The sequence below is a fragment of the Petromyzon marinus genome, chromosome 21, assembly GCF_048934315.1.
Source record: "Petromyzon marinus isolate PM22_M1 ecotype Great Lakes invasive population chromosome 21, UKy_Petmar_22M1.pri1.0, whole genome shotgun sequence".
Taxonomy (NCBI): domain Eukaryota; kingdom Metazoa; phylum Chordata; class Hyperoartia; order Petromyzontiformes; family Petromyzontidae; genus Petromyzon; species Petromyzon marinus.
Genome location: NC_133687.1, coordinates 10,876,134 through 11,019,802, shown reverse-complemented (window position 1 = coordinate 11,019,802; position 143,669 = coordinate 10,876,134). Strand labels below are relative to the sequence as shown.

The 143,669-nt window shown below is 49.4% G+C and overlaps 5 protein-coding genes across 13 annotated transcripts; 3 read left to right on the top strand and 2 right to left on the bottom strand.

Moving 5' to 3' along the window:
- Window positions 1–1,464: 1,464 nt before the first annotated feature.
- Window positions 1,465–37,908, top strand: LOC116944319 (E3 ubiquitin-protein ligase TRIM33-like). Of its 2 annotated transcripts, XM_076068557.1 has the most exons (21): window positions 1,465–2,020; window positions 7,419–7,531; window positions 15,760–15,904; window positions 17,001–17,136; window positions 17,641–17,757; window positions 17,953–18,067; window positions 18,604–18,750; window positions 19,338–19,458; window positions 20,263–20,409; window positions 22,055–22,221; window positions 23,363–23,527; window positions 23,924–24,049; window positions 24,523–24,694; window positions 25,127–25,199; window positions 26,036–26,291; window positions 26,696–26,798; window positions 27,002–27,158; window positions 27,560–27,701; window positions 28,310–28,384; window positions 28,728–28,880; window positions 29,249–37,908. In XM_076068557.1, the coding sequence occupies exons 1-21, from the start codon at window positions 1,480–1,482 to the stop codon at window positions 29,780–29,782; spliced, it is 3,705 nt and encodes a 1,234-aa protein (XP_075924672.1). In that variant the 5' UTR covers window positions 1,465–1,479; the 3' UTR covers window positions 29,783–37,908. The 2 variants fall into 2 exon arrangements, with proteins under 2 accessions (XP_075924672.1, XP_075924673.1); XM_076068558.1 differs by lacking the exon at window positions 23,924–24,049.
- Window positions 37,909–39,635: 1,727 nt separating this feature from the next.
- UBE2M (ubiquitin conjugating enzyme E2 M) lies at window positions 39,636–47,014 on the bottom strand. The gene is made up of 6 exons (XM_032957981.2): window positions 46,649–47,014; window positions 44,230–44,324; window positions 43,104–43,142; window positions 42,156–42,259; window positions 41,098–41,161; window positions 39,636–40,806 (listed from the first exon to the last, which is right to left on the bottom strand). The coding sequence occupies exons 1-6, from the start codon at window positions 46,752–46,754 to the stop codon at window positions 40,666–40,668; spliced, it is 549 nt and encodes a 182-aa protein (XP_032813872.1). The 5' UTR covers window positions 46,755–47,014; the 3' UTR covers window positions 39,636–40,665.
- A 589-nt stretch (window positions 47,015–47,603) lies between these two features.
- Window positions 47,604–66,599, top strand: NCAPH2 (non-SMC condensin II complex subunit H2). The gene is made up of 21 exons (XM_032957943.2): window positions 47,604–47,754; window positions 48,747–48,854; window positions 49,849–49,950; window positions 50,343–50,398; window positions 50,648–50,729; window positions 51,522–51,590; window positions 51,816–51,895; window positions 52,549–52,712; window positions 53,703–53,813; window positions 53,994–54,079; window positions 54,513–54,596; window positions 56,159–56,225; window positions 56,523–56,627; window positions 56,769–56,822; window positions 57,569–57,639; window positions 58,764–58,944; window positions 60,831–60,905; window positions 62,670–62,716; window positions 62,922–63,023; window positions 64,087–64,236; window positions 64,891–66,599. Exons 2-21 carry the CDS (start codon window positions 48,747–48,749, stop codon window positions 65,035–65,037), a joined length of 1,941 nt encoding a protein of 646 aa, XP_032813834.2. The 5' UTR covers window positions 47,604–47,754; the 3' UTR covers window positions 65,038–66,599.
- A 4,431-nt stretch (window positions 66,600–71,030) lies between these two features.
- LOC116944370 (serine/threonine-protein kinase BRSK2-like) lies at window positions 71,031–121,723 on the top strand. 4 transcript variants are annotated; one of them, XM_076068552.1, is made up of 19 exons: window positions 71,031–71,715; window positions 89,870–89,964; window positions 91,026–91,111; window positions 92,734–92,874; window positions 94,851–94,967; window positions 95,542–95,575; window positions 96,338–96,406; window positions 96,569–96,715; window positions 96,935–96,969; window positions 101,007–101,171; window positions 102,601–102,698; window positions 103,130–103,280; window positions 104,915–104,975; window positions 110,350–110,644; window positions 111,314–111,362; window positions 113,599–113,722; window positions 116,936–117,116; window positions 117,496–117,585; window positions 118,386–119,077. In XM_076068552.1, exons 1-19 carry the CDS (start codon window positions 71,634–71,636, stop codon window positions 118,802–118,804), a joined length of 2,439 nt encoding a protein of 812 aa, XP_075924667.1. In that variant the 5' UTR covers window positions 71,031–71,633; the 3' UTR covers window positions 118,805–119,077. The 4 variants fall into 4 exon arrangements, with proteins under 4 accessions (XP_075924667.1, XP_075924668.1, XP_032813831.1 ...); XM_076068553.1 differs by having other exon boundaries at window positions 71,032–71,715; window positions 110,407–110,644; window positions 118,386–119,076; XM_032957940.2 differs by lacking the exon at window positions 118,386–119,077 and adding an exon at window positions 119,132–121,723 and having other exon boundaries at window positions 71,033–71,715.
- Window positions 121,724–135,525: 13,802 nt separating this feature from the next.
- Window positions 135,526–141,859, bottom strand: LOC116944622 (protein GVQW3-like). 5 transcript variants are annotated; one of them, XM_032958347.2, is made up of 2 exons: window positions 141,758–141,859; window positions 135,526–138,790 (listed from the first exon to the last, which is right to left on the bottom strand). In XM_032958347.2, exon 2 carries the CDS (start codon window positions 137,799–137,801, stop codon window positions 137,166–137,168), a length of 636 nt encoding a protein of 211 aa, XP_032814238.2. In that variant the 5' UTR covers window positions 137,802–138,790; window positions 141,758–141,859; the 3' UTR covers window positions 135,526–137,165. The 5 variants fall into 5 exon arrangements, with proteins under 5 accessions (XP_032814238.2, XP_032814239.2, XP_075924670.1 ...); XM_032958348.2 differs by having other exon boundaries at window positions 135,526–138,940; window positions 141,758–141,856; XM_076068555.1 differs by lacking the exon at window positions 141,758–141,859 and adding an exon at window positions 141,616–141,751.
- Between the last annotated feature and the right edge of the window lie 1,810 nt (window positions 141,860–143,669).

Genomic DNA, 143,669 nt, shown 5'->3' with positions numbered 1-143,669 from the left:
GGTGGGGCTGGGTGGGGTGGGGCTGGGTGGGGAGGGGCTGGGTGGGGAGGGGCTGGATGGGGAGGGGCTGGTCACCCCGTGGTGCCCTTATAAAACTCAACGTTTAACCTACTCATGCCGGCTTGTGCTCGCCCTTATAGTCGGGCACATTGTGCGGAATACACCACGTGGTGCCGCCGTTGACCCTGGCCATTGACCGAGCAACCCAACGTTCCTACAAGCCCCCTCCGCAGGAATGTGTTAATGTGAGAGATTAGCATGATATTATTGGTTCTTTCGGTAAAGTCACGTAGAAGGGAAACAATAAAATAATAAAAATATAAAAGAACCAAGAATATGAATCCCTGCAGTCACGAAAGCTTTAAATCAAAAGATTAGCATGATCTTCTTTGGTTCTTTCGGTAAAATCACGTAGAATGAGAATAAAATAATAGAATAACAATAAAATTCTCATGACGTTTCGGCCACAACGCAAGCGGCCGTCTTCAGGTGAAAGCAACAGACCTGTCGGCACGACAGAGCTTCAATGAACGATGTTAAGATTCGTAGCGACTTTTAAGCTGGTTGGGAGAAGTGAGGCACCTTGACAAAGTGGATTTGCATATCAAATAGCTGAGGGATTAGCTTGTGACTGGTCATGGAAATGGCTATGTTAAAATCAAAACCTACACATCCACAGAGGCAACTAGTAATTAAGCATTGAAATGCTAAATGATAAATTACTAGTAGCTATTTCAATGCTAAATTACTAGTTGCCTCTGTGGATGTGTAGGTTTTGACTTTAACATGGCAATTTCCGTGACCAGTCACAAGCTAATCCCTTAGCTATTTGATATGTAAACCCCCTTTGTCAAGGTGTCTCACTTCTCCCAACCAGCTTAAAAGTCGCTACGAATCTTAACATCGTTCATTGAAGCTCTGTCGTCCCGACAGGTCTGTTGCTTTCACCTGAAGACGGCCGCTTGCGTTGTGGCCGAAACGTCGTGAGAATTTTATTGTGTTATTTTATTATTTTATTCTCATTCTACGTGACTTTACCGAAAGAACCAAAGAAGATGAATCCTTGCAGTCACGAAAGCTTTAAATCGAAAGATTGGCATGATGTTGATGCTAATTTCTTACATTAACATAACTGGCCCCGCCCACTTCGTTCATGACCCTTGGGCCACGCCCACTTTAAGCTTTATAAAACAATCTGCCTCAGCAGCTTTCCCCCGCCTTTTTCTCCTGATGACGATCGCTTTTTGTGGCGATACGAGACGTAGTTTTTTTTGTAATTTTTTTTGTTATTGTTTTTTTTTTAACCCATCTCCGTCACTTTACCGAAAGACCCAAAGAATATAAATAAACAATGACGGTACTCTGTCGAGCGTTCTTCACTCGTGCCCGCAGTAGTAGTAGCACGGCTCGGCCACTCGAGGGCGCCATCTTCTCCCCCCCCCCACCCTCTCAGCCCCCCCCCCACCCGCCCCACACAAGATGGCGGACGGCGGGAGTACCGGCGGCGCTTTGGCGCGCGGCGGCGGCGACGGGAACTCCCGCGCCTCCCCCGCCGGGGACCTCGCGCCAAATCCCGCAGCCCGAGCAGGAGACGCCGAGGCTCCCGCGGAGCGCGAGGCCGAGGAGCGAGAAAGCGGCGATGGCGGTAACGGCGACGCCGCCGCCGCTGCTGCCGCCGCCGTCGCCGCCGCCGCCGCCACCGCCGCCGCCTCTGCGACCGACGGCAGCGGCGGCAGCGCCGGTGGTCGTAACGGCGGCGATGGCGATCGGACCACCAAACAATCGCTACCTTCCCTGCCTCCGCCGCCGCCCCCGCCGCCTCCGCCGCCGCCGCCGGTGAACCTGCTGGAGGCGTGCTTCGTGTGCCGCGAGAGCCTGCAGAGCCGCGAGCCCAAGCTGCTGCCGTGCCTGCACTCGTTCTGCCACGCGTGCCTCCCGCCGCCCGAGGAGAGGCGGCTCGGTGTGCCGCCGGGCCCGGGAGCGATGAACGGCGGCGAGACCCGCGTCCAGATTGCCCAAGGTGGGTGGGTGGGAAGCTCAACTTTTCAGTCGCGTAGAAAAGGCATGATCTTATTTCCATTGATTAGCTGCTGCTGTCGCCGCCGCTGCTAATCGTCATTAGCAGCGGCGGCGGCATCGCCTAAATTGAGAATGAACGTGAGCAGCACCACTATCGCCGTTATCATAGCTGAACTTTTAGCAACAAAAGCAGAAGCAATATCGCGAGTAGCGTCGCTTAAATTGAACAACACCATGAACAAGAGCAGCACTCGCCGTCATCGTTCTGATCGTCACATTTAACTATACTTTTATCTTTTGATGTAAAGCTTTCGTGACTGCAGGGATTCATATTCCTGGTTCTTTCGGTAAAGTCACGTAGAAGGGAAACATTAAAATAATCAAAATATAACTTTTATCATCATCACAATCATAAATTGCAGAAATAACAGGAGCAGCGTCGCTTAAATTGAACATGAACGTGAGCAGCACCACCACCGCCATCGTTATAATCGTCACGCAACTGTAACTTTTACTCGTCATTATCACAATCATCAATAGCAGAAGCAATTCCACGAACAGCGTCGCTTAAATTGAACTCAACTTTAGCGTCATCATCAATCACGAGCATCGCCAGCATATGGCCATGAGAAGCAGCGTCAATCATATGCTCTTTGGTTCTATTCGGTAAAGTCACGTAGGTAATCATATGGTCATCATTTACATTTGACTCAACTTTTATTATATCATCACGGTCATCCGCATCACGGGCATCGGCATTTGTATTGGCACCATTATTGTGATCACCTTCATTGAACCTTCAGTTTCAGTTTTTCAGTTTATTTATTTTGGTATAGCCCTGTGAGCCATTCGGCTCTTGAATCGGGTGCATCCACACCAAGCAAAAAACAAAAACACGAACAAGAAAAACATCTTCAAGTGACTATGTGACTGTGCAAACAGAACATCCAAGAAAAAAACTGCAAAATATTTCTGAAAAAAGCACCGTACACCAAAAAATCCCAGTGGGATGCAAGTCAAACAACAACCACAAGAAAACTTAGATTAAGGCCATCAGTCTAACTCCGTACGACAACAAAACAAATATGTCCAAACCAAAAAAACTTTTCAAAATCACCAAAAATAAAGCCATGATTGCAACGTAACAGTGATCACAGGGACTGTGACCGAATTTTTACAATAAACTATATAAATAACATGTAACACCAAATCCTAGAGCCATAGCTGGCTGCATGAATTACTCCACAACAACAGGTATCAGTCGGAGTATAAAAATTTTCAATGCACCTTTAAGATCAGCATGCTAAATCAAAATACAGATAATACTTTGCAGCATCATCCGGAGTGAAACATTTTATTTTACGCCAATGAATAGCAGTGGCAGCTAGGGGTGTAGAACTCCTCTGGAGCAGTTTTGAGAGAAGATCTCATTGGTAGCGATTCAAGTTGCAGTTTATTGGCAATAGCATTCCAGACCTAAACATTGTCAAACGCTTCAAAATAATTAATCAGTGAGCATTACCAAATAAAGTCATGTGTATTAAAATACATAGAAAATTTTGCTGCCACGTATAATGGGTGAACCTGCGGTTGTGTGGTCATTGTAAAAAACAATTAGCATGCTCAACTTTAGTGATGCATTCCTGGGTCCAACTTTCATTTTTTTCAAGTAAATTAATTCAACGCTTTTGTTAATAACACTGCCTTAAACGCTACAAAAAAAACAGAAAACCGGTAACGTTTTTGGCAATGGCCTTTTTCATAGCACGTATATAAAGGTCGGAGTCAGGTAGGGAAAACACAAACCTTAAAGGCCACTCGTCATGTGTGGGTGGCATTATATGAATAGCGGTAGTGATATGACAATGGGATTTCACATTTTGATGTGATGGCGCGAAGTATGCCACAGTGGTGAATATTGAGGAAAGTTCATATTAAGTTAACTACTCCATCTCTCCGAAGAGCTCTTTAATGTTTGACCCTTTAATTTTTGGTCACTTAGAGATGTCGGTGAAAGTGATTTTTGTACATTTTTTACGTTTTATGCACCAGTCGTGTTTCGTGGATAAAACCTTTTTTTTAAATGAAAGAAGCACTCATCTGTAAATCTCTTGATAATCCATTTATTTTGTTCCTTGTTTACGGAGCAGTTGTGAGATAATTTGGAACGACACCATCGCTTTATTCCACAAAAGTAATGTATATGTCCGAGACACCAGCCCAGACTGACCAGCGTGATGAAGTATGTTCTAACAACACCCCCCCCCCCCATGGCCAATTTGGTGTGGGAAGCCCTTCATCCAGCAGTGGGTTGAGAAAGGGGCTGTAAATTTATATATTGTGTAGGATGTGTATATCGGGTATTTATTAGGAATGGCAATAGTTTAAGATTTAGATTAAATATTAGGTTATTTTTGCTTTACACGTGCCATCACTATTGCAGCTGAAATCCAGTAATCCAGTTATCCAATAACTGGCAAATCCTCGTTGCTCTTGGGTTATCGGTGGTTTACGACAATTCACGCTATCCTTGGAACACCGCGGGCGGAGTGAAAATGGTCAGCAGACCGCGGCCAACAGAAGTGGGTCAGGGCTCACAAAGAGTTGCAGTGACAGCTACAGGGAAATGCAGAGGTAAAACGTGTGTTTTTTTACTTGCCAATTTTATTTAACAAAAAAGTTTACTTTGCAGGTTAGTTGTGCTGATGTCGTTTGTTTAGTAGAACATGATTTTTTCTACATTTCAGACTTGCATGTCAACTCTAAAACATTTGGGGGCGGGTTTAACGACACATTAATATTTACGCGATCTAACCCAAAAAAACCTATATTATGGATTCTATTATGGATCTGAAACATTTCTTCAACATTGACCCCATTTGGCAGATTTGTACAAATTTTGGTCTTAGAAAAAATGTAACCTTATTATCCGTGCATTTAATGAATCTATTTGTCCTGTGCCGTGCTTCTCCTGAAATCTGCAAAATGTTTGCGGATTGATGGAAACGCACTGCTAGTTCATCGCATAATCCACAGCACACCGCATCTGTGTTAAAACATTCACAGATTGATTATGATTAATCTGAACCACACCTCATAGCACAAGGTGAACTGAAAGACCTTGTCAGGGATTTGGAACTACCCAAGAGTAAGGCAGAGCTGTTGGGTTTCAGACTGCAGCAATGGAATCTCCTGGAAGGTCGTGTTAGGGTTTCCATGTTCCGTGACCGTCAAAAGGATCTTGTCCCATTCTTCTTCATGGAATGTGATCTTGTAGCCTGCAACAACATCGATGGTGTGATGGCAGCTCTCAACATTGTTCATGATCCAGATGAGTGGAGACTGTTCATTGATTCATCGAAGATGAGTCTTAAAGCTGTTTTGCTGTATAATGGCAATGTTTTGCCATCAATTCCAGTTGGTCATTAAATCTATATGAAGGAAACCTATGACAACATGAAATAACTTTTGAGGTGCTTAAACTGACCAACATCAGTGGCAGCTTTGTGGTGATTTGAAAGTTGTTACTCTCTTGCTTTGTCTGCAGACTGGATACACAAAGTACTGCTCTTTTTTTCTGCAAATGAGATAGTCGTGCGAGAGATTACCACTACATCAATGTTAGATTTCCCACTCTGACAGTCTTTGGAGCCTGGGAGGAAAAGTGTTCAGCATCCACCACTTGTTGAATCAAGGAAGATTTTGTTACCACCCTTACCCATCAAGCTGGGTCTGATGAGAACTTTGTCAAAGCCATTGACAAAACAAGCAGCTTTCATGTACCTCCGTGGAAAATGTCCAAGGTTAAGTGAAGCTAAGATAAAGGAAGGTGTCTTTGTTGGTCCTCAGATTGGTGAACTTATTCGAGATGATGCATTTGACAGTGCACTGCGTAGCAAGGAAAAGAGGGCATGGAAGGCCTTCCAGTTAGTGGCAACACATTTTTTTGGAAACAAGGCCGACAACTACAGGGAGTTGGTGGAAAACCTCCTCAAAGCATACAAAAGCCTTGGTTGCAACATGTCACTAAAGATACATTTTTTGCACTCTCATCTAGATTTTTTCCCACCGAACTGCGGAACAGTGAGCTACGAGCGTGGCGAGCGATGTCACCCAGGACATTGCAACAATGGAGAAACGCTGTCAGGGAAAATGGAGCCCATCAATGCTTGCAGACCTTTGCTGGACAGTGACAAGAGATGCTCCATTTATTGAATACAAGAGACAAGCCAAGAAGCGCCGAGTGGACACTGAATAAGGACTAAACTATGTACTTGTACATAATAGTTTTTGCCTTTTGTTTCATTGTAAATGTGAATTATATAACCCTTTTGCTGATTTATAAAGTGTTACATGAACAGGACAGGTGACATTATCATGTAAAGCAACCATAAACACATGAAAAGACCTAGGTTTACAATTTATAAGTAAAACTCTATCTACACAACATATATATAGACGTAAAATGTAAAAAAACTTAAATATCTTGGGAACAGTAGCCAACCAGTTGTTTTAATTAGCATTTGAACCTCAGCACATCAAAATCCATAATAAACAGCATATTTAATCTCTGAAGCAGACGACGTCTATAACAGTGTAGACAAGTGTTATAAGTCTAACCTCCGCGGTGCGCCATGCAAAACAGAATCCCCGAAATTGTCCCACCATATCAACGCGCATTTTATTTGATGTCTACTGTATATAACGATTTGTTCAGGTCGTAATTGAAAACTAATTTCTTTAGACATACTTTTTGTATTTAGTCTGTTGTCTTCCCACATCTCTGATTAGTTGGGAGAAAAAAACAAATACAGCCCTATATCACTCCACTGCTGGGTGAAGGCCCACCCCCCCCCCCCCCCCATGCAGTGTGGGTGACGGAAAAAATGTTTACAATGTTTTTTTTTTACCATACTTCACCACGCTGGTCATTACAGCTTGCTGTAATTGGTTCACGTGAAGCCCTGTGGCGACTCGAGGTTGCCAAATTTACAAAAAATGTTGATCAAATGAATAATTTCTTGATTTTAATTTATTGTTACCTTGAAATAGAAGTGAGAGGACAGTTACTATTGTATTTGTAAGGAACTGCAATCTCAATTTCACTAATTTCAGGTAACAATGCTACTTCATAACCCCAATTCCTTAACTGCTTTGCTCTCCCCCTCCCACATCAGGATGGTAAGAATCAATCACAGTTAACAAAATGTGTCACATGATGGTGAAATTCGTCGCTACAAAACGCCGGGCAGATCCATGCTTGGTAGTTGCGCCTCTACTGTGAGCAACTGGTCTCGGCCACATTAAATAGATTTGGTTGCGTGGGGCGAAGTTAGCAGCTGATCGCCTTAAGGCTAACCCGGGCACTGTTTGGCTGTTCTGTTGTGTGTGCGTCACAGTGGTTCGTTGCCCCGTGTGTCAACAAGAGTTCCGCCTGGTGGATGTCCTCGATAACTACTTTGTGCGCGACGGCCCAGAACAGCAGCCCAGCGCGACCGAGAGCACAAGCCAGGTGAAACCTCTCCCCCCCCTCCCGCCTCCCTACCACGTTGCTGTAACAGGCTGTCGGGGCACGTGCTGTTCGCGAACACCTACAGTGGCCAACACAGCACATGAGGGAGCAGTGTGGCTAGAAATGCATCCCCCGGCCACACAACGAAAACACTTTTGCCGCATTCCTCGTTCGTGCTCTGCTCTGAAGGAGGACCATTGTCCGAAACGGCAGCCACACTCACTGTATAGCATTTCCGTTGTATGGAAAGTTAGGCGATGGATAGATCACCATGAATGTGCCAGTTTATGAGGTGATGCTGCGATGTGGCTGTGGTGCACAACCGTACTTAACAAACCAAAAAAACTCAACACATTTGCCAGTAACACTGTGACCTTGAAGGGAAAAATATATTACAGGCGACCTTTTGGGCAATGTCCCTTATTCATACCATGTAATTAGAGAGACCAGAAAGATGGTGTGTGGTTAAGAGTTCGGAGACTGGTATCTACACCATGGGGCTTGATGAAAATTAAAAACATTTTCTGATATTTTCGGTTCTTTCGGTAAAGTCACGTAGATAGAAAAATAATAATAAAAATAAAGTTGATAAAAAATCAAATAAAAATGAGTTCCTGCAGTCACGAAAGTTTTAAGTCAATATCTTCTGATGACCATACTTTTTTAAATAGGCATATGAATAGTTACTTCATAGTAGCTTTGCAGAAATCCTGAATGTGCCAGATTTCCCCAGTGGTAATGTTTACACACCACACAAGGTAATAATTTAATTCTCAGTCGACTTCAGGGAGGCCCAGGATGGGTTCAGACAATCGTCACCGATGTTGGCTGTGAGCGGGAATCGAACTCTGGTCGCCGAGGTCACAGCGCAGTGCTCTAACCGCGACGCTACCACTCCCCACGCTCACACCCAGGTACACTTATCAGTCTACTGCCACCTCTTAGGATGCTGGTGAGATGTAATAATCTGCCTAGCACCTGCACAGCAAACTGATTTCATCGCTGCGTCTCCTCTGTGGGTGACCTCTCGGACAAGTTGCATTCCTTGGCTACCGCTCTGTAGTTATCATTGGTCATCAGTTCAGTTGCACCTACACTCACTTGCCCACAAATGTATACACACACACACGTAATATATCAGTACACATACCAGCACAACAACAACATCAACAACAGCTGCCATTCGCCACTGAGTGATGGTGACATTGCCACAGAAATTGTGCCAAGTTAGGCCGACTTTGGGGCCATGCGAAGTATGGAAGGCACACTGGCAGGAGGTCAAAGGGACATACCCAGGTGTTATGGAGTGACTGAGAGATGACTGGCAGATGCACCACCTGTGCTGTCTCCACTTGCTGCGTTTTAGTCACCCAGAGCTCCGATAATTATTTTCAGTGTTGCTTCTCTGCCCGCTGTTGTTGTTAGAGGGGGACTGCCCCCAACTTCCCATTATCAGTAAGCAAACCTGCCTTATTTTGTCTCTTTTCCTTAAGGCGGCCAGGCTGGCAACATCACAACACCGTACGGTGTGCCGCATTTAAAGATGCTCTCGAGCAGCAAAGGTTAATGTTATCTCTGTGTGCCTAACATATTCATGTACATGTACAACCCCATTTTATCAATCCATTACTAGTTGAGGGCCTCCTTGTGGGAGCATACGGCAGTATAACGATGTTTTTTTCTACACCGTCCTCTGCTGTTTACAATGCCCAATATGGCCCTCACCTGGTTACATGTAAAGTTCATGTATAGAGCTTGCACAGATAGTCAAGTGTGTTTAACTAAGGGTTAGCACTGTTAGCACGGATGCAATGAAGGCAACAGTCAGTTATCCCAATGCGTTTCTATGTAGGTCACTTAAACACACCTCTTTGAGTGGGTGGAATGATTAATGAATGACTAGGTGCCTTAGACAGACCATGCCCATTAGTTAGCCAGTGTGAGATGGTGAGTCAGTGAGAAAACCATTCTCCACTGAGTGAGTCAGCAAGTGAGTAATCGGGATACACATCCACCCACTGAATCATGAGGCCTAGGGTGGGGGAATCTATTGCCCACAGTTTACTTTCATACGACCCACGGGCTGCATTTACTACCTTGTGACTTAATTTTACATTTCCTGCATCTTCATTTTCATATGGCCCACAACTTTATTTTACGCGATGCGTTCATTTCATATGACACGTGACTTAAATTAATGCCACCCAGCTCCTTCATTTCACACAGCCGTTTATTATGTCTGTGAGCAAATCCTTCTCCGCTGACTCAAGTCGGTGAGTGAGTCATAGCATTACACATTCACCCACTGGACAATTACACCGACAAGCTAGTCAGCCCATTAATCACCAACTGTCATTCTTTGCTGTAATTTGATGTTCTAAGCAGGTAGTGGCAATATGGTCGCGGTGGTTATGATGATGATGATTATGTATCATCATCAGAAATGTTCATTGCTCTGCTGGATGGCCATCGCCACCTTTTACGATCTTGTGATACAAAAAAAGAATTGGGTATTTTTAGTCCCCAATTCCACTTGTTGCTGTCAATGTCACGTCATGAGACAAAGAATCCATTCGGACCTCTCGCAGAAGCAGTGCAACCCTTCGTATTAGAGAAAGGCCTGTAGAATTGGATATTACAAAATTACTTCTGAGACCCCTTCAAATGACCTCTGGACCACACAGTAGGGGGTGGCACTTTCCCACTTGGCCTTCCATGGATAATAATGTTGATCGTATGGCAGTCAAAGCTGATATTTTTAATTCTCAGATGTTTAATTTAGCCAAATGAAGTGAAAAAGCTAATTTTAATGAGATGGCTTTTTTGTCCAGTCATTGGTGACCACGCTATGACTTTCAAGTCACTACACTCTGGATTTGAACACTGGGAACTCTGGATTTGAACACAGTAGCTCAGCTGTGTCCCATCTCAGCGCTCTGATCTCTAAGTAGCCCAGCCACCTCTGTGTCTGTTAAATTTGTTTAAACATTCTGCAGTGAAATAGAGCATGAGCCTGCTACTCATGTGCACAATTTTTTCTCATCAAATGTTTCTGCTAGATGTCACATGATCAAAGATTGCAGAGGTCCTTCCATCAGCAGTGGCTTGGGCAAGCAATTGTAGGGCTGCACTTTTACCTTGTCATGTGGTCCACAAACTCTTTGCTTCACAAGTGGCGAATCAAAACTCTGGTTTCTGGTTGTGTTAATGACTGCAGCGTTTGCAGAGAGACGAGTAGGAGATGGATGAAGATTGCATCTTCACTAACTCGGTCACTTGCAACATCCGCGGTTATTGACTTGCACAACTGCCTCGTGGGTGATGTGTGTGCTGTTAACAGTGGTGAATGTGGGCACACAAAAATAGAAATGAAACATTCAAATATTGCTCGATAGTATCCGTTATGTTAGATGTTGTATTTGTTCTCTGCAATGCGTCACCCTGCCCAGAGCAGCAGAGTAGCAATGATAGCACTTATCCCTCACAGTAAGAAGGGCCTGGACTCGATTCCCTACTCTGTGTGGAGTTTGTATGCTTTCCCCCTGTTCTGCATGGGTTTCTTCCTGAGTTCACCAGTTTCCTCCCGGCATGTAAAACAACTTAGAGTTTAACTGGTACTGGCCAAAAAGCCCAATGTTGAAATATTACCAGCGAATTACGTAATAGAGATTACACATAGCAAGCGATTACACATAGCAAGCGATTACACATCGAAACTACTAATAATAATAAACGTTAACATTGCCCCTGCAGCAACTACTGCAAAGTGTAAAAAAAATAGGTACTTAAGTTAAAATTTGACAAGCGAATTCCGTTGCATGCCTTGCAGATGGTCCCATGCCAACCACGTGACTATGCCACTGCACACTCCTCACTTTAGCTCCAAAGTGCTGGAATGTGTCTGTGTATGGCCACAGAACTGTGGCCATTTCCCCCGGTACCGATGTGGTGGTGGCCTTGCACCTTGCCAGCAGGAACCGGCAAGCTGCAAAGGGGAAGCGTGTTTTGGTCGTTGATCTAGTTCCCGATCCGTGCGTGACCTCCTTACTCACCCGCTCGCACCCAGTGCTCGCACGCGCCCTGATTGGTTGGGGGTGGGGGGGGGTTCACAATGTGCGATGGTCGCAGAGATTTCGAGGAGCGGCAATTGGGAAATCGCTAATGTTTCCTGCCGGTGATTTTGCAACAAGTTTGCCGAAGCCCTTTGTTTTTTTAATGTTTCGTTTATCTTGTTGCCTTTTTGTGTTTGTAAACATGTTTCCCTCCCGTTCGCAAAGGAACGATTTCGACACGTCTGCGTTTTGGCATTCGTTCCGAGCGCGATCCGCCAAATCCCGGTTTCGTATCGAGGTCGTTGTCTCCTGGGAGACGCTGAGCCTTTTTTCTGCTATGTGAGGTGGCCACGAGATGGCGGTACAAGTGGCTTTTTGCGACAATGGCTGTGCGGATTTCTCAGCGTTATCGCATCGTAATGCATGGTGGGGTTTTCTCCAATTTCCTGCCGTAATAAAAAAAGACTCCTTTGTAAAAGCATTTGACCAAACATCTCAATGTGGACTCTGAACTGAAACTATACAAACTAAACTATAAATCATTTAAACTAAACTATTTTTATTTTACCAGGTAAGGCCCACTGAGCTATGTAGCTCTTTTTCAGAAGCAACCTTGCCACAAATTATACATCAACGAGAAGTGGCTTATGTGGAAATTTATAGCAGTCAAATACTCTAAACGCATGATTCTAAATGTGGAGGGGAAAACCAGAGGACTCGGAGAATGCATGCGACCATGGGGAGAGAGACATGCAAACTACAAATATACAGGCATCAGGGTCGGAATCTAACCCACGACCTCCTGCATACCAGGCGAGGTAGTTAACATCTTGCTACCATGGCGCCCCAATGTAGCAATACTCTCCTGAAAAAGATTCTTGAAACTTGTTGATGCTTACTCTTTGGTTCTAGTCGGTAAAGTCACGTAGGTAAAAAATAAAACAACAAAAATCACGACGTTTCGGCCACAACACAAGTGGCCTTCTTCAGGTGAAGGAACAGAACTGTTGGGACGACAGCACTTCAATGACCGCTGCTAAGATTCGCAGCGTCTTTTAAGCTCGGTGGGAGGAGCAGGGCGCCTTGACAAAGGAGTTTACATATCAAAAATAGCTGTGTTAAAGTGTTGAAACAGCAGGGTGTTAAAGTCAGAAAATTAGCTGGGGGATTAGCATGTTTTTGTGTAGAGGGTGCGGAGGATGGGTCACTGTGTGTGTGCAATAGAAACGGAAAAACAATTAAAGATCGGCAAGAATGTGCTGTCAGGGGAGAGTAGAAAAAAGGGTTTAATAGAAAGTTCGGAAGGAATAAGCTTGGTATACCATTACTTGAAATTGCTGTTAGAAATTACTTGACGTTTGGTATGATTTAAAACGTCTTTCCAATGGTTGCTTAATTTGAAACCATCCTCTCGGTTGAAGTTATGTCTGTGTTTGTATATCTGAATGGCTTCGTGGACAAATCTCTGGTGATAACCTGTAGGTTTACAGAGAACCTTGGTATCGGAGAAGACAATCTCATGATTACCCATAGCGTTGTAATAATGATCAACCACAGCAGATGAATTCGTTCTGCCATGTTTTAGATCTGATTTGTGCTCGCGAATTCGGTCAGAGATATGTCGTTTCGTCTCCCCGATGTAGCAATCACCGCAGGTACAATTCAATTTGTAAACTCCGGGGTACTGTAAGTCAGGGATGACATCCTTCACGGATGGGATCAGGTCACGGATTTTGTGTACTGTATTGAACCGGACCAGGATCTTGTGTTTGTTTAGAATTTTGGAGATCTTTTTAGTAACGCCTGCTATATATGGTAGTGTGATGGTTTTGATCGGAGTATCAAGTGGTTGTTTCTGTATCGAGGGAGAAACAGCTTGGCGGATGGTACGGTCAAAGTATCCGTTTCTCTTGAGGGCCAGGTGTACATGTTTTAATTCACTGGTCAGGTGGTGTTGGTCCGAAATGCAATGAGCCCTGTGGTATAACGTTTTGATGAGAGAATTATTTTAAGCTGGGTGGTGGTGGGAATCAGGCTTCAAGTATGAATCTGTCTAGGTGGGTTTCCTGTAGACAGAATGCCCCAATGAGCCATCAGGTCTCCTCTCAAACAGAACATCCAAGAATGGTAGCTTGCCATCTTTCTCCACTTCCATGGTGAATTTGATGGCGGGGTGTCTGGAATTGATGTGGTGTAGCAAACGGTTCAAAGCTGGGAGGCCATGTGGCCAAATGACGAAAGTGTCATCCACATATCTCTTCCACAGGGAAGGTCTGAGGGTGGAAGTCTGGATGGCATCTGATTCAAATTTCTCCATGAAAACATTGGCTATCACTGGTGATAAGGGATAACCCATGGGGGTACCCTCATTTTGTTTGTAGAAGGTGCCATTCCAGGTAAAGTATGTATTGGTGAGGCAGTGTCTAACCAGCGCAGTTGTATCAGGGTCTTGTCTATGTTGTACCAAATTTTCAATTATTTCAATGGTATCAGGTACTGGGACCTTGGTGAACAGGGAGACCACATCGAAGCTGACAAGGATATCGTCAGGGGACAGTACAACGTCTTTGACCATAGAGACCAATTGGGCTGAGTTAAGTACTGCTGAGGAGGTCTTGCCAGTGAAAGGTAGCAAGGTATCTGACAGAAAACGTGCTAGCTTATAGGTAGGGGGAGTTGATCGTGGATACGATGGGTCGTAGTGGAGTGCCTTCTTTATGAATCTTGGGGAGACCATAGAATGTAGGGGGTCTAGCAGCAGAAGGTTTTAGGAAGGGACGTTTAGTTGGTTCGATTAAGGAGGTCGAACTTGTGATGATCTTGTTGGTTTTCATAGTTAGGCTATTAGTAGAGTTATTTTTGAGTAACTTCCATCGTTGAGTAGGTTCTGGATTTTGTTGTTGTACGAATCTTTATCCATAATTACAGTAGCGTTGCCTTTGTCGGCTGAGAGGATGACTATATCACTTCTGTTTTTTAAATTCGCGAGTTCAGAACGTTTATTTTTGCTGATGTTGCTAATGGGTTTCTTAGCATTAAGAATAGTGGCAATTTCAGCTCTCGCAACGTCTGCTTGGATGTGTCCTATGCCTTTTAGGGCTACATCGACTTGAGAGATGATATCATCTACAGGAATATGTTTCGGGGTGACAGCAAAATTTAGCCCTCTAGCCAGTACTGTTTTCAGATTGTCCGAAATCGGGGTGTTACTTTGATTAATGACGATTTTGTTAACGTCTAGTTTTGTTATATGTGGGACTGGGTTCTTCTTCGATAGGTGGTTGAATTTAGAAATCAGGTTAGCTTTGCATTTGACTGAAAGTGAATCGGCAGAAGAAGCAGTCATTTTGTCTACGTGGTTCCAATCAGAAGGTGACATTTTTTGTGTTAACGTTAAATGAGCTTGTAGGAGAGTCCTGTTTAAAGTATCGAGTTCAAAACGGAGTAGTCTTATCCTCTCTGAGATTAAAGATAGGCTGGCCTTCATCATAATCTGTTTAGAATTCGGTGAGGATACAGCAGCAGATGTGAGTGTGAAAGCGATGGGTATTACCTTGTTGTCGCGGCATCTTTTGAGGAAGGTCAGCATCTCGATGAGCTGTGACTTCTTGTCCCGTTGTCTGTTGAAAGCTCTAATAGATAGGTGAAAGCCCTCCCCGTAGAGGTTATCAATTCTAGATTTGAAGCTTTCGTGACTGCAAAGATCCTTCCAGTCACGAAAGCTTCAAATCTAGAATTGTTGATGCTTTATTGGCGAGATGTTATCTCCCTCACCTGGTGTACAGGAGGTTGTCTGTATGATCCTGGACCCTGACAAGCCCCATGGTGGTCGCATGGATTGTTCTCCACGTACCTCTGTTTTTTCCCTCCACATTTAGAAACATGCTTTCGGGTTATTTGGCTTCGAGAAATTCACACGTCTGGTTATGATATAAGCCAATTCAATGAGCAAAAATTCGTGGCCAGGTCGCCTCTGAAAAAAGGCCAATAGCTGAGTTGCCTTTACCTGGTTAAATACAATAGTAGTAGTTTTCGTAAATAAAGATAATTGTTATTTCTAGACAATGCCCATGAACATTGTGTGGATGTTGTAATGCCACTACTTTTATATTGAGTTTTCTGAATATGGCAGTGGCCCTGCTGACCAGCTTGTTTGTTGTTGTTGTGGCGGAGCAGGTGTGCACGAGCTGCGAGGATAACGCAGAGGCAGCGGGCTTCTGCGTGGAGTGCGTGGAGTGGCTGTGCCGCACGTGCGTGGAGGCGCACCAGCGTGTCAAGTTCACCAAAGACCACACCGTTCGCCTTAAGGATGACACCGCCGGTGAGGAGTTCGGGGGGCGCGGCAATGGTGGTTGTCATGGTGATGGTAGCAATGGCGTTGGTTGAACCGGGACATTTCAGTGAATTGGTGTGGGGGGTGAATCTCTGTAATCGATCCGTTGATTGATCGATGACAATCAATTCTGTTAAGAGGGCCACCAGGTGGCTGAGAGGTCAAAGTGCTGAGCTGCTACCACCTAGTTCCTGGGTTAAAATCCGGGTTTTACAGCCGCCTGTGGTTAAACCGAATTCTCATGTGGAGGGAGGTAATGGTCTCAGCCTGGTCACCAATATCTGCACAAGAATAAAAAAAAACTATCACGTACAAATTGGTTTCGCACTTATTTGGACCAAATTCAAGCCCTGGAGAATTATAACTCTGGTTTCAGAGTTATAATTCTCCGGAGAATATCCGTGGCTACATAAAGAATAGCCATGTCACTGAAAGGATTTTTTTCACGCCAAGTCCTGTACAAAAATCCCTTCCGCAACCATTCTGTGACACGAGAGGTGCGCTGCTCTGTGAGGCTTCTTGAGGGTTGGTGCTCAAAATGAACCCTGGACGATGATGATAATAATAGCAAGAACTGAGTACATTTGGTATTCGTGCGATTCTTCTCGCACTGGGCTATCACAAAGGAAGGCGCTGTGCTCCACAGACAGTGTGCAGGATCACAGCGTGACCTTGCTGTGCATAATCCCAGTAATTTGCAGTTAATATTTCAAATTTGGACATTGATGCCGTTACACAATGGGTATATTTTTCTCGAATGACATCGCGGTACATTTGTAACGCACGCTGCGGAGCAGACAACCCGTCGTGTTTTAGAGTTCGTTACACAGGTTTAGCATTAACCGGGGTGGCCTTCCGGTTTCGAACAGCGAACCCCATTAACAAGCGGCCTAACGCACTGCCGCTGGGCCGCGTCATCACGCACCCAAATGGAAAAAATGGCGAGACCTTTACAAATGTGCGCCACGTACCCCGCCCCCCCTCCCCCCCCCGTGTCACCTTCGTTATTGACCTGCGTCTACGTCTGCCTCTGCCCGACGGTTCACACCGTGCTCCCCACCCCCCGCCCCGCCCCCCTGTGTAGACGGTTTGCTGGGCCTGTCGGGCCAGCGCCCCGTGTTGTGTCCCGTGCACAAGCAGGAGCAGCTGAAGCTGTTCTGCGAGACGTGCGACCGCCTCACCTGCCGCGACTGCCAGCTGCTGGAGCACAAGGAGCACAGGTGTGTGTCGGCTGCAGCCGGCACCTGATGCTGCTGATTTATTGTTTTTATATCCGGTATTTTAGTGCGCGCTTGCGCTTGTTGTTGTTGTTGTTTGTGGTCAGGTTGACTGGTGTTTTTGGTTGGGGGAAGTTGTTTAGTAGGGTTGAGCGTGAATGATTCAGTGGGCGTTATTGCTTGTACGTGTGGCTGTGAGAAAGTGTACTTTATTGTAATTAGGGTTTAAAACGCAACGAGGTAGCAGAGCAGGATCCAAGTGGTGCATGTCAGTCACCCTAACCTATAACACCTGGACCTCCCCTGTGTCCTGCCAGCATGTCTTCAACACATTTCACATGTATGGCCTGAAAGTGTACATAGTCTGGCACAAGCGACGCTCTGACGTCATTGCCACTTGGTGTTGCTAAACGATGGCTGTTGTTGCTGCGTGTGTGAGTACATGCAATATTTACACATAGGAACTTACGTGCGCGCGTGCGTGCTTTGGTTCCCGTCGCACGGCAGGTACCAGTTTCTGGAAGAAGCCTTTCAGAACCAGAAGACCATCATTGAGACCTTTATGGCCAAGCTGCAAGAGAAGAGGAATTACGTCCAAATCGCCGCCAACCAAGTGCAGAACCGGTGAGACCGGCGTGCTGCGTTATTGATTTTGTGAAAGATCCCCCGTATAGCTTGCACAAGGCCGTCGGGGCATGTGCTGTTAGCGAAACGACGTGTGAAGGCGACACTTGCACGAACGCACGTGCACGCTAAAACTTTGTCACGCAGACACTCACGCACACCCATAACCGTACTCGTGTGTGTACGTGTGCTCAGGTTGAACGAGGTGCAGGAGAGCAAGAGGAAGGTGGAGCACGACATCAAGGTGGCGATCTACACGCTCATGAACGAGATCAACAAGAAGGGCAAGGCCCTACTGCAGCAGCTTGAGGTGGAGTAGCAGCAGACGCAGCCAACTTCTCTACACACCGTCACACTCCTCCACGCGGCATCACGCGCCTCCGCACGCCTCCGCATGCCTCCGCATGCCTCCACAATGAACCGGTCGAATGGCTGATCCTCCCTTAGTTGCACTCAACTTTAAATGAGTGCCTGGTGTTGTGTTTGAAAATCAGCACTTGCCTCATGTGCCGTGTCGGCCTTCATAGTTGCATCCTATAACAGCACTTACCCCAAAAGTCTGTTAAATTGTTTACAGGGTATCTTTGTGTTTTATGTACATGTAGTGTGTGTGTGTGTTTTATGTACATGTAGTGTAGTGTGTGTGTACTGTCTGTGTGTACTTTGTGTAAATGTACTCTCTGTGTGTACTTTGTGTAAATGTACTGTGTGTGTGTACTGTGTGTAAATGTACTGTGTGAGTGTGTGTACTGTGTGTGTGTATTGTGTGTGTGTGTGTGTAAATGTACTGTGTGTGTGTATTGTGTGTGTGTGTGTAAATGTACTGTGTGTGTGTATTGTGTGTAGGCCCTGACGGGGGAGCGGCAGTCTCGGCTGCAGGCGCAGCACGGGGAGGTGATGCTGCTGTCCCGCCAGGTCGACCACGTCATGAACTTCGCGCGCTGGGCCCTGACGGCGCACAGCAACTTCGCTCTGCTCTACAGCAAGAGACTGGTGCGATGCCGCCACCATCACCGGCGTCACCGAGATCATCATCATCAGCATCTTCGTCGTCACAGTCGACGTTAACATCCTCATCATCAACATCAGCTTTTTTGGCACTACCATCGACATCGTTATTGTCACCATCTGCACCGACGCTCGGCGATGTCCACTGCAGAGAGATGGAGCGATGCTACCAGCCCGTGTGCAGGAAGAGCCAGATTGATTGTTCCGTTGCGATAGCGTAAGAGGTGGTGACGGCCGGGGCGGGGGGGGAGGGGGAGGCCTTCATCCAGCAGCGAATAGATCATGGACGTTGCTGATGATGTTGATGTGGTTATCGTTAACATCACCAGTGTCTTTCGAAGCAATGATGGCCGGCGGTCAAACACTAATCTCACTTCCTGGATTCTCAATTGAGACCCGTGAATGTTGTACGTGATGTGATGTTTGGCATATTCCGAAATGAAATGAAATGTGCGTCCTGTGCTCAATTTGCTTGTAAGAGCTTCCAAAACTCGCACTTGTGGCGGTTCCGGGTTGGAGCGTCTGGTTTCCCGAAGGCCTGACGAGTGGTGGCCGTCATCTGTTTCGCACAGATCTTCTTCCAGCTGCGCCGCGTGCTGCGAGCACCCTGCGACCCCACGCCGGCGCTGAGCGGCGGCGTCGTCAGGTTTTACTGTGACCCCAACTTCTGGGCACGCAACGTCCTCAACCTGGGTGCGTGAGCCTGCCGCACCACTGCTGCTGCACCACTGCTGCTGCTGCACCACTGCTGCTGCACCACTGCTGCTGCTGCCCACTGCTGCTGCACCACTGCTGCTGTCCACTGCTATTTCCCACTGCTGCCGCACTGCCGCTGCCCCACTGCCGCTGCCAAGCACTACTGCCCAGCACTACTGCCCACTGCTACTACCCACTGCTACTACCCACTGCTACTACCCACTGCTTCTGCCCACTGCTGCTACCCAGCACTACTGCCCAGCACTACTGCCCAGCACTACTGCCCACTGCTACTACCCACTGCTACTACCCACTGCTTCTGCCCACTGCTGCTACCCAGCACTACTGCCCAGCACTACTGCCCAGCACTACTGCCCAGCACTACTGCCAAGCACTACTGCCCAGCACTACTGCCCAGCACTACTGCCCAGCACTACTGCCCAGCACTACTGCCCAGCACTACTGCCAAGCACTACTGCCCAGCACTACTGCCCAGCACTACTGCCCAGCACTACTGCCCAGCACTACTGCCCAGCACTACTGCCAAGCACTACTGCCCAGCACTACTGCCCAGCACTACTGCCAAGCACTACTGCCCAGCACTACTGCCCAGCACTACTGCCCAGCACTACTGCCCACTGCTACTACCCACTGCTGCTGCCCACTGCTGCTACCCACTGCTGCTGCGTTCTGCTTCGCAATGCAGCTGCACACTGCTGCTAAGGATATACGTGGGGAATTTTGCCTTTTTTATACATATATGCGTGTAAATGTGTGCGGGTGTATATGTGCGTGCCACAGGAACACTGGTGATGGAGAACCCTGTGACTGGGCCCGGAAGGGATGCAACCCAATCTTACATGACCAATCAGAGTGCGGGGAGCATGGCTCCACCCACGGCAGAGGGTGGAGCCGGCAGTGGCGGTGGGGGCAGTGCGGCACAGCAGGGTGAGTTGCGTGACCGTTGGCAGAGCCCTGCGGCCAATCACTCTAAAATGCGCCCCATCTCAGAGTCTATGCGTGATTATGTCTTGTCCTTCTGCATGGTAGACTGTCTAAGCATTACTGGCTGTTGTAGGCTTGGGATGCAAGGCAGTCCTGCAATGGTTTCTTGAAACCATTTGTGCGGAGATTTGAGTGTCACCCCCTCGTGTGCGTGTTGGGTTATCTCCCGCACGAATCCAAACTCATTCATGGAATTTGCTGAACAACCGAATATAGCTGCACCCTTATCAAAAGAGTCTTCACACTCTACGAATATTTCCTGGATAAAGATTTTTTGTTATTAAGCTATGGTTAGCATCATCGTCATGATGTCATGCATATGTTGATAATGTTCATAATGCTTTGCGGGCAGGTTTGATAATAGTTGATATACGGATTGCTACGGTGCTGACGATGGTAACGTTGCTGATGATATTGATGGCACTGGTGAAGATGTTAATAACGATGGTGGTAATTATGATAATGATGGTAGTGATTGTGCTGATGGTAATGGTGATAGAGATAAAGACTGACACTGGTGTTGATGACAATGGCTGTAACATAAATGGTTGTGGCGTTGTTGATGTTGATGATAGAGATGATGATGATAATGATGACAATTTTTGATTTAAAGCTTTCGTGACTACAGGGATTCATATTCTTGGTGCTTTCGGTAAAGTCACGTAGAAGGGAAACAATAAAATAATAAAAATATAGAACAATAAAATTATCACGACGTTTTGACTGCAACACAAGCAATCATCATCAGGTGTGAAAACCACAGCAAGAAAATTTGAAAAAAGTGGCGATTTTTTTACATTAGCACCACGGAGAGCGATTTGGCAGTTATTCAGATGGACGAGTCCATCTATGTTCGGAAAAGAGGAGGGGAGAGACGAAAATAATGGGTGCGGTCTGAAAACCACCGTAAGCGTGAACAATCAATTAAGACCCAAAATGGTTTCTCAAATCCTTCCAATTTCGGGTCTTAATTGATTGTTCACGCTTACGGTGGCTTTCAGACCGCATCCATTATTTTCGTCTCCCCCCTCTTTTCCGAACATAGATGGACTCGTCCATCTGAATAACTGCCAAATCGCTCTCCGTGGTGGTAACGTAAAAAAAATCGCCACTTTTTCAAATTTTCTTGCTGTGGTTTTCACACCTGATGATGATTTCTTGTGTTGCAGTCGAAACGTCGTGAGAATTTTATTGTTTTATATTTTTATTATTTTATTGTTTCCCTTCTACGTGATTTTACAGAGAACCAAGAATATAATATAATGACGACAATGTTGGTGGTAGGGACTGATGCTGATTGTAGTGATGATATTGACATCGATGATGATAACGATGGGAATGGTGACTGACACTGGTAGCGTTGATGGTACTGATGATTATGCTGTCAGTGATATCGATACAGACGACAACACTGATGATTGCCACAGCAGTGGAAAGCCATTACCGACAGTGTTAATTCTAGTATTGATGACATCGACGAAGATGATGATGGCGATGATGCCTTTAACAATGACGATGGTAGTGGGGTGATGTCAGATGGTGGCAGTCGTGTGATGGTGGTGATGATGGTGGTGATGTTGTTTGTCAGGCCAAATCAACCTGGCGCAGCTGCGCCTGCAGCACATGCAGCACCGCCTGAGCCGCCTGGCCGCCTCCATCAGGCAGCCGTCCTCCCAGCATGCACCGCAACGACCGCTCACCTCCGTTCACATGGTCAACCAACAGCCAATCATCCTGCAATATCATAGTGCACAGGTAACCCACACAGCACATGAATGACGCTTATTATTATTTATAATAGCAAAAATAGTTCTAGCATGCTATTGAGATTATCAGACCCACTTTCCCCCTCCACCCCTGTTTTTTGAAGCAGAAGTTGGGGGATGCGTCTTCTAATCGGGGTGAAAACATTCGTCTTCCAGAAGACGAATGGTCTAACGTAGACGGTTCCTCCGTAGCGGTCCATCACCACGCAGAGGGCAGAAGACGGCACCACTGGCCGTTCGGAATTCAACGTCCACAGAGCGTCTGTCTCCCCCATTGCAAAGCAGCGCGGTCACAACCGCCTTCTGGAAGACTGCTGTCCTTATTAGGATGGTAGTCTCTTGATTATATAAAGGGCTTTCTTCAAAATGACCCAAAAGTTTGGGGTGCACCTTATTTTCCAAAGTGTCGGATAATCCAGAGACTGTGTGGTAAGTTAGCATCCTCAAGTGTTGACAGTTCCTATTTCTTAATAATATATCCAGGGAATTGTATTAAAGCACCGTATTCATAATCGGGGCATGAGTTGGAAACACCCCGTTAAGTCGTGTCAATTGAGCTCATTTTAAATCATCCCATCATGTGCCTTATCCTAAAAATGTTATTTCTTGCAACGTTTGCCCCAGCAGTCTTTTAAAGGCTACACAAGAGATATTTCCGTTTGTATATGTACGTTTGTCTGCATCTGTGGGCGTGTCTGTTTATATTTAGTGAGGAGTGGTACTGTCACCGTTAGCGTGCTGCACTATGAACCTGGTGACCGGGTTCGATTCCTGCTCACAGCCAACACCAGTGATTATCTGAACGGGTTCTGGCTTCCTCTATTGGACTCAACCTAAAATGAGTACCTGGTGCGGTGTGCAAACATCGGCACTTGGGAGACAAAGCGGGCCAGACGTGGTGCTAGCCACCCACCCCCTCCTGTGCTATTCTGGCCTTCATAAGTGCTCACTAACAGCACTTGCCCCAACAATATCTTAAGGCTATATGGAGGATCTTTGTTTATATGTGTTTCATAGGTCCTCACTAACAGTACCTGTCCCAGTAGTCTGCTAAAGACTTTCGGTGGGGCGGGGGATCTTTGTCTTTTATATAACTGTGGTACCCCTGTGTCTCCCTACCCACCACACAGCCCCCCAGGCTGGTCACCCTGCCCCCCAGTTCACGGGGGCCCCCCTGCGGACCCCTACCTAACCCGCTGCAGCAGCTGCAGCAGTTCTCCACGGGATCCATTCCCGGGGGGTCAGCGCCACCCCACTCCAGCCAGCAAGGGGTACCCCCCCAACTCATGCGGCAGGTGAGACATGGTTGGGGGACACAGGGGGTTGGGAGGGGTGGAGGGTGGGGGGGAGGGTCCACCTCACGACAGCCAACTGGTGGGGAGCGGGGACATTTACGTGTGGTTACGTGCATGTGGTTTTGTGTGTGTGTGTAGTGTTGTGGTTAGCATGCTGCGCTATGAACCCGGCTACCTGAGATCGATTCCCACTCACAGGCTTCCACAGTGAGGATTATTTGAATGAATACCTAGTGCTTTGCGTAAACATCGCCACTGGGGAGACACCCACCCACCACCCCCCCCCCCCCCCCCCCCCGTGCCGGCCTTCATAGGTGCTTGCTAACAGCACTTGCCCCAACATTCTGTTCAGGGCTCTACGGGGGATCTTTATCTTTGTTTGTGCTCCTTTTGCAGCACTCTGCGGGGGTTGGGGGACCTGGACCCACAGGTGGTTCCCACCTCTCCATGGGTGTCTCATCAATCCCGTCCGTCACTAACCCCGAAAACCTACCCACGGTACCCGACATCCCTCCCATACAGGTGAGCTCGTGGGCACCTGTCGACACACACACTAAATACAGCTTCTCCGTGAGTAGCCTTGACCAGAGTGTTGGCAGGAGCTGCTAACGAGCACTTATTAAAAACCGGCTCGGCACTCAATGGGGGGGGTGGTGTGTGGTTAGCATCATGCTCAGCCAACTATGTCTCCCCAGTGTCGATGTTTTTACACACTGCGTTATTGTTTCTCTTTTAATGCTGAGTCAACCTAGCAGAAGCCCAGGACCGGTTCATTTATCCCTCACTTCGCCGTAACTAAGACTCGAACTCGGGTGACTGGCTTTGTAGCACGGACGCGCTGGTAGCCACCAAACCGCCGCTCCCTCCCTCACCATATATACATATTACTCAAGATGAGTTTTTGACTCAAATAGTTATTGACTGTGTGTGTGTTTGTGTGTGAAGCGAGATTGGTTAATCACTTCCCCCCCCCCCCACACTCTATCCTCTCACAGCTGGACGAGTTTGGCGGCATGCTGCTGCTGCGAGACGGGCCCCCCCCCGTCCACCTGTCCCACGGCGCCACGGCCGCCCCCCCCGCCCACCTCTCCTCCCCGGGGTCAAGCTCGCAGTCGCCCCATCCTCCGTCGGTGCAGTCGCCCAACCTGGGTGCATTGCACCTGCACGGTAATTTTGAACCGCGGTCGTGCCGGGGTGGCGCAGCGGCGGCAAGGTGGGGCGCAGTGGGAACATTGGTGCCTCACAGCGGCGAAGGGACCTGGGTTCGACTCCAGACTCGGGCACCTCTGCGTGGAGTTTGTATGTTCTCCCCCTGTTCTCGGTGACCCGAGTTCAATTCACGCTCACAGCCACCAACACCAGTGAAGATTATCTTAACCGGTCCTGGGCCTCCCCTAAATCGGCTCGGCCTCAAATGAGCACCTGGTCCGGTGTGTAAGCATCGCCACTAGGGAGACAAAGGTGGCCGGGCGCGGTGCTGGTCACCCACCCCCTCGTGTGCCGTGCCAGCCTTAATAGGTGATGGCTAACTGCACTTGCCCTCAGTCTGTTAAGGCAATATGGGGGGGGGGGGGTCTTTGTTTGTCTGTGCCAACACAGGGGCCGTCAACTCGACGTCTCACATGGCTCCCGTTCGACCCTCAAGCGCCTCCAGTAACGGCAGCCGAGCCAGGTACCATCACTCGCCCCCTCGGGCTATCACTGCTGCTCGTCGTCCTCCTCCTCGCACTGCTTGTGTGTGTGTGTGCCAGATGTGCTCATGCCTGTGCTTGTATTCCTGTGCGTGCGCGTGTATTTTTGCGTGCCTCCGTGTGTGTGCGCGTATTTGTACATGTGTTCCTGTGTAATCCAGCAGTGAATGTTGACTAAGGGTGGAACATTATTATTATTATTCCTCTTGGTGTTACATCGCGCCCGAAAATGCGCCGAGCGCTGCTCAATTCTGCAGCCTGTGCACGACACATCTGTTTCCGCTTGCCCTCCCAATAAAATAGAACATTTAAGAAGAAGAAAAAATCCAGTTTCTTTTACTCATTATTTCTTTTATTTACTACTTACTTTTCTTATGCTATTTGTTGCACACGGTTACACTTTATTTTGCTCGGTCGGTGTCAGCCACTGAGGTTGTCACAGAGTTTATTTTCTCTTTCCTGTTACTGTACGCCCCCCTGTACCGTTCCCGTCCCGTTGTATTGTGCACCGATGCACTACTTTATTGAGGGCGATCTTGGTACGTAAAATACATATTAATTGATTTACTCAACGTTCTTCTATGCTGCAAATCCAAGACTGACAATTCCTAATGTATGTTCAAGCTTGGCACGCCAAGCCGCTTCGCCACCCTCGTACAGCCCAACAGAAACCAAAACAATTCCCCGCGCAACGCCAGTCACGCCGTAGGGAGGCCTTCATCCAGCAGTGACTTGACGAAGGTGCCTCCCAGATTTAATTGCTTTTTAAAATAAATATTAATATGTTAACGAGCGGTTATTTTTGCGTGTCCAACAGTGCCATGGGCGATCCGCTGGATCACATTTCCATCGTGAAGGTGGAGCAGGTCTACGTGAAGCAGGAGCCCGGCACCACAGCCAGCCACGGCAACGCCTGCCGCCACTCTTCCCCACCGCCGCCACCCCCGCCGCCGCAGCAGCAGTCGCACAGCAGCGGCAGAAGCAGAACTGCAGGTGGCACGACAAAAACGATAACCACCAAAGTGCGCATCAAGCCGGAAGGCAGCACGCCCAGCAAGCGGCGCTCCTGCATGGTGAGGCTGGCTGGGGGGGAGCGGTGCGTGTCGCGGTTGCCAAAGCGAACGGTGCCGTGTGGCGCTCGTGTGTGTGTGTGTATATATTTTTTTATCCGGCCGGGTGGTTCAAAAGGTCAAGAGCGCTGAGCGTGGCACTTTCAGTGGCAGCATGAATCAGTGCTGCTGCATAATGTCCCAACCATGGGTCACTTGAAGGGATCAAAGAGATGGCTCTATGATGTCCACTTGTGCAGACGGTTCTCTACCGCAAAGGGTTGCACTGCTTTGTGTACTTTCCAAATGTATTGTTTATCTCTGGAATCTTTGTTTCTTCTTGCATGCGTGAACCCGACACTCACCGCGTGTGTTCCCCTGCGTTTGTGTTTGGTTTTATGCTTCCCCCTACGCGGCGATGGTGGAAGCTCGGTTCTCGCGGGTCAAGCCTCACACCCCCGACCTCTAACCCCGGCTCGGCTGAGGGGGCTGGGGGAGTGACGAGCGGCAGCACAGGAAGAGGGGGAACAGGTGGGAGCCGCTCGCTTACACTTTCTCGTCCCAATTGGTTTCGTTCATTAAATTATACTCAGTTTTGAAGGTCGGTGGCATGGTAACAACGTAAGCTTCCTTACAAACCTCTTAAACCTGCTCACACAGCAAACATATATAAAATACATTTATTGAAAATTCTGTCCTTGAGCACAATGGCAATATGTTTTGTGCGTGGCAAGGCGGCGGGGGCGAGGCAAATGCCTCGGCGGACGACGACGACCCGAACGAGGACTGGTGCGGTGTGTGTCAGAACGGAGGAGACCTCCTCTGCTGCGAGCGGTGCCCCAAGGTCTTCCACCTGAGCTGCCACGTTCCGGCCCTGCTCTCGTTCCCCACGTGAGTGGGCTCGCGGTCTGGTTTGGGCGGGCGGGTTCGGCTTGGCAGATTTGGGTGGGTTTGGGCGGGTGGGTTCGGGCCGGGCGTGTTTTGGTGGGTTCTGGGCGGGTTTGGGCGGGCAGGCACGGCCAGGGGCGAGAGGGTGAGCAGGGGGGGGCGGGTCGGTGAGAGGGCAGGTGAGCGAAGAGGGCGGGTGAGCGAGTGATCGGGTGTGTGAGCGAGCAAATTAATATGTACTCCCATGTGCTCGCTTTTGTGTCTCCATTGCTGGTGTTTACACACGTGTTCACGGTTGTCCGCTTCGGTCTAGAAACTGTGTGTTGTCATTATTATGATATTGCTGCTCTTGTTAATGAGTGTTATCTCTGCTCCCCCGCTGCTCACCACTGCTCCCTGCTCAGCGGGGAATGGCTGTGTGCTTTCTGCCGGAGCGTGGGGAATCCAGAGATGGAGTACGACAGCGAGGATCAGCAGCATGGGCTGGACGGGAAGCGCAAGACCCCCCTGCTGCTCTCTCCGGGGCTCTCGGGGCCCGACCAGCGTGTACGCACGCAACAAAGATCACCCGTATAACCTTAACTGACTTTTGTGGCAAGTGCTGTTGGCGAGCGCCTTTTGTGAAGGCCGGCCACGGCACACGAGAGATTCGGTGGTCAGCACCTTGCCTGGCCGCCTTTGTCTCCATAGTGGCGATGTTTACATATTGCACCAGGTACTCTTTTGAGGCTGAGTTGACCTAGGGGAGGCCCAGGACCCATTTCGATATTCGTCACTGGTGTCGGCTGTGAGTGGAAGTCGAACTCGGGTTACCAAATTCGTAGCGCAGCGTGCTAACCGCTGTACTAACACTCCCACTACACTAACACATGTACAATGACCTTTGACGGTCTGTTGAAGAAAGTGCTATTAGAGAGAGCACCTGGTGAAGGCCGGCACAGAACACCAAGGGGGGTGGGTGGCCATCTACATGTGATCACAAGCACGCATGGTCACACAGATGCCAAGGCACAGGCACGTGATCAAGGACACGCTCAAGCTTTACATCGGAAGTCACGGGTGAAGCGTTTCAGTGCAACTGTATACCCACGTGTGTGTTTTTTTGAATTTACGCTGGCCTGTGTATCCGTGTCTGTGCGTGTGCTTGTGTGCAGAAATGTGAGCGGCTGCTTTTGCACCTGTTCTGCCACGAGCTGAGTGCGGCATTTCACGAGCCCGTCAGCCACTCGGTACACAGCCCGATACACTCACCCTGCATGTGTGTGTGTGTGCGCACCATAAGTTGAGGGCAGAGCTCCTATCCTGTTTACAGCCCTAGACCAGTGGTGGAAATTCCACATTCCTCAGGGATTGTGAGTCTACCTGCCATGCCCCCCCCGCCCATCCTCCTCAACCATGATATGTACACAGTTGCTCGTGTAAACGCGGTGTAGACACGGACGTGTGTGTGTGTGTGTGTACATGCGTCTGTGTGTGTGTTTGCGTGCGTGCGCGTGTTTGCGCGCGTACGTGTTTACATGGGCGCGTGTTTACGTACATGCGTGTGTGTTTATGTGCGTGCACGCTCTCCAGGTGCCCAGCTACTACAAGACGATCCGCAAGCCCATGGACCTGTCGACCATCAAGCTGAAGCTGCAGAAGAAGCACATGGATCACTACCACACTCCCGCCGAGTTCGTGAGCGACGTGCGGCTCATCTTCAAGAACTGCGCCAAGTTCAACGAGGTGACTGGTCTCTGGCGCTTTCGCCGTTGTCACGTTCATCGCAGGAGCAGTCCTCGTCGTCGTTTGCGCAATCGTCACAATCAGTGATCGTTGCCATCATCACCGCCTTGTTAATCTTCTTTGACGCCCATTGCGCCAGGAACTGGAACCCCCGCCCCCACACTCCAGTAAAGCAAAAAGATTTCCCCTTTCTGTACCCTGTTAACCAAAACCATCCCCCTCCCAATGCCCTAGTAACCAGAACCATCCCTTCCCCCCATACCCTATTAACCAGAACCATTCCTTCCCCCCTATGCCCTATTAACCATAATCCTGTCTGCGTACACCTCCCCCCCTCCCCCCCGCGTGTCTCTCTGTTGTGCGCGCAGCCTGACTCGGAGGTGGGCCGTGCGGGCCTGTCCGTCCTGTCCTTCTTCGAGGAGACGCTCTCCCGGCTTTACCCGCAGCTGTGCGTGCCCAACACGCCGGCGTCCGTGTTCGGCACAGACGGCCCTCCCACCTCTTCGGCGTCATCGTCGGCGTTAACGACGACGGCGGCGCCACCGTCGCCGCCGCTGCCGCCGTCGTTGCTGTGGCTGTCGTCGTCCCCGCCGCCGCCGCTGCCGCTGCCACCCACGCCTCTTCGCTCGGCCTCGTCCTCTTCCTCGTCGCCTCCGCGGCCGTCGTCGGTCCCGTCGCCGAACCCGGCCAGCGCCGCCTCCTCAGTGCCGACCTTCACCGCCGCCGTCCCCCCCGGTGGAGGAGGACCGGGAGGGAAGAAGAAGGGCGGAAGACGGAAGCTGAACAACAATGACGATGACTATCATGACGACGGGGAAATCGAGACGTCTGACGAGGACTTTGAGCCTCGGCGGAAGAAGCGTGCCGGGCGCGGGGATGAGAAGCCGGTTCACATCAGGTGATGGAGGAGCGCGGTTTGACTCGGGGTCCGCTGAGTGGCCTGGGGGGCCGGGGTGGGGGGAGGGCACGCCGTGTGTGTGTGAGCATGCATGGGGTGATGTCAGCTCTTCATTGTGATCCAGCCGGCGGAGCCATAAGAGATTCATTGGCTCGATAGTAGATTGATTCACGTGGGGAATTGGTGTTGAGTCGCATTAAGATTGAGTTCGATAGGGGTACGTGTGTAGATTTGCTTTGTTATTGTTTGTATCATTACCACCGGCGCTCCAGTTTTGACACGATCTGTATTCAAGGGGGGGAAAAAATGCAACATGACCATGAAGTGAGTAATTTTAGTAAATACTGTTACAGTCTAATGCTGCCACGTGGGGGTATGCATTAACTAAAGCCTTGCATTTTAACTGCAATGTTACTTTTAACTCAGCCAATCAACCCTCGGGGGGTCGATAAAATATGTCCCGCTTTGTGGGGGAAGTGAAAAGTGGTTGTCCAATGAATAGCCTTGCTCCCCCACCATAGGAATGTGGAATTCTCAGCCACGTCTCAGGGCTGAACACTGGAGATTTAAACAAAAACCTTGGTCTTACTCGCCTGCGAAAGTATCTCGCTGAGAGTCATTGAAAAAAATGTATTCTTTCAGAAACATAATAAAACGGTACTTGCTTCATTTTAATGGACCAGGAAGAAAGTTCACTGTTAATCACGATGTTCACGGGAACAGGTTTAACGATATACGTGGTTACGTGGGTGTTGTTTGACCATGCTTCACCTCTGGTTGGTACGGGTCGGTGAAGGGCTGGGATCATAGAGTTCAACATTTCCCTCTGCTGCCTAGCACGTGGCCCCACGGCCTATAACGCCTGTTTTGCACCGCGGTGCGCTATCCAGTCTCGGCCCTGAATAAGCATCTTGAGATCTGACGAAATGGGCCACACATTCCAGGTGACTTGGTCACAGGCTAAGGCCTACTCCTGTAAATGATCAGCGCGTTTGTGACCCGATGCCTGGAGACTCAGTCCAGTGCACAATTTAAACAATTACAGCGGCACGTCACTGACATCCCTTGCGCATGGTCGATGTGTGTGACGTGAAAGTGGGTTCAGATTCATGTAGGGTTTGAAACTGAAAGGTTTTTTTTTCCCCCCCCCACAAATAATTAAACTAGTCCCACATTCTGTTGGTGCTATTTCGTTTTTCTTTAGTTCGTGTTTAAAATTTTAAATGAACATTCGATTAGATATTTTTACCAAAATTGACGTTTTTGTCGCAATATATTTTTTTATTTTATTGATAACGTTTCTTCAGGTTAACTAGCCTAATTAAATGTATATTTTTTTGATCAATGAACCATTGTATTTTACTCTACCAGATAAAAATCATCATTTATGTTCAGTTTTAAATACATTTATTTTGACGTATATTTATTATTTACAAAACATACTTTTAAACGCTACCGTTAAAATTGTGACCTTGATTTTACGTTTAGTTTTTTACTATCTTCTATAATTTTTTTATGTTTAGGATGTCTTTATAAAAAAAAGGTAATATAATCGCCATTCATTTGTAATTCATTATTTTGTGTATTTTTCTTTTGTAAAATTTTATAAAGTTTCTATTTAATGTTCCTAAAATTTACTCACTCATTTAGCGAAATTTAAATGTTACCGCTGTTCACGATATGTGCGGACCGAGCGATTTTTTATTTATTTTTTAGTGTCGCAGTGAGTAGACCGCAGCATTGTGAACCCAGCGACCAGAGTTCAGCCGCCAGCCACGGCTAACATCAGTGGGCGAGTGATATCTGAAGCATTCCGGGGCTCGCCTTTCACCAGCCAAGGACTGCCAAGTGCGGTGTGGTCAAACAACCCCTAGTATGGTCAAACAAACCCCTATGGACACGGTGCGGCATTCATCCAGCAGTGAATCTGCAAAGAAATGAACACGATTATTCAATTTACATCGTTGTGAAATGTTATCGTTGTAAATCCAAAAACTGCCATCTCCCACGTTCAACTAGTGTATCATCACACTCGGCATGCGAATCTGCTTAGTGACCTAGTACAGCCAAAACATATTTTGCACAACTCGACACCATCGTTGCACAGCCAATCGCAGCCCATCCGAGAATATCACCCTCCCGAGGCTCATAGTGGTGCGCCTCTACACCTTACTGAAGCGGAGTGGTTGTAAAACCGTATTTATCCAAAGCAGCTTTCTAACTGGGTCCCGAGCAGGGTTCGCAACACCACTCTTCATCCAGCAGCGGGTGGAGAATGATTGCCCGCTATGACGAGCAAGCGACGCCCACCGGCGGAACGAGACTTTCTCGCAAGCGACCGGTTGTGATTCGGACGTAACGACGAGTCTGTTTCTGGCGGCAGTGGCGGCAGCGTAAATTCCACATTCCTTTGGCAGGAGACAAATTTGTCTGTATGACGACCGCCTCTGACGTCTCGCAAAGCGATACACGTGTTATCGGCCCTGGAAGGACCGCGTTGGTAATAATGACGATGTCAGTACTTTGATGTTACCGGCGACCGGGAATTGAATCCCACTGTATATATTTGTGTTTACTTGTGAATACCGTGGGTTTCAATCCAAACAAACAAAACGCTTATGACGGAACGATACCTGTTTCACGTTGAACCAGAAACGGTCAATGTTCCGACCAAGAGGCCTTGCTCAAAAGGGCTCGCATCATCACCAGGACCCAAAGCCTTCTCCTGCTCAGCGAAGATTTAAACAAACAACACTTGTGGAACCCATTGCCGGTCCCTCTGCGACGACGCAAATGTCGATAGACCTTGGTGAACGATTGTGTCGTGGCCGAACGGATATTTAAAATGCACCAGCGGCAGATTCCACTGATCTTTACGGAGAAAGATAGATCGTGTATGTTTGCATGTGCGAACGGTGTATATTTATGTATATATTAGGGATGTATTCCTCATTTTATGATCCTGGACATTGAGAGTTTTGGATCTGTAAAAAAAAGGAAATCTGATCGTTGCAAAAATGTAATGTCACATAAAAGTGACTTCATTTGTGTTACGAAGTGATGTCACTTCCATGCTTTTCCTGCCAAAAGTGCCAGCGTTTAGACGTTAGAAGATGTGACTTGTGGGTAAATTATTGAAATATAACAAATTTTAATTCAAGTTTTTGCTTTACTGTTGGAATTTTACGTAAAAAAATACTAATGTTTAAACTTATTAAAGAGGACTTCATTTTGTGCATAAACAATAAAAGTTATTCAAGTGGAATAATGTTCTATTATACGACAATATGAAATAAAATATGCAAATTGCCCCTAATCCAAAAATCATATCAAAGAACGTGTAATGAAAAGCTCATCCCTAATATATGTATGTATGCACATGGCAGCTGCAGTGCATTGTTGGTTGTTGGTAGAGATTCTGCATCTGTTGCGTGACTTCCAGTGGATTTTAAACGAGCATTTTATTTGGATTTGTAAAATCTTTCTTATATATATAAACCACCATTCAGTGGGATTGGCCAATGTGACGGGGGTTCTGCATCTTACGCAGTGATGGGGTTTCTGTATCGGATGGAGCCAGGGTTTTATTGAACGTCAAGGGTTTCGTATGGACATTAAACGAGGATAGTTCGCCGCCGTGACCAGTAATGCACAACCAGATTTCCATATCTGGTTTACTTTCCTTCCGTTGAGCCAACAGATAGCGGATGTATCACTGTAGCTGTTTCGTGTATGTACATATATACTGAATTCTTCGAATTATAATGCACATTCCCCCCCCACACCCTCCAATATTTTGAAGCCAAAGTTGCGGGGGTGCATCTTGCAATTAGGGGAATTCATGTCTTGTGCAATCCACATGTTGTAACACAACCATTCAGAATAATTTTCTGGAAAGCAGTTCCTCCGTAGCGGTCCGTGATATACAGGGAGACAGCTCACCACGGCACACAGCAGATAGCGCCACTCGGCAACTGATCGCAGTGCCTCGCGCCCGCATCCTCTCCTTCACTCGAGCGAGTGCGTTATTGACGGGAGACGTTTCGGGTCCGTTGGGGGCGGGGGGGGGTCCGCTTTGGAAAGTTGCCGCCGCATCCAATCGCAATTGGTGCTGTGGCTGACGGTGGGCGGTCATCGGATCGTGTTAGCGGGGCGGTGAGACGACCAAGCGATTGCGAGTTTGTTGCCTGTCACAGAGATTCGCGGTTCTTCCCCCCCCCCCCCCGGCCGTCCTGGTTAACACTGCTGCTGTTCTCACTGTGAAATATTTGCTGCCTGCTTCACGGGGGAAGTTAAAGACGTTTGAAAAAAAGGGGGGGGGGGGGGGGGGGGCCTTGTGTGCCAGTGGTAATGAACCAAATGTGAAAAGATGACTTAAATATCTGAATTGAGTAAACCAGCCGTAACATTCACCCCCCCCCCCCCCTATTGACAGACGAATGCCCACTTTCAATCCGGTGCTGTGTTCACCTTGTGCCACACAGGATAAGCTACCATCAGGGGGTCTCTTAAAGACGTTTGTTCCCTTATGGGCACAATTTAAATGCAAGTTGGTATTGTGTTGATGGGCGCGACATAGCCATGAGCAGAGAAACGGGACGAATAGGATCAGGGTTAGTGGCAAGAGTTTGGGCCAGGTACACTCATTGGTTGTAGCGGTATTCTTCACGGCCGTTTGACTGCCGTGACTGAACCAATAATACTGGATATCCCAAGCACCATCCCGAGCCAGCCACCACGCTAAGGCTTTCCGAGGTGACCAGCTCACCCTCGTTCAGATACATGCTGGTCTTGCCTGATGATAGCTGAACCGTTCGGCGCACGGCGCAGAGAGCATGGTTACTTTGAATCGGAGCTCCCTTTGTCACGTAGTAGAACAACAACAACGGCTGCCATTCGACGCGAGGCGGCGGTGACCACACCGCAGCACTTGCATCAGGCTCGGTGCACATCGCACCCAAACCAGTGTCTTATCAGTTTGGATCCGCATTACCATTTGGGACACACAAGATCCTTTAATTGAATCGGCGCTCTACTATATGGAGGACACAGACATAGTGGTGGTAATGGAGAAAGGAGGTGGTGGTGGCCGAGGAAGTGATAGTGGTGAAATAAGAGGTGGAGGGGAAGGAGGTGGTGGGGTTCAGGCCAGCTTGAGTAGTCTGTCGATGTTGTTGCCATTGCTGTGGTATTTTGACACTGAAGAACTGTGAATGTCTTTGCTCAACGTCACAATAATCCCTTGTTTTATAAGTGCGTGTATCCTGGTCTGTGTGGACACGTGTGTAAGGGCACGTCTATCTGTGTGTGTGTTTACCTGTTTGTATCCGAGTGTGAGTACTTCACCTCGGTGTGCGTGTACAAATATGCGTGTGTGTTGTGTTTTGACGTGTAGCTATGTGGCATTCTATTCCATTTGTAATTGTGGTGCACTGGCCCAAGCCCTATCGTTTAACTCCACCACGTGACCGTGAATTTCGGTTGCTGTCATGAATATCAATGGGGGGGAAGAACAACCACATCACCCCATGATGGTCTATGTAGACATCACATCCGTGAGTTTGTGGGTTTTAATTAATCCATTGCGCCCTTTTAATAAGCAGCAACCCCGCTCCATTCAACACTAAAGACTCTTCGCAAGCAACCTGCAAGCCCAGGGACGGAGGGAGAACCCCTCCCAGTCTTTCAATTGACTTTTGGTTTGCACGCGGAAAGTCGCTGCAGATTTCACCTGTGCGCTGTAAATATGCTACCGCGATGACGTCACTGGAGCGCTCCGACTGGGCGCTCCAGAAAGTCGCTTGGAAAGTGATTCGTTTTGTCAACAGAGGTTGAAATTCATTTTGGGGAGAGCCCCCCCACCCCCCCACTGATTCGGACACGGCCATTGTTGTCCGAGTCGTCGTCGGGGCTGGCAGTGATTTTATGGGGAGAGAAGGAAATTACAGAGGAGCAAAAACGAAGTATATAAAATGTCGACCAATACCGCGTAGAGGTAGGCTGCGTAGGAGTCTGTAATAAGGCAGATTTGGCGAACATTGTGGATTATTAACGAGCCAACGTTAGAAATATTTTTTACTGTCGAGGTGCGTGCGTGCTTAGCCGGTGTTACGAGTGGCATCCACCTAATGTACACGAATGGGCAATGAGTAAAGAAACGATGAGTGACGTGGCTTAGGAATACATGTAACCTTTCCATGCCTCCTGGTTAAAACGACACGAATCGTAATGTAAATAAATAAACGGCAAGTTTGAAAGTGATTTTTTTAACTGCTCCGTGTTTTGGCGCAAAAGTACATTGCCGGCAAATTTTGGGCAGAATTTTTGTACCAAATTTGCGGTAAATTGCAGCACTTTTTCGCCAAACTTAACCCTTGTGTTGTTGCGGCCAGCTTGTAGCGTCCCACAGCTAGACAAAGCCTCCCCATTCCCCAAGTTGCTCCCATCCTGAGGTCATTTTCAGAGCTGTCACGTTAATTCCAGCGAATGAGCCTTTTGGCAAAAAGTTGAATTTTTTTCTATATTTTGAAGCTTTCGTGACTGCAAGGATTCATACTCTTTGGTTCTATTCGGTAAAGTCACGTAGGTAAAACAAATTAAAATAAATTGAAATAAAATGAAAGGAACAATTAAAACACGTCGTTTCGGAGGCAAAGCAAGCTTCCGTCTTCAGGTGGGACCAGTCAGCAAAATCGCTGCACCAAGTGAGCGATTTTGCTGTTACTGGTCCCACCTGAAGACGAAAGCTTGCTTTGCCTCCGAAACGTCGTGTTTTAATTGTTTCTTTCATTTTATTTCAATTTATTAGAATTGTTTTATTTAAAAAAGTAAGCATTTTCAAAACGTTAATTGGAGAGTTTTCTCGGTGATTGTATGTACTGTATGTTGAACTTATTTTGCGCCGTACGTTAGCCAGCCGTGCCGTGCTGAATCGGATGTTCTAATAGTTTCTACACCAAATAGAGAATACTTGTTTTTCCATCAATGTATGAATAAATTTGCATTTTGTAAGATGTACATAACTGTTACGGAGGAATATTGGGGGTGGTACTTCGCATCTCCGTTTGTTGTGGCTGGGCCTCAGTCGCTATGTAAGGTAGCCACTGTTGACTTCCTCCAAAGTGGTGCCTATTTTTTATCAGAATCATATTTATACTGGAGGAATCCGATGAGCTATAAAGCTATTTCTCACATGTCCAGTAGGGGAGGCTAAGAACGTTACAACAGCAATACAAAACACGATCGTCCAAATTTTCGATTTAAAGCTTTCGTGACTGCAGCGATTCATATTGGTTCTTTCGGTAAAGTCACGTAGAAGGGAAATAATAAAAATAAAACCGCCACTTTTTTCAAAATGTTCTTGCTGTGGTTTTCACACCTGATGATGATTGCTTGTGTTGCAATCGAAACGTCATAAGAATTTTGTTTTATTTTTATTATTTTATCATTTCCCTGATACGTGACTTTACCGAAAGAACCCAGAATACGATCGTCCAAAGTCTAAGAAAGGTAAACAAATCACCCAAACACATACAAATAAAACCTAAACCATGCCAATCCTACCAGGCAAAGCTCACCAAAATATTAACTTATTTTTCATAAGCGACCTGGCCACGAATGATCGCTCAACAAAGTGGCCCCATCATTTGGACATTTTTATAGCGGCTGAAAATTATCTAAATAACCTTAATGCAATCCTTCTAGAGGGGATGTTGAACTGTAAAATTACGCTCCAGTTCTTATGAATGTTTTTGCAAAGCGTGAACCCTTGACTCGAGTAAAAGTCGTTTTGGGAACTTATCTTCGTAAAAAAATTGCTTGTAAATGTAAACGCCTTTGAGTCTCGTTATTCTTCCTAGATTCACTGTCGAGTTACTTTTTATCGTTAATGTTTTTCTGTTTTATACGGTATTGCAAGTTCGTCTAAATGGTTCTGCTCTTCTCAAAGTGTTGGGATTGATTTGAGCGTTGAGCCTTTCAGAAAACGAGAAAAATAAAACAATCTCAAGCGTTTTTAAGTGAACTAGAAAAATAATGTCTTAATACAAGGCCCCAAAAAAATACTCAATGTTACTTTGTGCTTTGTAAGTTCACAGTTCAAGTTAATAAAGCAAATGGAAAAGAACACAACACCGATTCTCTTCATCACCTAAAGAATTGCCTTATGGTTTATTCGTATCAAAAGCAGATGTTTTTGATATCCGAGTTATCATCATCACGTTTAGTCCGGTCATCCTCGCAGCGGCATTTGGCAAACTATCGAACAAAAAGGGTCACCGCATCACGTGCTTTCAGATGCGCTTCTGCGGCCGTCTGGAACGCTGTTCCGCTATTAGAAAGCCACTGGAGCAATGCTTTTAAATATAAATTGAAAGCGCATTTCTTTCAAACTGCTTTTTGTGTTTAGTTTGTTGTCCTTTCCTCGCGCCTCCGATTAGCACGGTTGGCTGCGTACAGTGTAAAATAAGTTCAACATCCATACATCTGCCATGATCAATCCACTGCTAGGTGTACACCACATCCCTTGCACACGAGTCAATCCCATCGCATCACAACGCAATGTGTGCAGAGAGTTCATCTCTTTCCACTGAAATTATCCACCCCAATCCACTCTGTTTGGATACCTGCTTGAGGTTACTGGCCAGTACATGAACCAATATTTCCTGCTGGTGCGTTGGCCTGAACCCATTGGTGGCGCTGTGCGAGGGAGGCTGTCTCGTTTAAGCAAACAGAGATAGTCCACCGCCGGCTGCATTAAATAATTCAGTTGCGTACCTTGGCCACTTATTTTGAAGAGCTGCGCGATAGCTCGCAGTCAGGGGTACGGTGGCACACAAGTGACACCTCTCCCACAGTCCCACCTCTCTCGGTAGTACTTGTCTTACAGAGCTGAATAAACTGAACTGTGGCTCATTTGAAGGCCGATGTTGACATTATTATCGAGGCTTCACCCCCCCCCCCCCCCGTTACCTACGCGTATTGTCAGTAGAGCCCCATATGCAAGCGTACGCATTTGGGTTAACCCCCTCCATGCGTACGTACTAAATGGATGCCCCCTAACCTGGAGTCCCTGTCGTGCCAGTGACCGGAGGGAGCTCCACGTGGATGATTCCTGGGGGTGCTGGCCAGGCCACATTCTGAGTGGCCTTTGACCGTTGGTGCTCAGACTACTGGAGCAGTTCATTCTGGCGATAGGTACTTCCTCTTTATCTTCTCGTCTTAGGATATATCTATAAATGCTAATTGCTGTACTGTGGTTAATCGGCTCACACTTACGAGCATATATGTTCAATATTCACTTCTGCAACAACCGGGGTATTGCCCTTAACATCACCATAAAACAAAACTCAATCTCCTGTTCCAAATGGAAATAGGGTCTTACCAGCAACTGACCTCACAGTGATCCCCTCCTGCAGCTCCGATATCTCTCTGGTTCAAATGTCGACTGTGTATTCAACCTGGGATATCACCCGTTTTTCACAGCCCTGATGTTGAGTTCTCTGGTTCTCATTCTCTGTGCCTCTGCGTTTATCTGACTTCACGAAATTCACTTGCTGTTTATCACTCACCAAACCAAGAACCACTCGAAACCCTTCTATCGTCTTACTACCACCACCAAAGAAATGATATACCAGCAACATCCTGTTGGAGATCATTGTCCTTGGTCAACAAGGCCCTGAACTGAAAGGGAAAACATTATTAGGCAACGTTGCTGGTAATGGACCTTCATCGCAGAAAGACTGAAGAGCAGTCAGAGGCTGCTCACTGCACCACACACACACCATGTGACCCTGATCAAAATTAAACTTGAGGAATGTTTTTAGATGAAGCAGTGGGGAGTGAACAAACGTGCTCGGTTGTATAAATTGAAAATGTACTTTATTGTGACCTTGATGTTCAGACGATGATGAAGATGACGATGATAATGACGACAACGGTTACAACGGTGACGCCATCCCAGTACACACTTTAACGTATTTCCCCAGTCCGCAAAATCCATTTTGGGTGATAGGAAATTCGCAAAAAAAGCACTTTAACATCCTTCCTTGCAAACGAAGCCAATAAAGAGAAAGAAAAAAAGAAATACATTAACGTTTAAAATAACATGGACAAAAATAATCCCAAACTTGGCAGACTTTGTTGTTGTTTAAACGCTTCGGGGGGGCCTCATCTTTTTTTTGTATTACTTGTCGCTTACGCCAAATCATTGAATGCGGCTGCGTTTAAACAGACGGCGAACGTGCGAAGCCATTTTCTTTTTCCGAGCGGGCGTCGCCAAAATGTGTCGACCGCAACTCCCTCCGGGCCGCCCGTTGCGTTGGGCAAGGTGAGCCGCGAGCGAGATGCCCGCGTCCGAATGGGCGACGCGGTTGTGAAATGTTACCAGCGACTTCACCCGCGACACGGAGGGGTGCCAAGAGCACGCACCCCGATCGGCCAAATCGGCATGGAGCTCGGAGGAGGACTTCCACCAATCGCATCCCGGCCTACGATCGCTAAAGGGAAGCAACCAGCATCGACACCGCGTCGGGGAAACCGTCTTGTCGAGACCGGGTCACCCAACGGGGCCGCGGTTGCCCAACAGAGGTCGGGGGTGTCTATCAGCGACTACCAAAGCCCAACCAAGGCCCCGTTCACCAACAGATTCCGATGTCTGACAGACTGGTAGAAGCGAGCAGCAAATCGCTCCGCGCTCAAAGACAATGACGAGATCTCGCTCGGAATAAACGTCGCACCACGCTCGCGCGACCCGCCCCGGTATTCCCCCCCCCCCCACCTTCCCCCCCACTTTGCCCATCCATGGGAGAGGCCTCGCGACTGCTGGGGGGTGAAGGCGGGCGGTGGGCAGCGCGCACCCCCCGCCACCCGCTACCCCCCATCCCACCCCTACTTGAGACACCGCTCAAAGTAAGTGGAGCCAATGTATCCCCCGCGCATGGAGCGATGGACATTCTGCTCGAAGAGCTTGCGGTTGCTCTGCAGAACCTCGGCCGCCTCCTTGTTCAGCGGGTCCTCGGGGTTGGGTTCCTGCCACGCGAGATCGAAATCACCGTCATCGTCAGTCACGATCATCTATCCCCTTGACGAGATGAAAGCTTCCCCCTCCCCCCCCCCACCGCAAGCCGCTGCCACCATCTCGTACAGCTAGCGCCCATTGCAAGAGCTGAATTTGTCGCTCCGCCCCCATGGAAGACGTTGTCTCGGGCGAGTGGTGGATGCGGCGAGTGGTGGATGCGGAGAGTGGTGGATGAAAGAAATGGTGGTTGTGGTGAGTGGTAGGTTTGGTGAGTGGTGGATGTGGCAAGTGATTCTGCTCACCAGGAATAGGTACTGTAGCCCATATATAATTGAGTTTATCGTCAGCACTGGTTTCCAGTCCTCACTGCAAACAAACATCATCATCACCACCATCATCACCACAACAATCTGTGGGTTAGCAGGTTTGCTCGATTTGAAGCATGCGTGGACAGGTGGGGAGTGAATGACTGGGCAAATCAGTGTTGTGTGGCTCTGGGTGAGTGTTACCGTGTGCAAGTGAGTGGGTGTGCGACCGTGTGAGTGGCTATGCAGATGGATGTTTGTAGTGGGAGCATGGCTGGGTGATTGTCTGGGTGAGCATCTGAATGAGTGACCGGGTAAGTAGCTGCTTCATATTATGTGGTGGGTGAGCGGCTGGATGAGTAGCCGTTTGGCTGAGTATGTGGTGGGTAAGTGATTGAGTGGCTGGGTGAGTGTAGGTCTGGTAGCTGTTTATGTGGACGGTGAGTGATTGAGTGGCTGGGTGAGTGTAGGTCTGGTAGCTGTGTATGTGGACGGTGAGTGATTGAGTGGCTGGGTGAGTGTAGGTTTGGTAGCTGTTTATATGGACAGTGAGTGAGTGGCTGAGTGAGTGAGTGGCTGGGTGAGTGAGTGGAGGGTGAGTGATTGAGTGGCTGGGTGAGTGAGTGGCTGGGTGAGTGATTGAGTGGCTGACTGAGTGGCTGGGTGAGTGAGTGGAGGGTGAGTGATTGAGTGGCTGGGTGAGTGTAGGTCTGGTAGCTGTTTATGTGGACGGTGAGTGATTGAGTGACTGGGTGAGTGAGTGGCTGGGTGAGTGAGTGGAGGGTGAGTGATTGAGTGGCTGAGTGAGTGAGTGGCTGGGTGAGTGAGTGGAGGGTGAGTGATTGAGTGGCTGAGTGATTGAGTGGCTGGGTGAGTGTAGGTTTGGTAGCTGTTTATGTGGACGGTGAGTGATTGAGTGGCTGGGTGAGTGAGTGGAGGGTGAGTGATTGAGTGGCTGAGTGAGTGAGTGGCTGGGTGAGTGAGTGGCTGGGTGAGTGAGTGGAGGGTGAGTGATTGAGTGGCTGGTTGAGTGGAGGATTTGATGCTGTGGCTACCGCAGGATGTTGAGACAGACGTTGCCCTCCAGGTCGATGTTTGGATGATAAACCTGAGTCTCGCACTTCACCTTGGGTGGGTCGTGTGGGTAACCCTGACCCACCTAAACAGACAACCACACACAAACACAACGAGGTCACAGCAAGTGCCGATTAAGGCCAACAAAAGACATGGTGAGGCACTTAACAAGCACCACTTGTGTGGCCACGTTTGCCTCCCCCCACTGCTAATGCTGACCACACTGTTAACACCACTCATTTTTGGCCAGGTAAACCAAGGTGAGGTCTCACTCATTGGTGCAGTTCATCATGGCCAAGAATTGAACACAGGTCGACTGTATTGTATTACAGTTGTAAACCCGAGGCCACACAAAGACAAAATTCCCCATTTAGCCACGCAGACTCTAGGGGTAAGTGCTCTTAACGAGCACCTATTAAAACCAAAACAAAGCACAGAGAGGTGATGTGGCCAGCAGCACCACACCCGGCCAGCTTTGTCTTCCCAGCGCTCATCTTTCCACACCGCAACAGGTACCCATTTTAAAGCTGAGGCAACCTAGGCGAAGCCCAGGACCGGTTCAAATATTCTCCACCGTCGTTGACCTGAGCTGGAACAGAGCTCAAGTTTCCAGGGTTCGTAATACAGTGCACGAACCACTACTACGTTGAGCGCTCCCCGCTTGGGCAACACAACAACCGCCATTCGCCACTAAGTGGCGGCGACGTCACCACGACGCTTGTGCCAGGCCATGTGCACATTGAGGCCACGTGGAGTGTCGAACGCCCGCTGGCAGGAGGTCACGGGGCAGACCCAGGTGCCACGGGTCGACTGACTGAGATGACTGGCTGATGCACCACTTGTGCCCCCTACTGTGCCAACACACACACACACACGCAGATACACTCAGAAACACATGCTTTTTTTCACTTTCACTGCTGCTACTTTACCTTAAAACTGAACACAAACTTTCCACCTTTGTAAAATCCCTGTGAATGGCAAAACAAGAGAGTTGAGACACGTCCTTTAAAAAAACACAAAGTCAATAGAGCGGTTGGAGATTCGGTGAGCCATTGCCACGCAAATTACACTTTGATGTCAACACAGAGAGCAGAGAAGCAGAGGCCAGAGGTGGAAGCCGCGTGCAGCAAAGTCCAGCAACGAGGCCAGGAGACAACCGTTTAACACAATGAGTGGTGGAAGTATGGAACAGGCTGCCCACACGCGCGGTGGAAGTGGATTCTAAACTAAATTATTTTTTTATTTTACCAGGTAAGGGGCCCACTGAGCTATGCAGCTCTTTTTCAGAAGCGACGTGGTCACAAATGATAGCTCAACAAAGTGGCTTATGCAAAAAAGTGTAACAGCCAAATACTCTAAACGCACGTCGATTCCAAATGTGGAGGGAAAAAACCGGAGGATCCGGAGAAAAAAAATTCCAGGCGACCACGGAGAAAACATGCAAACTCCAAATATACAGCAGGCTTTAGGGGGTAGGGATCGAACCCACGACCTCCTGCATATATGCCAGGCGAGGAAGATTACATCTATCCACCGTGGCGCCCCATTCACCGAGACTTCACGAAAATCCCCAATGAGATTCTAGGACCAATCCTGCTGCTCCTAGCAACTAAACGAGCCACGTGGGGCCGAATTACCCCACCAAAACCCCCTCGTTGGTAACCCTCCGCGTGTTCTTGCGCGACGTTCGACACTGCGCGAAGTTGTAACTTCGAGGCGGGACGCACCGCTGCACGCTCTCTTACAGCTTCAAACCCATCTGCTTCACTTTCCACCGCTGCAAGTGCGTGAAGAAGCACGGAGAGACGCATGGAATTACACTTGGAAGAACACGTGGATGTCTGTAAATTATATTAAATTGGGAACGTACGTAGATGTCAATCCCCGCCCCTTGCAAACTAAAGGTAATCCCATCATCTGACAGTCGATGGACCTCTTCGCAAAGTCGACCGTGACAATTAAATCAAGTCCTTTTAACCAGCAATGGATAGACTACAGTGGTCCGTTTGCGTGGCATAATGATGATGGTAATGATGTTTACTATACAGTACCCACCTCATCAGGGCAAATGACGAGTCTAAAGTTAAGAAAATCGTCTGGGTCTGGAAAGACGACTTCACACGTCTTGGGCAGATTCAGTTCATTTATATCTGCGCACACACACGGTCACACAAAGACAAAGAAACAAATGTGGCCCGTAAAGCTTTTGATAGACTGCTGCGGAAGCCATGTTAGCGAGCACCTATTAAGGCCAACGCAGCACAACCGGGGTTGAGCAGCCATCGCCACACCCGACCACCCTCGTCTCCCCAGTGACGATGTTCGCACACCGCACCATGGAACTCATTTAGGGGAGGCGCTGGACCAATTCAAATATTCGCCACCGTTGTTGTTGCTTGCGAGTAGGAATTGAACTCGGGCCGCCGGGTTCGTATGCAGCGCGCGAACCACTGCGCCACCGCTCCCCCCGCACAGTCAGATACAGACACATACACACGCAAAGTTACAAACGTGCATTCACACACGGATACAATACTACACGACATCGTTATAAAATAGTGTAATGGATTGCAACGTAACGGGTGGCAATGTATTTAACACTTCCGAACACTGTAATGCAACTAATTTTAACCTAAATATACTGTAATGTAACCCGTGGTTTTGTCAGGTAAATGCGTCGTAACAGATTCTAGCGTAACGAAATGCGTGGCTAAGTGTAAAAACGTGATTTGAAGTGACTAAAACTCCTGCATAAAACCGTAACGCATTGTAACGTATTGCCATGTATCGCAACGCCCTGGAACATGCACAAGCAGGTCGTGTACACAACGCCCTGGAACATGCACAAGCAGGTCGTGTACACAACGCCCTGGAACATGCACAAGCGAGTTGTGTACACAACGCCCTGCAACACGCACCAGCACGTCGTGTACACAAGTACATTTAGACGGTGTTTTTCGGCTCGACGGCAGTGGGTTCGCAGAGGTTGGCGGTGCGAATCCGGCAGGCCGCACTGGTTATTACTACTCGTGGGTCCTCTGGTTTTTTCCCCACCACATTTACAAACATGCGCTTAGACTATTCAGCAAACCTGTCAATCCCTTATCAGTGCCTCTACTTTATTACAGACCAATTCAGACTTTATTGGTCATCCCCGTGCCCCTTATAAAGCTCAACGTTCATCCTACAAGGTCCCATCACAAGCGAGAACAACAAACAAAAATGTTTTTTTGCCCGTATTGAAACGTCTATACGCCGTATGGGCTTCAAAACGAAATTTCCCTGTGCAAAAATACGGGTAAACCGTCACAGGTATAATTTAGATGATTTTGCTGCTATAAATGCCCTAAATGATAAGACCACTTTGTTGCGCTATCATTTGTGGCCAGGTCACAGTGGGCATTGCCTGGTAGGATGTGGATGATTTAGTTTTATTTGTATGTGTTTGTGGAGTGATTTGTTTACCTTATATACTTTACACTCGTATCGTGTTTTTTTTGTATTGTTTGTTTGTTTGTTGTAACGTTCTGAACCCCGTGCCCCTACCGGGCATCTGTGAAAAAGGGCGCTTTATAGCTCATCAGATTTCACCTCCACTATAAATACAATGTCCTGAAATCTGAAATAATCACGGGCGACGTTAAAGATACCCCCCGTGAGACGGGTCGGAGAGCCGTGCAGGCCATCGTGTGCAGGACGTCACCGTGCCACAAGTGCGACATTGAAGAAGAAGAAAATAAAACTGGCAAATGGCCTGTGAATGGGAAACGCAGCATTCGTAATCACCATAGTGCGAGAAATGTGAGCAGGAGCCTCCCGGAACAACAACAAAAAACGTAACGAGACTCAGAGAGGCCTTTCCCCTGAGTAAAACAATCGTAAGATTAACACCGACTGCTACCGACTACGACGTAACGCCATGGGCAGAAATGTAACGGAACGCCACGCAACGGGGGCCACGTAACGTGACCAAGTAACGCGGAGAGGCACTCGCGCACATTGAAACTGAACGAAACGCAGCGAATTGTAACGCAAAGGAACGAGGCGGGGCGACGAGGTAACGGCGGGGGGGGGGCGAGGTTACGATGGGGGTATGGGGGGGGGGCGAGGTTACGACGAGGCGGGGGGGGGCGAGGTAACGACGAGCCGGGGGGGGGGGCAAGGTAACGACGAGGCGGGGGGGGCAAGGTAACGACGAGGCGGCGGGAGGGGGGGGCGAGGTAACGACGAGGCGGGGGGCGAGGTAACGATGGGGCAAGGTAACGACGAGGCGGGGGGCGAGGTAACGACGAGGCGGGGGGCGAGGTAACGACGATGGGGCGAGGTAACGACGATGGCGGGCGCGAGGCAACGTGGTAACGCGCAAAGGGTAACGAGGTAGGACGGCAGGTAACGAGGTAGGACGGCAGGTACCGAGGCGGCTTAAAAAGTAACGAAGCGACGCGAGCTAAAGGACGAGGGTTGGCGCCATTGCCTTTGGTAACGCGCAGCTGCGCGGCCGACGCCTTCTTGGAGCCGGCCTTGGCGCCACTGGCTTCGTCATCCTTCTTCTGCTGCTTGAGGGAGAAGAGCTTTATCATCGCAGGGCGGCGATGGGGGAACCGGGCGAGACGAGGAGGAGCAGGAAGACGACGACGACGACAACGAGGAGGAGGCGATGACGACAACGACGAGGAGGAGGAGGCGGCGAGGCCCGGCCGCGCCGTCACTGCCACAAACAGCTGATCGCCGGAAGTTCGGGTTCAAGGGTCAAACGTCACCGGTTCGTTATTTGCTCAACGCCGAGTTTAAATATTTTTTTTTATTTGTTAAAACCAACGAGCAAGGAAACCATGTCGCCTCAGCGCCGCCTGATGCCGTGGTGGAGAAATTAAAGTTTCAGTTTAACAAAAAAAAAACGTTTTGAATTTACGCTACGAGTTGTTGGCGTGGATCGATTCTGTGGATTCTAAACGATTACGATTCTCGTTCACACTGAGGAGTCGATTCTTGTTGACAAGCGAATGCAGATTCCACAGCGGCTATCAGGGGATCTCAAGGCGGGTGAATTTGCAGACTGTAAAAAGTTCTGCAGATCCGCAAAATGCGAAGATACGTGAGTCTGGAATCCGTAGTAGCGATTAACCGCTATATAACTGCATATTTAGTATGAATCTGAGTGATTTGTGTGCTTGTGGAATCTATTGAATAGATTAGAGGGAATCGATTTATTGCTGGTTGCTATGGTAGCCATCAGTCAGTAGGGACCCTTGTAGGACCCCTTCATGGGTGCCTGTCAAAACTAAATTCCGCGATGCCATCTTTGTACCTTAATATTTATTTATAAGATATTAATAGCGGGGGGGTGTCAATAAGTAAAATATTTCTACGTTTGCAATTACCATCATTTCGGTGTACTAATTTAAGCCAAAAAACGTTTTGTCCGGTCTTGAGTTCACCCGCAGGCGCGGTCCGCGGGCAGCTATTAAAAAAAAGAGGCGGGAAAATTTATATCCGCTCGTCGAGACGAGGTGCGGATGGCGCTGAGGTGGAACAAAAATTTTACTCTCTGACGAGGTTATCAACACAAACATTATCGTGGTGAGAATTAAGCATTAGTTGGCAGTCCCGACACTTTTGAATACGTCGCTTTGATTATATGTATGTTTAAAAATGAAATGTTTTACCTCACGGATGTTGTGGGGAAACGGCGATATATATGCAATGTGTATAATGTGGTTCTGGGAACTGTTGAGTTTTTAATGTTATAAAACTCCCAACAGTATTCGCGGCATTCATATATGATGCTGGTAAATACGAGTATACCGTGCTGTACTACTGTAATATAACTTACGTTGTAAATACAGTTATATTTACAAGCTGCGTTGTGATTACCGTGTAGTATTATACGGTCTAACAGTGGTCGAGTGAGTTAAGAATTGAATAACAAAAGTAAATGTAAGAAAATGTTAATTATTAGTGGAGAATTACGTAATGTTACATTTCTGTGAATGATCAGATATTGCGAATTATGAGTTAGCCTCAATGACTGTAGCTGACAATTTAAATTGGTGCGTATCATATATATCATAGTGCTGTTATAATGCGTTACGCCTACGGCCAAAGCAAAAGCTAAGCAGGCTTTTTTGGAGCCTGGGTATTACTTGGATGGTTAGCACCATCCACAACAGGTGCTACAGGCAGCGGCTTCTGAACTACTTTGTCTGAAGCAGAGGGTAGGTGTAGCCAAATCCATTATACTGTACTTCTATGCGCCCCACGCCCATGGCTCCTCGCCTTTTCCGACCCACACCGATGAGCTTGTGGGTGAAGTATGGTCAAAATAACCCCCCACAACTTGCATGGTGCGGAGAGGCCCTCATCCAGCAGTGGATTGACACGGGGGCTTGTACATGTCACATAGATATTATACATGACGCCATTTGCAGATGCCATATATTATAACCTCTCGTAGAACTCCGTAGATTCATAAATCAAAACCTTGACGGTGGAAGGGACGGAGGGTTGTGAATCGCTCCATCCCATCCCTCCCATCCCTCCCTGCCCATCTGTTCCCCTGACGGGACCCACAGATGGAGGAGCCGGAGCAGAGGTTCTTCCACCTCCTCAACCCCCTGCGGGACCTGACACGCAACTGGGAGGTGGACGTGGCGGCGCACCTGGAGGAGTACCTCGAGGAGGTGCGGGCGACATGGGTTGCCGTCTTCGCCGTTGTCAACCTCGTCACAGTCCGCGCTCTGGACATAGTTGCTGCTGCGAAGAGGGCGATTGTAACCGTTGACGTCGTCGTCGTCGTATTGATTATTTTCGTCGTTATTGACATCATCGGGCCTGTTTCTCAAGATCATGGTTTATCATCATCTCGGCGGTCATCTTTGTCGCCTTCGTAATCGTGATTGTCATCCCGTTGGTTATCCTCGTCACCTTGATTTTCAACATAGCACAAAATAATCGCACGAATGATATTTTTGTGGTATGTATTATCTAGTGTTTTTTTTTATCAAACTAGGACCCATAATTATTGGTTCTTTCGGTAAAGTCACGTGGAAGGGAAATAATAAAAATAAAAGAACCAAGAATATGAATCACTGCAGTCACGAAAGCTTTAAATCGAAATTTAGGACCCATAACTTAAAGAGAGCGTCCCTCCCTATAAGCATCTGGCAGTTAAGCATTGGTTTAAAGCTTTCGTGACTGCAAGGATTCATCTTCTTTGGGTCTTTCGGTAAAGTCACGTAGAATGAGAATAAAATAATAAATTGATAAAATAACACAATAAAATTCTCACGACGTTTCGGCCACAACACAAGCGGCCTTCATCAGGTGAAGGGACGAGACTGTCTGGAGGACAGCGCTGGACCGCTCCAGCTTTTACAAAAAATATCGGTGTGACTGCCATGCGACAAACATTTCTCTAGCAGGGGGTGTGATAAAAGTACAGCAGCTTTGTTGTAAATGAGCACTCATCCTGTGGGAAGACTGGCTCTTACCACGGGAACGTGTAATTTCCACCACCGGCTCGGGGATGTCAGCAAATATTCGTGCTGGCCGAAATTTCTTTCGGACATACGCGTTTGCTTTTTGACACGCTGCTGTGAATAGTCGGAGTGGTTGAATGAAGAGTGATGATGTGTTGTGTGTGTGTGTGTGATTCGTGCTGCTCTCTGACTTCAGCTGGACAATATCGTCATCTCGTTCGATGGCGGAAAGACGACAATGAACTTCGCCGAGGCAGCACTGCTTATCCAGGGCTCAGCGTGCATCTACAGCAAGAAGGTACGTGACACCGTGTGCGACAAACACGCACACACCCTGTGTATGGCACTTTTGTGTGTGCGATACCACGGTATTGTGTGGAAACGCTGTGTGTGGTATGTTGTGTGTGACAATGCGTGTTTGAAATGTGTGTAACACGTACTCTGTAATTAATTTGCAACACTCTATAAGCGAATGCTGTATCTGGCTCTCTGGGAGCATGGCACCTTGTGTCGTGTCCTTAACTCAAACGTTACACCCTTCGTTTCACTCTATGTTTGTAATTAGTAATTATCTCAACTCCAGCCGCAACTATATTTACCCAAGTAGGTGCTCATATAGCAACCTTAATAGATGTTCCAATTAGCCTTTGTTACCGAAGCCCATAAACCTTGGTGTGTATGTGTGTACAGGTGGAGTATTTGTACTCCCTGGTTTACCAGACGCTGGATATGATTTCAGACAAAAAGTAAGTACAAATTGAGCAGCATTTTGTTTGTGAAACGCATGCACCCCACGCACTGATGTATTTATTTCACGTACACATCTGCGGTACACTGCATTGTATTTTTGAAATTACATTTTAAATGCATTTGCAGCTCATCCAATTTTCAGCTAACTGAACTGGGTCCTGCCCTATTAGTCCGGCTCGCCTGGATTTTGCTTCATATAGGGCATCAGGCCCGGTATAGTCATGTGTCCTGCCATTCTGTCGCAGACGAAGCCAGAAGGTAACCGACGTTGGGCAGGAGGGCGTGGACAGCGACACCTCTTTCGCTTACAAGCATAACGAGGAGGAAGTAGGTGCCTTGCTTTTTTATTGTCTAAGCCCTCCCCAGTTTCATTCAGTGGCCAATCCCAAAGTGTTGGGGTAGCCAGGTGTCTCGTGTGGATAATACTACTGCAGAGTACTCGGCCAGCAACACTGAGAATCTTGGTTTGAATCTGTGTTCCAAACACCTGCGGTTAAACCAGTCGCACAACTGAAGTGCAGAGTGCAACGTTTTGGATGCAGGGTTTGTGGATCATGACCAGACGTAAGATTTGTAAGTCATATGTCATCATCAACAGTCATAATCATTGCATCCCAATTGAAGGCCTGCCCAATCCATGGCCATGTTCCATAGTTTTGCGATACAACACTCCATCTAGCACCTACACTTGAGTTGATTTCATCACTCCGTTTCTGCATTGGAAATTCTGTCCGGCGTGTTCCTTCCTTTGGCTGCTGTTACGTCGTTATTTTTGACCACTGGCGATCATCCCTTCTAATGCCACATACTGCACAAGCCTACTTATTTTTCTTAGTAGTTATTATGTCCCTAACTTGCTTATGTTCTCTAACTCATGTATGCGTTCCTCTTTCTGTCTCAAAGTAATTCCCAGCGTGCACATCAGCGTGTATTACCTGCTATGATATGTGTATCAGAAACATGGCTTTGACAAAGGAAATGGAACAAAGGCAGAAAAGTGTGCAAAGACGCATCTTCCTATGGGGGAAACTAAACTATAACGCATGTGTAGTTTTCTGATGTGGAAGTCTGGTGTTTTACCGAGTGACTTCAGCCTTGACTGGGTTTGTTTTTTTCCAGTTCTTGAGCCTGGATGATATTCAGTCGTCGTCAAACATCAACTTGCATAATAACCCGCAGAACATGCTGGTAGGGAACGCACGTCACCATTTTATCTTATTTACATGGCCCACTGCATCTTTATGATGACACACCTGTGTTCTGCATGGCGTCGCCCAACCCAACGCCGTCCCGACTCAAACTTGCTTCGCCCTCCGAGATCTGATGAGATCGGGGTAATTGCGGGCGAGTTGGTGACGGGGAGAATTTGTTTCTTGCCTCTTCTTCAAAAGTGTTGCGCGTGTTCTCCTGCAGCACACAAGCATCATGCCCCTCATACCCATGTGCCTGATCCCAACGGATGAGGTCGAGCGACAGGGAACCCCTCTCTACAGGTACCTGCGTCGTGCAGGCGTTGTTGAGCATTGCCTCTTTGAATATTTCACCATGCTCTACTGGGCTCCTGAAGATACATTTTCTAGTATGTGGCAAAAGGTTCAGAGAAGAAAGGCTCTACACTTAGCCCAACCAGGAGGGCCACACTTGGATTACAAGCGAGCGAATCGCGTTTGTAAGACTGATAGCTTAACAACAGCAATTAAAATATATAGCGTATACCGTATTCTCCAGATTATAAGATTGTCTGGAAAGTAAGATGCATCTAACATTTTTACTCTCTGTCAAGAAAGTTATATTAATTTGGTCACCCAGACACACAGCTACCACCAGATTATAATATTTTTAGTTTTTTAAACGGGAAAAAAGTGCATCTTGTACCCCATGTGGTGGGCTGTCAGTGTAGCTGTACCTGTTTATATGCTCCCTATATTTTAACTCACATTACTTTTACTCGTTTGCGAGTCATTTTGAGATACGGTTCCATTTAGTTCGATGCTGTACAATTTGAATTGCACACACTTGCTCGTGTTTGTGTGCCCACGATCCCACGTGCCCACACGCGCCCACACGCTTGTGCTTGCGTTCCGGATGTCTCTGCCACCACCGCGTGCCAACGCCTCGCCCCATTTGATTGCGTCTCTGCATGCAGCCAGAAGGGGGAGCTGCTGGCCAGCCGCAAGGACTTCCGCATGAACACGAGCACGCCGCACCACACGGGAGTCTTCATGCTGGAGCTGAGCGGCCTCTCTTCTGTGGACGGCACCACGATCGCCAACACGGCCCTCAACGCGCTCCACTGTCAGGATGCCATAGGTGCGGCAAGCAGGCAGTGGCGAGGATAAGCAGTCTCCTGTACGCCTGCCCGAGTGCGGTTTACCTGGCAGGACTGCGTGTTGAGTGTTGCTTCTCTGAAGTGTTCATCATACGCAACTGTGGGCTTTTCCAGAGCGTCTTTCAGAATTAAATTAAGCTCCCCGTGTGTTTATGCAGTGACGTGGCCCAGCGGTAGCGCGTTCGGCTCATGCTGTAGAGGTTCGTGGTTCGAATCCGGCAGGCCGCCCTTGGTTATTACTGCAGGTGTATTAACTATTAACTAAAAAAAATATACACCATCTACAGCACACTGACATTCGAATACCAGTAGGTCATTGTATGCTGGTGTTATGGTCCAAATTTTCCAAAATTAGAAAAATTACCTGCAAACTACTCCATTTGGATTGCACAGAAGCATTATTGCCCCTTTCTGTGAAACTATTGAAGGCTATATGTTTGTGAAACATGGCGCTGTTAATACAGGTCTTTTTTTGGGTTAGATCGCATAAATATAAATGTGTCGTTAAACCCACCACCACCCAACACGACCAATTAGTAAGGTTTGTCACGTAAACAAAACATGCCAATTCAGTATTAGTACAGCACACCGGTGTGTTGGAGAGCAAATCCACAATATTGAAAATCTATGGCGCTGTTGTGAAAGCCTTGACCTATAATAATGGTGCAAATGCTAAATATACTGAATTATTATTCATGGGTTGGCCACAGTTCTGTAAGATGGTGCATAATGAGTTTTGTAAAGTAGCACTCATTTGGTTTTTTGAGGTTGTGTGTTCGTTAAGACATTGAAAGGTACATTTTTACCAAGTGGTAGAATAACGTACTGACTGGTGGATTGATTGGTGTTCCGTTCAAAGCTACAGATCCCTATAAAAATGAAATGCACAAACCCCAAGTGATTAAAAATCCATTTGACGTTGCACTGCACCTGTGAAAGGATTTTTAATTGTTTTGGTGTCTTTGTTGTAGATGAAGAATTCTCGGCTTTGCAAAAAGCCATCGGCAGCAACGCGGGAAACGGAGGTGGTGACAATGGCAACAACGTGGGTTTCCTGCCTCTGGCTGATGCAGATGGACATGGTAAGTGTAATAGCCACCCAAACTCCGTAATTTAAAAACAATTGAGGGGAAATTACACTTAAAACAGACGTAAAATACGAGTACCCAAGAAGATAACCTCCGTGATGTTGTGAGGAGGCCTTCATCCAGCAGTGGATAAACGATGTGTGCGCATGCACATCCCATGCTCTCTCTGTTTAGACGACATGGATGACTTGCCACCGCTTGAAGAGCTTGATCCAAGAGATGACCCTGCGGCCGCTGAGGAGGTGATAGACAGACAACAGGTATGTGCTTTCACTATATGTGCGCACCCTTTACCAGTGTGTGTGTGCCATGAATGCGGGTGCTCTAAAAATAACAGTGACCGATTTCGTAAACAGTACTGATTATTATTGTGAAGACCACATTTAGCTCATTTACAGCTCTTAATCTTATTTTTATTGCATATCTTGTACGAATGTGCATTACTTATTTATATGAAAAAAGGTAGAAATACACAGTGAAACCACCAAAAATCCTAAGTGAATTCTGGAACACATAAATCCAATGCTACGGTAGTGGCCGTGCAATATGGTACTAGACTGGGACTGCCTGGCACATGACACATCCGCACCGCGTGGAGACGCAATTAATAGCAAGCTAGCATTGCTTTGCATGCCGTTCAATTGTTGAGCTTTGAGAGTGCTGCACTGGTGATCTTTGTGTTTTGTTATCTAGGTCAGGCCTGAAAACAAGGGTTACATGCTGAGAGAGAGACCGATCAGAGAATTCGGAGAGAAAGCACCCCCAACAAAACCACAGGTAACTCATCACTTGTGGTTCTGCAAAGAGCCTGGCTCTTCCCATGAGAATGTGGAATTTCTGCCACTGGCTAAAGGCCACCAACGACGATAGGTCCTGTCCCGTTTACTTGCTTGAAGAGGGAGAAACATGTTTTAATGATGAGTACACTTGGTATTTGTGTCATTTCTTATAGCACAAGGCTCGCACGAAGGCCTCTATGCAGACGGGTATAATCTGCCAAAAGAGGCAATGTTACTCTTTGGTTTTACCCAATTAATCGTGACTTAAAGCTTTCGTGACTGCAGGAACTAATATCATTGGGTATTTCGGTAAAGTCGCGTAGATAGTTTCAAAGAAAATAAAATAAAACAGAAAACTACGACGTTTCGATCGCAACGCAAGCAGTCGTCTTCAGGAAAAGGGGGGTTAGCTTCCAAGGGAAACTGTTTATAAGGGTTTGAAATGGGCGTAGCCCAAATGTCAACAGCCAATGATAATGTAAGTGTTCGGCAGCGAGCCCGGCGGTGGTTCGTTTTCCACTAATCAAAAGGGCTTCCAGGTGAAAATTAGCATGTTAAAGAGAGATTAGCATGTTGATGGAGATCGCAGAGCCGCAACCAAGGGGTCGGCGCTTGAAGTGACTGTGAAAGCGCAAGTTTGAAATGGGCGTAAAGCACAACTAACATCGGAAGGTGGTAGGATGGGAACATCATAGCCAATTATGACTTAAACTGGTTTATAACGTCCTTCCAATTATTACTCAGTTTGTACCCATCTTCTTGGTTGAAATTGTGTCTGTGTCTATATATATGGATAGCTTCATGAACGAATATTTGTTGATAGCCAGTGGGCTTGCAAAGTACCTTCGTCTTAGAGAAATTAATTTCGTGTGAGCCCACCGCATTAAAACAATGATCAGCCACGGCCGAGTGTTCAGATCTGCCTTATGTTCACGAACACGGTCAGAGACATGTCGCTTAGTTTCCCCAATGTAACTACTGCCGCAGACACAGCTTAGTTTGTAGACGCTGGGGTATTGCATGTCAGGGATCACATCCTTCACAGATGGGATCAGATTACGAATTTTACGTACTGTGTTAAATCGAACCTGGCTGCTGACATTTGGGCTATGCCCATTTCAAACCCTTATAAACAGTTTCCCTTGGAAGCTAATCCCCCTTTTCCTGAAGACGACCGCTTGCGTTGCGATCGAAACGTTGTAGTTTTCTGTTTTTTTTTATTATCTTTGAACCTATTTACGTGACTTTACCAAAAGACGCAAGAATATGATTTACCCAATTAGTTCATTTATTTTCGAAATTAGGACTGTGACATCAGCACGTGTCCTACTCTTTCCCCAAATTACTTCACGGGATATTTAACATCCGCTGTGAAGCAGACGGTACATATATATGGTTCATACACCTCCAGTAATTAACCAGGGTGGCCATGGGCTCGAACCATGAACCTCTGCAACAAGTAGCGAACGATCGATTGGTCAGCAATTTCACTGCCAAATTCAGTCCATAAAACCAAATGATGGTAATGATATATCAATCAATGTGCGTGCATTGTGTTAGGCAGTTGACCCTTGGGGGAACATGGATATATTTGCTGAGGGGCCACCAGAGAAGCCCTTTGTAAAAGGTGAGGCGTGCACATTGAAACCAGAACCACGGTGATTGTAAGGAGGTGACGATGGTGGGGATGATTATGGAGGTGGTTGTGATTATGATGGTGAGGATAATAATGATGATGATGATATGCTGCTGATAATGGCGATGAAGTTGAAAATGATTATGAAACTAAATTTGGAGCTGTTGCTCAATAATGTTGCTGCTAACGATTTTGATGCTTCTGATAGGGATGTTGATAATTTTGGTTCTGCTGCTTTGATAATGATTCTGTTGCTGCTGCTGCAATGATGATGACAATCACTTTCAGGGCGAACCTTCTCACTTCCACCTGGATTGGACCCGAAAGCCACCAAGCAGAAGAGGAAGCGGGCAGTAGAACTCATGCGCTTCAATGACTGGTTCACAAAGGCATGTAAGTGATGTAATCGCCATTCACTATCTTTCATAGGTGGGTAACATATATGGCAATGGTTCTTCATCATCACAGTTACAAGCTAAACGTATAATTGTTACAGTCCTAATATTTTTTTTGTTTCACGTTTTATCTTGTCAGACAAAGCTATGGCTGCTCCTCTGTGGAAAAAGACCTCACTTCTGAGTTTCTCTGGTAATATACTGTTCGCTCATTCAACATTTTTGGTTTGATCACTGATCTTTTCTTGATCTCGTGGTCATCTCGGTTAAATCAAGAGTTGAAGAAACTTCTATTCCAAAACTACTTGAGTCAGCAGACTTAACGTTACGTCACGTCAGAGTTAACATCACGTCAGAGTTAACATCACGTCATGTCAGAGTTAACATCATGTCACATCAGAGTGATCACATCAGGGAATGCCCCAGATCTTGGCCGCAGGATCAAAATGCAGGAAAAATTAAATTGTATGATTTCTCATGTATGTGGACGGCGTTTTTTTCTTCCAATTTGTTGCTTACAAAACAAACTCCAGAATAAAAAGTCAAACAATACAAATTATAAGATAAACACAAGAAAAAAGTTGATTCTTTGAATCGTATCGCGACCCAAAATTGTGCCATTTCTTAGAATCGCTGGTTGTGGGGTGGTGAATTTTTAAATGCTTATCAAATGCCGAAGTACATCCGTTAGTGAATGGTGGTGACTTTCAACTAGCAGTGGGTAGATCATGGCGAATGATGATGATGACATATGTACGATAGGAGCACTATCATTTCTATAATGCTTCTCCAACCCGCACCGACAAATGAAGTGAGGTATGGTCACATAATCCCCATGACCCATATGGCATGGAGTGGCTCTCATCCAGCAGTGAATTGATAAAAGGCCTGTCCAGGTGCATGTTACATACCATTATTCGGTGCATGATCCACCCACAGAACTGGAAGAATTGTATTGGACGAACATGCGGAAGGCAATGGCCACACAGCTTAAGATTCAAAAGAAACTGGTGAGTGACGCCGCGACAGTCTTCTCAAAAGCCTCCGCGCTTTTATGCGTGATGCCTCAACCTCTGTGATCTACGCATGCACGAGCGCATGTGTCCTTATGCTTGTGTCCACGTGTGGTTCACACACTTTGCTGCTATCCCAGGAGCCTGAGTTCAACACCCGGTCATGGTGCTCATCAACAAAAGTAGTGGTTGGCTTTTCTTAGGTTGTCAAGTCGAAGTCAAAGTGGCTGTGGGTTAGTGTTGAGGCTTTGTGGGTTAGTTTTGAGGCTGTGGGTCATTGTCCAGGCTGTGGTTTAGTCTTGTCTTGACATTGATACTGTGGGTCATTGTTGAAGTTGTGGGTTCGTTTTGGGGCTATGGGTTCATATTGAGGCCATGGGTTCTTGTTCAGGCTGTGGGTTCATATAGAAGCTGTAGGTTAGCATTGAGGCTGTATGTACAGTTCACATCTGCGATTCGATGCATGTTTTATTGTAAGCATAATACATTTTCATCGATGAATCCATTGGATTCAAGTCGAGTATTTTTTGTATTAATCTGTGACACCTTTCTGCCGTAGATCTGCCATGCAAGGCACTATTACATCAAACACACTAAAATCCAACAAAATGATTTATAAAGTATAAAATACAATTTAAAAGCACAAACATAAATCTTAAATTAATTCCCCACCACCATCCTCGCCACGACCATCATCACACAAAATATGGTTGTAAGTTAATTGTTGTAGGCAGGCGTTAAAAGGTATGTTTTTACTTGTAATTTTAATGCAGTGGTGGTGTCGCTTGAGTGTATTTATTCAGGTAGGTTATTCCATAGGTATTATGAATGGATTGGCTTGACTCCACCATGGGAATGAGACATTTACACTCCTGGCTCAGCCTCATGCTTAGCTGAAGAAGGAGAGAATTTAAGTTTTGATCACTGCTACTGTATTTCTGCAGATTATAAGACAGACTTTTTTTCATGCACTTTAAAGCAAAAGTTCAGGATGCGCCTTACTTTCTGGAGCTACTTATAATCCCAAAAATGCGGTAATTGGTTAACAATCGTGGCAGAGTGCTGTCCATCGAACGCCGCCGTATATTCACCTCCCTTGTGTTGTCGGTTGAATCCGGTAGCTCCTGGCCGGGAAGCCCCACGCCCAGGACATCACTCGTGCGGACAGCGATGATGATGGCGATGATATTGGTGGCGGCGGAGATGGTGGCAACCAGGGACAGGGTGCCAGGGGAGAATCAATCCCTGGCGTCCGAGAGATCGGGCGAGATCCTGATTTTCAAGATCTACCATACGGCCTTGGTACCAGCATGCACTCAGCCCAACACACACCCGGCCCAACACACCCGGCATGGGATAATAGTAATGGTAACAATAATACAATTTGTTTATCCAATTATAATGATACATTATTATTACATTTGTTTACCCTGAAAAGACTCAATGAGTCTCAAGACCTTTTCAGGAGGCTCCTGCAATTCTTTGCAGTAGGGCCGCACCTGATTAGCACGAATGGCTACGTACGATGCGAAAAAAGTATGACAGTTATTATGTGTTTCCCAATTAAGAATTTTGCAAGCGCTTTTTAAAATTTGCCAAACGTAAACATTGACGCCGGCTTACATAGCTGAGACTTAGTCACATAATGTTACAGCATCTTTAATTTCCACCATAAATCAAACGGCGCTTATTTTTATGGTTGATACACCTGTTGTGGGTTCCACAGAGGTGCACACTCGAACTTGGTGGCAACACGTTTATTCTTAATACAACGGGTTAACTATATAACCACTTGATGGGATAACGATATAGGGTGGTAACCACCACGCGTAACTACATAACCACTCGATGGGATAATGACTTAGGGTGGTGACCACCACGGTTAGCTACGTAACCATTCAACGGGATAAGTATATACTCGGACCGGGTCAGCTAAACAACCTGCCTGGACCCCGATGCCGTGCATGAAGCCCGAAAACCGAAGACATAGCCGGCGGATTCCATTCCCAGAGACGAACAGCCAAGATCGCTCTCGGGACTTGGCCTTTATGGGCTGCGGCGTGGCCAGGCTCCGCCCTTATCCACGCCCCTTTTCAGATCCTTCCCCGAGACTCTGGGCCCACATCACCTGTCCCTCTCACCTCCTCTTTGGCCCTCGTTACAACCTCATCCGGTCATGTGCCTTCTCGGGTTCACCCAGACTACCATGTCCTCACCCGACCTCTCTCTCACTGTCACCCGAACTATGCCCCCTAGGGGCCCTTCCGTTCCGTACTCATCCCGGTGCTAGAGATAAACTCCACACCTACAGTACCGCTCTTCTCTCGGCACTGGCGCTACACCACAGAGACACAATACACCCCACTACACACCCGCACCCATTAACGAGGGAGGCCGTGATCTCTATCTGCAACACGCGACCAACGCGATTCCGCTGGACCGTATCCCCCGTATGAATATTGCACGCATCGCCTGCTGTGACATGGATCAAAACATGAATGTTGGTGATAAAGATGAAGAAGAAATAGAAACAACAGTGGTGCAAAAACGCATGGAGGAGATGCGCGTGTGGAATTACACTGACAGACAAAAAATAGAAACGCCTGGATTGGAAAACAACACAAATGGTTGGAGGTATCATTTTGACTGTTTAGAAAGTTTGCTTGGGCTGGGCATGTCACTAGAAAGGATGATCTCCGGTGGTCACGGCAAACATTGGAGTGGCAGCCAAAGGAGTGAATGCCACCGAGAGGACGCCTACTGCTGCAGAGATGCAGCGATAACATCAAGTCGTGCGCATTCGCTGGATGGATTACTGCATTGTATGACTGAGGGGGCGAGAACGTGGGGAAGATATCGTCCGTCAGTGGATTGATCATGGCTGATGATTGTATCCAGAAAAGCCTCACTGATTCAAGAATTCTCTATTCAGGAGGGTTCTCACATTGGGAGTATTAGCCAATTCTATGAATGAATCTTTAACCTGTATATGAAGGATAAAAGTTTTGTACAGATGAATTCAAGAATACATTACTGTGCTGAAATCTCCTGGTCACCTTGCAGCCCAAAATGTATTTGAACTTGATGGTGATGCATCGTTACTTCTCTCTTAGAAACCCAGCGATTGACTCGTGCTAAGATAATGGTGACGATGATGAACTGCACGTTATAAAATTTTCCTTTCACAGATGATTACGGTGACGCGGATGACTTGAACACCACACCCCATGATGTCATAGGCGACGTCGTGCCCCTGCAAATTGGTAATTCGCTCACATGAGCGGGTACAATAAATAGATGATATTTGACTACACTTGAGTGCAACGTCACATCCTGTGGTCTACTTAAAGGACGGGTCCACAACCCACAATCTCGTGAATAATCGTGATCGATTCCAAGAATCGCATCTCAATTCTTGGCTAGGGATTGTGAGATTTGGCCAGAACTAATGCACATATACAATACTGTGCATCGGTTAACGAGAATGTAGTGGTTAGCGCACTGCGCTACAAACCTGGTTGACCCAACTTCAGCGTCCGGCCATGGCTAACATCACAAGAGCACAACACATGCACACTGCACATTTTATTCCAATGAATATGTATACACACAAGGTTTGTTTTTATTACATCGGTTTTCATTAGATTTGCAGCTAGTTGCACTTTTCAGTTAACTGGACCAAGACACGCCACCTTATTAGTTTGGATAGCCGAGGTTTTATGATATACAAATTTGGAGCACAGCACACAAACAGTTGTCTTTTGGATAGTGACCTGTACCATAGAAATGTGGAATTTCCACCGCCTGGCACCGGGTCTCCAGTGTACGTTTGCTGCCACAAGCTCCTTTGACACTTTGCCCTTTCACGTTTATTGCCAAATCAGTCCACTTGCAATCTGTGTTGTCACATTGCCAAAAGGCATTTTTTTTAAAGTAAAGTAAAAATAATGCACGAGTGGTTGATTGAGTTATGTGCTGGGACCGCCTTTATCAGTATTATGATATCCTTGTGAAGTAAGCAGGGATATAGATTAATAGTGATATTTACTTGGTGCTAATTTTTTTTTTATTCGGCCAGGTGGTAGAGTGGTCATTGCATTGACTAAAAATTGGAAGGTTGCGAGTTCAAAGCTTGTGTTTGTTTGAATCAGAACTTCCTCCATGGTCAATAAACTGAGTTCCACTTTTAGGTGGCTGGGTGCCTCAGAAGCCAGTGTGTGGTGAGCTGACACCGCTAAAATTCTCAGGTTTGAACCCAGGCCACCGCTGTCCATCAAAATGATATCTCAAGTTTAATGAGTTGGTGGCATAAGCCGGGTCACCAATAGCTACAAAAAACCCATCAAATTAAATTTGGATGCAATCCAGATTTGAGCATTCAAATATAGTTTTGACCGTTATGTGATGAACATTACTCTTAGCTAGCATGGTGGGCAGTTTCTGTTTGGATCGGAGTTAACTTGAAGGGATCTCAGAAGTAGCTCAGTGATATCCGCTTCTGTGTGCCATTCTCTGACACAAATAGTTGCACTGCGCAGCAATAGTTCTGAAATGATTATTAATCTCGTCACATTAAACTGAAAGCTCGATAGAGATAAAATTGCAGGAACATGTCTCTGGCATAACAATGTGGAATTTCCAATGCTGGCTCGGCTGTAAAGAGTGCCGGACCTGTGCTTATAGCTTTTGTTACCATTGTTTACCTGGGTTTGAATCTAGATTTCAGTTACTCCATGATTGTACGAGATTCTTAAGTATAGCAATTGACGTATGTGAAGTGATTTTTATGCAACATGGTATTAATATGTTCTCCTAGTGTGTATAAAGAGGCCTATTGAGGTCATTTTAGAAGTGGTTCTTTGAAGCCATCTCCCAGTGCTGTTCTCTGCCACAGGATGGTGCGATGCTTGATGTGAGAGTTTCAAATGGATTATTTTTTTCGCCACGTGACAGCATATAGCCGAACGCATAATTGCAAGTGTCTGTGTGTATTCATGTATGTTTAATTTCTGTGTTATATTTCATAGGAAATGAAGAACAGCTGAAGTTTGAGGAGCTAGTGATACGTAATGTGGTAAGGACAGCACCGGTGTTAAAACCCAAGACATTGATGGTTAAACAAAAACAAATATTCAGTAAGTGGCTATGTTGAGATTGCTTTTTCCCATTTAGCAATTTCCCAATAACTGCAACAAGCGGTAGAACATGCTATCGCTCGGCCACATCACCACCCTATATACATTTATATTTGTACTGTATCCATGCGTGTGTGTGTTTAGGAAATATACATGGCTGCCTCGGCAGGCTATGCGCAGGACACAGCTTTGTCACGGAGAATCCGAGATTGGGATGAGATGATAATGCCCACGCTACAGCTGCAGGTGAGGACGATCATAAAGCCGGGTCCACACCTTAATAATAATTAGTTGCGTAACTTGGTTGCATGCAACTAAAATGGTTATTCACGGCTTGTTGCTGAGAGAAGTTGCACAACTGTTTGCTTAAGAGTCAGGCTTGCCTGAACCAGTGCTGGTGAACTGCCAGATGTTTATAGGCAAGGGGCCCCTCTTAGATATGGGTCCTAGTTCAAAGCAAGATAGATTCTACTTTCAAGTGCTCTGCTCGGACATTTTTCTTGAAAATACGGGGGGGTGGGGGAGGGGGAAGTCTCATGTTCTCATCCGCAGAATACGGTTGTAGTTCAGTGACATCTTCCAGAACCTCATTCTGTCACATGGGGTGATATTACACTGATGTCTGTGTTGCAAGAGTTACCTCGTAACAACACGATGCTGGGAGGACAATTGGGTGGAAAAGAAGAACTGTATTTGAAGATAATGAATTGAAGATATTTGTGAGAGGGACACAACTAGAAAATACGTCGGGCAGTTACTGAAGGCAAGCCGGCATCAATATCATAAAATTAATGGATGGACGAGAGCGGGTTAGGAGCAGGTTTGGAAAGCTGAACTTGATACTGAAAACTAACATACCATTTTACCTAAAATAGGACCTATGCTTTGACATACGCATCGGATACGTGAACATTTACGAAGAAAATTATACAAAAGCGGAAGAGCGTGTAAAGAAGCATGGAGAAGTGCATTGCTTAGAATTACATTTAGAGACAAACAGGAACACGTTATAAGAAAAGGTATGCAAGTTAAAGGCATATTGACCGAAGAAAATTAAATGGGGCTTGGGCAGGAAGTAATGGCTGGTGGTCAAGACGAACGATGGAGTAGCAGTCAAAGGTGGGAACACGCCTAAGAGAACGTATGGGAGCGATAGAACCAGCTCGTGTGCAGGTACTATATAAACTGTTGCATCGTCAGACCGTAAGAGGTAGTTATAGGATTGTAAGGCCATCATCCAGCCATCAGTGGATACATCATGGGCAATAACAATGATGATATGTTTTCCTTCCGCCGGTGTTGGGCATAGGAGGATCGCGGGTCGTGCGACATCGGCTCGTACTGCGACCGCGTGATCGGCAGGTTTGAGCGCAACAGCCAATCCATGCGCTTCGCAGACATCGTGAAAGACCACGAGCCCTTCGAGGCGTGCCGCTACATGCTCGCCTGCTTACAGCTGGTGAGAGTGGGTGGGTTTGTGTGTATCTGTGTGCACTGGAGAGCGGTAGCGTAACGGGTAGCGTGGAGCGCTACTCACCTGGCCACTCGAGGTCAATTCCCGCTCACAGCCGACACCGTTGACGATTATCTGAACCGGTTCCGGGCCTCCCCTAGGTAGACTCAGCCTCAAATGGGTACCTAGTGCGGTGTGTAAAAACATCGCCACTCAGGAGACAAAAGCGGTCAGGCGTGGTGCTGGCCACCCACCCCCTCGTGTACCATGCCGACCTTCATAGGTGCTCGCTAACAGCACTTGCCTCAACAGTCTGTTAAGTCTATATGGGATATCTTTGTGTTGTCACTCTGTAGCGTGTCGCGGTTAGCGAACACCAGTGACGATGAACTGAACAGGTCCTGGGCCTCCCCTAGGTCGACTCGTCATTAAATGAATACCTGGTGCGGTGTGTAATTGCCACGAGGGAGACAAAGGTGGCTGGGCGTGGTGCTGGCCAAGCACCCCCTCGTGTGCCGTGCTGCCCAGCCTTCATAGGTGTGCCGTGCCACAATAGTCTATACGGGCGATCTTTGTCTTTTTGTGTGCACACGCACACACACGAGCGTGCGATTGCGTTGAGTGGGGCTCCTGAAACCAATGCGCGCTCCCCCGCCCCAGGCGAATGATGGCAACGTGGCGGTGGGCACCACCGGAGTGCTGCACGAGGCCCTCGACACCATGGAGCTGACGCTGCTGTCGCGAGAGCTGGTGCGGGAGCGGATCGAGACATACCAGGCTCCCTCGCTCGCTCGCAGTGCCAGATAAAATTAGTGGCGGCATCAACGACGACGGCGACTTTTGCGCAAATCGTCATACTTGCACCCGTCTCTCTCGTCGGCTTCAGGGAAGTGTCTTAGGACTTGGTTACAGACCAGATTTGAATCTCCAACTCGGTTTGGTTGTAACTGTTTCAGGAGACTGGGATTGAGGATCATATTGAAGCTCAATTCTATGAAACAATATTTTGTCATCTTAATTTTGAGGATACATTCTAAGAAACTGGGAATTACGGTCAGAGCCTTGGTCTATGTGTTCCTGACTTAAACTGATGTCATGTATTGCCTTGCTTTTATAGGAATGTGTCCTACAACACTGAAAAGTGTTCAGAAGACGAGGTGTCCACTTTAACAATAAATGTGGATTTGAACGATGGGTATTGTCGAGTTTTTAGTCACTAGATGTACCGTAAATATACTTTAAGTTCACAATAATCCTTAGTTAATGCTTCTGTTGCAAAACAACAAATATGTAGCAGTTTGCCTCGTATAAATAGTGTGTACTATATTTTTTATACTTGTTTTAGTTGTAGTGCCTGTGTCTATAAGCATGGCATTCAACATGCAAAAACTAAACTTGCTTATAACTTAGTCAAGTTTATGAACAACTGCAATGCGGCAACTACCAGGAAATAATCCACAAGTCAATATGTAATTAATTAACCCACAGTAGTTAAACTCCACCGAATAAGAGTCCACGTGACTGCTGCAGCCTGCATTGTCTGTAATGCTGTTGGGTTGTCAAAACATAAACTCATTAAATGTCCGATAACACCTTAATATCTCGTGAACGACAGAGCTTGGATGGGGTGGTGGGGGGGGGGGATATGGTACCCGCTCACCGCCTTACTTCCTTTCCCACTTGTCTGGTTCCGCGGGTCTTCGAGCCGTTCTCTCTTCACGAGCGAGCGAATACTGTGCACACGTTGCAAGTAGAAAATATTAGTGGCGACCGCTCCAGTCCAGCCTCAAGTGTGTTGGTTCTCAGTGTTCACTTGCTGCCATCTCCTTCATCCTCTCTGCCCTCCTGTATCTCAATCCCACTCCTCTCGTAAATGAACATAAATAATATTCTTGGTTCTTTCGGTAAAGTCACGTAGAAGGGAAACAAAATATAAAACAATATTTTGTATTTTATTGTTTTCCCTTCTACGTGACTACCGAAAGAACCAAGAATATGAATCCCTGCAGTCACGAAAGCTTTAAATCAGAACATAAATAAGTTAAATAAAACAGTCATCCGTACACAGATTATGCACAGCTTTACAAAAAGCGTTTGTCCTTGAGAATGAATTAACAATAGCGACACTTGCTCAGGTTTGTGTCTCCAATTGTGAGAAACCCTTTGATGAATTTGGTAATAAGCCCCTAATAATTTTTTGGTAAAGTTTGGTTCAAACTAAATAATGTTTATGGTAGTTATATTGACATGGACGGTGACATGACCCAGCAGTCGTGCGTTCACCTGTTGTTGCAGAGGTTCATGGTTCGAATCTGACAGGCCACCCTGGTAATTATTGCAGATGTATTAATAAAATGCTTTCCATCTCTTTTAGAAGTGTGCTATGCCATTGTGTACTCGCGTCATGGTCCATATTGGAAGATAATCTATTGGGATTACACTTAGCAATCATCGGCTTAACATGACATAGATAGAAAGAACCAAAGAGTATGACATAGATAACATTTGTAATAAAGTCTGAAAATGAAAGATGAAGAAAAAAATGCACAGTTACGGAACGCATAAAGACGGTTTCTCAAACAACCAGGCCTTATGCGACTCATCCCGGTACACCTTTCCAAGTTTTACCAAGATCAAGTTAAATTTCGAATTAAAGCTTTCGTGACTGCAGGGATTCATATTCTTGGTTCTTTCGGTAAAGTCACGTAGAAGAAAGAATCAAGAATACAAGATCAAGTTGTTGTGGCCAAAGCCGTTGATGATGTCTGCCCCCCCCCCCCCCCCCAACGCTTTATATCCTCTGCAAGATCATGCAACTGGTGCACGGTCGACACGCGACTTCCAAAATCTATTTTTAACAGTCTCCCACCAACTTCCTGGATTTGGACCCAGGATCTCGGCAGTGCCAGCTCGGTGCTCTGACCCCCCTCAGCCACCCTGCCGTCTCTGAGCCGTTGTATTAAGATGTTGTCAAACGTAAACGTTGCCTGTAAATCGAAACCGTGTTTTTAATTTGTAAATGTACTATAGGTATCATCTTCCCTACCAATACGACTGTATACATTTTTCACGGCGCGTTAAATGTGCCAGACGGTGCCTCAGGCACCCATTGTCCTCATTCGCGTCATTCTCTGTACAATCGAATTCCCCTTAATAACGTTGAGGCTCCTTTAATAGATTATGTTCGCAGCCTGTTTAAATTCATTACGGTACTCACACCTTTTATTCACAATAGTTTCTTTCAGTTGCCCTTTATTGCTAAACACACGAGCCGCGCATTCGGCAGTCGCCGAACACAAACGCATTATGCGTTGCCGTGGAGTATTTTGCTTTCTGTGTCGAACCGGGTCCCATTTTTTTGCGTGGAGTGCTCTTGCCAATATCCGGCGATACGGCAGCATTTGTTTTAAAAGCCTCACAAAAGAAGAATAAATTAGTTTTGATATACAGCAACACATTTTCTGCTGGGGTCTAAACCGGTCCATTTTGTTTTCTAAAACCTTTATAGTATTGCCGCTTCGTGATATTGGTCTGATAAGCCATTGTGTTGATGGACGAAACTGTATGTGTGGAGACGGTAGAATCGCCGACTTGCCAACGCTATGCTTTTTTTTTAATCTAGATTCATTATTTCGGCAAATGAGAAAAGGCAGACGCACGTTCGCACACAGACACAGACCCCCAGGGAAAGTGATTCGCTATGCCCTCTAGGTTCCCCCCCCCCTCTCTTTATAAACAAGCGCAGGTGTGAAGTGATATTGTGGGGGAGGGGAGAGCGGGAGATGAAGACAAAGGATGGGGAGACGGTGAAGTCAGCTTTGTTAAATGAACAGTGAAATGAACACAAGATAAGCACAGCAGCGAAATATACATATAAGGCATTTTGCTTTGGTGTTGCGATTATCGCACGAGATTTGGAAACCAGAGGTCGCTGGTTCGAGTCTTGTCTCCCGGCAGTTGAAACTGAGCAAATTTTCGAAATCCCCACGCCTCTGATTTCATTGCTCCATCTCCACGGTGGAAATCCTGTAAACAAAAACAGCTCCACGACTCATTGAATTCCTCCAGGATAAATACTGATTCTGATCCTTACCATAACATTGCCTCATTTGTCTGCCACGTCATTATTCTCGACCACTATCATCCCTTCCAGCGACATACATTGCCAAAAACCCAATTAGTTAAGTTTAATTTGCATATGTTCTCTCCATGGTATTCCTGTGTCACTATCGAATTCCAAGCGTGAATCTCTCCATGCTCCGTGGCTCACTTATCAGTCTTCGTTCCTTTGGCGTTAGAGTATGTGTTTCATATAGCAGGTAATATATACTGAATACAAACTAATAATATTCGCCACGTCCAAAGCTGAATGATGTAAAATCCTTCCAGGCGAGTGGATTAGGGGTCGTCCATAAATGACGTCACGCGATTTTGGATGATTTTTGACCCCCCCCCCCTTCGTCACACGGCGTCACAAAAAGTCAGACCCCCCCCCCTCAAATATGACGTTACAAAGCTCTGCCCCTCCCCCCCCCAAAAAACATGCTTCAAATCGCTTTAAACTATTGTCATTGTAGTGCGTATTTAATGTGGCGCTGCACTGATGTAGGAGAAAACATTTATTATAAAGTCTATTTAATTAAGTAGAACGTGTTGTCTGTATTTATTTAAAGTTGCGCATTTTGATGTGACGTCACATTTCTAACCCCCCCCCTCCTCACACATCGTCACAAATGTCTGACCCCCCCCCCTTAGGTGCGTGACGTCATTTATGGGCGGCCCCTTGTCACATAATTCACTTAAAATTGGTAATGCAAATAAATGGGGAGGAATAAAGTGTTGCCAACTTAAGCTGGCACCAACGCTTTTCTCTGTACCGTTGTCCATAATCAGCGAGAGGAGGTTGTGGGTGGGACACGTGGTGCTCAGGGTCGAGGAGGAGGGCATCTAACAGAGACGGGCATTGGAGTGGCACCCGGAGATCGGTGAAGTTTAAAGCCAGGTCTTGGCGATGAGACTTGGTAGCCGCTGAAGACTAAAATACAGTATTGTAAGACCTAAAGCCAGAGATGGTGGAAGTGATGAGACTGTAAGAGCGGTCCTCGGAGGCCGGGGGATCTGGAAAATGTAAGGGTTGGCGAGTGTGCGTTGGCATCAACTTCATTGAGCGTGATGATCTATCGACCTGTGTGCTTAACGCGGGATAGATAAGAAGATTAACAGTGAAGTTAACATGAGACTGATACACACCAACCAGGTGCGCATATACCTTAAATTAACATGACGCAAAGTCGAAGTTACGTCCTGCACACACATTTTCCCACGGATGGAGCGCATCTCCCGTCTATAAGCACGAGGCAGTGCTGGCAATGTCACATTCCTATGGCGGGCGCGAGTCTATCCGTAGGACAACCACCGTTGACTTAGGGGCCGCCCATAAATGACGTCACGCACCGGGGGGGGATTGAGAAATGTGACGTCACATCAATGCGCAACTTTAAATATAGACATTCCACTTAATTAAATAGACTTTTAAATAAATGTTTCTCCTACAACATCAGAGGGCAATGGGACATTAAATATGCACTACAATGACAATAGTTTAAAGCGATTTGAAGCATTTTTTTGGGGGGGGGGACAAAGCTTTGTGATGTCATTTGAGGGGGGGGTCTGACTTTTTGTGACGCCGTGTGACCAGGGGGGGGGGGGTTAAAAATCGTCCAAAATCGCGTGACGTCATTTATGGACGGCACTTCCCCACACCGTAGTACAATTCTTAAAATGTCAACCCAGGAAGGATGATGGACAGAGTCAACCACCCACTCCCGCTCGCCAGGACTTCCACCGCTCCACCAGATTCTATTATACACACCAACACGTGGACACAATTGCAGCCCTTTGTGAAATCCCCGCACCTCCGATCAGTACGGTTTGCTTACGTACGGTGCGAAAGAAGTTCAACATACATAACTGTTGGATGATGGCCTAGCTCCCCTTGCCGTGTTGGTCATGGGAGTTGTTTGACCATACTTCACCACGCTGGTAAAGTGAAGGGTGGACCGTTTCAGATATCACCCAACATTGTTGTTAAGCCTTGGCCGGGAATTGAACTCGGGTCGCCGGCTTTACAGCGTGGTGCGCTAACCAATTCGCCACCGCTCCTCCCCAAACACGCATAAACACGAATAAAATATACTGTATGTATACTGGTGAGATAACGCGCACATAAGCACAGACACATCTACAAACAAAACATACGCATCGCACACTTAACCTAAGACACCGCACATCTAACGCACGAAGACGTCTACACACAAAACAACAACCACAGTTCGCCACTGAGCGGCGGTGACATCACCGCGGCGTTTGTGCCAGCCTAGGTGCACCTTGCCACATATCAACATTCACAACACAAAAACAAAGATCGCCAGTGCAGCCATGTCCAAGGCTGTTGGGGACAAACACTGCCAGCGAGCACTGATGACGGCCGGCCATAACTAACGACGCGAGAGATAGAGGCGGTGTGGCCAGCTTCAGGCCCGGCCGCCTTTGTCTCCCCGGTCCCCTTGTATCCCACACACCGTACCAAATACTCATTTAGGGCCGAGTGGACCAAAGGGAGAGAGGCTCGTGAGCCGTTTTTTTATATTCACTCGGTAACATCGTGGCCGATGTTGGCCGTGGCAGGGAAATCGAACTCAGGACGCTGGGTTCGTAGCGCAGTGCGCTAACCACTACGGCCACCGCTCCCCATCCCAACACACACACACACGTGCACACACAGCGCATTTAAATGTAAATATATAATGAATTGGATACGCGCATGTGCGAACGCATGGTACCAGCTGTGACCCGGATGGAAGAGCCGGGTTCATAATGCATCTTCAGCAGAGCAGCGGGTCCTCCACTCATCCAGCACCTCTTCCACCTCGTCACAGCCAGTCGCATCGTTAGTGTGTCGTCGTCAATAACATCGTCACCTTCATCGTCAGTTAATAATATCTTCTCATCACTGCCACCATCATCATCATCATCATCTCCTTGGACTTATCCTAAATATATCTTAATCAATCTGTCGTCATCACTATCATCGTCAATATGATCATCATTATAATATCATCCTAATATCACACTATCGTCGCGATCGTCATCATTGCTTTGATATCATAAAAAGCTTCAGCACCACCATCATCATAATCACATCCTCTTCATTCTAGCCACCACACATGTGCCGCCGCTGCCATGTGTGATCTCCGTGAGGATGATGCGACATGGAGGGGGGGGGGGAGCTGATGAATCTCCGTAGTCGATGATTCCGCGCGGTGCAGCAGCAGTAGCAGCAGTGGGTAGGCTCTGCCGGTGGTTGTAGTTGTTGGTGGTTGTCGTGCGAGTTGTTGGTGAATATGTCGGGCAGCGCGACGGCTGTTCACACCCAGTATGTGGGACCCTACCGACTCGAGAAGACCCTGGGCAAAGGACAAACGGGTAAGGATACGCGCGCGCACCCCTTACAAACATCACCCGGTTGTAGACTGTTGGGCGCACGTGCTTTTAGTGAGCACCACGCCCGGCCGCCTTTGTCTCCCGAGTAGCGATGCCAATATCCACGTCGCACCAAGCACCCGTTTATGGCCGAGTCGACCGAGTGGGGGGCGGCGGTGGGGGGGGGAGAGGTTCAGGACCGGTTCAGAAAATCGGTGTTGGGTGGCCGTGAGTGGGAATCGAACTCGGGTAGCCGGGTTCGGAGCGCAGCGCGCTGACCGCTCCGCCACCGCTCCCCACAAAGGACACACGGTTAAGACAAAGATCCCCCGTGTAGCCTTCACAGACTGTTGAGGCAAGTGCTGTTAGCGAGCACCTATGAAGGTCATGGTTAAGAACAACAACAACCGCCATTCGCCACGAAGTGACAGTAACGTCACCACGGCGCCTGTGCCAGGCTAGGTGCACTTTAAAGCTGCCACGTGAAGTGTCGAAGGCTCCTTGCCGACAGGAGGAGGTCTCGGGACAGACCCAGCAGGTGCCATGGGATGACTGACCGAGATGCACCACCAGCTGTACCCCCTACTGTGCAAACTCGCTGTGCTTTATCCGCCCTGCGCGCTCCGCTCGTTGTTGTGAGCGTCGCTCCTCTCCCCTCTGTTGTTGATGGAGGGCGACTGCCTCCCAACTGCCCAGCAGCAGCAGCGTCCTTCACGAGCCTCCCCCATAGCACACACACACACAGAGACCGTGTCGCTTAAAGCTTCTCTACAACATTTGTGTCGACTGTATGTATGCTGAACTTCTTTCGCACCGTACGTAGCCAACCGTGCTAATCTCGGAAGCTTTGCATGGGGATGAACCTTGGATGGTAACTATACAGTGCTCGGATGGGGTGTTTTACCATGCATACAACATAGTTGCTATGGGCTGCGGTGTGTCTACGTTGTCTACTGAGGGGCAGTAGGAGGCCAGCGACATCCAGTGATGTACCGTACGTCTGGTGTGCCCTCCGCCTTTGCATCAACCTGAGCTGACGTTATAGGCGAAGTATGGTTACATACACAGCAGTGGGCTGACATCGAAGAATAAGACCGTATCGATCCCCCATACGGTTTGCCATGTGGTCTTGTACAGGGAAATCTGAGTTTTAGGGTCCGTACGGCGTGCAGCCGTTTCAATACGGGCAAATACATTTAGATATTGTCTATTTGTCTGTGTTTCTGCCCTTGTGATGGGACTTTGTAGGATGAACGTTGAGATGAATAAGGTAGGGCACAGATAAGTGGTTGAACAGGTATGTAGCATAGTTTATAGTAGTGTAGTGTATAATGTAGTGTATAGGATGCACGTTGAGATTTATAAGGGACACGGGTTGACCAATAAGGTCTGAATTGGTCTGGAATAAGATATGCACTGATAAGGGGTTGACAGGTATGTAGCATAGTTTATAGTCGTGTAGTGTATAGTAGTGAATAGTAGTGTAGTATATAATGCAGTGTATAGGATGCACGTTGAGATTTATAAAGGGCACGGGGTTGACCAATAAGGTCATGAATTGGTCCGTAATAAGGTCGGGCACTGATAAGGGGTTGACAGGTTTGTGGAATCTACGTTAGTATACTAGCTCCGTCGCATATCCGCCCTGATCAATTATTCGCCCACTCCGAGGCCGCCTTTGTCTCCGGAATTCTGATCTACACCGCACCAGGTACTAAGTTAAGGCTGAGTCAACCTAGGGGAGTCCCCCTGTTGACAGCTTCGTTCAAATGTCCCAAACCACTGAGGTTCCCCCCGGTAGGGAATCTAACGCACGCATAAAGACAAAGGTCCCCCGTGTAGCCTTACCAGGCTGTTGGGGCAAGTGCTGTTAGCGAGCACCTATGAAGGCCGGCACGTCACACGAGGGGGGTTGGTGGCCAGCACCACGCCCGGCCGCCTTTGTCTCCCCAGTGGCGATGTTTACACACCGCACCAGGTACTCATTTGAGGCCGAGTCGACCTAGGGGGAGGAGAGCCCAGGACCGTCACTGTGGCACACGAAGTGGGGGGTGGGTGGCCAGCACCACACCCGACCGCCTTTGTCTCCCCATTACCGATATTTCAACAACACACACCAGGTTACTCATTTGAGGCTGAGTCGACCTAGGTGGAGGAGGGCCCAGGACCGGTTACAGATACAATCGTCACTGGGGGAATCGAACTCGGGTCGCCGGGGTTCGCATTGCAGTTGCGCTAACCGCTGCGCCACCGCTCCCCACAACCCCCGCCACACACACACACTCACTCCTTGTGCAATGCGCATTGCCCCCTAATCCGCCACAATGTGCTTAGCCCAGCCGGCTCCGTGCCCGTGGTGATGAATACTGCACCCGTGTGCGTGTGTGTGAGTGAGTGACGAGTGTGAGAGAAGGGTAGGTAGGTGGTGGGAGGTATTTTCCGGAGCTCAGCCCCTGGACAGCTGCGGCTTAAATTAAGCCATGATACGCATGTATATCTACATACATACATACACACGTGTGTGTGTGTGTATATATAGCCTATAAACTCTGCAACATAAGTATGCCTTTGTATGTGTATAGCAGTGCTGTAGAGTACACCGTTTGTGTGTGTACGTGTAGAGCAGTACTGTACATGTGTGTAGTACTGTACATGTGTAATACTGTACACGTGTATAGCAGTACAGTACTGTACATGTGTGCCTCTATCAGTACTGTACATGTGTGTAGTACTGTACGTGTGTGTAGTACTGTACGTGTGTGTTCTGTTTGCATGTCTTTAGCTGTCAACGTGTACGTACAGTAATAAAACACGTGTGTTGATACGGTACTTGAACATTTGCCTATGCACACTGTGTGCATGTACGGTGTTTGTCTGTAATGTACAGTATGTGTGTGTGATGTGCAGTACGTTTCTGTATGCTTTATGTGTGTCTGTATACAGTGTGTGTGTGGTGTACTGTACACATATAATGCGTGTGATGCGCGTCTGTGCGTGTGTCCTGTATCTGCCGATGCAGTGTGAGCACATTATGTGCTGCAGTACTGTGTAAGGTGTGTGTATAGAGATGTTGCGTGTGACTTATATACGTGTATGGTGTGTGTGTGTGTGTGCATAGTGTGTATGTCAGTCTATGTGTGTATGGTGTGTGTGTGTATGGTGTGTATGTCAGTCTGTGTGTATGGTGTGTGTGTGCATGGTGTGTATGGTGTGTGTGTGCATGGTGTGTATGTCAGTCTATGTGTGTATGGTGTGTGTGTGTGTGCATGGTGTGTGTCAGTCTATGTGTGTATGGTGTGTGTGTGTGTGCATGGTGTGTGTGCATGGTGTATATGTCAGTCTATGTGTGTGTGTCAGTCTATGTGTGTATGGTCTGTGTGCGTGCATGGTGTGTATGTCAGTCAATGTGTGGATGGTGTGTGTGTGCATGGTGTGTATGCCAGTCTGTGCAGTGTGTATGGTGTGTGTGTGCATGGTGTGTATGTCAGTCTATGTGTGCATGGTGTGTGTGTGTGTGCATGGTGTGTGTCAGTCTATGTGTGTATGGTCTGTGTGTGTGTGTGCATGGTGTATATGTCAGTTTATGTGTGTATGGTGTGTGTGTGTGCATGGTGTGTGTGTGTGTGCATGGTGTGTATGTCAGTCTGTGTGTATGGTCTGTGTGTGTGCATGGTGTGTATGTCAGTCTATGTGTGTATGGTGTGTGTATGGTGTGTGTGCATGGTGTATATGTCAGTCTGTGTGTGTATGGTGTGTGTGTGGTGTGGATGTCAGTCTGTGTATGGTGTGTGTGCATGGTGTGTATGCCAGTCTGTGCAGTGTGTATGGTGTGTGTGTGCATGGTGTATATGTCAGTCTATGTATGTATGGTGTGTGTGTGTGTGCATGGTGTGTATGTCAGTCTATATACAGTGAGGGAAAAAAGTATTTGATCCCCTGCTGATTTTGTACGTTTGCCCACTGACAAAGAAATGATCAGTCTATCATTTTAATGGTAGGTTTATTTGAACAATGAGAGACAGAATAACAACAAGAAAATCCAGAAGAACGCATGTCAAAAATTTTATAACTTGATTTGCATTTTAATGAGAGAAATAAGTATTTGACCCCTCTGCAAAACATGACTTCTTACTTGGTGGCAAAACCCTTGTTGGCAATCACAGAGGTCAGACGTTTCTTGTAGTTGGTCACCAGGTTTGCACACATCTCAGGAGGGATTTTGTCCCACTCCTTTTTGCAGATCTTCTCCAAGTCATTAAGGTTTCGAGGCTGACGTTTGGCAACTCGAACCTTCAGCTCCCTCCACAGATTTTATATGGGATTAAGGTCTGGAGACTGGCTAGGCCACTCCAGGACCTTAATGTGCTTATTCTTGAGCCACTCCTTTGTTGCCTTGGCCGTGTGTTTTGGGTCATTGTCATGCTGGAATACCCATCCACGACCCATTTTCAATGCCCTGGCTGAGGGAAGCAGGTTCTCACCCAAGATTTAACGGTACATGGCCCCGTCCATCGTCCCTTTGATGCAGTGAAGTTGTCCTGTCCCCTTAGCAGAAAAACACCCCCAAAGCATAATGTTTCCACCTCCATGTTTGACGGTGGGGATGGTGTTCTTGGGGTCATAGGCAGCATTCCCCCTCCTTCAAACACGGCGAGTTGATGCCAAAGAGCTCCATTTTGGTCTCATCTGACCACAACACTTTCACCCAGTTGTCCTCTGAATCATTCAGATGTTCATTGGAAAACTTCAGACGGGGATGTATATGTGCTTTCTTGAGCAGGTGGACCTTACGGGCGCTGCAGGATTTCAGTCCTTCACGGCGCAGTGTGTTACCAATTGTTTTCTTGGTGACTATGGTCCCAGCTGCCTTGAGATCATTGACAAGATCCTCCCGTGTAGTTCTGGGCTGATTCCTCACCGTTCTCATGATCATTGCAACTCCACGAGGTGAGATCTTGCATGGAGCCCCAGGCCGAGGGAGATTTACAGTTTTTTTGTGTTTATTCCATTTGCGAATAATCGCATCAACTGTTGTCACCTTCTCACCAAGCTGCTTGGCAATGGTCTTGTAGCCCATTCCAGCCCTGTGTAGGTCTACAATCTTGTCCCTGAATCCTTGGAGAGCTCTTTGGTCTTGGCCATGGTGGAGAGTTTGGAATCTGATTGATTGATTGATTGCTTCTGTGGACAGGTGTCTTTTATACAGGTAACACGCTGAGATTAGGAGCACTCCCTTTAAGAGTGTGCTCATAATCTCAGCTCGTTACCTGTATAAAAGACACCTGGGAGCCAGAAATATTTCTGATTGAGAGGGGATCAAATACTTATTTCCCTCATTAAAATGCAAATCAATTTATAACATCTTTGACATGCGTTTTTCTGGATTTTTTTGTTGTTATTCTGTCTCTCACTGTTCAAATAAACCCACCATTAAAATTATTGACTGATAATTTCTTTGTCAGTGGGCAAACGTACAAAATCGGCAGGGGATCAAATACTTTTTTTCCCCTCACTGTATGGTGTGTGTGCATGGTGTATACGTCGGTGTGTGTGTGTTCACATCCTTCCCCAACCCACACCGAAATATCTGACCCTCGTTCACCAACCCGCATTGACCAGCCTGGTGAGGTTTGTTCACACGACCCCCGTTACCTTACAGATTCGCCATCGGGAGGGGTTCATCCAGGAGTGACTTGACGCCCAACAGTAATTGGCGCCGTCCCATAGCCTGACAGCAGAGCCATCACGTTGCGTCCTGGGACACTGAACTGTGACCCCGCGCCCCCCCCCTCCCCGCTCTGCCATGCAGCCCTGCCCGACGTTACGTTCTTAATTGTCGCCTTGGCTCTTTTGCACAGCAGAAATTATTGATGTGGTGGGATTCCTCGAAAGTCGGAGGCCAAACGCAAATATTTACACGATGTCACGTTTACTTAGCATTTTCGCTTGCAGGTGTGTGTGTGTGTCTGCGTGCGCGGTTGTTAGGGCACTGTGCTACGAGTTTAGCGACCCGAGTTCAATCCCCGTTCTCGCCTAACATCAGTGGCGATTCTCGGAACGGGTCCTGGGCCTCCCCTTGGTCGGCTCGGCCCTAAATGAGTACCTAGTGCCCACGTGTAAACATCAGCACTGGGGGAGAGAAAGGTGGCACATATGACCTTTAGCAATTATCATGCTAACCTGAATAGGTGCTCCCTAACAGCACTTGCCCCAGTAGGCAATTTAGACTACGCAGGGAAATCTGTCTTTGTGAGTATGATTGTCGTGTAGAGCGGTGCTCTTCATTGCGAGGCCCGCGGGCCATTGGCCTTTAGTGGCCTTTAGTGTGGCCCCTGACGTGGGTTCTTTGACATTTGTAGCTGGTTACCCCAACTGAGAGTTGGATTGCTCGGCCGTTCTTTGACATTTGTAGCTGGTTACCCCAGCTGAGAGTTGGATTTCTTGGTCGTTCTTGGACATTTGTACCTACATACACAACGATATCACCCAAATGAAACGAATTATGAATCACATTGGCTATGAAAGTCCACATCTAAATAGTGAGGTCAGACTGCGCCACATGCTGTTAGTTGCCAGAGAAATAATCCATCAAAAAAATTCGGCGTCGTGCATTTAATTGCCCCCATGAAATGGTTTGCAAAGGATTCATTGAATGGATGAAACACAGTAAGTATATGTTTTAAAAATTAATTAGTTGTCGTAAACTTTATATCTCTATGTATCACAATTGTGTTGTCCGTTATCACGTCACTATTCTTGACCAATGGCCTTCGTCCCTTCTTAAGCGACTTGCTCTGCCCAAGTGCCCAACTCGCCCTTCTCAACAGTTTGGACGATGTCATTAAACAGCGTGTGCCCTCTAACCCACGTGATCCTCATTGTCTCGATGTCGTTTCAAGCACGTGAGCGCGCATCTCCTCAATGCCCGTTCGCTTTTAACGTCACGTCGTATAATTCTCGTTGTGCGCACGCGCTGGAGTTGCTTTGTTTGGATGATAATGTATAATCATTGTTGCATTTCCCTTGTCCCCCTCTAAAGTAAATGCTAACTTGACTTAAAGCTTTCGTGAATGCAGGATTTCATATTCATTGGGGCTTTCGGTAAAGTCACGTAGATAGGTTAAAAGAAAATAACAAAAAAAACGTTTTGATCGCAGCACAAGCGTTCGTCATCAGGAAGACGAACGCTTGTGTTGCGATCGAAACGTCGTAGTTTTTTTTATTTTCTTTGAACCTAGCTACGTGACTTTACCGAAAGACCCAATGAATATAAATTTTAACATCCAAACTAATGCAATGTGTAGACCCAGCATGGCAAATTATGGTCAACCACCCCCACGACCTGCACACGGGGATGGCTCTCGTGCAGCAGGAAATCAACAACAATTGTCTGTATAAATCTTGATTTAAAGTTTCCGTGACTGCAGGAATTCATATTCTTTGGGCCTTTCGGTGAAGTCACGTGAATAGGTTCTTTGAACATGAACAAATATAACTAACAATTGTCTTCTTGGTTCTTTCGGTAAAGTCACGTAGAATGAGAATAAAACAATAAAACAAAATAAGACAATAAAATTCTCACGACGTTTCGGCCAGGTGAAGGAACAGAACTGTCGGGACGACAGCGCTGTCGTCACGAAAGCTTTAAATCGAAATTTAACAATTGTCTGTTATCTTGATTACCGTCAGCCATGGTTAATCCACTGCTGGTTGGGAGTCCTTTCTAGCGGCTCCACACCTACAAATGGTAACGTGTGGGACACGTGGGGTGGATTTAATAGCGCAGATAAGCGCGCGTCCGACAAAACGCTCACGCGATTGGTCGTCCTCGCGTTGTTCGCTTGGCCACGGACCAGTCGCATCGCGATCTGCGTCTCGCGTGACCAGTTGGCTCCGCAATGCCTCCTTGTGCGCTGTACGAAATGTAAAGGCCTGCTTCGCATTGCCCTAAGCTTAATAAGGGGATTAAACGCAGCACTGCACTGAGGTCTTTTTAGTTTACGTGGAAAAAAATAACACATTCCGGTACTAATTTGAATCTCATTAAGTGTTTATCGTGCGGCTATATACTGCACGTGGCCTTCGCCGACCCCGCAGTGACCAGTGTGGTGAAGTATGGTTATTCAACCAACCCCCATCACTGAAAGGCGTGGGGAGGCTTCCATCCAGGAGTAGATCGATACAAGGCGCCCGCGTGACAATGCGTGGCAATATCCGTGAGCGGCTGCTTGCAGGGCACTGCGCTGTGCACAAGCTGCGGGTGCTGAAAAGGACAGCTCTTAAAGGGGCCCTGCGCACTGCGTCTTAAAGGGACACGGCGCGATTTAAAGGGATCCTCCCGAACTCCCCAGCAAACATGCGACACGTTGCGCCAGCGTTGGTTGACGTGGGACCAACGAGCTTAACGATCTATTAACGTGAGCCGTGGCACGTTCGCACGTGGCACGTTTGTCCGTGTAAATATTGATTGTGGCATAGTTTTGGTTGTAGCAGGGTTTCCGTGGTGCTGGTGCTGTTGCTGTGGCAGGGTGGCTGTGACAGAATTGGCCATCGAGAGTTGCTGTGGCAAGTTGGCCGGATGTATGTGGCAAGCGTGGGTGTGGAAGAGGGTCTATGGCAGGCCAAAGGCTGCATAATACCCGTGGCACCGACGCTGAATAATGTTTGCGTGGCAGTTAATGTTGTGGCAGGGCGTGAATGTGGCAATCTTTCCGATGCCTTCTGGCTCTGACAGGCTTATCGGTTGTGGCAGGAATGCCACGTGAATGCGCGAATTTAGCCGTGGCAGGCTGACTTTGTAGATTTGCTGTTCCAAGTTTTGCCGTGGCACGATGGATGTTGAAGGCGTAGCTGTGGCAGGTATTCTGTGGGAGGGTTTGCCATAGCAAGGTTTCCGTTACTCGAGCAGCCACGTCGCGTCGACCGTGGCACGTTGCCGTGGCAGGCAGACTACGGCAAGGCGGCCGCGTTAAATTCAACCGGTGCCTTCTGTCTGTGGCGGGCAAACATGACCCGTGGCAAGGTGGCTGTGGCACTTTGTACAGCTGTGAGCCGGGGATCTGTCAAGCTGGCCGTGGCAAGTTTTCTGTGGCAGGTTGACGATATTTGACGTCAGCAGTCGCTTGCAGGGTCGATTTGTGTGTCAGTGCATGGTGGTGCACTTGACGCCCAGTCGCGTGGAGTGATAATGTCGCGGTTAGCGTGCTGCCCTACGAACCCGGCAACCGGAGTTCGATTCCCATTCACGACCAACACCACAGTGACGATTATCTGTACCAGTCCTGGACCTCGCCTAGGTCGACTCAGCCTCAAATGAGTACCTGGTGCTGTGTAAAAACATCGCCACGAGGGAGACAAAGGCGGCCTGGCGTGGTGCTGGCCACCCGCCCCCTCATGCGCCCTGCCGGCCTTCACAGGTGCTGCTACTCGTTAACAGCACTTGCCTCCGACGGTCTGTTAGAGGCTACGCGGGGGATCTTTGTATCTGCCCTGGCTGTGGCAGCTGTGGCAAAGGTTGGCCGTGGCGGGGTTGGCCTGGATTTAATCCATCACTCTCGGGGCCCTGCGAAAGCGGATAATCGGCGCCGCAGATTTTCAACGCCGATTTTGGTTGTCCGTCCGCGAGCTTTATTTAAAAATATATATTTACTATTGTAATGACGACGCGAGCTGTGAGATTGAGTTTCGAGTCATTCCAAGCATGCGTGTGTTTGTGTGTGTGCTAAATTTGTCCACATTAGTGAACACCTATTGAGGTCGATCGCCATAACAATAAGAGTAATAATGGAGCGAGTTGGCAGTGGTGTTATTATAACACCAGCTGGGTACCTTCGTCACGAACGCTGTGTCCCTTCAGTGGTGAGTCTCATGGAGAGAGCTATACGTGGCCAGCGCCATCGTTTCGCAGATACCTTTAGACACTCTAATCTATATTGTCTCTTGGTTGTTATTTTTTTTTTACTTAAATCCCATTGGGATTTTTGCACACAGCCTTGTTATACGGTGTTTTTTTTATTTCTGGAAGAATTTGCTGGTTTTTCCTGGATGTTTCTGCTGCGCGTCGTAACTTTAAGATGTTCCGTGTTCATGTTTTTGCTTGTTGCGGTTGCACCCGAGTCAAGAGCCACATGGCTAACAGGGCTACACCTAATAAATAAACTTGAAACTCAACTTGAAACTTGCGTGGGTAATCATAAGTGTGAGCCTGAAGTGGCGGTGTCGTTGTACTTGAGTGCGGCGTGTCAACCAACTAGAACTGTGAATCAGATAGAAATTGCATATCCACCTAACCACAACATTTTTCTCTGGGCACTTTGCTCTCCCGCGTGCCAAACGCAACCACCATCGCAACCCCCCCCCCCCCCCCATTCGATTTGTCCACATTTTGGCTCTTGCCAGGCTGTCGCGAGTGGTGCGACGGCGGTGAGCACACCGCGGCCCTCGGGGATCGGGGGTTGGGCCTGAGAAGGGCCGACAGCCGCTTGCACGGAGGGGGTTTGGTGGCCAGCGCCACGCCACTCTCAACCCGCTCGCACGCCGGCAGACTCTCGCCCCCGCTACCGTTATCCCCTCTGTGGAGGGGAGACATCGTTGTCCCGCATACAGCGCGGAGGGGTAGGAGCTGCAGTGAACGGTGCCGGTATCGGCTGGCGTTTGGTGTCGCGAGCGGTGCCGGTGTGGCGCACAGGAGGAGGAGGAGGGGGGGGGTATCTGTGATAGCAAGAGATACCCCACAAACCCACACAGTAAGTTATAGCTGATGTAAGGGAAAGGGGTGAGGGGTGGACATGATCACCACGGGATGAGGCCACGTTGTGGGTTTTATACCAAATTAATGTAATCGGCGTGAAGCCACTGCCACGTGGCCTCATCCAAAAACAAACACGGATCAGTGCATTGGCTACGAAAAACGCGCGTTCTAATTTAATTTACTGCTCCCGTTGAATCTCGACGGGCTTCCCACTCCGCATGTTTTGACCCCCGTGATTTTGTTAAATTTCCGAGTGTAATCGTTGTGCAGTTGTGATTGCTGTTTGTTTTGTGCTGCTGCTGTATCTGTCTTACCGATATGACGTGTTTATATTTCACTGCCGTATCTCTCCCTGGAGACCTTTTGATATCAATGAGCCCTCGCTTGCTTGAAGAAGAAGATGATGATGATGAAGAGGAATTGGAAGATGATGAAAATGATAATGATGATGATAATGATGAAGAGGAAGACGAAGAAGATGAATATGAAGAAGAAGAAACGAGGCAATCTAAAATCAATCAATTGGCTGAAAACACGAGTGGGGAGTTTCACGGTTGCACCACGCGCATTTCGGATGCGTTTAAGGATGTTTAAATATGTACAACTAGAAGTGGGAATTGTGAAGCGGCGTTTTACTTTTGGGCGCAGTTTGCCAACCGAGTGGGAACTGTGATGCAAACGGAAATTCGTCCATCTCACCCCAACTTATTGGATGGCTTTGTTTCTGGGTACTCTGGTATCCTGCGTGCGCAACACAACCAACATCGCCACCATCATCATCGCCACCATCATCACTGCCATCACAGCCATCATCAAAGCCACCACCACCAGCGTCATCACCACCATCACTATCATCATCATCACCATCATCACCATCACTACCATCACAGCCACCACCAGCATCATCACCAGCATAATCACCATCACCACCATCACCACCACCATCATTACAGCCACCATCTCGACCACCACCATCATCACCACCACCATCACTACCATGACAGCCATCATCACAACCACCATCATCATCAAAGCCACCATCTCGACCACCACCATCATCACCACCACCACCATCACTACCATCACAGCCATCACAGCCATCATCACAGTCACCATCACAACCATCCCCACCACCATCATCATCTCCGACCACCAACACCACCACCATCACAACCATCACCACTGCAGCCACCAACACCACGATCACAACCAGCATCGCAGCCATCGTCATCACTACCGTCTCAACCAACACCACCACCACCAGCAGCAGTGCGTCATCTCCCCCCCTTCCCCCACCGTGTCCCTATAGATTTTGCCCCAATGCCCTTCTCTACTTGACATGCTATAGCGGTCAACCGTGGCGTGTGCGTGCGTGCGTGTTATTGTGCGCGTGTGTGCAAATTGAATGTGTGTGTGTGTGTGTTATTCAGCGTGTTGTGCAATAGAGTGTGTGTTTGTGTGAGTGCTATCTAACATGTGCGTGAATGTCATCTCGCGTGTGTGTCATTGAAGGTGTGTGTGTAATTGAGCGTGTTTGTGTGTGTAATTTTGTGTGTGTTTGCGTGCTATTGAGCTTGTGTGTTACCGTGTGTGTGTGTGATTAGCATGCGTCTGTATGGTGTGGTGTGTAAGCATCAGCACTGGGGAGACAAAGGCAGCCAGGAATGTGACTTCTGGCCACTCCACATCTGCATATGCCGTGCTGGCCTTCATAAGCGCTCACGAAAAGCATTTGTCCCAACAGTGTTGAAGGCTACACGGAGGATCTGTCTCGTGTCTGTCAGTGTATGAACGTAGATATTGATTTATTATGGTCCTGCCCAAAACAAGACAGTTGTGGCTGACTCCCCCTGTGTGGCGAATGCTCATCTATGCCGTATCACAATATCACGCAATATCTCACAATATCTCACCATCACTCAATCTCGCAATATCATGCAATATCTCACAATATCTCACCATCACTCAATCTCGCAATATCATGCAATATCACACAATATCTCACAACATCTCGCAACATCTCACAATATCACACAATATCTCACAATATCACACTCACTCAGTATCTCGCAATATCACAATACGTCACAATATCACACAATATCTCGCAACATCACGCAATATCACACAATATCACACAATATCACACAATATCACACAATATCACGCAATATCTCACAATATCTTACCATCACTCAATCTCGCAATATCATGCAATATCACACAATATCTCACAACATCTCGCAACATCTCACAATATCACACAATATCTCACACTATCACACTCACTCAATATCTCGCAATATCACAAAATGTCACAACATCGCGCAACATCACTCAATATCACATAATATCACTCAATATCACTATCACGCAGTATCACAATATCACTCAATATCACTATCACGCAGTATCACGCAATATCACTCAATATCACTCAATATCACGCCATATCAATCTCGCAACATCTCCCAGTACCCACGCGAAGTGGTGAGACTGACCGCCGTCCTTCAGAGTCTCTCTGCTCATGCGTCGTAGTCGTCGCCGTTTTTATTGGATGGGGGGGCGGGGGGCAGGGGAGTCTGCATTCGTGAGTGATCTTGTATATTTGCGTTATTGAAATGCACGTAAGTCTGTATACGTGTGTAAGTGTGTTAGTGCGTGTACGTGTATATGTGTGTAAGTGTGTAAGTGTGTTAGTGTGTGTGTGTGGTGGGAAGCGGTGGTGTAGCGGTCGGCGCGCTGCGCTACAAACGTGGCGACCCGGGTACGATTCCCGCTCACGGCCAACACGAGTGACGATTATCTGAACCGATTCTGGGCCTCCCCTAGGTCGACGCAGCCTCAAATTAGTACCTGGTGCGATGTGTATTGAACATCGGTACTGGGACGACAAAGGCGGTCGGGCGTGGTGCTGGCCACCCCACCTCCACGTGTGCCATTCCGGCCTTCATAGGTGCTGCTCGCTAACCGCAATTGCCCCAAAAGTCTGTCAAGGCTATACGGGGATTCTTTGTATTTGTGTATTTGTGTGTGTGTGTGTGCGTCTGTCTGTGTTGTTGCATCTACACCTGTGTGTCTGGTCATCACAGTTTTTCTAGTACTTCATATATATAGACAGTTTTAAATGCTTCATACATGAAGTGGGGTTTCAATTTACATCAGCCGGGTTTCTCGGGGAGTTATTTCTTGCAGCGTCGACAGACCTGGCACGGACCGAGGCAATGCCGGCGAGGGTCGCCTCGTTAACCAGTCTGGCGCGTGTGGAGGACACACAGGCGCGCGCGTGTTTATTGATGAGCTCGCAGAGACAAAGGTCCCCCGTGTGGCCTCGACGCAAGCTACTCGGGCAAGTGCTGCTCGCGAGCACATCTGAAGGCCGCCACGAAGCAACGGGGCTCTGCAGTGGCGGGATGTTAACTCCCTCGCCTGGTATGCGGGAGGTCGTGGGTCCGGTCCCGACCCTGACGCCTGCTCTATATTTTTGAGTTTGCGTGTCTCTCTCTCTCCCATCATCATCATCATCACGGTGGGGGGATGTTAACTCCCTCGGCTGGTATGCAGGAGGTCGTGGGTTCGGTCCCGACCCTGACGCCTGCTCTATATTTTTGAGTTTGCGTGTCTCTCTCTCTCTCTCTCCCATCATCATCATCATAACGTAAGGGGACCGTGGCCAATTACAGGCAACGTGAGTTGAGCGTGGACAATTAGACCCAAGCCGAAACATAACATATAAAAAAATAATGTTTTAAAATATATGTGTTTTTTATATGATAGAATATAGTATTGTCATCAGTATGACATACATTTACCAAGTTTGCAGTCGATACCACATTGGGAAGTGGGTTAAAATTGAGTTACAAGATTTGAGGATACAACAACGACAACAACAGTGAGTTAAATGAAAGCGTGTAATAATACATTTTGATTTAAAGCTTTCGTGACTGCAGGGATTCATATTCTTGGTTCTTTTGGTAAAGTCACGTAGAAGGGAAACAATAAAATAATAAAACAATATTGTTTTATAGTTTTATATTTGTATTATTTTATTGTTTCCCTTCTACGTGACTTTACCATGTAATAATAGTTTAATTTTAGTTTAATGGAGGTGCGATGTGGGCAGCACCATGCCCCAGTTGCCTTCGTCTCCCACGGTGCCGGTGAGATACACCACCACCGGTGAGATACACCACCACCGGTGAGATACACCACCACCGGTGAGATACACCACCACCGGTGAGATACACCACCACCGGTGAGATACACTAACCACCGGTGAGATACACCACCACCGGTGAGATACACCACCACCGGTGAGATACACTAACCACCGGTGAGATACACCTCCACTGGTGAGATACACCACCACCGGTGAGATACACCTCCACCGGTGAGATACACCACCACCGGTGAGATACACCTCCACCGGTGAGATACACCACCACCGGTGAGATACACTAACCACCGGTGAGATACACCTCCACTGGTGAGATACACCACCACCGGTGAGATACACCACCACCGGTGAGATACACCACCACCGGTGAGATACACCACCACCGGTGAGATACACCACCACCGGTGAGATACACCACCACCGGTGAGATACACCACCACCGGTGAGATACACCTCCACCGGTGAGATACACCACCACCGGTGAGATACACCACCACCGGTGAGATACACCACCACCGGTGAGATACACTAACCACCGGTGAGATACACCACCACCGGTGAGATTCACCACCACCGGTGAGATTCACCACCACCGGTAAGATACACTAACCACCGGTGAGATACACCATCACCACCACTACTGCAGCAGCAGCAGCAGCAGCAAACGCCCAGGGAGGCCCAGGACTGGTTCGGAATCCCGCTCGCCACCAATGTGAGACGTGGCCAGGAAATCCAACTTCTGTCCACACAACGGTGGTGCCCTGACCACGACGCCACCGCTCGCCACACATCACAATCAGAATGTTTATTTATGCTGCGCTGGAGGTATCCGATGAGCTATATAGTTTATTTTTCACAGATGTCCAGTCGGGGCTGGTAAGAACGTTACAGCAACAAACAGTACAAACACAATGATAGTTGTGCAGAGTACGAGAAAGATAAACAATTCACCTAAACACATACAAATACAACACTAAACCATCCCTATCCTACCAGGCAAAGCCCACTGAGGTATTCACTTATTTTTCAGAAGCGACCTGGCCACAAATGATCGCTCAACAAAGTGGCCCATCATTTGGACATTTATTGCACCGAAATAATCTAAATGGTCTCAACTTATGTTTCTAAATGTTTAGGGGAAAACCGGAGGACCACGTGCATGCTTGCATACAAAAACAAAGATCCCCCATATAGCCACAACGGACTTTTGGGGGCAAGTGCTGCTGGTGAGCACCTGTGAAGACCTGCACGGCGCGCGAGGAAATAGACTGCAAACATCACGCGCGGCCGCCTTTGTCTCCCTCGTGGCGATGATTACGTTGGATGACCTGGGGCTCGTGTCACCTGCCAGGCTAATGTAATTGGTCGAGCGGATGAGCACAAATCGTGGACGATTAGCATCGGCGACAACAACAGCCCCTTGTCGCCAGCGACGTTGCATTTCAGGACGCTCGAACTACGTCGCCGAGCAACGCTCCGAGCCGACCCACCAGATCGACCTTGTTCACGGACACCGAGAGCAAAGAGGGTCCACCATGCAGTTCGCTTTTTCAGGAACTACCGATGGTATTTGGTGCAATGCACAGGTGGCTGAGCGATTTCGTGCGCACGTCACTGCCACGGCCTGTCAATTGCTGACGGGCTTTACCTGCGGAGTTGATTTGGTAGATGCCCACCCCACCACCCCCACAACTTTGAGAGTGGTGCAGGTCGTTGCTTGCCGCATGGCGTGTTGGCCCTTGATGGTCGTGTGCTCAAGCAACGGTGTAAAAACACGCACACCCACACGCGTGCCTGGTAGATTTAAACTCGAAACACCGGAACACACGACGGGGTACATTGGTCAAGCCGGCAAATGTACCAACCGAATGTGACCTCAACGACCTAGAGGTCAACAGTTCTCAATTTGTCTGGCATGGCGCCCGCGTCCCCTCCACGTGTCGGCCCCCACCGTCGCCCCCCACCCTCGTCCCCCACCCTCGCCCCCCACCCTCGTCCCCCACCCTCGCCCCCCACCCTCACCCCCCACCCTCGCCCCCTATCCGCGTCCCCTCCACGTTTGCGCCTCGTGATTTATATTTTTTACTGCAGTGGAAAGAGACAGGGAGGCTTGCGGTGTCTTGTCTCCGCAACGTGGCGCAGACATTCTCCCGCGCACGTTTAGGATTTCTCCTGCGCGTTAACCTCGCCGCAGCCTCCGTCCCCTCTGCCCAAAGCCGATTACCGAGAGGCCGCTGCTTCACTGGCTAGGAACTGCGGGGGTAGACGGTCGGCAGAGGCCGCTCTCGACGCTTCCCTAGAGGGTCTGGGGAGCGGTGCCGAAATGTCCAGCATTTCAAAAAAATGGCCCAAAGTTAATAACATTGACACGCGCGCGCGCGCGCGCGCGGTAACACGTGGACACGCACGTGGACACGCGCGCGCGGTGACACGTGGACACGCGCACACAGATACCCTGACACCGATTCTCCCACACGCACTGACACCGACACTCTCACACTCTATCGCGCCGCTCGCACGCTCTGGCTAAACAGTAATCGTCCCCCCCCCACTGCCCCCCGAGGCACGCCTCCCTCCGGCGGTGTTTTATCTGCTTAATAAGCTGTGAAGGGCGTGGAGCACACGCCGCCGCCACCACCACCACCGCCACCACCACCGCCGCCACCACCGCCGCCACCACCGCCACCACCACCACCACCATAACCATCGCCACCTCCCCCAGCAGCAGCGCTGTATGTGTGTGTGTGTCTGTTTCGTCAATGTCTGTGTGCTCTTGCCCCAAACGTGTCTGCAGGCTATATGGAGGGTCTTCGTCTGTGTGTACGGTTGGGTCAGTAGGGAGCACATGTGGTGCATCTACTAGTCATCTCAGTCGGTCTACCCCCGTGGCACCTGGGTCTGTCTCGTTACCTCCCGCCAGATGCGACAGCCTTCGACAGTTCACGTGGTCTCATGGTGCACCTAGCCTGGCACAAGCGCCATGGTGATTTCACAACCGCTGTTGTTGTTGTTGTTGAAGGATGGCACAGCGGTTTACACACTGCACTATGAAACCCAAATGTCTGAGTTGAGTTCCTGGACAAAGCGACCATCGGTGGCATTGATCGCGATGGTATTGATTGATTATGGTGTTGATAGTGATGGGAATGATGCTGGTGATGAGTGTGATGATGGTTTGTGTCGCTCTCCATCTCCCCCTCCTCCTCCTCCTCCTCTCCGCGTGTGCGCAGGTCTCGTGAAACTCGGCGTTCACTGCGTCACCACCAAAAAGGTTGCCATTAAAATCGTCAACCGGGAAAAGCTCAGCCAGTCTGTGCTCATGAAGGTCTGAATCGTCCGCTCGCTCGCTCACTCACCTGCCCATTCGCTCACTTCTTTGCCCGTTCACTCAGTCACTCACCCACCGCTCACTAACTAACTCGCCCGCTCACTTACCCGTTCACTCGCTCATCTTCTCACGCATTCACCCGCTCGCTCGCTCGCTCACACACCCGCCGCTCACTCTCTGCCTATGTGTCTTTGCGGATTACTGCCGATGTGTGCTTCGGTCTGTGTGTGTGGTGGGGAGCATTGATACAGCGGTTAGGGGCCATCCATTCAGTACGTGCGCATGGAGAGGGGGTTAACCCAAATGCGTACGCTTGTGTATGGGGGGTCTACTGGCAATGTACGTATAGGAAATGGTGTGGGGGGGGGGGGGTGAAGCCTCGGTAATAATTTGTCTACATTGGCCTTCAAATGAGCCACAGTTCAGTTTCTTCAGCTGTCAGACAACAAGTACTACCGGGAGAGGTGGGACTGTGGGAGAGGTGTCACTTGCGTGCCACCGTACCCCCCTGACTGCGAGCTATCATGCAGCTCAGCAAAATAAGTGGCCAAGGTACGCAACTGAATTATTTAATGCAGCCGGCGGTGGACTATCCGTTTGCTTAAACACGTTAATATTATTAATCCTTGATCGTTTCTGCCTAGATTGATAATATCGGCCGTTCTATAGGATTCGGGGGGGGCATCAAGCGTACGTACGCAGGTTGGGGGGGGGCGGGGGGGGTGTAAAAAGTCCGCGTGCGTACAGGGAGGATGGTCCCTTAGCACGCTGCGCTACGAACCCGGCGACCCGAGTTCAATTCCCGCTCACGGCCAACACTGGTGGTGATTATCTGAACCAGCCCTGGGTCTCCCCTAGGTCGACTCAGCCTCAAATGAGTACCTGGTGCGGTGTGTAAACATCGCCACTGGGGAGACTAAGGATGCTGGGAGTGGTTGCTGGCCACCCACCTTCTCGTGCACCGTGCCGGCCTTCATAGGCGTTCCCTAACAGCACTTGCCCCTACAGTCTGTTAAGGCTCCACGGGGGATCTTTGTCTTTGTTTTGTGCGTTTGTAGGTGGAGCGAGAGATTGCGATCCTGAAACTGATCGAGCATCCACACATCCTCAAGTTACACGATGTCTATGAAAACAAGAAGAACCTGTGAGTCCACCACCATCGCCACCACCATCACCAAAGGCCCCTTATAGCCTTAGCAGACTGTAGCGGCAAGTGCTGTTAGCGAGCACCTATGAAGACCGGAACCGTCCACGAGGGGGTGGGTGTGGCCAGCACCACGCCCGACCGCCTTTGTCTCCCCAGTGGCGATGTTTACACACCGCACCAGGTACTCATTATCTGATCCGGTCCTGGAGGCCCAGGACCGGTTCAGATAATCGTCATTGGTGTTGGCGGTGAGCGGGAATCGAACTCGGGTCGCCGGGCTCATAGTGCAGCGCGCTAACCGCTACACTATCACCATTACCACTACCATCACCACCATTAACAACAAAGGCGGTTGTCGTCACCGTGATGCTTGTGCCAGGCCATGTGCACGTTAAGGTCACGTGAAGTGTCGAACGCCCGCTGGAAGGAGGTCACGGGACAGTCCCAGCAGGTGCCATGGGTCGACTGATTGAGATGACTGGCCGATACACCACCTGTACCCCCTACTGTGCCAACCTGCTGTGTTTTAGCCGCCCGGCACTCCGCTCGTTGTTGTTGAGCGTCGCTCCTCCGCCCTCCGTTGTTGTTGGAGGGCGACTGCCTCCAACTGCCCAGTAGCGTCCTTCACGAGCCTCCTCCACAGAGGCCGATCTTGATACACTGCTGGTACCAGTCATTGGCAAGTCCACTCAGCTCTACATCCACCCGTACCGCATCAGTCCATCTCTTCTCCAGCCCGTGTCGTGCCCATTTAGCCCGGTCTATGCGACCAAACAGAAATATGCGGTGGCTGGGCATGCGGGCTACATGACCCAGCCAACGCAGCCTTGCCTGCCGGAGGAGTTCACACATGTGAATCTGTCCAGATCTTTCAAGGATTTGTGAGCTCCTCACACAATCCAACCTGGCTAAACCCAGGATGGATCGTAGGCAGGCTAGCCTGAATGTTTCTAACCAGCGCAGATGTTCCGTAAGAGGGGTCCACCACTATAACCACCACCATGACCACCATTATTATTATTATCACCACCATCAACATCACCATCATCCACATCAACTGGCACACAGAGACACAGCGGCGCAGAGACACAGTGACACGGAGACACAGTGACACGGAGACACGGAGACACGGCGACACAGAGGCACAGCGACACAGAGACACAGCGACATAGAGACACGGAGACACACGGAGACACACGGAGACACACGTAGACACACGGAGACACACGGAGACACACGGAGACACACGGAGACACACGGAGACACACGGAGACACACAGAGACACACAGAGACACACAGAGACACACAGAGACACACAGAGACACACAGAGACACACAGAGACACACAGAGACACAGTGCGGTTGGGCGAGGTGTTGGGCGCGTCCGGCAGGCGTGCGTGGACGGGTAGGCAGCGACCAAACGCCCTCGTCGAGAGCTTGCTCTGAGCGGTGGGCTGAGCGGTGGGCTGAGCGGTGGGCTGAGCGAGCAGTTGCAGGGGCTGCGCCTTGGCCGTGATGGACGGCCACCGGCTCTCCTCGGGGGGTGGTGGGGGGGGGAGGGGAGCGCGTCATCCAGCAGTGGATAGACCACGTGCTGGTGCGCCCACCTCTGCCCCAGGTACCTGGTGCTGGAGCACGTCTCTGGGGGCGAGCTCTTTGACTACCTCGTGAAGAAGGGACGGCTCACGCCCAAAGAGGCGCGAAAGTTTTTCCGGCAAATCATCTCCGCCCTCGACTTCTGCCACAGTCACTCCATCTGGTGAGCACACACGCACGTGTTCGCGTACACGCACGTGTACGCACACGCGTGTACACACGCATACACACACATGTACACACACGCGCACGCACACACGCACGTGTACACACACACGTACGTGTACACACACGCACGTGTACACACACGCACGTGTACGCACACACACGTGTACGCACACACGTGTACGCACACGCGTGTACGCACACACACGTGTACGCACACGCGTGTACACACGTGTACACGTGCGCACACACACACGCACGTGTACACAGACGCACGTGTACGCACACGCACGTGCACATGCACACACGCACATGCACACACACTAACACACGTAGACACGTATGCACACACACACACACGCACGTGCACACGGCTGTGTGTGCGTGTCTGTGTTGGGAGCGATGGCAGCGGTTAGCTCACTGCGGCGACCCGAGTTCGATTCCCGCTGACAGCCACAATATCGGTGGTGAATATCTGACACTGGTCCTGGACGTCCCCTAGGTCGACTCAGCCTTAAGTGTACACCTTCTCTCGGTGTGTAAAATACATCACCATTGGGGAAACAAAGGCGGCCGGGCATGGTGCTAATCGCACCACCTCCTCGTGTAGCGCGTTGACCTTACGGACAGCACTTGCTCCACGCTGCCTGCGTGCAGCTCCACGCAGGCAGCGTGGGCTGTATGCGGGATTTTTCGCTTTGTAGCTATTAAGAGTCCACACATCACGCCCCAGGCTGTTGCGTTGTGTAAATGATGATGAGTTGTTGTTGTTGTTGTTCCGGAGCGTGACGCTCGTGTTTACGCCCCAGAGGAGATTGCCGAGTCAATGGCATTTAAATTACCTGCACCAACCTCCTCCTCCACCACCAGCCCACCCCCTACACCAACCTCGTCCTCCACCACCAGCCCACCCCCTACACCAACCTCGTCCTCCACCACCAGCCCACCTCATACACCAACCTCGTCCTGTACCACCAGCCCACCCCTACACCAACCTCGTCCTCCTCCACCAGCCCACCCCTACACCAACCTCCTCCTCCACCACCAGCCCACCCCCTACACCAACCTCCTCCACCACCAGCCCACCCCCTACACCAACCTCATCCTCCACCACCAGCCCACCCCTACACCAACCTCCTCCTCCACCACCAGCCCACCCCCTACACCAACCTCCTCCTCCACCACCAGCCCACCCCCTACACCAACCTCCTCCTCCACCACCAGCCCACCCCCTACACCAACCTCCTCCTCCACCACCAGCCCACCCCCTACACCAACTTCCTCCTCCACCACCAGCCCACCCCTACACCAACCTCCTCCTCCATCACCAGCCCACCCCTACACCAACTTCCTCCTCCACCACCAGCCCACCCCCTACACCAACTTCCTCCTCCACCACCAGCCCACCCTCACGACGCACCTCAAACATGTGCCCGTTGTCAATCATCATCAGCAGCAGCCGTGAGGGGAGTGGGTGGGGTGGGGGGGGGGGTGATTGACACCACGAGGGAGCAGCAGCAGCAGGTGGGGGGGAGGGCGTTCGGTGGCACGGGACCTCGCCGCGCCGGGGCCCCCGGTTATCACCGTGGCAGACAGCGTCCCCCACGCAGGGTCCGCTCGGCACGACAAGCCCGGCAGTGGTGCCCGGGCCCACGAGCGGCCCACGGCGGTGCAGGCGACTCTCAACGGCGGTATCGCAATGCGTCGTCCCCCGTCGCGGCGATAATAACGGCGCACCTTGCGATCGGGAGAGCGCGGCGCGGGCCGCGTGCGGTGACGTGTGCGGTGACGCGTGCGGTGACGCGTGCGGTGACGTGTGCGGTGACGTGTGCGGTGACGCGTGCGGTGACGTGTGCGGTGACGTGTGCGGTGACGCGTGCGGTGACGTGTGCGGTGACGCGTGCGGTGACGCGTGCGGTGACGCGTGCGGTGACGTGTGCGGTGACGCGTGCGCGCGGTCGCTGCCGTCGCCAGCCACCGCGACCTGAAGCCGGAGAACCTCCTGCTGGACGAGAAGAACAACATCCGCATCGCCGACTTCGGCATGGCCTCGCTGCAGGTCGGAGACAGCCTGCTGGAGACGAGCTGTGGGTGAGCGTCGCCGCCACCGCCACCACCACCACCGATACCGCCAATGCCACGACCACCAACCACGACAACCACCAACTACGACCACCACCACGACAACCACCACTACCACCACGACCACCACAACCACCACCACAACCAAAGTAAAAGATCGTCCGTATCGCAAGTGCTGTTCGCGACCACTTATGAAGGCCGGCACGGCACACCATTGGGTAGGTGGCCAGCGCCACGCCCGGCCGCCTTTGTCTCCCCTAGTGGCAATGTTTACACACTGCACAGGTACTCATTTGAGGCCGAGTCGACCTAGCGAAGGCCCAGGGCGAGTTCAAATATTTCGTCACTGTGGTGTTGGCCGTGAGCGAGAACCGAAACTCGGGTCGCCGGGTTCGTAGCGCGGCGCGCTAACCACTACGTCACCGCTCTCCACGGCGTGAGCGAGTGGCTCAGCCTCGGCCTGGCTCAAGTTAAGCCATGGCTCGCTCGCTTGAGCCAGAGAGCCACGTGCCCCGTGTACGTGTGACCATGTGACCGTGTGGGTGTGTGTGTGGGTGCTGTGCTATCTGTGCCGTGTGTCCAGGTCTCCTCACTATGCCTGCCCAGAAGTTATTCGGGTGAGAGTCGCACAGACACACACACACAAAGACCCCCCCGTGTAGCCTTAGCAGACTGTTGGGGCAAGTGCTGTTAGCGAGCACCTATGAAGGCCGGCACGGCACACGAGGGGGTGGGTGGCCAACACCACGCCCGGCCGCCTTTGTCTCCCCAGTGACGATGTTTACACACCGCTACACCAGGTACTCATTTGAGGCTGAGTCGATTTAGGGGAGGCCCAGGACCGGTTCAGATAATCGTCACTTGGTGTTGGCCGTGAGCGGGAATCGAACCCGGGCTGCCAGGTTCGTAGCGCAGCGCGCTGCCGCTCCCCACGCACGCACCCACCCACTCGCTCGCTCGCTCGCACGCAAACACCGCACAAAGACAAAGACCCCCCGTATAGCCTCTAATAGACTGTTGAGGTTCCAGGGTAAGACGCACGAAGGCCGGCACAGCACACGAGGGGGTCGGTGGCCAGCAGCCACGCCCGGCCCACGGAAAATGCAACGCAAATGTCAGTTGGCTTGCAGAACGCCATTGTGTTGTTTACTGATACAGCACGGGGGGGGGGGTGGGTGAAGATGACGACGACATTGTCGGTTCACCTGTCGACGTGTTTACCGCGTCGCCGACCCTCGACGAGTGAGGAGCAGCCAACGATGAAATGAGCCCACCCTGTCAATATATTTGTATTGAATCCGCAAGCACGGTTACTCCAGCAGCCCGGACAGTCGAGACTTTTGCCGTTGACATTCGCGGCTGCCGTTTTATATTTTCAGGGGGAGAAGTACGACGGGAGGAAGGCGGACGTGTGGAGCTGCGGGGTCATCCTGTTCGCGCTGCTCGTGGTGAGGGAGCGGCCATCGCCACGGTCGCCGCGACGACGCCGCCGCCGCCGTCGCCCCCCGGCCGTGCCTCCGTGACGATCGCGATGATCGCCGAGGACGACGGCATCGACGGAAACGTTAGACGATGACGTTGACGGTGTCGCCCCGCTCCCCCCCCCGCAGGGCGCCTTGCCGTTCGACGACGACAACCTGCGCCAGCTGCTGGAGAAGGTGAAGCGCGGCGTGTTCCACATGCCGCACTTCATCCCCCCCGACTGCCAGGCGCTGCTGCGCGGGATGATCGACGTGGACGCCACCCGGCGCATCACGGTAGCCGCCCCCCTACGCATCCCCACCCCCCTCCCTCCCCCATGCCCCCCCCCCCGCCCCACCCCACACCCTCACCCACCTCCAACTCCCCGCACGAGAGCTTGGGGAGGGGTGGGCGGCCTTTATCCAGCAGTGGATAAGATCATGGCTCTTGATGATGATGATGATCGTGACGATGACTGTGGTTTAACGAGTCCGGTTCTTTCTGTTGTGTCGCAGCTGGAACAGATACAGAAGCACACGTGGTTCCTCGCGTGAGTGACGCACGCACGCACGCACATGCATGCACGCACACACACGCACGCACGCATGCACGCGAGCGCACACGCACGCACGCGCATGCACGCGAGCACACACACACGCATGCACGCGAGCGCACACGCATGTATGCATGCACGCGAGCGCAGTGATTGCGGATCATGGGAGACAGGCCGTTGCGTTGCCGGCGTCACGGCCCAATGGTTCCTCGATCGGGACACGGGGACTTGGCAGGACCCTCCTAAAAAAAAAAGAGTCGTGATGCTCGGCGAGTAAAACATCACCACCGTCAGCAGCAGCAGCAGCATCTACACCGTTAACATCGTCACCCTCATCGTTCCCACGATTATCAGGAGCATCATCATCACCAATGCCATCATCATCAAAACTACCTACATTGTCATCACCATCATTAAAGCAATTTGTATTTTATTTTACCAGGTAAGGCCCACTGAGCTATGTAGCTCGTTTCCTTAAGCGACGTGGCCACGAATGATAGCTCAATGAAGTGACTCATCATCACGTGGAAATGTATAGCGGCCAAATACTCTACAAGTGTGATGTTGATGATAAATGTGGAGGGGAAAACCGGAGGACCCGGAGAAAAATACACGCAACCATGGAGAGAGAGAGACGCAATCTCCAAATATACAGCAGCAGGCGTCAGGGTCGGGATCGAACCCACGATCTCTTGCATACCAGGTGAGGTAGTTAACATCTCTTAGCCACCGTGGTGATGATGAGAGAGAGAGAGCGACACGCAAACTCCAAATATACAGCAGCATGCGTCAGGGTTCGGGATCTAACCCGTGACTTCCTGCATACCAGGCGAGGTAGTTAACATATCCTAGCCACCGTGGTGATGATGAGAGAGAGAGAGACACACACAAAATCCAAATATACAGCAGCAGGCGTCAGGGTTCGGGATCGAACCCGCGACCTCCTAGCCACCGTGTTAGATGCTGCACTCAAAGTTGAAACGGCACTTGTGCAATGGGGCAAAGACGAGCGGTGAGGCTGTCTAGGGTAACATATCAAACACAAATAAAATTTGCTGTCCTCAATCCGGGCAACTGCGTCAATCAACCAGTTCCAGATGAGTGGTCGCAACGACTCAATTGCAGAACAAAACGGTCTCACTGCTCCACCTACCCATCAGCCACCTCCTAAAACGCTTCGTTGTTTGAAATGAAGAGGGCATTCGCTTTAGCTTGCGTACGTACAATGTTGAGCTTCTTTCGCACCATACGTCGCCAACCGTTCTTATCGGAGGTGCGGATGGAAGGACAAACGAACTGAACGCAAAAAAGCAGTTCTAAAAGAGATTCGTTTTAAATCTACAGTGAGGGAAAAAGTATTTGATCCCCTGCTGATTTTGTACATTTGCCCACTGACAAAGAAATGATCAGTCTATAATTTTAATGGTAGGTTTATTTGAACAGTGAGAGACAGAATAACAACAAAAAAATCCAGAAAAACGCATGTCAAAAATGTTATAAATTGATTTGCATTTTAATGAGGGAAGTAAGTATTTGACCCCCTCTCAATCAGAAAGATTACTGGCTCCCAGGTGTCTTTTATACAGGTAACGAGCTGAGATTAGAAGTACACTCTTAAAGGGAGTGCTCCTAATCTCAGCTTGTTACCTGTATAAAAGGCACCTGTCCACAGAAGCAATCAATCAATCAATCAGATTCCAAACTCTCCACCATGGCCAAGACCAAAGAGCTCTCCAAGGATTCAGGGACAAGATTGTAGACCTAGACAAGGCTGGAATGGGCTACAAGACCATTGCCAAGCAGCTTGGTGAGAAGGTGACAACAGTTGGTGCGATTTTTCGCAAATGGAATAAACACAAAATTACTGTCAATCTCCCTCGGCCTGGGGCTCCATGCAAGATCTCACCTTGTGGAGTTGCAATGATCATGAGAACGGTGAGTAATCAGCCCAGAACTACACGGGAGGATCTTGTCAATGATCTCAAGGCAACTGGGACCATAGTCTCCAAGAAAACAATTGGTAACACACTACGCCGTGAAGGACTGAAATCCTGCAGCGCCCGCAAGGTGCCCCTGCTCAAGAAAGCACATATACATGCCCGTCTGAAGTTTGCCAATGAACATCTGAATGATTCAGAGGACAAATGGGTGAAAGTATTGTGGTCAGATGAGACCAAAATGGAGCTCTTTGGCATCAACTCAACTCGCCGTGTTTGGAGGAGGAGGAATGCTGCCTATGACCCCAAGAACACCATCCCCACCGTCAAACATGGAGGTGGAAACATTATGCTTTGGGGGTGAATTTCTGCTAAGGGGACAGGAGTGGCTCAAGAAGAAGCACATTAAGGTCCTGGAGTGGCCTAGCCAGTCTCCAGACCTTAATCCCATAGAAAATCTGTGGAAGGAACTGAAGGTTCGAGTTGCCAAACGTCAGCCTCAAAACCTTAATGACTTGGGGAAGATCTGCAAAAAGGAGTGGGACAAAATCCCACCTGAGATGTGTGCAAACCTGGTGGCCAACTACAAGAAACGTCTGATCTCTGTGATTCCCAACCAGGGTTTTGCCACCAAGTACTAAGTCATGTTTTGCAGAGGGGTCAAATACTTATTTCCCTCATTAAAATGCAAATCAATTTATAACATTTTTGACATGCGTTTTTCTGGATTTTTGTTGTTGTTATTCTGTCTTTCACTGTTCAAATAAACCTTCCATTAAAATGATAGACTGATCATTTCTTTGTCAGTGGGCAAACATACAAAATCAGCAGGGGATCAAATACTTTTTTTTCCCTCACTGTAGACGATTTAAAAGTTTCATAGCTCCCATTGGATATTTTTTCAGGAGGGTCCTGCCACGGTGTGATCCCCTAGTGCCGTGGTTCTTCACCTTTATTGCAGCCTTGCACCCCCTTTAGCTCCCAGTCATAAAAAAATGTTTTATGACGTTAATAGATACATGGGGTTTGCTGAAACAAAGTAGTTGCACTTATCGGCCCGTGCTTGATTTGTGTTTGCGATGATTTACCTTCTAAAAAAAAAATTTGGACGCGTCTCGCGACCGCCCCCCGCCCCCCGAAAAGGCATCTCGCACCCCCAGAGAGTGCGTGCACCCCAGGTTAAGAACCACTGGTGTAGTGTATAGTGTAGTGTAGAGTAGTGTGCAGTGTATAGTGTAGTGTATAGTAGTGTGTATAGTGTAGTGTATAGTAGTGTGTATAGTGTAGTGTATAGTAGTGTGTATAGTATAGTGTAGTGTGTAGTGTAGTGTATAGTGTAGTGTATAGTGTAGTGTGTAGTGTATAGTGTAGTGTATAGTGTAGTGTATAGTGTAGTGTATAGTGTAGTGTATAGTGTAGTGTATAGTGTCGTGTATAGTGTAGTGTATAGTGTAGTGTAGAGTGTGTAGTGTGTAGTGTATAGTGTAGTGTATAGTGTAGTGTATAGTGTAGTGTATAGTGTAGTGTATAGTGTAGTGTATAGTGTAGTGTATAGTGTAGTGTATAGTGTAGTGTATAGTGTAGTGTATAGTGTAGTGTATAGTGTAGTGTATAGTGTAGTGTATAGTGTAGTGTAGAGTGTAGTGTAGAGTGTAGTGTAGTGTGCAGTGTAGTGTGCAGTGTAGTGTGCAGTGTAGTGTGCAGTGTAGAGTGTAGTGTAGAGTAGTGTATAGTGTAGTGTAGTGGTTCTTAACCTTTACTGCAGCTTCGCACCCCTTTAGTTCCCAGTCATACATTTTTTCACTATCATATTAATAAATACGCAGGGTTTGATGAAATAAAGTAGTTGCACTTTCGATGATTTACCTGCTAAAAAAAAAAAACCAAACATCTCGCGAGATGCACCCCCAGGTTTGGAACCACTGCCCTCGTGGAATAAACCGCGGTGGAATGGAATGATTTAAAAAAACAAACGTAAAGGGGTTAACGCGACGCCGGCACTGACCCCCTCGCGAATGACGTCGCCTGCAACGGTCGTCAATCCTCAACCGCCGCCGTCGCTTCCCACCGTCGTCGTGTTGCCGGCGCTCGCGGCAGCGGGTCGCGGAGCGAGCCTGAGCCCGAGCAGGCGGCCCCGCGCAAGGTGCCGGTGGGCGCGCTGCCCAGCGCCGAGGAGATGGACCCGGACGTGCTGGAGAGCATGAACTCCCTGGGATGCTTCCAGGACAAGGACAAGCTCGTGTCGGATCTCCTCGCCCAGCAGTGAGTCGCCCCGGGGTCTCGCACTTACGGGGAGGGGATGGGGGTCATGGTGAGATTCATGGCGATCGCAGTCAGGGTTGTGAGGGTCACGGTCAGGTTCACGGGGTGACGGTCAGCGCTGTTGGGTTCACAACCAGGGTCCTGGTCAGGGCTTCAGGGATCACTGCCACGGGAGTCACGCGGTCGTGTCACTGGAGTTGACACGCACACCAAAGGGACAGCCCTGATTGGCTGAGACTTGCCGCGACCGCGGGGGGAGAGCCATGACGACGGTGCTCACGGTTGCCCCCCCGAGTACGCGTAAGCGAGGGGAAAGCTCTGACATCACAATGGGGCTCTCTGACATCAAAATGGGGCGCTCTGACATCACAATGGGGCTCTCTGACATCACAATGGGGCGCTATGTCATCACAATGGGGCGCTATGACATCACAATGGGGCTCTCTGACATCACAATGGGGCGCTCTGACATCACAATGGGGTGCTCTGACATCACAATGGGGCGCTCTGACATCACAATGGGGCTCTCTGACATCACAATGGGGCACTCTGGCATCACAATGGGGTGCTCTGACATCACAAGGGGGCGCTCTGGCATCACAATGGGGCGCTCTGACATCACAATGGGGCTCTCTGACATCACAATGGGGCGCTCTGACATCGCAATGGGGCACTCTGACATCACAATGGGGCGCTCTGACATCACAATGGGGCGCTCTGACATCACAATGGGGCGCTCTGATATCACAATGGGGCGCTCTGACATCACAATGGGGCTCTCTGACATCGCAATGGGGCGCTCTGACATCACAATGGGGCTTTCTGACATCACAATGGGGCGCTCTGACATCGCAATGGGGTGCTCTGACATCGCAATGGGGCTCTCTGACATCACAATGGGGCGCTCTGACATCACAATGGGGCGCTCTGACATCACAATGGGGCTCTCTGACATCACAATGAGGCTCTCTGACATCACAATGGGGCTCTCTGACATCACAATGGGGCTGTCTGACATCACAATGGGGCTCTCTGACATCACAATGGGGCGCTCTGACATCACAATGGGGCTCTCTGACATCACATTGGGGCTCTCTGACATCACAATGGGGCTGTCCGACATCACAATGGGGCTCTCTGACATCACAATGGGGCTCTCCGACAGCGGCGGCATCGTCACGCCCCGGGAACATCGAGCGAGCGCCTATGGCCGGGCGACAGGCGCCATGACGGCGGCGCGCCTCTGAACCGTAGCTCGAGCGCTTGTTCAGTTTTACCGAGAGTGGGCGGCGGCGGCGGCGGCGGCAGCGGCGGGGGGGGGGGGTGGTTGTTGAACCGGCGTCGGCCGCGTTCTGCGGTTTGCCGCCCGCGAGCCGCGTGCGGTGCAGCGGCGGACGGGGGGGCGACTGTGCCACCTGTCGCCCGGCAGGGAGAACCAGGAGAAGATGATCTACTTCCTGCTGCTCGACCGCAAGGAGCGCTACCCCAGCTACGAAGACGAGAACCTCCCCCCACGCAACGACATCGGTACGCACGCACGCACACATACACGCACACGCACGCACGCACACACGCACGCACACACACATGCACGCACGCATGCACGCACACGCACACACGCGAAGGCAGAAGCAGAAAGAGAAGTGAGGTGACATGCAGTGTGGTGAGTGGGTGAGAGTGTGGGTGGGTGGGGTGGGTGGGTGAGAGGGTGAGTGACTGGTTGAGAGAGTGGGTGAGCGGGCGGGTGGGTGGGTGGGTGACGGGGTGAGTGAGAGACTGGGTGAGAGACTGGGTGAGCGGGCGGGTGGGTGGGTGACGGGGTTAGTGAGTGTTGTGACCTGCGGCGGTGTGGTGCTTGAGCGCCGTGTGGAGGAGACCAGACGGTCAGTCTGGTCACCTGGCCTCCTCCACACGGGTGGACGAATCGGTGAGTGCTTGTTTGGGGCGGGGGGCTGCAGACCCCCCCCGTAAGCGCGTGGACTCTCCCATGCTGAGCCGGCACGGCAAGCAGAGGCCGGAGAGGAAGTCCATGGAGGTGCTGAGCGCGGGGGAGGGCGGCTCGCCCAGCACCGTGCGCAGAGCCCTGCACGCTGCCCCCCACGGGCAGAGGTGAGGGCACGCACCACACACACGCACCACACACGCACCACACATGCACCACACACGCACCACACACACACCACACACACACCACACACGCACCACACACACGCACCACACACACACCACACACACACCACACACACACACAACACACACACACCACACACACACGCACCACACATGCACCACACACGCACCACACACACACCACACACACACGCACCACACACACGCACCACACACGCACCACACACACGCACACCACACATGCACCACACACGCACCACACACACGCACCACACATGCACCATACACACACCACACATGCACCACACACGCACCACACACACACACCACACACCACGCACCACACACACCACACACACGCACCACACACACACCACACACACGCACCACACACACGCACCACACATGCACCACACACGTGCACCACACATGCCACACAGATGCATCACACATGCACCACACACACGCACCACACATGCCACACACGTGCACCACACACGCACCACACATGCGACACTCCACACATGCACCATACACGCACCACACACGCACCACACACGCACCACATACGCACTACGCACCACGCACCACACGCGCCACACACATCACGAACGCCACACGTACCACACACGCATCACATACACCACACCACTCCAATGGGCAGAGGATGCCGATGTTGCAGCGATTATGATATCGCTGGTGATGCTGGCGGCGATGGCAATTATGGCAATGGTGGTGGTGATGATGATGATGGTGGTGGCGATGGTCGTGCTGGCGATGGTGGTGATGGCGATGGTGGTGGTAATGATGATGATGGTGGTGATGGTGGTAGCCGTGGCGGTGGTGGCGATGGCGGTGATGACGATGATGGTGGTGGTGATGGTGGCGGTGATGACGATGATGGTGGTGGCGATGGCGGTGATGACGATGATGGTGGTGGTGATGACGATGATGGTGGCGGTGGTGGCGATGGCGGTGATGACGATGATGGTGGTGGTGGTGATGGCGGTGATGGCGATGGCGGTGATGACGATGATGGTGGTGGTGGTGGTGGTGATGGCGATGATGGTGGTGGTGGTGATGGCGGTGATGGCGATGGTGGTGATGGCGATGATGGTGGTGGTGGTGATGGCGGTGATGGTGATGGTGGTAGCAGTGGCGGTGGTGGCGCTGGTGGCGATGACGATGATGGTGGTGGCGATGGCGGTGATGACGATGATGGTGGTGGTGGTGATGGCTGTGATGACGATGATGGTGGTGGTGGTGATGGCGATGATGGCGATGGTGGTAGCCGTGGCGGTGGTGGCGCTGGTGGCGATGATGGTGGTGATGGTGATGGTGGTAGCCATGGCGGTGGTGGCGCTGGTGGCGATGATGGTGGTGATGGTGATGGTGGTAGCCGTGGCGCTGGTGGCAATGATGGTGGTGGTGATGGTGATGGCGGTGATGGCGGTGGTGGCACTGGTGGCGATGATGGTGGTGGTGGTGATGGTGATGGTGGTAGCCGTGGCGGTGGTGGCGCTGGTGGCGATGATGGTGGTGGTAGTTATGGCGGTGATGGCGGTGGTGGCGCTGGTGGCGATTGTCTCCGTTGGTGTTGCCCTGTGGCCCAGGTCCCGCTCTGTGAGTGGAGCCTCCTCCGGCCTCTCGTCGAGTCCACTCAACAGCCCCCGGGTGAGCCGCTCGCTGCGCCGCCAGCGCGCCGACACCGACACCGACGCACACAGTCGCTCGCTCCGGACGGACGGCGACGATCTCCCGGCGCGCCAGACGAAGCAGCGGAGAAGGAGATAGCGATGTAGTGAGGTGGGAGAGAAGATTTAGACTGGAGATGTAGTGAGGTGGGAGAGAAGATTTAGACTGGAGATGTAGTGTGGTGGGAGAGAAGATTTAGAGTGGAGATGGAGATGTAGTGAGGTGGGAGAGAAGATTTAGACTGGAGATGTAGTGAGGTGGGAGAGAAGATTTAGAGTGGAGATGGAGATGTGGTGAGGTGGGAGAGAAGATTTAGAGTGGAGATGGAGATGTAGTGAGGTGGGAGTGAAGGGGTCTAGACGAGAGATGGAGATGTGGTGAGGTGGGAGTGAAGATTTAGACTGGAGATGGAGTTGTAGGGAGGTGGGAGTGAAGGGGTCTAGACGAGAGATGGAGATGTAGTGAGGTGGGAGAGAAGATTTAGACTGGAGATGGAGATGTAGTGAGGTGGGAGTGAAGGGGTCTAGACGAGAGATGGAGATGTGGTGAGGTGGGAGAGAAGATTTAGAGTGGAGATGGAGATGTAGGGAGGTGGGAGTGAAGGGGTCTAGACGAGAGATGGAGATGTGGTGAGGTGGGAGTGAAGATTTAGAGTGGAGATGGAGATGTAGGGAGGTGGGAGTGAAGGGGTCTAGACGAGAGATGGAGATGTGGTGAGGTGGGAGAGAAGATTTAGAGTGGAGATGTAGTGAGGTGGGAGTGATGGGGTCTAGACAAGAGATGGAGATGTGGTGAGGTGGGAGAGAAGATTTAGACTGGAGATAGAGATGTAGTGAGGTGGGAGAGAAGATTTAGACTGGAGATAGAGATGTAGTGAGGTGGTAGAGAAGATTTAGACTGGAGATGTAGTGAGGTGGGAGAGAAGATTTAGACTGGAGATGTAGTGAGGTGGGAGAGAAGATTTAGACTGGAGATGTAGTGAGGTGGGAGAGAACATTTAGACTGGAGATGTAGTGAGGTGGGAGTGATGGGGTCTAGACGAGAGATGGAGATGTGGTGAGGTGGGAGAGAAGATTTAGAGTGGAGATGTAGTGAGGTGGGAGTGATGGGGTCTAGACGAGAGATGGAGATGTGGTGAGGTGGGAGAGAAGATTTAGACTGGAGATGGAGATGTAGTGAGGTGGGAGAGAAGATTTAGACTGGAGATGGAGATGTAGGGAGGTGGGAGTGAAGGGGTCTAGACGAGAGATGGAGATGTGGTGAGGTGGGAGAGAAGATTTAGACTGGAGATGTAGTGAGGTGGGAGTGATGGGGTCTAGACGAGAGATAGAGATGTGGTGAGGTGGGTGAGAAGATTTAGACTGGAGATGGAGATGTAGTGAGGTGGGAGTGATGGGGTCTAGACGATAGATGGAGATGTAGTGAGGTGGGAGAGAAGATTTAGACTGGAGATGGAGATGTAGTGAGGTGGGAGTGATGGGGTCTAGACGATAGATGGAGATGTGGTGAGGTGGGAGAGAAGATTTAGACTGGAGATGTAGTGAGGTGGGAGAGAAGATTTAGACTGGAGATGGAGATGTAGTGATGTGTGAGTGAAGGGGTCTAGACGAGAGATGGAGTGAGGTGAGAGAAGGGAAATGTAGGGATGAGAGGGACGGATTGGCTTATTGAGTTTGAGGATTTAAATTCGACCTGGTATACTATTGACCCATATTATTGTTCTCATGAAGCCGTGGCTCATGAGCTGCTTGGAGTTCCTGAGCTTTTACTCAGCGTCCTCACGCCCTGTGCCACCACTGGCTTGCGATGTTCTCGCCCAAGCGATCGAAAAAAAACATTCATCCTGAATCTAGCGTTGTTGCTCAACTTGAGTATAGTGTTAGGGGTTAGGGTCAGTGCTAGATTCGGGGCTTAGCATCAGGGTTAGGTTAAGTGTTAGGCTTGGGGTTTAGCATCAGGGTTAGGGTTAGACTCGGGGTTTGGCGTTCGCGCGACAGTAATCCTCCTCCGCCATCACCCTCCTGGCGTTGCATGAACTCGCACGGCCACGACTTCACAACAACTCCACAACTTCACCTCTTCTTCACCGCTTTCACGTCGTCGGTGACGTCCCACGCACGCGGTGCGGCGAGGTCACGTGACACGCAAGGCACGACGCCTGGAGGACCGATGCAGCGCCTGTCACCGCCCAGGCGTGGCCGTCACAATGATTGCTGTGCCTGCATGACGCCAATATTTCCACCTGGTTTTCGTTTGCTGCTTGTTTGATTTAATTTTTTTCTTGCCCCCACCTCTTTGCGTTCGCTAACACTTTTTTTTCGTTTCTGTTCCATTTCTCTGACTCCTGTGTCTGTTTCCTCTCCGTGACCTCTCCACGACCTCTCCTTGCCCTCTCCGTAACCTCTCCGTAACCTCTCCGTAACCTCTCCACACCCATCTGCGACCTCTGTGACTTCTCCGTGCCCTCTCCACGACTTCTCCGTGACCTTTCCGTGACCTTTCTGTGACCTCCCTGCTCTCTCCGTGCCCTCTCCGTGACCTCTCCATGACCTCTCATCCCCTCTCCGTGCCCTCTCCACGCCCTCTCCGTGACCTCTCCACGCCCTCCGTGCCCTCTCTTTCTTTCCGTGCCCTCTCCGCAACCTCTCCGCGACCTCTCCGCGACCCCTCCACGACCTCTCCGTGCCCTCCATGCCCTTTCCCCTCTCCGTGCCCTCTCCACGACCTTTCCACGACCTTTCCACGACCTTTCCACGACCTTTCCGTGACCTCTCGTCCCCTCTCCGTGACCTCTCCACCCCCTCTCCGTGGCCTCTCGATGTATTCTGTCTCTGCTGCCTGTCAAAAATCACGCACGCTCGCACGCACACCTCACCACTCTCCGTCCGAACACCGCCGTCAACGGTTTGAACATTGTGACCGTCTGTACGATCATAACGTTACGTTCTTATTATTATCATTATTATTATAACTTTACATTCCATTGTATTTTAAATTTTCATTTATGTTTCGACTTTTTTGCTCCATGCATTGCGTTCGTTCACCATGTGGGTAAAATCCGCAACGTACACGCGAGTCCATTACGCCTCTGTTGGTGTACGGTGTCGCTCAGTGCATTGTATGTTCAACGTGCGTGTGTGCATCCATGTGTGTGTATACGCCTGTGTGTGTGCATATATGTGCCTGTGTGTGTGTATACGCCTGTGTGTGTGCATATATGTGCCTGTGTGTGTGTGTGCGTATACGTGCGTGTGTGCGTATACGTGCGTGTGTGCGTACCTGTGTGTTTAACTTCTCATCCGCCAAGCCCGGCCGCAAATTTTCTACACCGCCGTGCTTGGCGCACCACTATGGCCACCACCTCTTGCCCTCTGACCCCCCGGCGACCCCACGCCTCGACCGTGACCTTTGGCACCAGCCTTACAACCACCAGCAGCAGCAGCACCACCGCCGTCTCCTGATCCCCTCCCATCCCGACCGCTTTAACTCGCCCGTCAATTCCGCCGTCGCGGCCACCGGCATCTCGAAATCATCGTTACTCTCGTCGCCGTCGTCATCGTCGTCGTCATCTTCGTCGTCATCGTCATCTTCGTCCCATTTGCCGGCGCACCCTCACTTTGGCTTCGGCGCGTTCATGTGCGGACGCTCGCGAGCCATCAAGTCGCTTCACCTGGGCTGCGCTGGTGGCGGTCGTGGTGGTGTTGGTAACGGTGCTGCTGCTGGCGGCGGCGGTGGTGGTGGTGGTGCTAATTGCGGTGGCGGTGTTCGCGGTGGTGGCGGTGGTGGCGGTGGTGGCACTAAGGGTGCTGCTGTCGGTGGCTGCGTTGTTCGTGGTGGTGCTAATTGTAGCGGCGGTGGTGGTGGTGGTGGCGGCGGCGGCGGCGGCGGCGCCAGTCCACACTTTGTGAGATTTCCCATCAGACCCAAATGTAACCCACACCTGAACTCGGTCACCAAACCGTACACCAGCACTGAGCCAAGCTCCGACCGTAGCCATTGCCCAGCTGCCAGCCCAAAGCTTGACCCACACACAAACCCCAACACTGACCCGAGACCTAACCTAGATCCTAACCCTAACCCAGGAGGACCTCGCCCAGATGTGACTGTGGGCGTGAGGCCTGATGCTAAATCCAGCCTTCGGTCTGATTCCATCGCAAACCATCACCCCTACTCGAACCTCAACCATAACCTAAATGCTAACCCCAAATTTTATCACGTTCTTCATCCTCAATCGGATTCAACTCCCAACCCTCACCCGAAGTTCAACACGAATTCCAGAACAAGCCCGAATTATGTTAATCTCGCAAACCCGAACCCCGACGACCCACACCCTGGGCTGGGATCCGACTCGCACGTCAACCGTTCTCTGAACCCTCACGCGAGCCCGGGCTCTGATGTCAACCGGGACCCAAGTGTTAGCCGCGGTCTAAAGTTTGGTGAAGATCCGAGACCCGATTCTAACCCTGACCCTGTCTCAAACTGCACGAGCCCAGCCTCTCTCCTCACCGCGGTCCCCAACTTGTACTCCAGTTTCACGAGCCCAGATCCTTACGCCAAACCCATACTTCACCCAACCTGCGAAAGTCTGACCTCTGGATTGACCCCCGACCCCGAGACCACCCTTGACCCCACCCGCTTGGTGGACGCCTTCGCTCCCCCAAACCTTCACCTTGACTGCGATCGCGACCTACGGCACCACCACGACCCGTTGACCTGTCCCGCTAGCCCCGACGTTCACCACCGCCGCCACCGCTCCTCGTACGAGCCGTGCCCGGTAGATGGCCCGGTCGCTCTGAGCGTCGGCGCCAGTTTTGCTCGCTTCCTCTCGCCCCGCCCTGCCCTTACCCCGACCGCGAACCCCGACCCTAACCGCGACCCCGACCCTAACGCTGGTGCCGCCCTTGCCATGCGTGCTCGCGCCATCGCCCCCGCCGCCGGCGACCCCGTGTGTCGCCGCGGCGATGACGGTGGTCGCCACGGCGATGCCCTCCCCCTGCGCCGCCTTCTCCTCATCGACCGCCGTCGCGGCGACTGCGGCTGCCGGTGGCATCACGGCGCCGCTACCCGCGCCGTTTCGGTTTCGTTTGCTCCCGCCGGCGTCGCTGGGTCTGCCGGTGCCACCACCGCCGGCGCCGCCGCTGCCGCCGAACCGCCCCCTCTCGCCGATCTCCCCGGCGCCACGTTCCTCGGCTTCCGTTCCTCCTCCTCTGCCGCCTCCGCCACCGCCACCCCTACCGCCGGGACCGGCGCCGCCTTCCTGCTCCTGCACCGGCCTCCGCGCCGCTCTCACCGCCCTCTGCCTCTGCCGCCGCTGCTGCTGGCGTCGTCGCCGTCGTCGCCGACGCCGTCGCAGGCGACGCCGCACCCCTCGCCGCGCGCCTCCCCCGTGCCGGCGCCCCGTGCCGCCCAGGGTCGGGCGCCGGCATTGCCGGGCCCGCCGGGCTCGCCGGGGCACGGCGCCGCTCCGCCGTCGCCCTCCTCCACGGGGACGCCGCCGTCCAGCCCCGGGGGTTCGGGTTCGGTCGCCGGCGCCGGCGCCGGCGGAGCGGGAGGAGCGGCGGGAGTTGGGCCTCCTTGGAAGAACCGGCTGAGCTCCATCAAGAACAGCTTCCTGGGCTCTCCGCGGTTTCACCGGCGCAAGCTGCAAGGTGCCGGACGCGGCCGCTGTGGTCGTCGTCGCCATCGCAGTTCCTCGTTTGCGTTGCGAGCACCATCGTTAGCATGCACTTGCCGTATTCACCGCATTATAAGACGCATCCCCCAACTTTGACTTTAATCAGCAGTGGCACAATGCGCGTCTTAACGCGGAGAATGCGGTAAATACGGAACCTAGCATGTCAGTCGGTCAGCCTGTCAGTCACATGACCTATTTGCGTAATTGTCATACACGGTCGGAAAGAACCGGCGCAACTGTGGTGTGGATATCGAGCTCTTTTGTTTGACGTGTGACGGTTTGACCTGGGCCCCAAAAAAAAACGTGACCAAAAATGTATTTTAGTTTCACCGGGCTGATCGCTACCGATGCTCCCAGTGACGGCCTAATACGTGGATTCTGGCAGGCCTCTCGGGTAGCCATGAGGGGCGACTCGGATCGAGGCCGCGGGCCGCGCACGACGTGAAGTAGTGGTGCCGTGCTCGGCTCGCGAGGCCTTAGGCTGCCCCCACCCGTAACCGACTTCGTCTGCGCGCACACCCAGACGCGAGCATCGCCCTGGCTGGGGCCGCTGTGTGATCGAGACCCCCCGTTTGTGCCCCCCCCCCCCCCCGCTTGTGCCCCCCCCCTGCCACCCCCCCCCCCTTCTCTTTCCCTACCCTAGTTCCAACGGCGGATGAAATGACGAGCCTCACTCCCGAGTCATCCCCAGAGTGAGACGACTGGAAACGCAGAGACCGCATCAACACAGAGAGCCACGCACACACACACGGCAACACAGAGCGCCACACACACGGTGACACAGAGAGCCACACACACACACACACGGTGACACAGAGAGCCACACACACACACACGGTGACACAGAGACACACACACGGTGACACAGAGAGCCACACACACACACGGCGACACAGAGAGACACGCACACACACACGGTGACACAGAGAGCCACACACACGGTGACACAGAGAGCCACACACACGGCGACACAGAGAGACACGCACACACACACGGTGACACAGAGAGCCACACACACGGCGACACAGAGAGACACGCACACACACACAGTGACACAGAGAGCCACACACACACACGGCAACTCGGAGAGCCACGCACACACACACGGCAACACAGAGAGCCACACACACACACACGGTGACACAGAGAGCCACGCACACACACACGGCAACACAGAGAGCCACACACACACACGGTGACACAGAGAGCCACACACACACACGGCAACACAGAGAGCCACGCACACACACGGCAACACAGAGAGCCACATACACACACACGGTGACACAGAGAGCCACACACACACACACGGTGACACAGAGAGACACACACACACACGGCGACACAGAGAGACACGCACACACACACGGTGACACAGAGAGCCACACACACACGGCAACACAGAGAGCCACACACACACACGGTGACACAGAGAGCCACACACACACACACGGTGACACAGAGAGACACACACACACGGCGACACAGAGAGACACACACACACGGCGACACAGAGACACGCACACACACACGGTGACACAGAGAGCCACACACACGGCGACACAGAGAGACACGCACACACACACGGTGACACAGAGAGCCACACACACGGCGACACAGAGAGCCACACACACGGCGACACAGAGAGACACGCACACACACACGGTGACACAGAGAGACACGCACACACACGGCGACACAGAGAGCCACGCACACACACACACGGCAACTCGGAGAGCCACACACACACACGGTGACACAGATAGCCACGCACACACACACGGCAACACAGAGAGCCACGCACACACACACGGTGACACAGAGAGAGACACACACACACACACGGTGACACAGAGAGCCACACACACGGCGACACAGAGAGACACGCACACACACACGGCAACTCGGAGAGCCACGCACACACACACGGTGACAGAGAGCCACGCATATACACACAGCGACACAGAGAGACACACACACACGGCAACTCGGAGAGTCACGCACACACATGGTGACACAGAGAGACACACACAGCAACACAGCGAGCCACGGACACGGTGACACAGAGATCCACGGACACAAATAGAACAAATAGATGCGTTGTACAATATGTACACACATCACAGATCCACGTGCTGCTAACCACACTCGCGCCAACAGTCTGCTGAAGGCTATTCGGGAGATATGTGTCTGTGTGTGTGTGCGAAACGTGGACCCCCCTAATGGAACATCTTCACCGGTTAGAAACATTTAGGCTGGCCTGCCTACGATCCATCCTGGGTTTAACCAGACTGGATTGTGTGAGGAGCTCACAAATCCTTGAAAGATCTGGGAAAGGTCCCATCGGTGAGCTCCTCCGGCGGGCAAGGCTGCGATGGCTGGGTCATGTAGCCCGCATGCCCAGCCACCGCATGCCGAAACAGCTTTTGTTCGGCCGGATCGAGGAGGCTAAGCGGGCGCGGCACGGGCTAGAGAAGAGATGGAGTGACGTGGTACAGGAGGACGTGGAGCTGAGTGGACTTGCCGATGACTGGTACCAGCGGTGTCAAGATCGGCCTCTGTGGAGGAGGCTCGTGAAGGACGCTACTGGGCAGTTGGAGGCAGTCGCCCTCCAACAACAACGGAGGGCGGAGGAGCGACGCTCACAACAACGAGCGGATCGCCGGGTGGCTAAAGCACAGCAGGTTGGCACAGTAGGGGGCACAGGTGGTGCATCAGCCAGTCATCTCAGTCAGTCGACCCGTGGCACCTGGGTCTGCCCCGTGACCTCCTGCCAGCGGGCGTTCGACACTTCACGTGGCCTCAGGGTGCATATAGCCTGGCACAAGCGTCGTGATGATGTCACCGCCACTTAGTGGTGAATGGCGGTTGTTGTGCGTGTGTGTGCGTGTGTGTGTGCGTGTGCGTGCGTGCGTTCGTCCACTCCAGACTGGCCAAGAAGTCGTGGTTTGGCAATTTCATCAGCCTCGACAAGGGCGAGCAGATCTTCCTCATGGTGGAGAACAAGCCCATCAGCACCATCAAGGCGGACGTGGTGCACGCCTTCCTCTCGGTAGCTACCCGCCCTCGGCCCTCCACCCTCCGGCACCACGGTCGCGCCGCGGCGTGCTCGCGACCCGAGTTCGAATCCCGCTCGCGACCATGAACACCAGTGACGATAATGATCTGACGCGGCGCTGCGTGGCTGCATCTATTGTCGATTCGACCTCAAAACGAGTGCCCTGGTGCGGCATCTAAAAACATCGCCACCCAAACCCCCCGCGTGTGCCGTAGGTGCTGCTCGCTCACGGCACTTGCCCCAAAAGTTTGCTTAAGGCTATACGGGGGGTGGGTGGATCTTTGCCTTTGCTTTTGTTTTTTTTGTTTCTAGGGAGAGGTCGCGTGGCGCTTAGGCCACCACGCGAGGAAACCCGGTAACCAAATTTCGATGCCCGCTGACGACTGATAACAGTGATCCATCTGAATATCTGCGTTTTATTCCTGGGCTACCCCTTAGGGAGTTTATAATAGTTTAATAGGGAGTTTATAACAGTTTAATAGGGAGTTTATAACAGTTTAATAGGGAGTTTATAACAGTTTAATAGGGAGTTTATAACAGTTTAATAGGGAGTTTATAACAGTTTAATAGGGAGTTTATAATAGTTTAATAGGGAGTTTATAATAGTTTAATGGGGAGTTTATAACAGTTTAATAGGGAGTTTATAACAGTTTAATAGGGAGTTTATAATAGTTTAATAGGGAGTTTATAATAGTTTAATAGGGAGTTTATAATAGTTTAATAGGGAGTTTATAACAGTTTAATAGGGAGTTTATAACAGTTTAATAGGGAGTTTATAATAGTTTAATAGGGAGTTTATAATAGTTTAATAGGGAATTTATAATAGTTTAATAGGGATTTTATAATAGTTTAATAGGAAGTTTATAACAGTTTAATAGGGAGTTTATAACAGTTTAATAGGGAGTTTATAACAGTTTAATAGGGAGTTTATAACAGTTTAATAGGGAGTTTATAACAGTTTAATAGGGAGTTTATAATAGTTTAATAGGGAGTTTATAATAGTTTAATAGGGAGTTTATAACAGTTTAATAGGGAGTTTATAATAGTTTAATAGGGAGTTTATAACAGTTTAATAGGGAGTTTATAATAGTTTAATAGGGAGTTCATAACAGTTTAATAGGGAGTTTATAACAGTTTAATAGGGAGTTTATAACAGTTTAATAGGGAGTTTATAATAGCTTAATAGGGAGTTTATAATAGTTTAATAGGGAGTTTATAACAGTTTAATAGGGAGTTTATAATAGTTTAATAGGGAGTTTATAATAGTTTAATAGGGAGTTTATAACAGTTAAAAATGGAGTTTAATAGGGAGTTTATAATAGTTTAATAGGGAGTTTATGATAGTTTAATAGGGAGTTTATAATAGTTTAATAGGGAGTTTATAATAGTTTAATAGGGAGTTTATAATAGTTTAATAGGGAGTTTATAATAGTTTAATAGGGAGTTTATAATAGTTCAAGGGAGTTTATAATAGTTTAATAGGGAGTTTATATCAGTTTAATAGGGAGTTTATAATAGTTTAATAGGGAGTTTATAATAGTTTAATAGGGAGTTTATAATAGTTTATTAGGGAGTTTATAATAGTTTAAAAGGGAGTTTATAATATTCTTGGTTCTTTCGGTAAAGTCACGTAGAAGGGAAACAATAAAATAATAAAAATATAAAACAATAAAATTCTCACGACGTTTCGACTGCAACACAAGCAATCATCATCAGGTGTGAAAAACCACAACAAGAAAATTTGAAAAAAGTGGCGTTTTTTTAACGTTAGCACCACGGAGAGCGATTTGACAGTTTGTTCAGATGGACGAGTCCATCTATGTTCGGAAAAGAGGAGGGGGGAGACGAAAAATAATGGATGCGGTCTGAAAGCCACCTTAAGCGTGATCAATCAATTAAGACCCGAAATGGTTTATCAAATCTTTCCAATGATTGCTAAGCCAGAATCCATCTTCTCAGTTGAAATTGTCTCTGGGTTTGTATATGTGGATAGCCTTATGAACGAATCTCTCATGGTAGCCAGATGGCTTGCAAAGATCCTCTGTCTTGGAGAAGTCATTTGAACCTACTGAATTATAACAGTGATCTGCCACGGCCGAGGTGTTGGTCCTACCGTGTTTAAGGTCTGCTTTGTGTTCACGAATGCGGTCCGAGACATGTCGTTTGGTTTCTCCAATGTAACTACTACCACAGAGGCAACTTAGTTTGTAGACGTCAGGGTACTGTATGTCCGGAATCACATCTTTTACAGACGGAACCAGATCACGGATTTTATGTAATGTGTTGAATCGGACCTGGATCTTGTGTTTATTCAAGATTTTGGAGATCTTTTTTGTGATCCCCGCAATGTAGGGTAAAGTGATGGTTTTGAACGGCTCCTCAAGAGGGTTCTTCTTCATGGTTGGAGTGATAGCTTTGCGGATTGTGTAGTCGGAATAACCATTAGCCTTAAGAGCTTGGTGTATGTGCTTGAGTTCACTGGTCGGATATGCATTGGGCTCTATGGTGCAGAGTCTTGATGAGGGAATTCTTCTGGGATGGATGGTGGTGGGAATCCGGTTTCAGGTAAGCATCCGTATGGGTAGCTTTCCTGTAGACAGAGTGACTCATTGAACCATCAGGTCTCTTTTTTATTAGGACATCCAAAAAAGGTAGCTTGCCATCTTTTTCGACTTCCATGGTAAATCTGATGGCTGGGTGTATGGAATTGATGTGGTCGAAGAATTGGTCTAGAGCAGACTTTACCGAAAGAACCAAGAATATGAATCCCTGCAGTCACGAAAGCTTTAAATCAGAGTTTATAATAATTTAACAGGGAGTTCATAATGGTTTAAGAAGGAGTTTATAATGGTTTAATAGGGAGTTTATAATAGTTTAATAGTTTCAAATAGTGAAAAAGTTTAATAGTTTAAAATAGTATAATAGATGATCGTTTAAAAGTGTTAAATTGTTTAATAGTATAAAATAGTTTCATAGTTTAAAATAGTTCAATAGATGATAATTTTAAATATTTAAAAAAAGGTTAAAACAGTTTAATAGATAGTTTAAAAATATTTAGTTTAATAATAGATAGTTTAATGGAGTACCCCTCGTGCGCTGCATAGGCCCCAGTAGGCGCCGCTCAGCTCACGGCCCATGACCCCGACGGCCGGTTGAAGGCTCCGTGGGGCACCGTTTTGGGCCTCGTGCGTTTGCGCCTCCCCCTAGATCCCGAGCCTGAGTCACAGCGTCGTGTCCCCCACGAGCTTCCGCGCCGAGTACAAGGCCCCAAGCGGCCCGTCCGTCTTCCAGAAGCCGGTGCGCTTCCAGGTGGACATCGGCTCCAGCGAGGGGCCCGACTCGGCAGGGGACGGCGCCGTCTTCTCGCTCACCTTCACTCTGCTCTCAGGTGACATCGCGCGCGGACGCAGAGACGTGCGCGCATGGTGTGCACGCGGAGACGCTCCAACATGCGCACCAGCGTGGCGTACAAGCGGGCGCTCGCGCGCAGGGGGGCGGCAGGGTGGCGGCGCAATGGTGGAGAACTCGTGGGCCTCGCAGTGAGGAAGGGGTCTGCGTTCGATTCTCTAACTCGGGCGCCTCCCTTTTGTCCAGTTTGTACATTCTCAACCCCCCCCACCCCCCCCCCCCCTGCGCTACCAATCTGGCGACCCGAGTTCGATTCCAGACTCACGGCTACCAACACGGGCGATGAATACGCACGCGCGCACGGCCGAGGAGGGATCGGTCTCCTCAATGGCGTTGTCGCTGCCCCTTGACCCCCGCAGGGCCGAGTCGGAGGTTCAAGCGCGTCGTGGAGACGATACAGGCGCAGGTGATGAGCTCCAGCGAACAGTCGCCCGGGCAACAGCTCTCCGGTGAGGGGGTGGGGACCATCGCCACGGCAACAACCCGCTAAGGATTTTTTTATATTCTCCATTTGTGGAAATTCCACATTGTGGTGGCGAGGGAGGAGTATTGCCCGAAACCCAAACCACCGTTGAACTTCCCCGGTTTGCGAGCCGCTCACAACTTCCGAACCGCAAAGCCGGCCGACGCTCGGGGCCTCAAAGCACACGGGGGACGGTAGTGTTACACTGTCGATGGGTTGCAACCGGGATGTAGCAGTGCAGCGGGTGGGTTTGTGAACCCATCTGTGGGGCGCCTGCGGTGGCGAGATGTTAACTACCTCGTCTGGTATGCAGAATGTCGTGGGTTCGATGCCGACCCTGACGCCTGCTGTATATTTGGAGTTTGCGTGTCTCTCTCTCTCCCCCTTCCCGTGGAAGCGTGGATTTTTTCCCCGGGTTCTCCGGGTTCTCCCTCCACATTTAAAATCCACATCACGCGTTTAGAGCATCTGGCTGCTAGAAAATTCCACGTGATGAGCCACTCCGTCGAGCTGTCGTTTGTGGCCAGTTCTCGCTTCCGAAAAAAAGCTACATAGCTCAGTGGGCCTTACCTGATAAAATAAAATTGTTTGATTAATTATAATTATTGTAAGTCTGCGTCAAGTTGTTGTTTAGAATAAAGTGTTCATGCGTTCTCCTCCGGCGTGTCTCTCTGTCCCCGTTTGTTTTGTTCTGGTCATTTCCTCGTCACCTCTCCCACGTCCCTCACCTTCCAATCTCATCTCGCTTGCAAATCTCCCACCTCATCACCTTCCTAATATTCCCAGTATCCCATTCTCAACTCGGACCATTTTTCTTTCCATATTTTTGTGAATCTGCCTCGCCTCTCTGCACCCCATTTTTTTCGCCTGTTATTTTTAAATCGCCCACCTCATCTTCATCCCCTTTTCTCATTACCCTCTCCATTTCCATGTCTCAATCTCGGCATCGCCTCATCTCTTGTTTTTTCATCTTAAACATTCCTCCTCGTATCCCCGCTCGCATCCCCATCCCCCCGAACAACTCCATCTCCACCTCCCACCTTAACTTCTCGTCTTCTCATTTTCATCCCAATCTCTGCTTTCTCCTGTCGCCACCCTCCCTGTCTCAACAACCCCGTGTCGGCGTCTCACCCCTCAAACCCCTGCCGCTCTGTCCCCTTCTCTCGTTCCCCACGCTCTCCTTGTCTCTCCACGTGTCTTGGTGACCCGCGCCCTCTCCCAACCACGTGTCCACTGTCTCCCTGTTCTACCCTCCTTCTGTCCCCTTTGCTCCAATGTCCCTCTGCCCCCCCCCCCAATCCTGCACCAACATCCCCTCACCCTCCACCTCCTCCCCCCTTCCTCTGTCTGCCCGCCAACTCCGCCACGTCCTCTCATCCTCCCCACCCCCTCCGACTCACCATTGCCCCATGTCCCCACGTCCCTGCTGCGCTCTCCCGATCCATGCCCCGTCACCCCCCTCGTGCGGGCTGTCCCTACGGCCTTTGCCCCCACGCCCCGTCCCCCGCGTCCCCGCGTGCGATCCGTCCCAGGCAGCCCACTGAGTAACTTCTTCGACGTCATCCAGCAGCTGTTTACGGACGAGGGCGGCGTCGGCGAGCAGCCACCCGGGCCCCAGAACGGCGCCGGCGCCACGGGGCCCGGCAGCGGGGGCAGCAGCAGCAGCGGCGGCAGCGCCACCTCCCGCCGCCACGGCCGCACCAGCTGCTGAATTGGCTGCCCGCCACCACCCGTCCCTCTCCACCCACCGGCCACCGTAAACCCGCCGTGTAGCGCCTTCTGTTGGGCCCCCCCCGCGCCCGCCGCCTGCCGTGAGGCCCCGACTAGGCGACCGTCACCAGCTGCTAGGCCCGATGAATGCTTCGAAATGGGCCGCTGCTTTCCGGCACCTGTCGGAGCGAAACCGCGGTGTGTCCGCGAATTCCGTGTTATGTTTTTTTTGTACGCGGGTTTTTTTTTTCTTCCCTTTTCTCCAGTAATAATGTGCGGCTTTGAAGGCAGGGCTGCGTAATTGTTGAGGCCTACCGGCACTACGTAACGCCCGTTTGGTCTGAGACTTAGCGATGGCGCTCACTGTATTTTCAATTTGAAATCGGTTTTCAGTAAGAATTACGAATGAAGATTCATTTATCTCCCGTTCTCATTCACTGAATTGTCGATGCATTGCGAAAAATAAGAAGGGGGCAAATATTTGCCATGGTCTTGAGTGAGATTCCGTTTTTTTAGCACGTAAAATCGTTGTAAATCGCATCCATTTCCAAAATCTTTTTTTCCTCTCTCATGGCAAATATTCCTGCAAAAAATTGCTAATTTGAAGCCCATTTTTGGAAAGGAGGCGATAGGAAAAGCAAGGAGTGGGTGGCGAAGAACTCTGTCCAACAATGGAGAAAGCGAGGGATTCACTTGACCCTGACCGGATTACATGACCGCCTCGTTGCTTGTGGTGGAGGCCGACCGTGGTTCGATTACTGGGTCCGTGTCCCGAGTGCGTGCCCCTGGGCTCTCCTCATGGCTCTCACAAAGACGGACGGATACGGGGGAAATGCGCAAACAGATTTTTCGCAGGGAGATTTTGCAGCAACAACAACAACCTTCATGGCCTCATGGAGCCACGTGAACCGATAAAACAAGAATCCATCTGTTAGAACTGCTACGTCAAGCACCACTGGCCAAACCTTTCACACATTGGGGCCCTCGAAAGCTCTGCAGAGGTCAACTCCACGAAGGTTAAAAACAAAAATTCGCGCATGGTCTTCGTTCGCCTCGGATGCAGCAGGCCTCGGCTGAATCGCCCACTCGCAGTTTTCAGTTCACGTGATAATTCTTTACCTTGCACCGAGGTGAAGAGCCTGGGAGGGGGAGGACGTTTTTGCGAAGGGAGATCGATTGCGTTCCTTCAGCAGCCATGTCGAGCGATTAATCGCGGGCCCGGCAAGGCAATATCCGTAGCGCTTTGCGGAAATGCACTCGGATGGAGACGGGGGCGGGGGGGGGGAAGAGTTTGTGTTCGGTGGAGCCCGGCGTTGCGAGGAAATCGGACGCTTTTATCAATCTGTGCCTGATCAGGGGCGGTACTTGAATCGTCGATGACTGAGAGAGGAAGAAGACGAAGGGCGACAACGAGAGGACGACTCGGCCGGTGCCGCTGAAAGCGGCGTCTGTTCGGGAAGGGGTCGGGGTGGCGGGGGGAGACATCGCGACGTCCCGTCTTTTGGACGAGACGCTAAACTCGAGGCCCGTCGATGCTAAAGAATGACATTTGCTGCTCGCCGAAGGCTGGCGGTTGGGACAAGGACCGATTCGCGTCCTTCCCTCCGATTGTTCCCGGCCGGAAATTCCATCGCGGGAATCCGTCGCGAACATTTCGTCTGCCGATCGACGGGTCGTGTCCTGGAAGTTGCGTTTTGTGATTATTATTTTTTTTGGAGAGGAACATAGGGGATGCGTTGCTGCAATGGTGGGCGGCTCGTAGCAGCCAGAGCGGACGACACCACTTATGTCAAACAAAGTCGGCCTTCGCGCCGGTCACGTTCTTAAAAGCCCACACTGTAAGCCACGTCTTAAGAACTCGCTGACGCGGCCGTTTCTCGATCTCAAATCCTGACGGCCGAAATCTCGTTCTGTCTTTACGCGCACACACACACACACCCCACCGTCCAGTGTGTGCGTGTGCGTGCACGATCCGCTTTGGGTACTTGGCCAGTTCGGGCAAGATTGGTGGCAGACCACGGAATGACGGGGATTGGATTTAGAGCTGGGGTTTGAGGGCAGTGTCGTGTTTGACTTCTTATTTGGTCTAACCACGGCTCTGTGTTATTGTACTTAAAGCAGCCAGTGGGCCTAAATAGTGGCCTAGTCCGATTCTTCAGAAAGTAGTTGCTTGGGTGGTACAACTTTTGCTGTTTTTTTTTCTATATTCAGAGCCACGATGTGTTGTTTTTATTGTTTACCAGTTAACGTTTGCTAACTTACAGCAATACTCAAACAAGTATTCCAAAGGGCATCTCTGTAAAAGTTTAAGCCGACACAATTGAGGCTTACGCATGGCCCTCATGCCACTGCGCGCTAAATATTTGTTCCAATTTATTTTAAACACTGCGAACAAAATAAATTCTACTCGGTGATCACGGGAGCGACAATTTACATAGATTACCTCAAAGTCCGTGTTTTATGCTGATATTTCCCTCACAATTTGACCAAGTTAAGTGGGACTCCTCTGCAGGCTCGTTCAAGGCTGTTTCCTCTGCATTGTACCTAATTTGAAGTGTAGAAAGGAAAGAGATAAACGCCAACTAAATAAAACAAGGAGTCAAAAAGACGATTGAAACAACAAAAGTACTTTCATCAAGCTGAAGTGCAGTGACGGTGGCAAGACGTTGAAAGCGAGGTCACGTGATATTTATTTCTTCAATGAAGGAAATTCCGCTCTCAATGCTTTCTGGATGTTCACGCTTTTTCTATTTATCCGCCCCGCGACCCCCCCCCCCCCCGAAAGATTCGCTCCCCAGATTTGTACTCTCGCGCGCGTGAAGACGAGATTGCATTTTGCTTTTCGCGACCAGACTGCGGCTCTGCCTCTCCCCTACATGGGGCCTCGTGAGTGGGTGTGAGGTGGCGGGAAGAAGCCATTCTGTTTGTGGGGGGGGGGGGGGGGCCCTCCCTCTGCCCCCCGTGGCTCACGAGGCCTGGATGAAAGAACTCGGTACGCGGGCAGCGAGAGATGCTCCTCAACCCAGCCCCCCCCCCCCGCCCCCTGAACTTCTACCAACACTGTGAACTCTGCAGGGCGATGTTTAAGGGCAGTATTCGGAAGAACCCGCTGACTTCACTTCCAGAGCTTCCTGAGCACGAAAATGCGTCGTGTGGAGAATCCCACGAGAGGCGAGACGAGGGTGGGTGGGGGTGGGTGGGTTTGGGCTGCGGGAGACACTCAACGACGGATTAGGGCTGGACTTTATCACCGTTGCTGTGTTTTATCTGGGGGGGTTCTTTTTTATTTTACGTGATCTGCTTTGGTCGTTTCGTTGCTTTCGTTTCGTCGTCGCGAACGTGTGCGGGTTACCACTGCCGGTGTTATTCGTCGTCAGTTTAATTTCGCGTCGTCGAGAGAGCTGAAGGTTGCTGGTGATCGAACAGACGAAGTGAAACGGGGACAAGGATGGGGAGGAGTGGGGCCGGTGGGGGGGGGGGGGGGCGAGGGAATGGAAAGGAAAGCAAAAAAGAGCCCAACGGGAAAAAAATGTAAAAGAACGCTGCCATGGAAAAACAAAAACGTCTATTTTGTTATCGTTGAGATGAGACAACGGTTAAGAGAGTTGCGTTGCCTTCATTTGAGCATCGGTTATTTGCCCGCTTGGACGAGAAGTCAATGGAGGTCTCGGTGTAAAATACCTAACAACAGCACATCGGCGCAAAACAATTCTAAAAGTGCTCCATTCAAAACAAACGAATGCCATTTACAGCTGACGCCCAGAGACCAGTCGGCTGGGTGCGCGCATATCTGAATGGGGGGGGGATCGTGGCGTCAGCGTGACGGCGGTTGACCAGACCTGAGATTTTTTCCTTGAGTTCGGTGTTTTTCTTACCCCGAGCTGCGCACAACTCCCGTTGGAGTGCGCGCGAGATGCCCTTTCTGGGAACCAAAGGGGGGTGGGTGCAGGCTGCAATAAAAGGTTAAGAACCACGGCTTTAGATGTTAGTCGTCAGCAGCGGGGGGAACACGACAGGATTTTTTTTTTTACTGATCTTCAGAGGTTTACATCGCCTAGGCTGGAAAGAAATAAAAACTCCATTCTAATTGGTGGGTTGGCCGAAATAGCGGAATCGTTATTTGTCCCTTTTAAAACATTTGTTTTAAATGACAGTACACACACACACGCGCACGAGAGGTGCTGGAGAGACTCGATAACCCACGTGTATGACAGAGTACACACACACACACGAGAGGTGTGATGGAAAGACTCGATAACCCACGTGTACGACAGAGTACACACACACACACGAGAAGTGTGATGGAAAGACTCGATAACCCACGTGTTTGTATTTTAGCAAAAACCCACGGCAGCTTAATTCACCGTCACACTGTCGAGTCCAATTCTCATCGTTGCCGTTGAATCATCCCCCCCCCCTACCCCCCCTACCCCCCCCCCCCCGGATGGGCTCCGTACAATGAACTCTCCAATCCTGCAATTAACTTTTTTTTTAATTCACTTATTCAAGAGCTGTCTACCCCCAACGAGAGCCAACTTTGTGGGCACAATTTATTTGGCGATTGCCGCATTGGCAGCGGTGCACAAATAACAGAGCAAGCTCGGCACATTTGTCAATAGTGCTCTGTCAGAGGCCTGTGAACGGCCCCTTTTGAGCCGTGAAGCTCATTTCCAATGGCAGTGCTCCATATACAAGTGTGCTCTGCTGATGGACCGTCGCCTGCAACGTCGCCACAGTCTTATTGACGAACGTGTTGGGGGTGAGTGGGTGGGGGGGGTTAGTAGTGTTGTTACTCTCGGGACATTGAGGCGTCGTGGGTTTTTCCAGGAAGCGCAGTGCCTGATGGGTTAGTTACTTCACGCGATCTAAACACGTTCCCTTCCGTCAGTCCAGTTGATCGAAATCATCTCCAGGTCTGGCAGCGAGGCCGTGATGGCAGTGGCGAGGAATGCAAAATTGGGCAAACGGTCGACAGAACAGTCGGGAAAAGGAGAGGAGTGTGTTGATTTGTCATCTTGAGATGTTACCGCTGTTCCCCAACGTCTCCTATTGTGGCTGCTCGTGGTTGTTTGACGATCCTTCACCACGATGATCAGTGCCAGGACAGGTTCATCTAACGCTCGCTACCGATGTTAGCCGTGGCCGGGAATAGAAACCCAATCCGCCGGGCTCCACGGTGCAGTGTGCTCACGACGGCGCCACAGCGCTCTCCGCGGGCGATGAAATGCGTTGCCAAATGACGCCTGAAAAGTGTCAAGGTCACGGGTGGACCTCCGCCTAATCAGGCGTGGAAGCGGAGCTCATCTGCGCTGGTGGCCCCTGGGCAAGTGGTGTGGAAATTCCACATTCCCCGTGGGCAAGGGGCCCACCGTTGATTTACAGCAACAAAGTAGCACTCGGTGTTTTGTGTTTGTTTGTTTGTTTAAATCAAACCTGTAAGGATGATGATGATGATGATCGTGGTGACGGCGGCGGTGGGATGAACTGACTGGGCCGAAATTTGTTTCGGAAATGTTTATTTTTTAGCGTTCACGTTTCGGAGCTTGCTTTGACCGCACGCCGCCGCCGCGTTCCTGCCAAACCCTCCACCCCCCCCCCCCCCCCCCACAAAAGTAAAACCAGAAAACAAGCGGGGAGTTTCTGTACAAAGTGCGCTTTCGCCAAGTTCCCCACAATGGTGTTATTGCATTTGAATGGCTGCTCCTTCCTTGGCTGAATGGCAGCAGCAGCAGCGTCGTCATCGCCGCTGAGAGCCACTGCACGTGCGTGTGGGTGGCGGCCCTGCCCACTTTAGCGACTGTAGGACTTTTTGTCTGTTTGAACAAAACGACGACTCAAGTAAAACAAACCGCGGAAAAAAAAAAAACATTGAAATGTAGGCGATGCTGTACAAATAATGTACAAAAAAAAATATTCCAGACTTGTAGCCTGAATTCTAGCAAATATTGTATTTATATGATGAATTATTGTACATGAAATATCTTTGCAAATGGGGGTTATAGTGGTGGGTGACCTTTGCCTGTAATAACTATTTTAAGCAATCTCTTCCCCCCCCCCCCCCGTTTGTTTTTAAAAGGTGGACGGTAAGGCCCCCGTGTGTCCATGTCGGGTGTGGCGCTGTGGGGTGTGATGCTGTGGGGTGCGTGCAGGCGAACGGACGAGAACCAGAAGTGAAAAACAAGTAAAAAAAATGCGTCACCTTTTCAAGCCGACTTATGCCACCGTTTTGTTCCTGGTAAATGATACAATAATTGCCCTCCCCAAGGAATACGCGCCCGCGCGCACACAACACACACACACTCTGTTGCATCTTCCAGTCGCGTCCCTCCCGCACTGATTTCCTCCCATCATATTTTCTGTAACCGACAATTTGTTCTGCTCTCATTTTTCTCGACCCCAAAACTTTGCATCTCTCGTCATTTTCACCCTTTGCTGCAATTAATTGCCATTTGGTGGCCATAAGAACCATACCATCGGCGAATTCGGAGATGGTTAATACCCTGTCCACGTATATTTACGCCTTTATTTGTCTACAACAATCTTTGGCATGTGCCGTCTTGTTAGTGTCACAGTTTAATGGCCTCGGAGAAATGCGTACCTCCTTGGCCGACTGCTCTTTCGATTTGTGTTTTACTTCATGCAATCTCAGTGGCGTGCTTCCTCGTTCATATTAGTTAAATGATCATTTATCTATTTTGTAAATCAATGCCTTTGTTTATGATCGCTTGGATAACTGCATCAGTTTCCATTGAAACAAATCTTATCAAGCCTCGCCCCTAAGTCACGTGACTCGCGTGTGGCCACCCCCACTCTGAACCCCTCCCCCCCTCTCTACGCCGCCCCCTGTGTAAACAGACTCCGCTCCGTACGGCTCACTCCTGCTGCTCGCTTCTTCTCTGTCCCTTTTTCCCCCCTCTCCTCTCTCATCCCCCGACAATCTTGGTCCGGTGTGGCTCTTTGGTGACCCTTTGGTCATCATTTCTCTATTCCTGTCCAATCATTGCCCCCTCTGATTTCCCATCCTTTCCCGTCTCTCTTCCATTTCCCGTTCCTCTTCTATATCGTTGACTCGACTCCCCCTGTGGTGGCACGCCACGGTTAAACGAGTTGTGTAATGTGTTAGGGTTGAGTCTGAGTGTATAATGAGTGTGTGTGTATAATAAGAGCAATTATTGAAGGCAGACCAGGATCGAAACAACGGTGAAATAAAGAGGCGAGCAAGAGCATATGTGCTTTTGTAAGTTAAATTTGATTATCAAACGCAATCTACCAATGTGCCTGAAGAACGTTTTTAGTCGGTGCATATTACCTGCTATGACATGGATCGGAAGCATGGACTCTGGAATGAAATCTGAAAGGTATGCAAAGATGCATGGAGATGCATGCTGGCAATTACACCAAGAGACAGGTAGAAGAACATGAGGATTAGAAAAGAAAGGCAGAATAGATAACATTCTGATTGTAAAAGTATGGCCCACTAGCTCTGATCACCAATATGGCGTACCCTGATCACCCATATGGCTTACCCTGACCACCAATATGGCTTTCCCTGACCACCCATATGGTTTACCCTGACCACCAATATGGCTTACCCCGATTACTAATATGGCTTACCCTGATCACCAACATGGCTGACCACCAATATGGCTGCGTATTCGTGTCAACGCGTGCACACCCCTTAACGCGTATCCACCTAGCATACAAGTTGCGGTTTTTGCTCGTGACCAGGTCACGTATTTCGGCTTGCGTTGCATTTGCTCATTTGACACTTCTTTTTGTTTGTTAACCTTTAATAAAAAAATGGGATCAAGTAAAATTAATTCTCGCGGTTATTGTCCATCCGTCCGCGTCGCGAATTAACACGCAGAAGCATAATCACACAAAGATATATTTTCCTGTGGTGCAAATCGGATATTAAAAAAAAATACATTTGGTTTCGTTTCAAAGTTGTTTTTCTCGGTTGCTGATGAGAGGTTTTGGCACATGCCTCCTAGATCGCATGGTGAAAATAACCGATGATCCAGCACACGCGCCGATTCACTCAAATCACTCCACCACCCACCGACGGTCAGCCGGCTTCCTTAAAAACAGGTCCCTGCAGGGTGGGCTGGTAGGACAAGTCTCTGCGCTGTCTATTGCTGATTTTACACCCAACAGCACGAGATTTCACTTCGTTAAAGTATTGAAAGGGGACGGACAGACGGACACATTAACAGGTCCCTGCAGGGTGGGCTGGTAGGACAAGTACTCTGCGCTGTCTATTGCTGATTTTACACCCAACAGCACGAGATTTCACTTCGTTAAAGTATTGAAAGGGGACGGACGGACGGACACATTAACAGGTCCCTGCAGGGTGGGCTGGTAGGACAAGTACTCTGCGCTGTCTATTGCTGATTTTACACCCAACAGCACGAGATTTCACTTCGTTAAAGTATTGAAAGGGGACGGACAGACGGACGGACACATTAACAGGTCCCTGCAGGGTGGGCTGGTAGGACAAGTACTCTGCGCTGTCTATTGCTGATTTTACACCCAACAGCACGAGATTTCACTTCGTTAAAGTATTGAAAGGGGACGGACGGACGGACACATTAATCTATTGCAGGCTGGTACACTCAGTTTACAACTTCGTTCCTACCAGTAATAGGCCCCATATCATAATATTTATTGATACGAGATGAATCTGATGAGCTACAAAGCTCTTTTTTTCACAGATGTCCGGTAGGGTTGCGGGGTCAATGTCACAACAATAAACAATACAAAAACACGATAGGAGTGCAACGTATAGGAAATTTAAACAAAGCACTTAAAACAATATACAAATAAATACTAACAAAAAATGTTACTTATCGGATAAAGCTCACTGAGGCTTATTTTTCAGAAGCGACCTGGCCACAAATGATAGCTCAATGAAGTGGGATAATCATCTCGTTGGAATTAATAGCATCATAACAACCCAAAGAATCTAATCGCATTTTTAGCTCTCGGGAGGGAAACAAACTCAACTGTCAACCCTCTCCCAATCGTCGTTGACTGGAGGAGTCGTAACACGGTTGGATGGGTTTGAGAGTGAACGTTTTGGAAAGTGGACGCACACTTTTCTGTCGGTTGCCTGTTGGGCTCTGCATCGACGGCCGAATTGCGCTGCTGCCCTTTTCATATTCAGATGTTTTGATACGTCATTACCTTTCTTCGATAATAAACACACACACACACGCGCTGTCTCTCTTTCCTGTAAACGGTTAATAAAAAAACACAAATGAATATCGCAAAACAAACGTCCGATGTGCTAGTTCCGATCTCGAAGTGGGGCACATCGATGTCTGCTATCACTAAACATCGAATGTTCCAGATAAATCCACTTTAAATCTGTCCTATCCACAGACGGGGGGGGGGGGGGGGGGGGATGGCAGAGCCGGCTAGCCCTGGCCTGTGAGTCACAAAGACGTGGTGAGTTCAAATCCAGTAGAAAAAAAATCAAATTCAATCATGCACCCGAAAGTGGAACAGTTCAATATCAGCATTCAAAGTGACACCACCATAACCACAAAGTGCAAATCGCACCCCCATAAGCTTGCTTGGCGCAGTGGTAACAACTGGCAGTTGCTTGCTTTAGGTGTCGTCCCATGTTCAAATCCCGCATTTAGATATGTTTTTTATTATCATTATTACACGCTTTTTATTAACCCACTCTGTTCGATCCTCAAATCATGTAACTCAAATTTTACCCACTTCCCAATGAGGTATCGACTGCAAACTTGGTATACTCATGTCATACTGATGAGAATACTATATTCTATCATTAAAATAAAAATAACATTTTTATATGGTATGTTTCGGCTTGGGTCTAATTGTCCCACGCTCAACTAACGTTGGATGTAAATCACCACGGTCCCCTTACGCTGTGGCAAGCTTCGGGGCCACTTCATGGCGTCGGAGTTCTTCCATTACTAGTAGGGTACATTTCATTAAAGCGTGTTTTAAAAAAAGTTTTTATTTTAATATTTATTATCTAACAACCTTACGCGATTCTAGATTTGAAGCTTTCGTGACTGCAAGGATCCATACTCTTTGGTTCTGTTCGGTAAAGTCACGTAGGTAAAAAATAAAACAAAAATCACGACGTTTCGGCCACAACACAAGCGGCCTTCATCAGGTGAAGGGACCAGACTGTCTCGAGGACATTTTTTATGCTAATTCCTTTGTCAAGGCACCTTAATTACTCTCACACAGCTTAAAGGTCGCGGTCTGAGCTTGGCTGTGTTTCACTCCAGCGCTGTCCTCGAGACAGTCTGGTCCCTTCACCTGATGAAGGCCGCTTGTGTTGTGGCCGAAACGTCGTGATTTTTGTTGTTTTATTTTTTTACCTACGTGACTTTACCGAATAGAACCAAAGAGTATGGAACCTTACGCGATGCCATCATCACGTGGATTACTGCAGAACCCGGCATTGGGTGGGCCACAATCACTGCCATGTACCCCCCCTCGCCCCCCACCACCACCACCACCACCGAGCTCTTTGCTTCCTGCCAACGTTGGAGGGGGAGTCGGTTCGAATCCCACTCACGGCGAGAAGGGCGGAATCAAACGAGGTGAGTGTGGTTATGCAACAGGTAGAGTGGATGTATTCAGCTATATGCGCGTGTCTGTGTACAAATGGCAGGTGTACGGTGGTGCCAGTGGGCAGAGAAGGATGTCTGGAGGGAGACGGTGGGGGAGAATCCACGGTTACCAGAGGATGAGGAACTTGGAGATCTGTGGAGGAGGAAATGAGAAAGAGCCACGTTTTTAATGAACTGTTCTTTCACAAAAAATACAATCGTTGTCCACTAGGGGAGCGATGTTTGATTGAAATTTTCCTTTCAAAAGCGCTGTAACAGAATAGAATGAATCTTCGGCAGAATGAGTGAAAACATTTAAGTTAATGCGGAGGGAAAAAAATCGGCGTCAAGGGGGAGGCCTAACACGGGGTCGTTTTTCGATCAACAAATCAAGTGCGAAACTGAGAAAAAAACGTCGCTTTCGCAAAAAAATCATCACGATCTCACAACTTGATGCATGCTCGAACACATAGGCACAGATATTCAAAATATCACAGCTTGATCCATGCTTGATCCATGCTCGAACACAGGCACAGGTATTCAATATATCACAGCTTGATCCATGCTTGATCCATGCTTGATCCATGCTCGAACACAGGCACAGGTATTCAATATATCACAGCTTGATCCATGCTTGATCCATGCTCGAACACAGAGGCACACGTATTCAGCCATGCGCAATTACTCTATATATGGGCCTAAAACACTCACGTAATGTATCATCCATCCTGTCGCGGATTCACTATACCCTATTACAGCATGGCTTTTAGCAACACGCTTAAAGTTTTAAGCTACGGTTTTTTTACCACCAAAAAAATCACCGTGAAACTGAGCACGAAGACGAGAAAGAAGCACCCCATGGAGAAGGGTAACACAGAGCTAAGAATAAGGGTAAACAGGTCATTTGACACCAGGGGGTGCCCTTTTGCAGGGAAGCTCGCGTTGAAACGGCTCCTTTGACGCAAAACACACGGCTATCAGAGCAATCGCAAACAATGAAAACCGAACTCATGTTCGAACAACAGTCCCCGCTGTTGAGTTCTACTGCGATCTTGCGGGATATGGACCGCTGACAACTCGAGTACGTTGTTCAAATCGGCGAATTTTCCTCAAAGGGGCCGTCCATAAATGACGTCACGCGATTTTGGACGATTTTTGACCCCCCCCCCCCGTCGTCACACGGCGTCACAAAAGGTCAGACCCCCCCCCCCCAAAAAAAAACCACGCTTCAAATCGCTTTAAACTATTGTCATTGTAGTGCATATTTACTGTGGCGCTGCACTCTGATGTTGTAGGAGAAAACATTTATCAAAAAGTCTATTTAATTAAGTAGAACGTGTTGTCTATATTTATTTAAGGTTGCGCATTTTGATGTGACGTCACATTTCTAACTCGTCACACATCGTCACAAATCGTCACAAATGTCTGACCCCCACCTCCCCCCCCCCAGGTGCGTGACGTCATTTATGGACGGCCCCAAATTGACCATTCCACAAAGTCAGAATCAGACATGTTTATTTATAGCGGAGGAATTCGATGAGCTATACAGCTCGTATAGCTCATCGTATAGCTCATCGGGACATCTTATCGCTCGATGATCCAAGCTGCTTCAAACATTGCCCACCAGGTCCTGGGCCAATCCGGCAAAAATCTCTCCAAAGGCTGGAACCAGTCTGGCTGTCAGTACCACGGAGCGTGACAAAAAAAAAGCGTACCTCTGCGCTTGATTTCAGTGTTAAATATTACATACCGTACATTATACACTACATACAAACAACATGAAAACATACTGCGCGTAGATACATCAACCCATGATGCAGTCTTGCTGATTGGAGTGGTTAATTACGGCACGGTAAATACAGTAGGATATTTATGTTTTGTCTATTTGCACGCCTATGTGCCAATAACACATTTAAAACAACAACAATAACTTAACAACGCCTGAAAACATAACGTTACTCAAGAACGTGCAAAAATAAGCTATTTTAAATCATGATGGGGAGTGATTCTCCTGCGTTTTTTAAAATCCAAGCGCCCCTTTCCCCCGCCCCCCCACCGATTCCACCGGATAATCGATGATCTACAGCAGTGGTTCTTAAACCGATACTTACAAATGAGGGTTTGCTGAGACAAAGTTGGTACTGACGTGCCCGCGCTTAATTTGTGTTTTCGATTATTTACCTTCTAAAAAAAAAACCTTGTTGTGTCTTGCTACCCCCTCACCCCCCAGAAAGAGCATCTCTAGCACCCCAGGTGAACAAAAACCCCTGCTCGACTGTAACAATATAAGAGCGCCCCCCATCGTGGTCATTCTTCTCATTGCACACGAGACGCAAGCCCTTGAGTGTACAGAGAGGAGTTCCATCCCAGACACAGGACAAACTCAGTCCGTGTCTGCCTGCCTTGTGAAACGCTGCACTTGGATCGCCCGACCGTGGAAATAAACTATAAAGTATTTCAACTATATATTTTTTAATTTTACCAGCTAAGTCACACCGAACTATATAGTCATATTTTTCAGAAGCGACCTTTGACCACAAACGAGAGCTCAACGATGTGGCTTATCATGTGGACATCAATAGCAGCCAAATGCTCTTAAACGCGTGATGTTGATTATAAATGTGGAGGGAAAACCCGGAGGGCCCAGAGAAAAATTCCACGCGACCTCCTGCATACCAGGCGAGGTAGTTAACATCTCGCCACCGCGGCGCCCTAAATAACCTCCCCGCCGACCAGATTCACCCGACACTGTTCACTGCTGCAGAGGTGTCCACTCCTGTGCGGCTGCAACGGGAACATTAAAGACCCTGGCACAGCGGCATCGCCAAAACCGGGGTGTGGGATCCAAACCCTCCAGGTGCAGGGTCCCTGGCTCCAGGTGCAGGGTCCAGGTCCAGGTGCAGGGTCCCTGGCTCCAGGTGCAGGGTCCCTGGCTCCAGGTGCAGGGTCCCTGGCTCCAGGTGCAGGGGTCCAGGTCCAGGTGCAGGGTCCCTGGCTCCAGGTGCAGGGCCCTAGCTCCAGGTGCAGGGTCCCTGGCCTCCAGGTGCAGGGTCCCGTGGCGACACCCACCTGCGTTGAGCCCCTTCACGTGGGCAGTTTGTATGGGTGCTGTAGCCATATGGTGTAATAGTAGGAATGTGTATGTATGGTGGAGTAGGGATGAGCAAAATATAAAATAATTGGTGACATCGATGTTTTGGTTCCGCTACGTGGATGTTTTTGATTTAGATGTTGATTCCTCCAATGACACTGGAGCATTCATTTGATGCCCTCGGCGTTTTGTTTTTCACTCCAATGAAGGCCGAAATAGACACAAACATCCCGCTGCTCATCGGCCACCTTCCACTTTAAGCGCTGCCCCTAAATTTCGATTTACATTTGGATCTAAAGCTTTCGTGACTGCAGGGATTCATATTCTTGGTTCTTTCGGTAAAGTCACGTAGAAGGGAAATAATAAAATTAAAACATAATATAACATTCTCACGACGTTTCGGCCACAACGCAAGCAGCCGTCCTCAGGCGAAGAAACAGAGCTGTCGGAAAGACAGCATCGTTGACAGGGGAACGGCACACCCTGCCCCGTAGAGAGATTTAAAGTGAATGTCTTGGGCCAGTGGTTCTTTACCTGGGGGTGCATGCACTCCAGATTTTTTTTACTGGTAGGAAACGTAGTGGACTGGAAGCCCAACCGGGATTAATTCACAGGAGGCAGGGGATTCATTATGTATGTCTGTGGATGTCTGTCCACGTGTATCCGGACACCTGGATATATAACAAATGCGCTCCTAGTGGGCATTACTGGTAGTAAACGTAGTGGACTGGATGCCCAACCGGGATTAATTCACAGGAGGCAGGGGATTAATTGTGTATGTCTGTGGATGTCTGTCCACGTGGGAGGGGTGGGGCTGGGTGGAGAGGGGAGGATAGGGAGGGGCTGGGTGGGGAGGGGAGGGTGGGGAGGGGCTGGGTGGGGATGGTGGGGCTGGTCACCCCGTGGTGCCCTTATATGGATTGGAAGCCCAACCGGGATTAATTCACAGGAGGCAGGGGATTAACTGTGTATGTCTGTGGATGTCTGTCCACGTGGGAGGGGTGGGGCTAGGTGGAGAGGGGAGGGTAGGGAGGGGCTGGGTGGGGAGGGTGGGGCTGGGTGGGGAGGAGCTGGGTGGGGTGGGGCTGGGTGGGGAGGGGCTGGTCACCCCGTGGTGCCCTTATAAAACTCAACGTTTCACCTACTCACGCCGGCTTGTGCCCACCCTCACAGTCGGGCATATTTGCGGAATACACCACGCCGCCATTGACCCTGGCCATTGACCGAGCAACCCAACGTTCCTACCAGCTCCCTCCGCAGGAATGTGTTGAAGGTAAATAATTGAAAACACAAATTCAGCACGGGCACCTAAGTACAACTACTTTGTTTCACCAAACCCCATGTATTCATTTAAATAAAAAAAATGTACCATTGAGAACCAATTTTGCAGTAAAGGTGCACAACTACTGACACAGACTGCAGACGCTGGTTTGTTGTTGGTTGAGTGTCGACCCTGCAAATGACGGTTCTTGCGCCCTTGCATATTTTTCGTAGTAAAATGTATCACATTTTTTTCAAACATGTTTTGGAAAGTAGTGTAAAGATTGCGGTCGAGCGTTTAACCTTCTCTACACACGCAGCCCCTCGAGTCGTGCGTCTCTCTCACTTATCGACCCTGGGATGTAAAGTTTGCGTTGAGTGTTGACCCCCAAAATAGAAACAGCCTCGTGCCTTTACATTCCGCCTGTAAACAGTTCACTTGTAAAATTAATATACTTGAAAACGTTTTTTACTGGTAGAAAACGTAGTGGACTGGAAGCCCAACCGCGATTAATTGTGTATGTCTGTGGATGTCTGTCCACGTGGGAGGGGTGGGGCTCGGTGGAGAGGGGAGGGTAGGGAGGGGCTGGGTGGGGAGGGTGGGGCTGGGTGGGGGGTGGGAGGAGTGGGGCTGGGTGGGGTGGGGCTGGGTGGGGAGGGGCTGGTTACCCCGTGGTGCCCTTATATGGACTGGAAGCCCAACCGGGCTTCGAGACATCGCTGTTTTTCGTGAAATGCCCCTTTCCTCGTGTACATACAAAGATCCCCCGTAAAGGCTGTTCAGGCTGTTGGAGCAAGTGCTCTGGCCAGCACCACGCCCATCCGTCCTCATCTCCTCTCCCATTGCAGATGGTTACACACCGCAACCAGGGACCAATGTTACGGCTAAGTCGACCTCGTAGGAAGACAGAGAACGATATTCCTGGTTCTTTCAGTAAAGTCACGTAGAAGGGGAAATCATAAAATTATACAAATTAAACAATAAAATTATCACGACGTTTCGATTGCAACACAAGCAATCATCATCAGGTGTGAAAACCGAAACGTCGTGAGAATTTAGTTTTATTTGTATTATTTTATTATTTCTCTTCTACGTGACTTTACCGAAAGAACCAAGAATATGAATCCCTGCAGTCACGAAAGCTTTACATTGAAATTTAGAGGGAACGGTGTCAACGTCCAGAGCTGAGCAGCGCTGGGGTGAGCAAAAACAAAAAGAGGCGAAACTTCGCACGGTTAAATCAAGGACTCCACCAACGGACGGTTAAATATTATAGCGCGGTTGTTTTAGTCAAGACGTTGAGCATCATAACACGATACAAGGGAAACGACCCGGGGTCAAAACGTAGCAATAACCGGTGCCAACGTGAACGGCCATCGCAGCAAAGCTAGAGAGAGCGCTACTGAACAAGATCATCGGTCTTCACTTTTTTGTACATTTTCTTCAAATTTTTATTTGTTTTCGCCTTTTGCTATGTCCGAGAAAAGGAAATGTGATGCACATGCAGAGAAGTACTAAATCGTTTTAAAATGTGTTTGTTTTAACTTAAATGTTTGTAAAAGTTATGTTCAGTTACAATGTTTGTTAAGGTTATTTTCAGTTATTTTCGTGCTCAATTTTGGTATTTCTATGGTACTGTAATGGGTTTCCAAGAACGGAACCCCAATGTATAACATTGTGCCCTATGAGAAACGAGGCTTCGACTTACAACGGCTTCGACTTACGACCGTCGTCCAGGAACCAATTAGCTTGTGGGTGCGTGCGTGGGTCGCCTGTAAAGGGCTTTAGCGCGAGGAGTGTGGGTAGTTTTATGGTTTAGGATTAATTCAATGGTTTGGTTGGGGTTGGGTTGAACATGGGTTAGAGGTTTTCTTGAAGTGTATCTTGTTTAACCGGACAAGGTCTCATTTTCAAGCGTGGCATGAGGTCAGAAAAATGACAAAACAAAAACAGCACAGCAATGCAGCCAATAGGTTACTGTGAAAGTATGGGCTGTGGGTTATGGTTAATGTGAAGATTTTGCAAAGGGGTTTGGGCTGATTTGAAGCTCGTGTTATGTTTGGGGTAAGGTTTTTGGGTTAACGTTAATAGGTTGGTGTCTGGGTTATTGTTTATAAGGTTTTGGGGATATGTTAAGGGTTCGGTTTTAGGTTTAGAGTGATGCCTGAACATTTTATTTCGGGGCAGAATGTAAGTTGCGGGCTCGGTTTAGGGATAGTAGTGGTGGCTATGCACGTGGCCTGTAATCCAGCACTGTGGAGGCAACGGGGGTTGGTGTATCACACAAACGACAATGTTGCGTTGAGGTGCAAGACCCCAGCAAAATGCAGTACAGCAAGATGTCGACTGATATCATCCATCCCTTCTTGATGAGATAGAGGGATAGTGTTGCCTCCTGTATGTGTGGGTTTTCTCCGGGTGCTCCGGTTTCCTCTCACACATGGAGTATAAACACTCACCCATTGGCTGAAAACATTTTAATATTTAGAGAACTGCAGAGCAATTGTTGGCACCGGCTCACCACCCTGGCAGCCTTCCAGCATGGTCTGTGGTTCCTCAGTGACTGCGAGATGCAATTTGCATGAACGATGCTATTAAGTTAATGAGATTTTTTGTTAGGTTTGGGGTTAGGTTTACCGTTACGGCTATGGTTAACACTATCACTTGTCAGGAATGGCTGTAGGGGAAATTGCTAGTGCCAGGGTTACTGCTAGGGCAAATGTAAGCGCTAGGTGTCAGGGTTTTCTCAGGGCTAGATATAGTGTTATCACTTGAGTCAAGGTTGTCGCTAGCATCAAGGCTATCGGTAGTGCCAGGGCTAGTTTCAAAGTTCCTGCTTGTGTTAGGGTTCTATCGCTATTTTCAGGGTTAGGTCAAGACCATCAGCAGCCTCATGGCAGTCATCACTTCCCTACGCGCCTCTCCCCCGCTCCCCCATCACCGCTCGTGTCCAATCTCCCTCCCCCCTTCGTCTTCAGGTACGACGGCGCCGGCGATCGCCCCGTGGCTCCACGCTCCTCCATTCCCTCCTCCACCGTCGTTCCTTCCACAACCTCCTCCTCCGCCATCATCGCCGCCGCCGCCGCCGCCGCCACGCCGTTCCGCGGCCCGTTTTCCTCCGGCCCATGGCACTGGCGCGTCGGCACCCACCGCGCCGACACCTTGGCCAGCCCCAGGTGCTCGTGCAGGATGGTGAGCACGCTGCCGTGCGAGATGCCCACCTCCCTTTCCATGTCGGACACCTTGACGCGCCCGTCCCGCGCCACCATGGCCTTGACGCGCGCGATGGTGCCCGCGTTCACCGCCTCCGAGGGCCGCCCCGAGCGCCGGCCGTCCCGGATCGACTCTCGCCCGCGCCGGAACTCGCCGAACCAGCGCGCCACCGTCGGGTAGCTGGGCGCCCCGGCACCGTACACGGCCAGCATGCGCTCGTGAATCTGCTTGGCATTGTTCCCCTCCTTGGACAGGAACTTGATGACGATTCGCTGCTCGATCTTCTCCACGTTCGCCGTGCGCGGTGGGCGCAGGAGCGACGACATCGTGGCGTTGGTGGCGACGACCGGTGTGTGTGTGTATGTGTACCCTTCAGGTGTGTGTGTGTGTGTGTGCCCTACTGGTCTATCTGTGTGTCTACAGCGAGGGGAATGTTGGTAACGATTGGTAGCCGCATTTGTCCACACCTCTAGTCGACAACGCTAAATGAAGGATCCTTGCTTCTTTGTCGTCACGCGTGTGTTCTGTAAACGTCAAGACTCCCTTAACACTCTCGTTAACGGTAATAACAGGAAAAGTTCAGCTTCTAAATTCAGCTAACCTGTTAGGTGCATGAGTAATGATCACTATAGAGACAACTGCCATCAGGGGGACCCCGCTAGGCTACAAGAAAACTTGGCTCCGAGACGTTTCGTACGTATTGGGTGCAATATGCATCGGTTCTCCTGCGTGCAACTGCGCCTACGAGCCTGCAACGTCACACTGGCCCCACAAATATGCACGTGAAGGTGGTGGGTGAATACGTGGGCGTATCTGCAATTCGCATAGGAGGCTTTTGCGAGCAATATCATCCACAATAGAGGAGTTTTTTGTGGGTTAGATCGCGTAAAAATATAAATGTGTTTTCGTGAAACCCGCCACCACCCGACACAGCCAATTAGTAAGGTTTGTCACGTAAACAAAGCATGCCAATTCGTTACTAGATCAGCACACCGATGTGTTGCGGAGTGAACTCACATTTACAATTTCGAGTACGACGTTTCGCCAGCAATTCAAACCCAGAGTCATCAGGCGACAGCCCAGATTTTGTGGAGAACTCCTCCTGTTCCGTTTGTAAATATCAATTACAACTGAATCTTCTCACCGTTACTCTATACAGAGGGCCATGTGCACGGAGACGGGGCGCAGGGTGTTGTCTGTTGTTCAATAGTTTCGCTGCAACTCGCTCGCCTCGGGGTAAGCTGAAGGGCCTGTTGGGTGCAAGCTGCAGAAGGGTGGGTGGATGGACGACGCCAAGCGGAGTCAGTCAAGCCCACTGTTGGGGAAAAAGAAGCCGAGGTCAGCGAAGGGCTCGGTGCCTTTGGACGAGTTTCTGCGAGGGTTACACGCTGGCGGACACGACGCTGGCGCGGAGGTCGCCAGGCTGTGGCGATGGAATTCGCGAGGCCGGCGGACGTAAGAAGACCTTCACGCGTACAGAGACAAAGATCCCACCGTATAGCCTTAACAGACTGTTTGGGGCAAGTGCTGTTAAGCGAGTAGCACCTATCAAGGGTCGGTACTGTGGCACACGAGCGGGGGGGTGGGTGTGCCAGAAACCACGCCCGGCCGCCTTTGTCTCCCCCAGTGGCGATGTTTTTACGCACCGCGGCGCGCTAACCGAGGCACGCACAACCACAGAGACCCCCGAGTTTGCAGGCGAGAAGCGCTGCGAGCTCAGCTTGCCTCCTGAAGCCCGCGAGTGGGTGGCGCGGGGGCCGATTCTACCGCTGAACGTTTTGTGCCACCGTACAGCACCGAATGATTATCCATCGAACAGGGTTTTTGTTGTTGTTGTTGTCGGGGTCAGATCGGGTAAATAATATAAATGTGTGCCGTTAAACCTGCCACCCACCACCCGACACAGCCAATTCGTAAAGGGCTTGTCACGTAACCATAACGTGTCAATTCGTTACAAGAACAAGCACTGCCGGTGTGTTGGAGAGCGAAAGCCACAACAAACATTTACGACACATTTATATATTTACGGTACGCGATCTAACCGACATTAACCCCCCCCCCCCCTCTGCCTTGTGGATATCGGTCGCGAAAGCCGACTGTTGTGTTTACGCGTCAGATTTATTGTCTATTCGGCGTAGGGAGGAATCCGGAGCACACCGAGGAAGCCCCCCCCCCCCCACCACCACCACCGCGCGTGTGTGTGTGAGAGGGCGCAACGCTCGATCCCGTTCAAGTGCAAACAGATGGCGATCAGTTTAACACGTCGGCTTTCGCGACCAAATGTCACCCACAAGAGGCTTTTTGCGTTAGTTCGCGTGTCGTTAAAAACCTGTCCTTAGTAAGGGTCGTCACGTAAACAGAACGTGGCCAATCCGTCACTAGTACAGCACTAGTGTCTAGTGTATAGTAGTGTAGTGTCTAGTGTAGTGTATAGTAGTGTAGTGTCTAGTGTAGTGTATAGTGTAGTGTATAGTGTAGTGTATAGTGTAGTGTGTAGTGTATAGTGTAGTGTATAGTGTAGTGTGTAGTGTATAGTGTAGTGTATAGTGTAGTGTATAGTGTAGTGTATAGTGTAGTGTATAGTGTAGTGTGTAGTGTATAGTGTAGTGTATAGTGTAGTGTATAGTGTAGTGTGTAGTGTATAGTGTATAGTATAGTGTGTAGTGTATAGTGTAGTGTATAGTGTAGTGTATAGTGTAGTGTGTAGTGTATAGTGTAGTGTATAGTGTAGTGTGTAGTGTAGTGTGTAGTGTAGTGTATAATGTAGTATATAGTGTAGTGTGTAGTGTATAGTGTAGTGTGTAGTGTATAGTGTAGTGTATAGTGTAGTGTGTAGTGTATAGTGTAGTGTATAGTGTAGTGTGTAGTGTAGTGTGTAGTGTATAGTGTAGTGTGTAGTGTATAGTGTATAGTGTAGTGTGTAGTGTATAGTGTATAGTATAGTGTGTAGTGTATAGTGTAGTGTATAGTGTAGTGTATAGTGTAGTGTATAGTGTAGTGTATAGTAGTGTATAGTGTCTAGTGTGTAGTGTATAGTGTAGTGTATAGTAGTGTAGTGTATAGTGTAGTGTATAGTGTAGTGTATAGTGTAGTATAGTGTAGTGTATAGTGTAGTGTCTAGTGTATAGTAGTGTAGTGTATAGTGTAGTGTATAGTGTAGTGTATAGTGTAGTGTAGTGTATAGTGTAGTGTGTAGTGTATAGTGTAGTGTATAGTGTAGTGTGTAGTGTGTAGTGTAGTGTGTAGTGTAGTGTGTAGTGTAGTGTGTAGTGTAGTGTAGTGTATAGTGTAGTGTATAGTGTAGTGTGTAGTGTATAGTGTAGTGTATAGTGTATAGTGTAGTGTATAGTGTAGTGTATAGTGTAGTGTATAGTGTAGTGTATAGTGTAGTGTATAGTGTAGTGTATAGTGTAGTGTGTAGTGTAGTGTATAGTGTAGTTGTAGTGTATAGTGTAGTGTATAGTGTAGTGTGTAGTGTGTAGTGTATAGTGTAGTGTATAGTGTAGTGTGTAGTGTATAGTGTAGTGTATAGTGTAGTGTATAGTGTATAGTGTAGTGTATAGTGTAGTGTATAGTGTAGTGTGTAGTGTATAGTGTAGTGTATAGTGTAGTGTATAGTGTAGTGTATAGTGTAGTGTAGTGTATAGTGTAGTGTATAGTGTAGTATACTTGTACAGCACCACCGGTGTGTTGGGAAAGCCAAGCCACAACATTTACATTCCGAGCACGACGTTTCGCCACGAATTACAACCAGCTTCATCAGATGGAGATCAGCCCACGTTGCTGCTGCTGCTGCTGCTCCTTGCCTTCTCCCTGCTAGCCAGGGAAATTGCTTCCTCCACAACAACCCCAACACGCGGTGGGAGACGCGCCACGTCTTTGCGTGACCCACCAACCCTCATTGCCACGTGTTTGGGGCTACCGCAATGCACCGCAAACAGACTGCAAGCCGCGCTGTATATCGCATTATGCGTCGTAACGTGTGTGTTACGCGTTGTTACTATATACTGTATTTACACACACACACACACGTGTGGTATTGTTGTGCTACGTGAATTATAATGAATGAGAATTGTCAATCACGAGTAAGGCCTCCCCCTAATCTATCCGAGCCGACACCGCCGCCGCCCACCCACCCACCCAGAATTATTTTCGTCCAGAATTATTTCCGCTACGACCGACGCCCAATAAAAGGCTCACGGGACGAGGGTGAGACATCGTGAAGTTTAAAAAAAAAATAATGTAAAAGATCGTGACCGAAGACGGCAGGAATCGAACCAACCTGGGGAGGGAGGATGGGGTGGGGAGGGGGTGCCGCTTCACGACACCGCCGATCGGCTTCACGACACTTCGCGCGACCGTACGGGGCGATCATTTACGTGCAGGCTGCCGAGTCGGATTATAAGACGCACCTCGCCCGGCAACCCCCCTCCCCCACCCCACTTGTACCCCCCTCCCCCACCCCACTTGTACCCCCCTCCCCCACCCCACTTGTCAATGAAGTTAGAGGAAGGCGAGCGAAACTCTCACACACAAAGCCGGAAAATAAGACGCACCCCCCCTCCCCCAAACACCTGTGCCTGGCCTTCACACACAAAGCCGGAAAATAAGACGCACCAACCCCCCCCCCTCCTCCCAAAGTGCCTGGCCTTCACACACAAAGCCGGAAAATAAGACGCACCCCCCCTCCTCCCCCAAACACCTGTGCCTGGCCTTCACACACAAAGCCGGAAAATAAGACGCACCAACCCCCCCCCCCCCCTCCTCCCCAAACACCTGTGCCTGGCCTTCAGCCACAAAGCCGGAAAATAAGACGCACCCCCCCTCTCCTCCCCAAACACTTGTGCCTGGCCTTCACACACAAAGCCGGAAAATAAGACGCACCAACCCCCCCCCCTCCTCCCCCAAACACCTGTGCCTGGCCAACACCCACAAAGCCGGAAAATAAGACGCACCAACCCCCATCTCCTCCCCAAACACCTGTGCCTGGCCTTCATAAAGTTATAGGGGGCCATCTATTTAGTGGGTACGCAAAAATCTGTCACAACTTGACCCCTGCCCCCCTCCCTGTACGCACGCGAACTTTTTACACCCCCCCCCCCCAATCCTATAGAACGGCCGATATTTAATCCACGCAGAAACGATCAAGGATTAATAATATTAACGTGTTTTTAGCAAACAGATAGTCCACCGCCGGACTATCTAACTCCTTTGAAGGCCAATGTAGACAAATTATTATTCACACCTCCTCCCCCCTCCCCCCCCCCGTTCCCTATGTGTACGCACATTGTCAGTAGACCCCCCCCCCCCCCCCCATACGCCGGTGAACGCATTTGGGGTTAACCCCAAATTTGGGTTAACCCGAAATGCGTTCACATTTGGGTTAATTAGCAATTTGGCGTCAGAAGCGGCACGAACCCCCAGCGCGTTACCCCACGCATCATACAATCAGTGCGTCTTAGAATCAGTGCGTCTTAGAATCCGTACGTCTTACAATCCGGAGCATTCGGTACTAGGTGTCCCGGAACTGGCGATGGCTGTTGGCGCGACACGTGGTACACGTGGCCGCGACACGTGGTCACACTTTAAACGAGTCGTGTAGAATAGTTTAGTGAATCGTGAAATCAACTTGTTTGTTGTTTATATTCTCGGCGTCGCTGATTATTACTTAACTACCACTAGGATTTTTGTTGTTGCAATACAGGAGACCCCCCCCCCCGCCCCCACCTATTTAACGACGGTGATTGGTTCCACGATTCCGTTCGTTTAAGCTATTTGATCGTTAAGCGAGAATAGGAACAGCGCACGTTAAAGGCTTAATTCGTTCCGATGGCGTCTAAAGTTTAGACCACTTTTTTACCCCCCAAAAAACGCGCTCTATAATATTTGAGCAATGCATATTAATGCGTAAAGATACTATCAACATTATAAACACATACTATTTATAGAAACATGGTTAATCAATGCATTCATAAAAAAATACTGGACCGGCAACAGCCCGTCGTTAACAGGCGAATGGTCGGTAAGCGAACACACTGGCCTCTATGGAGGTACTACACTACTATACACTACACTATACACTACACACTGGGCTCTATGGAGGTACTACACTACTATACACTACACTACTATACACTACACTATACACTACTATACACTACACTATACACACTACACTACTATACACTACACTA

Excerpts from the sequence above, each read along its gene's own strand:
- LOC116944319 (XM_076068557.1), top strand. The coding sequence starts at position 1,480 with ATGGCGGACGGCGGGAGTACCGGCGGCGCTTTGGCGCGCGGCGGCGGC. Across the intron at positions 7,532-15,759 it reads CGACCGAGAGCACAAGCCAG|GTGTGCACGAGCTGCGAGGA; the intron begins GTGAAACCTCTC and ends GTGGCGGAGCAG. Across the intron at positions 23,528-23,923 it reads CCCCCCAACTCATGCGGCAG|CACTCTGCGGGGGTTGGGGG; the intron begins GTGAGACATGGT and ends CTCCTTTTGCAG.
- UBE2M (XM_032957981.2), bottom strand. The coding sequence starts at position 46,754 with ATGATAAAGCTCTTCTCCCTCAAGCAGCAGAAGAAGGATGACGAAGCC. Across the intron at positions 41,162-42,155 it reads GTCTGTCTCAACATCCTGCG|TGAGGACTGGAAACCAGTGC; the intron begins GTAGCCACAGCA and ends GTTTGTTTGCAG. Across the intron at positions 40,807-41,097 it reads GGCTACAGTACCTATTCCTG|GAACCCAACCCCGAGGACCC; the intron begins GTGAGCAGAATC and ends CTCGCGTGGCAG.
- NCAPH2 (XM_032957943.2), top strand. The coding sequence starts at position 48,747 with ATGGAGGAGCCGGAGCAGAGGTTCTTCCACCTCCTCAACCCCCTGCGG. Across the intron at positions 56,823-57,568 it reads CTCACTTCTGAGTTTCTCTG|AACTGGAAGAATTGTATTGG; the intron begins GTAATATACTGT and ends ATCCACCCACAG. Across the intron at positions 64,237-64,890 it reads TGCTCGCCTGCTTACAGCTG|GCGAATGATGGCAACGTGGC; the intron begins GTGAGAGTGGGT and ends CCCCCGCCCCAG.
- LOC116944370 (XM_076068552.1), top strand. The coding sequence starts at position 71,634 with ATGTCGGGCAGCGCGACGGCTGTTCACACCCAGTATGTGGGACCCTAC. Across the intron at positions 94,968-95,541 it reads CTGCTGGAGACGAGCTGTGG|GTCTCCTCACTATGCCTGCC; the intron begins GTGAGCGTCGCC and ends CCGTGTGTCCAG. Across the intron at positions 102,699-103,129 it reads CCCCCCACGCAACGACATCG|ACCCCCCCCGTAAGCGCGTG; the intron begins GTACGCACGCAC and ends GGGGGGCTGCAG.
- LOC116944622 (XM_032958347.2), bottom strand. The coding sequence starts at position 137,801 with ATGTCGTCGCTCCTGCGCCCACCGCGCACGGCGAACGTGGAGAAGATC.